The sequence below is a fragment of the Cuculus canorus genome, chromosome Z (genome assembly GCF_017976375.1).
Source record: "Cuculus canorus isolate bCucCan1 chromosome Z, bCucCan1.pri, whole genome shotgun sequence".
NCBI classification, from domain to species: domain Eukaryota; kingdom Metazoa; phylum Chordata; class Aves; order Cuculiformes; family Cuculidae; genus Cuculus; species Cuculus canorus.
The window spans coordinates 5,394,662-5,538,840 of record NC_071441.1 but is presented as its reverse complement, the minus strand read 5'-3'; the positions used below and the strand labels follow the sequence as shown (position 1 = coordinate 5,538,840).

Here is a 144,179-nt window from a genome sequence, read left to right as displayed (position 1 = left end):
AACTAAAAGAAGCCTCCATGGCTTGTTTGAAAAGACAGTGAGAAAATAATTCTCAAGTATTAGGATACAAAAATATGGATAGCTCTTCAAATACGAAATTGTTTTTTCTATCAGGCATGACCAGCATAACTGGAGTCTTTTCACCAGCAGAGCAGAGAAAAAGGCAATTTTTTTCTGTATACTGAGACAGAACAGTGCCAAAACAACTCCTACGTCCCTTCTTGCAGACAGTGGTCTCCATAAAGCCAAAAAATAGAAGATGGCAAAATACTACTTTTTTTTTCTCACTGGAATGACACATTTTACCAAACATTCTTCCGTGAAAGTGCAGCAGTAAGTACTAAATAAACTTACACCATGGCAGAAGGATATTCATTTGTCATCTTCTCCACCACCTTCACCTGCACCAATCCATTCTAGATTTCCAGCCTTGGTCTATTCATTTCAACTTAGAAAAGTTTAATCCTCTATTTACCAATTTTGCAGTAGAGTTCTAAAACACTACTGCAAAACAGCATGTTTGGATCACCACAGTAAATTACTCCCATGGGGGTTTTTACAAGTGAAAACTGAAAGAATATTTTAAGTGCTTTCCCTGCACCCCTCCGCTTTCTTCTTTGATGCGTTATGCTGCTTGAAAACAATGCCAGAAATAGCATTGGATGGATTCCTTCATTGAGCAGAGACCAAATCATGGGAGAGATAACAGTAAAATTCAGTCCCTTGATAAATAGAATCCTTGGCCTCTTTGCTCAGACAGCCAGCACGGATCTTGGCTAAAGCCAAACATAGTAGCAGTGTTTCTGTGTGATGCAAATTCATCTTCGTGATGATCTGAATCAAGACAATCTAGGAGATTTTCAGTTATCTACGAAATGAACACTTTGAAAGAAGAGAAGTCAAACTGAGATGAACAAGGTGACTCAATAGAGCAAAGAAATACATTAAAGTCCCTGCGAGAAAAAAGCATGGAGAACACGAGAGTTCATGGTCTTCTCCAGTGACTTGGAAAGTCTTGAATGGTGTGAAATGGGTTAGCAGTTGACTAGCATCGTTTGTAAAAACATCAGGAAGTTGCTAATGTGTGACTACTAATTTTATTGTCTGGAAAGGGTAAAACAGGCGGCTTGTGGGGTCAAAAGGTTTCTGCTGTACCAGTGTGCAGTATTTTCACTGAAACGATCAGGTTCCTCCTTTTTCAGTATGCACACAAGAAGTGGACTTCTGTACTGGGATCTGTCCACAATATCCCAGAAATGACTCCTCCTTTGGGAAATGCTATTTTAACACACCTTTTAGTCATATCCTTGCTTTGTAATGTCTTCACTGACCAGCTGAGATTCTAGCTCACCCTTTTGTATATGATAAAACTTAGGCTGGTGTATGAAGATCTCAGAGGGGATAACAAAGAGAGAATAGTAGAGGTCCATTGGTGTCTGTAAGTCTTTCCTTACTGGAAGAAGGTTTTTCTACCAATAAAGTCATTGCTTGGACAAGTTGTGTAAACAAGTCAGTAGAGGGTGGGGAATATGCAAACTAGACTGCTCCCTGTTGAAGTATGTGAACAGAAGAATGACAGAGACTATGATAAAAGTTGATCGTGTGAGTATAAAAGGCCAAACTACTACCACATGCCTGATGAAAAGGCAGGAAGAACGTAGTCCAAACCAGGACTCCCAGGAGAGATGAGATCACACTAAGCGGGGGAGGAGAGTACATACAGGATGTTGTTTTCTAACTGCCTAGTATTTTCCAGAGTAAAAGTGATTGTGGCTTGGCTAAGCCCAAGTTCCTTGCCCACCTGCTACCTTATTCCTAAAGACTAGAAACAAGAGCTCCACCACCAGGTAGGTGCTCTAGTAATGCACCCCAGCAGCATGGTACTGGGAACACCTACTGTCAGCAAAGGTTCTGGTAAACCCAAACTGTCTATGAAGATGGAGTTGACTGCCCAAGAACTGTCCTACTGCCTCAGAATGCTGAGGTACAGAACTATACTGCCCAGTTCCCAAAACCCAGAAGTTCAGTCAAACAGATTTGTCACCGAAGGTCCACTGTCACAGGGAGGAAAAGTCTCCACCACAGCATTCTGCTTCCAAGATAGGTTCTCATTTAAAGTCAACTCCTCTTTCTCACTGAACCTACAGTCTAACAATTACATCACTCTGAGTCAGGAGCAGTTTTACATAATATTTCAAGTGGTCCATTGTTTGCCAGATTTGTTATTTGTGCTGAATTCCTTTTGCAGGAGCACAGCTTTAGAAGACGTTTTGGCCATTTCTAACTTTTCTGGCAGTAAATTAATCTAGGCTGCTACTAGAGGGCCTTCTCCTTCCTTTACTGACTTTTCATCTCTCATGCGTTATCCACTCTCTTGAAAATTCTATTATCTTAATCTCAAGAGTATTAATCTCTGTTGCCAGTATTGCTTTTCTTATCTTTTACACTCTTGACTCCACTATGTAATTGTTCCATTTCTCCTCCGCATTTAATGTTTGATTCCATGGCTGTATCTCTTCCTTGCTCTACATTACCATTCCTGACTTTCTATTTCACAGGGCCTTGTAGTCTGTTAATTTTTGCAGAGTCAGCTCTTTTGAAGGACTGAGCCTCAGTTTCCATCACTATCAATGCCAACCTCTGGAGTCCTGCTCCGAGTATGAGGGACAGCATGCACTGATGGCTAATCTTCATACTCATGATACTAACTATTCCTTTATTCTATACCTTCTGTTTATCCTTTCAAACGTTTTACTCTATTTTGACAACTGTCCTTTTTACAGCTCACAATATTAATTTATGACTGTTATGAAAATTAGGCCAAATCACTAAACACTTTCAATTAAAACAGGTCAATGACAAATTGCTTGGGATAATCGGAGTTCTGAGAAAGCTATTCTGTTTTCTCATTCAGCATCCACAACAAAAGTTTCTAACAGTCTTCACACACTCCCTAACAATGATTAAAAGGATCTTCAAAGTCCATGAAGACCTGCGCACGGTGTACACCAGTCTTACCGCAATCCCAGTATCTGTTGACCTAGGAATCAAAGAAAGCCTAGGGACCAGAACAAAACTGCGCAGTGTCCTGTGTCCTGCTCTCATCATTCTACACTGACTGGAAATTAAATGTCACTTGGCTGAGGAGTCAAGTTCACTGAGGGGGCAGGAGCATCAAGTAATGCAAGCTGTTTGTTATCCATCTGACTTGGTAAGAGAAGGAATAAATAGTCCAAATGTTTTGCTAGTAAGATAGATCTGAAGGCGGAACATCAAGACATATAGAGAGCACATAAGGACAGTTTACACTGAAGAATGAAGTATCTTACACATCATTAGGACTATACCATGCATGTAATCATCTAAACAGGTGGATGAAACAGCACAGAGGAACCACACCGATGCTCTCTAATCCATATGCATTTTTTTATGGACTGTGTCTGTGTCTGGATTCCTTGCAACGAGAATCCAAAGTATACCATTGTCTAACAGAAAATACATGTAAAAATCATCACAACTTATCTGCTGCTCTGACCTAGTCAGCTGAAGGCAATTTTATAATGCCATAATAATACTTTGATTTATAACTCAATATATTTGCCAGACAGTACTTTTGGGGACAGTTACAACAGGGAGCAAAGAACAAATACTTGATAAGCATTTATGGGCATAACAGCATGTAAAAGAGAACGGTCTGCAAATCTCAGAGGCATGTGATATTACACCAAGGTGAAGGTTTTCCAGACTTCCAACTAAAAGAAGAATGCCGCTCCCTTGAGCAGTGAACTGATATGCCGAGAGTGGAGGAAGGATTGAGGAAGAACAGTGTGTTTTCAGTAACAGGAGTCAGCTGTAAGCTGTATTTTCAGATTTTTTGTTCCCACCAAGGTCACAGGGGAGAGCAGAGCTGCTATTCAGATCCTTTTTAGTCTCTTTTACACTCTGGCAAGTGGTGGAGTAGGAGGAGACAGAAAAAGAAGCATAGAGGGAGAGAGGAGAGCTCAGAGCAGAAAGTGGATTTCTACCCATTGTCTTACTTTTCACTATCAAAATGCACAAATAAACTTTATTATTCAATCTGTGAATCCCTCTTCATGTCTAATCGAGATAGAATCTGATGTTTTTCAGTGTGAAGGAGAGAATGCAGAGCTTGAGTGGGAAAAGGGTAGGGAGCACTCATAGTACTCTAGAAGGTCAGTCACCACAGGACACCAAACAGGAGAGTGGCACTGCTGGGGATAAACCCCAGCATCCCTGCTCAGTTTCCATTTCCATACCATGACATATCCTTGAATTAATGTAGTTAAGCTTTTGACACAAGAGAATATGTTAAAAAATGAGAACATATAGCTACAAGAGCTATATAGTTTTCTTGCAATCCATGTTTTTAATGTATCATTATTAAAAAGATTAATTTTTTAGTCTATAAAACTGACAACACCACCTTGTCTATGAATGCAAGACTACTACTTTTACCTTATCTTTTGTAAGAGAAAAACATATTCCAAGAATCAAACTCAGAGATCTCAAAGTAAAGAGAGATTATTTTCCAGTGAGGCATGAAACGAAACTATCATTATGAAATTACTTGATATTGAAGCAGAATAAACAAAGATTCCAGATATTTTTTATGAGAGACTTGCTTATGTTCTGTACCAGATGTTGTTAATGGCTGGATTGCACAAAAAAATCCGTGGCCTTCACCCAAAGATAGTCAGTCAAAAGCACTGCATTACATTCACACAGCTCAGACTGCCCTGATTTTTTTGTCCCACCTGCCCAGAGTTTCAGTGCAGCTGTGACAGCTACCAGTAAGAGATATAGCATCACAGCAACCCTTGTTTTCACCATCAGTTTGCCCTTGCTGAAGACTCGCTTCGTCCTGCTCTGGAAGAAGTCCCTCATCAGAAGTCAAACCAGTCATTCTTCTGCTTGTAAGTCACATCATGACATAAAGCAGGATAGAGTCATAATTGATAGCAAATTATTTCCACAGATGTGGCCAGCAAAGTGAGAAATGACAGCAGCCTGCAGTTCTCAGTGTCATTGCATCTTCACTAATCTACATTTACCTCCCGTGGACACTGACAGGTTTTCATTTAAAAGAGTAATATTCTTTCTTACTTTCATACTGTGATTCATACTAAATGTCCCCTTTAAGTTACATGAGCTGCTGCACATTTCTAATAATTTGCTTGATAGAAAGAGAGTTTGAAAACAAAAACTCTTTCTGGTCTTTACAACATACTGTGCATTTTTCTCTTTCGTGTCTGGAAGTCTCTAAAGAAACTGAATAAGCAGGGCAAAGAAAATCAGCAGAGCATAATATGGCCTTCAGTGTATCAACTGCAGCGTGTGAGTTTATAAACCTGTCACTCAGAAATTAAACCAGACATGCTTCTCTCATCAAAGGCTTCAAAGTAAAGCCTGAATACTCAACTGTCTTTCCCAAGATGGGATTCTCCTACTCTCAAAACAATCATGTCATTTCTGTCTGTACTGGAGAACCCTCTCCTATAATGCCACATCAAGTGTAATTAGTTGCGTTATTGAATCCAACTGCTCCAGCATCAAATTCTCTGCTACGTTCCAGTGTGGCTGTCCTGCTGCCTTATACTTTGCTGACAGAAGACATTAAGGTGTCTTTTCCATATGTATTCAGACCGCTCTGATTTCCTTCACAGTTCCACTGAACTATCATCCAGTGCCACCTAATAGCTTCCAGCATTAACTGGAGAGCTGTATGCCTAGGTCAGACATAAGTTACTGTATGACTTTTGCAAGTTGCTTAACGTTTCAGGTAATCTTTCTTCTAAACTTAATATTGCTGTGATTACTCTGTTATCTGACAAGAATTTTGTTATGCTCAAGTAATATGTGTAGGTCTTCTGACTTTGATAACAGAACCAGTTGAAATGCAAAGTATTATGACACCTGTTAAAGCTGCTTCACAAATAGCCATAAAAAAAATGTCTGGAATCTTTGTTTATTCTGCTTTCATATCAAGTAATTTCATAATGATAGTTTCATTTCGTGCCTCACTGGAAAATAATCTCTCTTTACTTTAAGACCTCTGAGTCTGAGATTCCTACAGGAAAGCTGGAGAGGGGCTATTCGTAAAGGCTTGTGGGGATAGGACCAGGGGGAATGGGTATAAACTGGAGAGGGGCAGATTTAGACTGGACATTAGGAAGAATTTCTTCACCATGAGAGTGGTGAGACACCGGCACAGGTTGTCCAGGGAAGCTGTGGCTGCCCCATCCCTGGAGGTGTTCAGGGCCAGGTTGGATGGGTATTGGGCAGCCTGAGCCGGTGGGATGTCCCTGCCCATGGCAGGGGGGTTAGAATGATCTTTAAGGTCCCTCCCAAGCCAAACCATTCTATGGTTCTATGATTTCTATGATTCTATGATTCTATGATTTCTGTTACAACTCATAGGAAAATTTCCTTTCTAGCCTTTACCCTCTGTTGTTAGCTAAACACAACATCTGTCACACACATTCATCTCATTATCACAAATGACAATTAAAAATGTCATTTTAGCCTCCAGACAGGGGGTAGAATTGTGTAGTGCTGTTGGCCTATAGAAGTCAGGAGACTCTGAGGTCATTTCATTCGCATAAAGGAGCAATAAACTTGTGAGGAGAGGCAACAACTGCATAGCAGATTCCTAGGAAGCTAGCTGTAAGATTCACAGTAGTAAGATTAGCAAAACGCATGTGAAAAGGTACAATCCAGTGTGTTCATCCAGTGTGATGAATGCAGTTAGTAACCATCTTGCTTCTCTATAGACTCAGTGCAACATTCCAAACAGTTCATCATTTGCACCTTGAGAATATATTGGAAAATCAACTTATAAACACAGGAGAGCCATGTACGCCACAATTTCTGGAGTATGGTTTGTGGCTTTACAATTAGTAGTATTTCATCATAATATAACAAACCTTTTAATCATCATTTGTGATTAAGGAAGAAGGTAAAATAAAGGTAAGGAAATTCTATTTCATGGCCCTAACTAAACCGAACAAAAATGTCTTGTTCTGATATGTTCTCTTGTAACATTGTCAGGTCCCAGGACTTTATCAAGAATATTCCAGTATATTATATATTTCTTATAATCTCATTTCATGAAGAATCTTAGTTTGTGTCTTTCTGGTAGGTGTATTTTGGTGCATTCAACTTGCATGAAAACCCTAAAGCACCCAAAGATTCCAACCAGACAGGCTCTTCCTCTACTGGCCCTTAAAGACATTTCTCTCCCTTGATGAGAAAGAGATCTCATGGGAGTGTTCTGATGTGGTTAAAATGAAGCCACAGATTAGGTGTTCAGGGTATTAAACGAAGTTTCTTCTGCTGGAGTTTAAAGACGCACATCCCTCATGTCTAAAGTCCAATGGCAAAGTGCGGTACATTTTGTGATGCACCAAGTCATAATTTTTAAGTTACACTCATGATTTTTTAAGCCTCTTTATTTAATATCTGGAAGCACTGCATAAGTTCTTCAATAATGCCAGCTCCCAAGCACAGCCCATCATATGTCTTCCTTTTTCAATGAAGCCCAAGAAGCTTCCTTAGCTTAAAAGCATCAACAGCAAGTGTGCAAGAGGCTGAGAGTAGCAAGGGCTGCGTCTGTGCACCCATGCACTCTTCAAGTTCAAAGGGAACTCCGTGCATTTGGACGAGATGCAGTGGCTGATGTTTATAGTCCGTGCTGTGCGAAGAAACAAACTGCGAGTTAAACACAAAGGAATTTTGTTTTGTAACTTCAGTGTTGATGATAGAGATTGCAATGCTGCCATGTCACTGAGTGAACCAAGGTTCTGCTTGTTATGAGCACGCATAAACACAAACACAGGCATGCGAAGTTTTGCAAAAACCCTGAGCAGGGAATTTATTTCCTTTTAAAAATGTCAGTGAACTCACAGGTGCACCTCAAACTCATCTGAGAATGTCTGCCACTCAGCGTTTTTTCAGTACCAACAGCAGCTTTGTGTGTTTTGCCCGCCTTGGTTATAAATCCCATAGCATAAATGCCTAGAATCTCCCTTTTCTGATAATAAAAAGAACAGTCATAAGGCCATCCAGTATTATCTAACAGGGAAAATGTGGAGGCACAAAGTTTTGAAGTAGCCAGGAATCTTTTTTTGCTGAAAAGCCATAGTAATGGCAACAGTGAAAACAAAGGACTATGGCTAGGATGAAGGTACACCATCTCTTGCAGCTCCAATATGAAATATTTTATGTCAAATTGTTTTCTTTCTATAGTTATGAACACTTCTCACTAATAGTCTTGAACATCACAAAGAATGGCAGTGTTTAGGAAAAAAAAAAAATGTGTTAGGAGCCTTGAAAGGAATTTGGAACATATTGTTTACTGGATGTTAGCAGCTACTTGAAATTGAACTTTTTCTGTGTGTATACATTACCATCCTCCAATCCCACAGGAATTATACACAAATTTCCAGCTCTACTGATGGAAAACATGACAGAGTGCATTTGGCAAAGATTTTTCATTCAGAACTGAGTTCCATGCCAGGAGGTTTCAAGGTTCATGCAGCATTGTTCATATGGCACCTACATTTCTGCAACACACCAGTGTGGTTGAAAAAGTGTCCCGATTACATCACTCCTTTTCATTTCCTTACCCTTTAGTAGAAGGTTCCTCTGGTGGGAAGAAAAATGAGGATTTTAGTTGTCTCAGCCACATTAAATAGTTTCACACAGCCTCCTGCCTCAATTCGAATACACTTATTGCCAAAACTCACAATAGTTTAAATGTGAGCAAGAATGGCCCAAAACACTGATTTGGGGCTTTTTCTGTTTCCGGATTGTCAGTGTTTCTGCAAGGGGAGTGGGAGGCATGTGTAGCAAATGTATGCTAAGCAACTCCTTGATTTCATTAGCTGTCTTTCACAGACACCTTGTAGAAACACATTGTCCTGAACCATTAAATCACGGAGCTTAGAGGTGCAACATTTGTCTCAGTGAAACCAGGAAGCTCGTCCTGCACGGGATTGCAGTCTATGATTTGGCACATAATGCCTTTGTAGGTAGTTATTCACGTAATAAAGGAAAAGACATCTTCTCTTCAAAAAGAGGTGTTTGTCCCTGTGTTTGCACTCTCAGAGCGCTTCAGGGTCTATAAGATGTGGGGGTAGAGTATGTGTATGCACGGCATACTCATTTTTAACAGTAGAGAATTAAGAAACAGAGGAATACCTTTTCAGTTGTATACAGGAACCTGTTTCCAGAGGAATTAGAAACACATCAGAAATTTTCACTTCACGTGGAGAGAAACAAGCTACACAATATTTGATGCAGAGCAAGATGCTCATACAGGTATTGCAAACACCTGAGGAGCGGTGGCTCAGGAGTAACCCACACTGCAGCAGGGACTCTCCTATGGGACTGCAGCCCACAGGAAACCCTCAGCAAGATAAGGACACGTCTGAGTGACTACGGCTCCATAGACGGAAGGCGCTAAGAAGAAGCATAGCAAGAGGATGAGAAGAAGAAAAGAAGAGAAAATAAATAAGCAAAGAGAGCAGCAGAAAGAAACAGTTATGTGCACAAGCCCAGACCTCTGGCATCACTTGTCACCTGATCAAAGTCACCAGGACAGACATTTTAATCCACAGATAACACATGGGAAATTGAGCCTGAGAAAAAGAGAGAAAAATGCTTGGCTCAAGTGATTTTTTGATTGCCAATGTCTGGTTCTTTCTCTATACCCAAACTAGTGATCAGAAGTTGATGTTACCTGGAGATAAATTAAGTAAAAATACCCCAATTAGTGATATTTTTCCCATGATGGATACTCAGACAGTCTTACCAATAAGGCGTGTGCTTCCACAGTGTAGCGCAGCTCAGCAAAACTCCGTTTTCTCTGTGTGGGATCGGGTATCTCTCTCCAGTAAAAACTGGCCAGGACCCACAGTGCCTGGCTCCCATCAGGTGTCCCAGCCAACAGCTCCCTTTAACCACTGCAACATGAAATGTCATAAAAAGCTTATTAATCACCCAAGCCTAAAGCTACAAGAGTATTTCAAAATATTCGTTATTAAATTTGGAGGGAAGGGGGAATAAAGAGTTATATTTGGTAGTAAAGAACTGCAGCTCAATATTAAAAAAAAGTAAATAAATATATATGGATATTATTAAACACAGGGCTAAGTAATTGTCATGTTGCAGGTGAGGTTTTAACATTCAATTTTTCTTCACTATGGTCAGTAGTAAAATGTGCTTTTACTTCAATAGGAGGTGAATGGAGCCATTAAGTGGAGGTGAATTGTTAGGCCATATGGTCTCTCTCCTTGCAGCTTTCTTCACGTTGAAAGTATTTGTTTCTGTTTTGTGTTTGTATTTACATTTTCCTGGCCCTTTTAGTGCCCTAAGGAACCATTTATAAGTGGTCATAACACAGTAACCCACAAAATTACAGCCCTGTAAATTATTCCTTCAGGCATTAAAAGAGCCTGGGAAAATACAAACACAGACAGGCTCAAAAGTTTTATTTAACAAAATTTCAGCTGTATTGGTGGTGGGTGAAAAGAAAATCATTTCAAAAACTGGAAAACTACTTGTCCTATAGACACATTTTTTGGTGGGTAACACAAATGTAAGAAGCAACTATGTCCAAACTGATGTTATTATTAACAGGGAAAATAAGTTTTATATAAAAACAGTGCATATTGCTAAATGACAGTTTACAAAGTGAAACGCTTAAAAGCCTGGAAATTAATAAGGGACGTCTGAAAGCTTATACATAAAGAAAAAGGAAATACACTGATGGCCTCTACCGCAGTGGTACCCTAGAATATCACACACACTCATACCTACGTTCAAAGCTTGTCTTTGAGACTAGGGCATCGAATCTTTAATCAGTGAGAAACCGAGGCTCAAAGTAACAAACCTGGAAAGTTACCAAACTGTGTAGACCCAATGTGGACACATGATCACTCTTAGCTTCTACACCAAAAGGAGTCCCTGAAGCCCCGTAGAGCTATATTTGCAGCAAGTGAGGCATTGATGAACACGCTTGCTCTCCCTGACAGAGCTTCCCATGCAGGTTCCTGGAAGCAGAGCGCACATAGCTCAGAGACACAGAACCACAACAAGAGGCAATGGCTCAGGATAGCCCCAAACCCCATAATCTGAGGATCCACCCCGTAAGAGCCTTATGGCTGTACGCAATGTCTACCATACAATGCTGTGGTAAGGACAAGGGTAGTGTGGGTCTAAAGCCGCACCACTGAGTGCCCCAGAAACCTGGCAGCTGAGCTTAAGCTTGAACATTAAGTGGCCAAAAACTCCTTCACTCATACTGAGAAACACAACGTTGCACAAAAGTTTGATTGTAAGGCCTGGAAAGCTATGACTTGGCTTGTGGATTGACAGTAGGATCAACTATATCCTCTCCTTGGAAGTTTCCCAACATATCCTATGATATTTAGCATCTCAGATATGGCAAGATCCAAAAAAAAAAAAGATGGTATGGCCCATAGATAGTGTCCATTTTAAGGCTTAGGCAAGTGATATTAGTTTCTTCACAACACGATTTGGACTAGAGATTTAACCACAGAACACTTCGAACTAGTGTTTGCAAGAAGACAAATGTCTCCATGTTAATCCCAGAAACAATAACAACAAGAAAATGCCTTTGTCAGTTGTTTCCAAATGTTTTTTTGACCTCTTAGTCCTAGAGATTATGAATTTCAGATGGTTGTACTGGTTGCCAAATACATTAACTCAAATAATCAGTGCCCTGGGGACACACCTCTCCGGGAAACCGAATTCATAAGTAGACTGTGCTGCGGGACCTGATTTTAGCACACATTTATATGAAATCAAGCCCTCAGGAAAGAATCTTAGAATTCACCTTAAATATTTCATGGGATAAATTCATAGTAATACTTCACTTCTCTGGCTATAGTTCTCTTGTCATATGATTTGAGGAATGGGTTTTTTTCCCTTCTCTCTTCTGAACGGGATGAGAAGTGAGTGAGAAATTGTGTTTTCACTAGGACAAGCTACTCAAAGACAGTGTGTGTGCTGCGGAGATGGAGCTGTCTGTCCACCTGTGTTTGAGTGGGGGAATGTCTCTGCAGGGTAATGTGCTGGGATATGTTCAGTCTCCACAATCTGCGAAGAAACAACTCCAGCTCAAGTCAGCAGTGAAAGAAGGCCGAGAAGTGTAAGGAAAATACACTGCAATTTTTCAGAGAGGAGGTTTTGCACAGAGCAGGGAGAAGACAGGCTGCTAAGGAGCAGATCTCTGTTGAACACACTTCTCTGCTAAAGCATTATGCACATTTTTTTTCTGGGGCATAACAAAACTTCCCATTGAATGTTTTTCCACAAGGCACTGATAAATTGTTCTTGCCCATAGAAGATTTCCCTGATAAGGGAGAGTTGTCGGTTCAGCCTTGCTAGATGCTTTGGTTATATTCACAACAGGCTTTGGACTGTTTGCTGGCCCTGAGGCCAACCGGCCACACACAGAGCACACCGCATGCGTCCCCTTCCCTGTCCACCCACAAAACCAGACTAGCAGCATCCAAACCAGATCCTGGGAATGGCCCCTGCATGATATCACAGCCAAGTCTCCTCTGTGAAAGTACCAGCTGGCTTGGGCCACAGCCAGAAGCTGCGCAAGCAGTTTTAGTAATATAGCAATTTATCTTACTAATACAGCTATAACTACTTAGAGCTAACTTGGACCAAATGAAGGTAAAATAGATCTACTTGAAACCTTAATGCTTACGGATGCAATACTGTCCCCCTTAGAGTGAGATAAAAATATCCCCCTAACCATCCTGTAAAACCTTTGTCTGAGTGTAAAGAAAAATTCCTTCCTGATCATTTTGTTTCTAGCAGAGAACAATTCCAAAACTCAAGTTTTCACATTCACAGAAATGAAAGATTATGGGCATCATAAATTTTATGACACTAAAACTTATAAACCTGTTTTCATATTGAGTACAGACTGGCCCAAATGCCAAGTATTTAAACTACTGAATGTTTCTATAAAATCAGGTATTTCATCATATGTGAATTATCAACATTTGAGGGCTGTGATTTATTTTTTATTTGTAAGATACTGTTTAGTAAAAGTCATGGAAATAAGATGTGGTTTACTGGACACTGTAGACCGACAGCTTTGACCAATTGCTTTCATTGCAGAGGTTCCATAAAGAAACTAATTGTTAAATGTCTGAAACTTGTAAACAACGTATTGTTAATTTTAAACTTTGTACAGAAATAATAAATGATACATAAAGTAATACATTCAAATTAAAACACTGACCTCAGAACTTCTCAGAACCGGCCTCCATTATTTGTATTTTAAGTGAGGTTTTCAGAATATCCAAATTAGCATTTATTATCATTTGTCAAGTGTCAACAACTGATTTTGCTTTATGTAAAGTAAAATTTGAAGTCAATCTACTCCCCACAGAGCCATCAGACAAAATGTTGGATATTCTCATGCTACATAGATTCTTAGAGGTAAACAGATCTTGGAAGATGCAGCAGATATCAGTGCTTTACTGAAAGAATATGCGGCAAAAAGTTGATTTATTTCTAAAGAGTGGACTTCATTTAGGATTTTAACATCAGAAAGGCAATTGTATTAATTTAGTGTTTTCTAACTTGAATTTTCTTATTTCTAGCAGGATTTCATTGGTGGCACAAGCACGCGTTTTGGTATTACATCCATCCTCAACCTGGATCTCTCATCGGCCTAGGATAGTTAAGGCAATCTGTAGGTAGGAGGACAAAGAAGAGCACTGCGTTTACTCACCTTTGCTTCCAGCATTGCCTCTCCAGCATTTGACATTCTACCTGCAAAATAAATTATATGATATTCAAAGGCGATTAGATTAAATAGTTTTAACGTTAGCGTGGACCTTCTAACAGTCTGCTGGAAGAATATGCCACTTGGCTACTGGAAAAAGATGAGTATCCAGACTGCACATGCTAGCTGTCTCAACCAGTGCCAGGGATTCTTGAAGACTGCTCCGAAAGAATGGTTTCTTTTCTTTAAAAAGTTACTACAGATCAAACCCTATGACCAAATTTATGTAAATAATTGTTTCTTAAGTGTTGGTATAATCTATCATACTGTCTTTCATTCATGACAACAGTTCTACTGAGGAGAACTAATTCTGTACAGAAATCTTACACAAAACCTTGTGTCGGTTTAGGAAATATACAGTTTACTTGACATTTTGAACTGCTCAGTCCCCAGGTACTGTGGACAACACAAGGAAAATCCTCCCCTTTTCAGAACCCAGAGTTATTTGCATTCTCACATATTGCATATGTTAACGCACTTACATTTTTTGTCTTTTTTTTCTTTCACTATTGTTACCATTCTCTTACCATCCTCTATTTCAATACCTTCCCCAGGCTTCTGAGCTGAGTAAATGCTAAGCTTATTTTCAGTGCTATGCTCTCTCTAGCAACAGTATAAACAGTACCTCAGTTTTACTCTATCTGAATGAGGTTAACATTTGAAAAAGACAATATCCAAATATCCACGATGGAGATAAACATCAACAATCCTAATTTAATGCCTATGAGCTAAAGATTTTGGTTTCAACCTCTTGATTTTGTACCCAATTCAACTCCAAGACAGGTTTAATCTTTTGCTTTAGTTGCAAGACAACTCTTGCCAGTTGTTGCATTTCGGTACGATATAAACACATTTTATTGCATTCTTTTGAACTGCCCCTGAAGGAAGAAATCTTGCAAAGAGCATTGTGTCCTGTGACGCAGTGTGGTAACACCTTGCAGAAGTTACATCCAAACCTTCTATGCCAATACTTCAGATTTCGACAACATGATAATGAAATACACAGGGTTCTTCACAGACTGTAATACGTTCCATAAGAGAAGATACAGCTCCACAGCCCCCTTACTCCAGCCAGTTCTGGTTTATATCTACCTGACATTCTTTATTTGCATGCACTCTCTTTTATACGTTGTTTAAATAAGTAAGGTTGCTGCGTTCGTAGCAGTAAAAATATACAACCTAGAGTAGGTAATCTCGGTCTCAGTTCATTATTCAGTTGCATCCACAGCACAGGATTTCAGCTCAGCAGCTGACGAGTCAAGCAACATTTTACAAAGAGCTTTTTATCCTGCTTTTATGATGATTTGAAAATGAAGGAAGAAAAGTAATGTCTTTCTTAAGGTTTCATTTTAAGTAGCATTTTGAGACTTAGGTTGAATACACAGTTCATTTAAAATGGTACCATTTTAGTCAAAAGGTACTTTTAATTCTAATCCTCCAGTTAGGTTTTAAAGGTTCTTTTGGCTTTCTTCCATGGTCAGGAAGCATTATTTCTAAAAATCACCGTTTATTAGAACAGTAGGTCTTAGAAAGGACAAAGACAGTCAAAGCAGTGAACAGCATATTTTAAAAGTCTTTTAAAGAATACAGGAAAGGTGATTAAGCTTTTATCATTATGCCTAGACCTGCGCTTCTCCCTGACTTCATTTATCTCCTTGTCTTTCCTCCCAAAAGAACCACTTAGGTGCCTTGGAAGTCCTCTCATTTATGTAACTAAATTATGAAATCATGCAGGGGAATGGATGTACCGTTATGCCGTGTGCAGTGCAGTCTATGAATGGTCAGTGCTTCACAACATTTTGTTTTAGTGTCTCCTGTAGTATCTCTCTGCCGGTAACTAAATATTTTAGAAAAGTTTATATTGACTCTAGGGACAGATGTTGAGGAGAAAATTCCTTATTTCAAGCCAAATATGGAGTTCATGGCTTAGCTCAGGAGTTGGACAGTACCCAAGAATTTGTTAGGTTTTGCTCCCCTTTGCTTTGAATTGTCCAACATCCACCCTCCCCCCCCATCTCTCTCTGCCCCCCAAAAAACCTCTATAATAATAAAATTTAAAAGGTATCCAAAGTGCTTATTGTACGCTGACATTCTCTTAAAGGGACAGTGTCAGTATAACTTAGACATAAATTCTGAATATAGTAAAAACATCTTAAACAAAAATGTGAAGTTAATACAAGATTTAAGATGGTTTTAAACTGTCTCAGCAAAAAGAGTTCATATTTTAAGAGGCCTCTAATGTTTTTGCGTTTCTAAGATATGTCTAACTCTAGTAAGTGAAACCAAATCAATTTTTTTGAAGTCCAGCACACTGGTCGGATCTCACTGCATAGGCAGAGAAAAATGCAAGAGAGAAAAACCCTTAAAATATTTTAGGAATGGTCATTTTTAATGCTTTATATTTTATTAATCACACACGATATAGATAATGGTTCCTTTGTCCTAACTTGCTATAATTGGTAGTGAAAACAATACCCTATCTACCAGTTCCACCACCCAGAGGTCTCCCTACTTTTCCTTTGACCAACCACAACAAACACAGCAAGAGTATTAAAATACGGGAAATAATAGTCAAATTCTTCTCCAGAAGAAAATTGAAATATGTTTATAAAATGACAATTATTCGTTACAGGAAACCTCACCGTTTGAACTCACTGTGGAAAACCTGTGTTGCACACATAACTTCTGTCTATTTTTATCTTACTTCTACAACATAGGATAACAAAAGAAAGTTACAAATTCTAAACAAAATGTTTAGAAAATACACCTTTGCAAGATAGTATTGCTCTCCACAGTTAACCCCATAAAGGTTTTCTGTGAATGACACCTTACATGTCACATAAATAACATCACAAATCTTCTGTGAATGATATGATACACCAGTTCCAATAGCAAGAAAAGGAAATAATTTTTTCAATACCACTAGGCACTATCAAGAGTAAAAGCAAATTAGTAACTGCTAACCTCCAGGGCATAGGTGACCCAAAGTAAATAATATTTAATCATAGAGATATGCAAAGTATTTTAAAGATTTGCAACTGGGAATTGCAAATCCGAGTAGCTCTGAGTTAAAAAAAAAAATGCTTCTTGCGTTTTATTGAGAATTCTTTGTGGAGGCGATGCACCTGTGGGGCGTTAGTGCATCAATAACTGCTTTATTGTGATCACGTATCATGGCCAGAGTGCTCTGTGCCCCAAAAAGATGGGTAGCAGGGAAGGCCTGAGGTACTTTTCTTGGCCATGTGCTGCAGCCTCAGAAACTGCCTTCAGCACCCACTGCAGCCATCCAAATTGACAGGAAAGCTCTGTTCCTCTGGGAGGAAATGAATGTTGGTCCTTTAGGCAATCAGCAGTGATAAACAAACGTCCTGCCTGGAGCTCTGCACAGGGAGGTATTAAAGAGGAATGGTTGCAGAGCTACGGGGTCCTAGTGGGGGTTATCCCAGAGAGGATGTAGCATAAGGAACCCCTCTCAGCCGCTGCTCTGCACAGAGTCACCTTGGGGAGACGGCTACAGCTTAGATCTTCGAGGAGGACTTTTATGGCATGAAATCCAGCCTATCTCTGGATGGATTTATACTAACAGGCACCTGTATGGCTAGAAAGTGCTTAAAAAGTTAAAAGTCCAGTTTCTGACTGGTATTTCTCCAGCCTGGTCCTTTGAGAGGCTTTACTCTTTCTCAGGATTTGCCTTATACATGTTTGTGCAGAATCAGTTTGAGGTATCTCTAGATGGGGTCAGCAGAAGCAATACATGTGATCACAGCACTTCATTCACTGGAGGACAGGATCCAACTCCCCTCCTCTCAACACAAACTTGTCCACCACTCTTCTAAAAGTCTGTGCCCGTTACTGTAAAACAGTCAAGATTATTCAAGAATTTAAAAAGAAAAAAAAACTGTAAGATGTTATGTTATAAATTTTAGTGAATTCCTTGGAGACATTGTTTAGTTCTCTAAGGAGGTTGACGTCTTCCCGTATCTTACAGCTTTTATTCCCAGAGCTTGTGCTCTGAGTAGCAGACTATGCTACGAAGGCTATTTGTTGACATTGTGTGTTCTGATTAGGTTTTAAAGAAAAAAAATACATCTGTACAACTGTATTTCCAGAGGAATCTGGGATTTTCACTGGACCCCAGGAACTAAGCATCCTGGGAGAATTCCCAATGGACTGGCATCCTTGAGGAACTAAGCATCATTCAGCCCAGGCCCAAGACCCTCATAAGGACATAAGAGTTGATTTTCACATTGATTTAAAAAAAAAAAAATGCAGCAGATTTTTATCTGAGACTCCAAAAATGGAGTCTCTTACGACATTAGACACTTCTAGTTTTAAATGTCTTTATTTAGCTCGTGGCTTGGATTCCTTTTTGAATTGGTTCGCTGTTGCTAGTTCTACATCTATAAACAGGGGACAGTGGGAGAAAGAGTCCAGACCAGTCACCGTGAGAGAATTAGCAACAACTACAGCTGTTAGGGCAGAGGATGCTCTGTAAGCCCAAATCCATTCCTACCTCCTCCATGTCTCCATGGTAACTCCTGGATTTGCCACCAAACTGAAAGAATGTACTGAAATGGGATTATAACCTCTGTTTAGGAGAAGCTGTTGCTTTGGGGTTTTTTACATCTGAGAGGGTAGACTTTAAAGAAGATTTTAGTTCAAGAATTTGTTGGTAACAGAATTCTTGGCACCACAGAAGCTAGGAGACATGCATAACAGCATAACAAGCCTCTGAGCATTGTTAGATGGGGACGCCAAGGAAGGGAAACAGTCAAGGCTGGGTGTGTTTCATGGATCACACAGTCCCACATTCACATCAAGCTCGAGCTCCTTCTAAAACAGATGTGGTAAAACTCCATTTGCTCTGATAAAAGTTGTAGAGCTCCTGTTTAGCAGAGATCTTTTCATAACACCTGCAGATTATCATCTACTAGTGCTTTGGCTTGTAGAAGCATATCACCATGATAACAGGGTCACAGCTCACATGTGATGGAAAAGGAAAACACGTAAGTGTTACTGCAGTTTTTCTAAAGTAGAGCCCTGGAAAAATTCATATAACTGTGCATAGCTGTAATGTGAAAGGGGACATTTGTTTCTTCAGAAGGAATTACTATGATGCAAGAATTGTTTTGGCAGATAAACAGAAGATATTTACCCAGTGTGTAAATAACTTTTTTTTTTTTCTGTAGAACTTCAATTGAATAAGTAATCTTTTGAAAGGCAAAAAAGATTTTATCTATTCTGTACACATACCTGTTCCTTTAAAAAACAAGATTTTTAATTCTACCTTTTGACCCCAGTGGTTCTGGCACAAGTTTCAGATGTCTAACCAAAAAGTATTGTTCATGAAAAGAAATCTGCTGGCAAAGGTAATTTTCCTATTGAGGTCACATTCTAGAGTTTGAAGTGTGGGAAAATTGATAGGTTTTCCCCATTTTCCTAAGAGATTAGTCATATAAATATTTTCTAATTACAGAAAGCACTACACATGACTTTGCCTATTAAATCTATTAGTTCGAGTGTCTGTTACGCAGTTTCATGAGAAGGAATGCTTGCCTTTTGCAAATTGCGTGCAGATGGGTCCTTCCCTATTGGATGACCTGGGGAGGAATGAAACCTCTCCAAACCATAGCAGCTATCTGGACAGAATTTCCTCTTGAGCTCAAACCACAGGAGGTCTGTGCTTCTGGAGATGCAGTATGCAAATCTAGCGTTACATGGTGTTCAGCCACGGACTATTCACATGCAGTAGCACATCGGGCCTCTTAACATCGTATGTTAATGCCAGGCTGAAGCTTTCAGCTGGGAGGCCAAAATCATGTTTTCTGCTGGAAGAGGGTCATTCATATGAACGTCACAGTGTTGACGTCAAAATCTTCCTCATTGAAAGGAGAAGAGGGTGAAGAAGCTCTGTTCAGCCCAAGCAAGATATTACGTTTTTACACTAAGTTATGGTCATCTCAACAACCTGGATAATTTTAAGTCTCAGATAGCAAACGTTTAGACTCCAGATAAAGACTTTTTTTTTCCAGTTTAATAGTGAATCCACTAGGACTCGGAACCCGCCCAGGCTATCCTGGTATTAGGACATAAATGTACTCCCTGTTACACCACGAGATATTTGCAGCCTGCCAGAACTCCGCACAAAAGTCACATCTTCCTGCCTATTTTCTTTGAACAAAACTACTTCTCTCTACACTATTTTATATGAATTTTTTTTCTCTCTGCTTACCTTTTTAGGATAGTTTCACTACTTGTTGTACAAGAAAGGGAAAAAAATGTTTTCATTCACAGCCTACTAGAAACTTAAAGTACATGGACACACAAGTTTTCAAAATGAGGAAAATGAAGCCTAAATTAGTATTTCTACCACTTTTATCTAAGTTTTACACTTAGAAAGTTGAAACTACTTAGTTTTTTCTCATGATTCACAAGTACATCCACAATATGCTTTAAAAGAATTAATGAATATATCACCCTGCAGAATGCTAATGCATGCATTACTCATTCTGCCTCAGCTTGTTTGAAATGTTTGCATGAAGAGGAACTCTAGTAGGTACTGTTTCATTTCATCACTTACAGTGCCTACAACACGACTGCAGTAAAATTTACAGCATTGGGCTCTTGTATATTTAACATACTACTGCCCCAAGAATCTGCTATTCTTTTGGTGCCATTATACACATGGATTTCTGCTGGTTACCACTCTTTGTGACTTTGCACGTTATGGATTTCAAGCTAGCAAATATTTGCTTAAACATAGTTTTTAATCTTGTATTTCAGAAATAGAAATTTAAAATTTCCATCCTGTGGAATTTGAAGAAGAGCTCCTTTTGAAGAAGACGATACAATTTAAGATTAGCAAGCAGCCTAAGATTAATCTTCTTGTGTCTACTCATCTGTAATTTAGAATCAGATGATTCCCCAAAACAAAGACCCATAGGATTCCTAGACAAATAAAAACAGGCAGCAAGGTCTTCCTCACTTAGTTATCAGGGAGAGGTGGAAACCACAATGAACTAAACCTGACACCTCCTCTTTGTTCTTCTTCTTCTTGGAATTCCTCATCATGTGAAGGAGGAAGTGGCACACTATTTGTGTGTATATATATGTGTATATATACACACATATATGTGTATATATACGTATATATATATACACACATATATATGTGTACATATATATGTATATATATATACACACATATATGTGTATATATACGTATATATACACATATATATGTGTGTGTATATATACATATATACACACATATATATATGTATGTATATATGTATATATATACACACACACATATATATGTGTGTATATATATGTATATATAAATATACACATATATACACACATGCACACATATATATATATACACACACACATATATATGTATATATATATATGTATATATAAATATACACATATATACACACATGCACACACACACACATGTTTTGGATGCTCAGATGACAGAAGAAAACTGGGGAAACAGAATATGAAGTCATAATACACGCCACTGTTGACCTGCAGCAGCCTTCTGCCCTCCTCCTCAAATGTGAAACAAAACACCAGCCAAACACCAGTGAAATCATAATATAAAGTGATGAACTGTGAATACTGCTTCTTCTGAAAACTGGGATAGAAACCTAACACATCAAAGCCTACCTCCATAAACAGCCATGGCAGAAACAGCTGTCTCCTTCCTTATCTGAACTCCTTTGGAAACATTGTGTCAAGGTGCACAACAATAAGTTAAAGATTATTTTTTAATTTCTTTTCATTCTTCCATTCCTCACATGTATGTGATAACAAAAGTTCCAGTCATATTTTTAATCATCCAGTGCCAGGAAGCAGCTGACAAGCCGCTTCAGCCCTTGTAACCCGTAGCACAGTCCTTTAGGTTATCATTTACCAAGTTTCACCCTATATCTAACAGTTAATACGAAATTAGGAGATTTGTATTAAACTGTGCTTGAATTGTACGCTATTAAGAGTAAACAGGCTCTGTTGTCTCCATTAGTATCTAATATGGTTTTATAATAACCAGAGACAGCCTTCACCGTTTGAAAATTAATATTCTGTAGAGTAGTGCAAAACTGCGACTGAAAACACGACTGTAGAGTTTTAAGATACAACAGAACTGAACAAACAAAACCTTTATAAAAAAAGATATAATAAAAAATACCAGAAATTAAAACACTCAGATTGACTAAAAATCACTTGCAAAGATTATCCTTTAACAAAAAAGCCCGCAGAGTTGGTAAACAGCACCCACCTGAAACTCTGCCATAGAGTGACTCCTAAGATTTAATAGAAGATGACATCACATGATGAAAACACAACTAGAAGGGAAAGAAAGACTATCTAATTTTTAAACACACTAATGATATATTACTGTAAAAACAAAAAAAGTTTACCAGAACACTAAATAAACCTTTAAGGTAGCAATTTACCGTAAATTGGTTAAATATAATAAAAATTTACAAATACAGACATATTAAAAATGCTTTAATGTACCCTGCAAAGACACCATTACTTAAATGTTATGCTTCAGAGGACTGAAAAGTAGGAGAAAATTGTTAACAGGAACTTCTGGGGTTTAGATTGGATCCACACTTGAACTTCTGTTCTTCAAAGTTAAACACACAGAGTCTCATAAGATACAACAACGCATATTTTCATTTTGAACAAAGAGTTTTGGTATGAAGTGAAAATCAGAACTGATTTTTCACTGGATGATTTTTTAAATGTTGCTTTCCAGATAGGACACTTCTGTTTGGTTTGAGGTATTTTTAATTTTTTTTTTTGCAAGAACGCCAGAGCACATCAGAAAAACTCAGTTCACATGGGAAAAACCTGCTCAACCTGAAGGCACCGGAAGATGTAGATCTCACTTCAGCAAGGATAAAATATCATTCTACATCCTAAATACTACTCAAATGTTAAGACCTAACACCTATACAAGAACCATTTCAGTAGAAAAGAATGTCCTAGCGCTACAGAAAGTCTGTATTATTAATATCATAAAAATGACAATTGTATTAACTCATTAATTATAGGTTATTTATTTATAGTGCTTATGTTATGCATTATATATATATTTTTTATTATTTTGTATTTTGTGCAGATATTTAGAACATTATATTTTATTATTTTACATACTTACTAGGAAGATTAAAATTTAGCCAGGAGCAGATAAGAAGTGATGGGACAGCGTGCGCTGACTGAGAATTGCCTGTACACACATTGGCTCAAAAGTGATAAAGTCTTACCTTAATCCTCTGTGGCTTAGTCAAGAGAAGACCTTTCCGTTTACCCCAGCCTTTCGATAACGTTGCAAGATGCTGCTGTTAGGACTTCCACAGCAGACGGGCTATGTATATAGGTACAATTCTGTTTGCACAACACATGACGGGATCAAGTGTAACTACATATGTCGGTACACAGAATTTGACAGGTGTTGACATTGCCCATATGTTTTACTCAAGATGTGAATTCCCTTAGGTGGGTATTCTGTAGTAAACGGTCATTACCTCAAGAAGAGAATATTTTCTAAGGTTTTATTCCTGTCTGTCTTATCTCTTTCTCTCTCTCTCTCTCTCTCTCTCTCTCTCTGGCTTTGATGCATCCTCCTCTACACCCACATTTTTGTCTTTAAGAAAAGCCTAACAATGCGCAGAAGATCAAAAGCGCTGTTGTGAAAACCACATTTCTGTTGATTCGAACTTCTGGTGCCAGTCAATGCTAACGCTACAGGAGTGATGGAGGACAGAATACCAGTGGCAAAAATAGGACCTTCCTGATGGCCATCTCACGGTTAGATGCTACAGGAAAAACTGACATCTATACGGCACTTAAGAATCATTAGAGCGTAGCACAGGCAAAAGTCAGCTACAAGCATCTTGAGCTCCAAGGTAAAAAGATACCAATTTCAATTAACCTCTCTTGATTTCAGATGAAAAAGTGTGAGACGGAGAAAGGAAAATTCTGCTGCCCATCGTCACCTAGGCAACATTTCCATGTTCACGACAGACACCAAACCTATTTTCTCCCATGCCAGACTATTAGCTTCTTACAGGTATTTATGTGGAACAAGTGACATCCAGTGGCTGATACAGTCAATTACTATTCAACTCATACCAGGTGCTCCAGCATCGGTATCTTTCTCCCTACCTACTTCTGCTCCCTGTTTACTCCAATTGCTGATAACAATTCAACCAGTTTTTCAGGAGGAGAATTTCAGGATCCTCACTAAAAAAAAAACATAAGGGAGAATGACAAAAGGATTACGGATGTAGGCAGATCACATTTAAATGAGGATTTTTATGTTCAGGTCTGCAGTAGCATTTGACCACAAAGTCATTTATGTGGCAGCTGATTTTAATCTTCAAAAAAGCAAAATGAAAACTAATTTTCTAAAGATACTCCAATGAAATTTGCAACCTGTAATACACATAAAATCTCAAAATGCTGCATAGAATATTCTCAAAGAGCATATACTAACAACTGAATTGAGTATGCATATTTAGAAATTGTTTCTAAAAAATCCCAGCAAGTCTCTGCTAGAACTGGGAAAGGGAAAACAGAAGAAGCATTAAACATTTTGCCTGGGTAATACTGTCACAAATATCTGATGTCCAAAGCCACTTTCATACTCATAAGCTACATTCAATTGCATTTTTATGAGCCCAAAAATTGAGCGTTGCAATACTACACAGTTTGACATACATAATGTTACATAAAGAACTAGGAAATCATCTCCTTAATCTGTTTTTACTGAACACTTCTCATAATAGCATCACACAGGGAGAGCTTCTACACCAGGGGCCGGACAGAACTCCAAGCTGGACACCTTGGAATGATCCTAAGGGAGATCTCCCGCAACAGCCTCGAGCATAAGGCTCAGTTACAACATGGGGGATTTACCAGACCCTGCTGTTATTCTTACCACTACTACCAGAACTCACTGAAAAGGGACACAGCACAGCTAAGAAGCTCCAGTTCCATTAAAAAGCAGCCACTGGCACTTGTGTCATGAAAACTGCTAGGACAAATAAATTGCGTGATTAGCAAACAGCTTTAAGGTAGCAGGTAACATTCATTTTACTTAACATTATTTGATTGTCAACGAGCAACATACACACTGGAATTCAGTTAAATAACAAACGAATTCCTATGAAGTATGCAATTCTCTAACAGGCTGAAGTATTTTAGCTGATTTTAAAGAAGTATTTAATAAAATAGTCAAATCAAGTACTCTGTTCTGAAAGACATCAAATGCTACAAAACACAATATAATATTTTGAAATATCCTCTGTATCTATTCACTACATACGCACTCCTTCCTTTATTTGTTGTACCTTACTTACAGTGAGACACTTCACGTTTTTGCAAGGTTAATAATAACTATTACCTAAGCATTTTCAAGATTTTAGGGTTTAAATTGAAAAGGTTAACAAACACTGCTGCTAAGGAAAATGTAAAATGGGCAAAGCCATTTAAAAATAAATGCCGTAAAACACACCAGATAGCTTAAATCACATTACTATTTAGTAATTTTAAACCCCATAGCAATAAGAAATGTTAGAAGGTACAGGTTTGCCTGACAAACCATAGAAAACAATTTTAGTAAGAAGAAATAATGAAAGACTAAACAATAGAGCTGGGAAAAGAACCAGACTAGCTTTCATGCTAACACACCCATCTGAGCCGAGTACAAGGTCATTTGTGACTAAAGAAGAAAATGAGGTCTGAAAAATGTGTCTATTCTTTTCCCAACTACATCAGTTACCTATTAAAAGATGTCAACTCTCCCTTTCATTTGTAGTTTGTTATGGCAACAACAGGCGATCAAACAATAGCAACAACAAACTCCCCAAGACGGAAAGGTCTTCTTCAGAAGGCTCTGGCATAGCTGCTCCATTACACATTCTGCACAAGGATATTCACAGTGGTAACGGGAACACGAGCTAAGTCAAAGAGAGCTAAATTTGACATTTCTGGAATTAGCCTTCAAAAAACTCACTAAATGCTAAACCAGGCAGCGATGTACGTAGAAGTCCTAGACATTCAGGCAAAATGTGTTTTGTAAAGCTAAGTATCAGCTGAAACCCCACGTTGTGACAACTTTTTTATTGGCGTACCCCAACACATGTATAGGCAGAACTCTGCCCTCACTGTTCAGACCTCAGCAGTATTTACTTATTTTTAAAAATAGTAGTAACAGTTGGTAAAACACAAGCCCTTAAAATTGTGCTTGTTTTGTGGCAACTCAGATTCCACATCCTGAACACATATGTCTGGCTCAGGGTCACTAAGATCCTAACTCCTCTTGTAAAGTAAATGTGTTACCATCACAAGGCAGTCACGAGGCAAAAGGAGCTCCTCTTCTCAGAGAATCAAACCTTGTCTGGGATGAAAAGGTCTGAATCATGTTGTTCTTTAAGGGGCTTTTTTTTTAACCATCTCTTTTTTTTTTGGGGAAAAAAAAATCTCTACATGAGAAATACAATACAGTAAAGGGATAATGGTTTTGTTTTATCTATACTTTAATCAGAAAACATGACTTTCATATTTCAAAGATAAAAATCTCAACATTAAAATTTCTTAAATGCTTCTATTTTGACAGCTGGTGAATACTGACATAAATCACAAATAATTCCTATTAGGAGCACGGAAAGGTGTGGATGCAGATGCAAGCTGGTTAAAAGATCTCATGTCTTTATTTTGTTGAAACTTTGATATGCAAAACCTAGACTTTTCAACCCAGAAAAATAAAAGAGGTGTTGTAGATGCCCAGTTCTTCTTTGTCTCTGTTCCTTTCCTATTGTATTGGTGTTCAACACAATTTAATGCTCGCACACCATGGTAGTTCTTTTCCTTGTTGCTATTCCTATTGACTATGGCCACCTCATCCCTTACAAAATTCATAAAATTAAGGAAATAACCAAAACTCACAAATTTTCACTCACAAAATGAACCCAATAAAAGTTATACTGTGATTTCATCACCGTAATTCTCAAATGAATTACAACTATTCTTAAAAGTCATGAGGGAAGCAATTTTTTGAGCTAAATAGACAAAAAGGAGTTGATATTACCTCTGCTTGGAAATGGAAAAAATATTAATGAATTTAAACCCTGGCAGAATGCTTCGGTATTTCCTGCAAAGAACATAATTCTTCAGGTACAGTAAACTCCATGTCAAACTGATCAAAACCTGAGCTACTCTGTCCTGACTTAATATATTACTGGGTAACTCTGGCAGAGACTCAAAACAGTATAATTTGAAGATACAATAAAAAATATAGTACTTGAAAACTAAGGCGCAAATACTGACTTTTGCACCTCACCAACATACTTCTTTGAGGGGACCAAGAAAACCAACCACACAAATATTGCCTATGGGAACAATTCTGCTGTCACTTATGTCTGAATTAAAGAAACAAGTAGGACAAAATTCTTTTACAGCTATTTGCAGTGAGAAGTTATCTTGTTCATGAAAGACCTTGCTATGCGATTACTGAGAAACTAGTGGTTGAATACCATGTAAAAAACATAAAACCGTCACGCAGAAGTCTGGAGACTATATGTGCTCCGGTTTCCAGCTGGTGAAAGATCCAGCTTTCTTCTTTGTCTTTTTAAGAGCTGACAATTTTAAAGACAATTATTTTGAGAAGAATGCATACACAGAAACACTGTGTTGCTAAGGCTATTATTTATTTTATTTTAGAAATGATTGCTGTTTGTAAGCCATTGTACATTTTCTGACATAGAAAAGATATCACATCTGTTCAAACACTGAGATTTAACTACTCAGCCCAAAGACCTGAATAGAATGAAGGAGAATTTATTGTTAACAAAAGTCATACTCATTCCCTTTTGAAAATTTTCTCTTTATCGTTTCATCAAAAAAGGATATTAAACTTCAGATGCCTCCTTCTTCTCCAGAGGGGTACACTGCTGTTCATCAGGGTGACTAACCGAGCACACATCGGCAGGACAACCAGCACAAGTCTTTTTACCTTCAATGTTACACAATTTGCTCCGGAGTTCCTCAAACTGCATATTGTTCTTCACTGTTACCTCAGTTTCATTCCAGCATTGTTTCTCTCAATATTTTAATACAAAGCATTTCAATAAATCTGAGGAATTGCAACATGCATCTAACGTGAGGACAACAGTAATCTCAAAGTAATAGTCTACATAAGTTTTGAACGTGAAAATAGAGTTTGTCATACTTATTATCTCCCATTCAGGCCATATTCACTTTCTTCAGATTTAATAAATGTAAGGAATTTACAGCTACTTTAAAAAGCAAATAACTGATAGAATGGTTTAGGTTTGGAGGGACCTTAAAGATCATAGAACTGTGTCATAGAATCATTGAACGCCTTGAGTTGGAAGGGACCTTAAAAATCATCCAGTTCCAATCCCCTTGGACAGTTTCCACTAAACCAGATTCCTCAAAGTGTCATCCAACTTTCAACATTCCAGGGACTGGGCATCCACAGGTTCTCTGGGCAACCTGTTCCAGTGCCTCACCGCCCCCACGGTAAAGAAAAATGAACAGGTTTACATTCGAAAGTAAATGTTAAAGCAGTAGAGTAACATTTTAGGCCCAATTGCAATGGTCAGTCAGCAGCAGCAATGAGAAGTCTTTTTCCTAGCTTGGTGGCTGAGTTAAAGATATAAGAAAGTCAGGTAAGGCTACTGTAGGGTTTCCTAAGATCAAGTTCACAAAAAAAATGCAAAAGTGTCTGTCTCCTGCAGAGCGCACGAGAAATTAGATCCCTCACTAAGAGTCAGCGTTCAAATACAAAATGCCTAACGATTTCACACCAACCAAAAAAGGAACAAGTAGGTAAAGAGGCAGATACCTCTTGTTCCATCACCATGCAGGAAAAGAAGTGGTGCTGAGGTCTACAGACAAAATTTAGAAGCCCCATGGCTAATGTTGCCACTGTTCACAGTCAGAATTATTAGATAGTGAGGTTTATGATACCTCTGAAAATTTAAGAAGTCAATGTTACATGAAAATGGAATGTAACATGAAAATTATACCAATACTTAGCACATTGCACTACATCGATCACATTTCTCTGCTGTTAAAATTCAAAATAATTGGATGACCTCATATTCTGTGGTTCACTAAACCAACATTCAATCGACATGGGGGCAGAATGCTGATGAAAAATAAGGACTGCTGATCTGCCTATAAATGGAAGAAGAGCCAACTTCCTGTGTTGTGTCCACACATAAATAAACCCATGAAACACTTGAAAATTTAAGTTCATTGTACCATGGCGTAAGACAAGGATAAAGTTCTGAGAATGTAAAATCAGAAAATCAAATGGGTTTTTCTATCCACATCTGTAATATTTTAATAGGGAGAATGGGTAGCTGCTAGTTATTACAGCGTGAGACAGCTTTAACATCTGCTTGAGCTTTTTATGTTCACTAGCTGCTAGCTTCCATTCTGCTAGGGATTTTTTAAATTATGCGTTAGACTGACCATGTAATAGAATAACTTAATTTCATGCTGTGCTGGAGTTCAACCTCAATGTTCCTTCAGACAACACTTCTTACTGAGTGTGAAGGCCCCTCAGCCCTTTTGTCCTCCAGTTCCTTTGTTGTCTCCTTCCTTTAACAGTGAAAGGTTTGGTTAATAACCAACTTTTAGGGTTTTGTCAACAAGGGACGTGAAAAGAAGGTCAAGAGACACAGGATCTTTTCCTGGTCTCACACTCACTGGTAAAACATCACACTGTCGGTAAACACAGCACATCTATCAGAACTGCATCATGCATTGTCTCATTTTCAAAACTATACTTATATGTAAAGGTCTGATCTTTGCAACACACACCTTTTTTATTTCTCTGATGTACAATTTCTTCCCCATCTCGTTTGACCCATTTTAACCCTATTTTCAAAATGTGTAACAGACATATTTTGTAACTCTTCTTCACACAATATTCCAAGGACAGCTGCAGTTGGCAAATAAGGTTTTAATAGTTATTTTCCATATCTTTGTCTAACTGAAACTGTTCTGCAGAAGTACAAACTGCAGAGTTCAAACAAGCATTGAGGTACGAATTTAAAAATCAGCAACGTAGCGTTCAGATGGCCATTTCTCTGAAAAAAAAAGAATTAAGTAAAACCAGGTATTAACTTATCATTTACATATGCTGTGCAGAAAGATGGCTGTGGAGTCCCAGGTTTCAGAGTGATACATTTCAGAGTGATGAAGGGCTACGTTCAGTCTTGGAGTACGTGGGTAAAAATAAATCTGATCAACTGTCATTAATGGAAGAACACAAACTACCTACGCATACGCTCAGTTGAAAAGCGTGAGCCGACACTCAGCAAACATGAGGAGGACAACCATGGGATCAGGCCCAGCATGGGTTCACAGAAGGCAAGTCCTTAGCTGATCAACGCCATCTCCTTCTGCAAATAGGTGATGTGCCTATGAGTGAAAAGCTGTGGAAGTTATCTACCTGGACTCTAGTAAAGCCTTTGACAATTTTTCACAGCATTTTTCTGGAGAAATTGGCTGATCATGGCTTGGATCAGCATACTGGGTAAAACACTGGCTCCATGGCTGGGCCAAAGACTTGTAATGAATGGAGTTAAGTCCAAGTGGTGTTCCCCAGGGCTCAGTGTTACAGTCAATTCTGTCTTTATCAATGAAAAAGAGGATGAGGGGATTAGGTGCACCCTCAGTAAGTTTGCAGATGACATCCAATTGAGTAGAGGGTTAATCTGTGTCAGGGTAGGAATTCTCTGCAGAGGGATCTGGACTGGATGGATCATTAGGGTGAGAACAATTGCATGAGGTTCAACATGGCTCACGTCAGGTCCTGCACCTGAGTTCACAACCCCATGCAACGGCACAAGCTTTGGGAAGAGTAGCTGGAAAGCCACCAGGGTAAAAGGAGCTGGGGTGGTTGGTCAACAGCTGGCTAAGCATGAGCCACTGGTGCACACAGGCAGCCGAGGCCAACAGCATCCTGGCTTGTAACAGTGGCAAGCAGAAGCAGACAATGGATTTCCCCCCTGTGCTCAGCACTGGTGAGGCCCCACCTTGAATACTGTGCAGTTTTGAGCCCCTCAGTACAAGGACATTAAGGTGCTGGAACATGTACAGAGAAAGGCAACGAACCTGGTGAAGGATCTGGATCAGAAATCTTACGAGGAACAGCTAAGGAAATTGCAATCATGTAGCCTGGAGAAAAGGAGGCCAAAGGGAGACCTTATCATTCTCTACAATCATCTGAAAAGAGGCTGTAGAGAGGTGAATGTTGTTCTGTTCTCTTAAGCAACACGCAATGAGAGGAAATTTCCTCAAGTTAAACCAGGGACGGTTTAAACTGTATATCAGGAAAAGAAGTCTTCACTGAAAGAGTGGTCAAGCTTTGGGACAGGCTGACCAGTGAAGTGGTGGAATGACCAACCACAGAGGAGTTGGGAAAAAAAAAAAAAAAGTGCAGACATAGCACTTTGGGACATGTTTTAACAGGCAGGGTGGCGGTGTGATGACAACTGGACATGGTAATCTTAAAGGTCTTCTCAAAAAAAAAAAAAAAAGTTGTTCACAATGGGAAGAATTAAACACTGGCATAAGGAAAGAATGTGTAATCTCCACCCAGGAGATGTTTAAATCAAAGCCTGAAGCCATCCGATCTAACTCTCAGGCTCAAAGGGACAGGATTTGTCTTGCACCTCAGCCAACGGAAAATGAAGTGCTCAGCCAAGTAAGTTCTTACAGTTTTGGGGTTTTTTTTTCATTTCCTTTTTCTTACTTATTTTTAAAGTAAAAAAAAGGGCAACACATATTGGTATCAACTATGCTCATAAGCTGTCTAACTCTCTTGATTTACTAGAAGAGCTCATAGTGAAGTTGCTGCAGTCAGGTGACATCAGTCATACCCAGAATTAATATTTTAATGAACCTTTCAAATTAGAAAAAGAAAAATGGTTATTTCACTACAATTCTTTTTCACTACATACTTCAATCTCAACATCCCTTAGTCTTGGCATCTTGACCTAGCTCCCAGAAACAATCTCAGACTACTTACCTACTCAGGAAAGACAACAGGAGAGAAAAGAGACAGTGATCAGTAAAGAAAAATAATCGATGTTTTATTAGCACTTCAACAATTACCTGGTGTTCCATAGTAAAGCACAGTTTAAAAGATAACACTGGTAACCTTTGACTGAACATAACGGTATTGAGTTTTTTCCAAATACAAAGGGAAAATAGAAGTGTTCCCTACCCACTTTGTGTTTTTTTATTTTGTTTTTTTTTTTAAGAAAAGCCTTATATTTGCTACTTAGAAGCAGAGACACGTTGCATATCGCAGTCAGATACTTCAAGTTCAACAAGACAAAAATCAATAGTTTGGGATGTTAAATCCCTTCAAATCCCCTTTATGCTTAGTTGCGAAATAGAGAAATAAGAGGATTATTTCCCTGTCTTTCCTATTCTCCTTCCTCTTCAAGGCAAAAATTAATAGTTTGGGATTTTAAATCCCTTCAAATCCCCTTTATGCTTAGTTGGGAAATAGAGAGATAGAGGATTATTTCCTTGTTTTTCCTCTTGTCCCATCTCCCTCCTAGTTTTTTGCAGACCGAAAAGGAAAGTTACTTTCATTGTATTCAAGAGGCCATACATGCTATGTTCATATATAGCTGCCATGATGTTTTAAAATTTAATTACAAGTCTTTTCCTGCAGTGTATAAGATACTAATGCTTACATGATAATTTTTATTTTAAAAGAGATACAAGCAATTTGAAGAAAACGGTAGCTTCTTTCATACCTTGCTACATTTCTTAATGTATTACCTATTTGGAGTCTGGGGTTTAAGTGATCTTCACATAAAAACGGAGGTAGCTAAGTAGAAATGCTATATTTTATGAGGTCTCTATACATAGTGTAATTGTAATAAATGTTTGTTCTATCAATCCAGATGGACTACTCCCAAGACTTATTTCATAATAGTTCATCTTCTCCTGATATGAATACTTTCCAATGGAAGAAGAGCTATTTCTGTTTAGCCTTTGTCACCATGGACAGTTGCTACATCATTATGGAAACAGGATAAACTCATTTTATTAGGCAAATATTTGAGTTCCACTCAAGTACACTTAACGTAATAAAAACAAAACAGAGATCTATGTCATAACTTAATTTAATTCCTTGCTGAACTTATTATGGGAATTTAACAGTGCTTTTAATTTGATTAGGCAGAAAAATAATGAAAACATTGGATTTTTAAGTCTGGTATGTTTCTGTCTAAACAATAGCTTGTCTATTTAGAAAAATTCTAATAAACTCCAGCATCTTAAAAATGTTTAAAAGTGCCTCCTCCAGCATCAATAAAATGCTAATTAAGAATGCATCACTAAATTTCAAATTAGCAAATACTGTTCAAAGTCTAATTGAACATGAACTTAGAACAGTGTGGTCCAAATTCTGTGAATAGATCCGGTATGCAACATGTTCTGTCTATGCACAACTGGACCACATTTTTCTTCACTTAAAAGGCAACGGCTGTAAAAGATGGCGAATTGAGCAACTGCTTAAAACTGTTACGCAGTGCAAATAAGCATACATTCCCTTATCAGGCTTGAAGATCACTTGGTAAGTGCCTGAAATCCTGTTTCATTTTACAAAATGTAAGTGGCCACTACAAAGAAAGGGAACTGCATTTTAAAGAAAAGTAACCTTCCTAAAATATTTCTGATCAGAGTACCCATACAACCCATTAAAAAAACAGTTCAATTTTTCTGTAGTGATTTAACAGTATGTTTAGAATCTCAAATCATGTAAGCATTTCTCTGCATCAGCTTGCATCCATTTTTAATTTTGATTACTATTTTGATGAAATAAATAGTTGGTTTTCCCATATTGGCCAGAGAATACATTTGATGACAGAATCCAATTTTGGTATTTTTCAATGAATTTCCATGACAGAAGTACAGATAGTTAGGAGAAGGAAGCCAGTAACTACTTGAAGATGACCAGGAGTTACTGGTTCCTGCTTATAACAGCTCAACCCTAACCTTAAAAAGCACACTTTCATTCTTTAATGCATTGTCTCATGGAAGATTTAGTTTGGAAGTTTAATGTGCCCATTCTTTCATAAAAGTCCACATTGTCTGACTGAACTACATCTCCTAGGAGTCAATGCAGTCTTCTCCAAATGCCGGCTGCATTATGACAGTAGGTGATTCTTTTAACTCGTTTTCCACAACTTCTGTGACAAAACCATAGTCACAATCATGAGTGGAATATAAATCAGTATTTAGCTTTGATACGACTCCCTGACTTTAGCCTGCAGAGCATCACAAGTCTTCTTTGCATCTCCCAACAGCATGGCAGTATTAGGTTTGTAGAAGATTGGATTGTCCACCGCTGCATAACCAACTCCCAAAGATCTCTTCATTACAATGACCTGCAAGTAAAGAGTTCACACATGAAACTGCAAATACCATCATCCCCTTTCAAAGAGGAGCCACAAAACTAACTCTACAAATTAAGGCAGAGGAAGAGAGATCCCTGTCCAAAACACGGTGCCCACTGCTACAAAACTGTATTTCAAGTGTTAATGTAGCAGACAAATCAATATCCTGACCAGTTTCAGAAACATTTTACTGATTAACACAATGTTACAAGTCAGATGAAGAGACCATGGACACTACACATGCATATGCTTTTACTTTATTCCATGTAATAAAGTCAAAGCAAGACAGGCACTTATGATTATAATACATAAGGCTTAAAGTTCTTTTATTCCTGAATTATTTTAAGAACCCAGTTCCCTGACAGGAACACAAATCAGATGAGTATTCATATCAATACTTGGTGCAACCTTTACTTCATGCATGGAATTTAAAAAAAAAAAAAATTAAAAGTTAAAACTAAAAATTAAGACTAAGACTAAAATTAAAAGTAAGATATTAAAAATTAAAATAATGAAAAAATAAATCTAAATAAAATTAAAAAATTAAGTACTAAAATTAACAAAAATAAGACATTAAAATTAAAGAAGTATAATTTAGCATTCAAGACTTTAAATTTACAATTTAGATTTTTTTACTTTAAAAATTTAAATATAAATAAAATAAATTACAAGGTATAAATTACTACTAATAATAAAAAATAAAAATACTATATTAAATTTCAGCCAGTTTTAGCTATTATATATCAAATTAGTTAACCACAGCACCTTCAGCAGAGAAACTGTGAAGCTTTACTGACAATGTAAATCTTTATTTCTCAAAATGCAACATACAGCTACACAGTGATAAATGCATGTAGGTATGACTTTGTGTACTTGAAGGACTAACCCACAGAAGAACCGAGGCTACAGCTGGGTTCCAAACAAGAGATCAAAGATTTCATATCAAGGAAACTCAACTACACGTACTTTGGATCAGACAACGTTGCTTTCAAAAAGCAAAACTAGTGAAGTAACTGAACTATCAGTTCAATCTGGACAGACTGAGCATTCTACTCAGCCCTGTCACTTGTTTAGTGTCTTTTTGATTAAGTCTATTACTCGTTTTTGTATTTTCACCTCAACATTAAAGTTGTCAATCAAATTTCCTATAAACTTAAAAAAATAGATATTTGTACAGAAACATTTCAGGCCTGCAAATCCGAACAGAACATAATTTATTCCAATTATTTTTTTAGTAGAAGCACTTTCATTGAGACTTTCCTACTGCAGTCATCATTAGTCTCACTAAGGCACTTCCTGATGATTATGAAATCATGGACAGGGCATCAAACCCGCAAAGTACTGGCTGCTTGCTTGGACACATTGCAGAAACGTTTCTCATGGAAACCAGAAGAATAGGGAATCTTCTCAGCTTATCCAATAAATCACAGTTCTAAAAACATGCTACCTAAGGCAGGTGCTAATGTAAGTCTGTTACTCTCACCTGTTTGGACTTCCAGACCTCAAGAACTGGCATTCCAGCTATGATAGAGTTCGGATCTTCCTGAGCCGCTGAATTAACTGTATCATTTGCACCAATCACAAGGACCAAGTCAGTATCTGCAGCAAGACAAAGAAAACAAAACTGCTGAAAAAGGATTCTAAAACCTCAACACTGAGGCTGATATACAAAGTCATCTGAAGCTGATGTGCAAAATCTAATTTTTAGAGGCAGAATCACTCCTTATGGTAAGCACTTTTCAAACATTTATGGAGACTTCATTCACAAATAGTTTACAAGCTTATCAGGCAAGTTACATATAACAGTCCAAGTGCGCTACCAACAACCCCCAGCAAACTGTAAGCATCCATAACCCCATTCCAAGAGACTCCTTAGACCACAGCCAGAAAAAAGTTAAATCTTTTGAAATTCACATGCAGTTCTATACACAAAGTACTACCTTGAAGTTTCTTTGTGCCTGGCTCTTCCTTTGAATATTATTTTGCAAACTATTTATCAGCAACTTTGATTTTTAAATAAAGATGAAGGAAAGCAAGAAATTGTCTGCACAATGCTACACTGGTTTGTAAGACATTACAGGGTCAGGTCACCCACAACATCTGACCTAAAGGAGTGAACCATAGCTTTCCTGTACAGAGTAGGAACAGTGACAAAAGAGACAGCATTTGCCACTTATCCCACAGGTACAAGCAAAAAACCAAACAACCTAACAACCAAAGACCAAACAAAAAAAACCAAACTGTTCTCTTTGTTCTGGAGGAAAGAAGTTTCACAAGGCTATTTAAACCTTCCTTCAATATCTACTCTCTTCTGTACTTCTGTATTCGATGTTTGCTTTACCTGCCTCTACTCTCTATTTCTCAATTTTCCGCTTCTGAGTCAGGCAATTTCTTACATTCAACTGTGCTCACTTGTCATCAGCCGGGAGAGCACTCTGATTGCAAAAGAGAGGTCTATACGGTAGTATCACAACAGGCACAAAGAGAAAGTTAATGGCCTGACTGAGATAGCCTATTTTTAAAATCCTTGTCCAGTGTGAAAACAGATCCAAATGAAAATTGACAAGACCAAATCTAAACTACTGGAAAGTTACAATTTGTATGCTAACCTGGGAAGTCTTCGTTGATCTCATCCATTTCCAGTACAATATCATAAGGAACACCAGCTTCTGCTAGGAGCACATTCAGCTGACCAGGCATACGGCCAGCCACTGGGTGAATACCAAACCTAACAGGAAAAAAAGTCCAACTCCATTAATAAGTAGTGACCACTCTGATTTATACAGTGAAATTGCCACCTGTGACATACAAGGTTAAGATGTTCTTAACTATAAGCATATGTGAATTAATAAAAAGAAATAGTTTAACAGCATTACTTCGCCAGTGTTGCAGTGAACTGGGTAGGAAAAGGAAAAAGGCCCATAGATGGACTCTTCTCCTGGACAGCAGCTGTCCTTTTCTGCAGAGTTAAAAGTATGACTGACAACAGCCATGCAAAAGAATATGCTTCTTTCCCAGTAAAACTAAAGCACAGATTTTCACTCCTTCCAACATAAGAAGACTCTGGCAAAGTTGTTGCACCCATAAGCTGGCTTTGGAGAGCCTGCTGGACACTTTCAGTGGCGGCACAGGAAGAATTCGTGGCCAGAAATGCCTGGGAGCACTTTACTGCAAGACAGATCAACCAGAATTTTTCCACTCAGCAGTCACTTATATCAACAAACTTTTCTTCAATTACTTTCGAAAGTAATTGGACTATTTTACCATTTTGTCCAGATACAATCATCAGTCTGAGCCACTTCACACACAGCAAGCATTCGCCTCCACCTTCCAAGATGTGCCATATTTAAAGTCTTGTGACAAGTACCTCTGGCTTTTTATGAATAAGCCTTTTTACTGCAAAACCATCACCCACATTAATATGCTTTACGAGTCCCTTACATCACTGAAAAGTGAAAGTGCCACAAAGTAAATAAATGGGCCACAACAGAACACTCTTCATGAAAAGAAAGAAAGAAAAAAAAAAAGAAACTGTGCAGACTTCCTGAAACAAAACCACTCCTAGACCTAGAAATGCCCTTGGCAAATGACCATATTGACTCAGGAATCTCTAGAGTATGCGTGGTCATCATAGTCTAACACTCCAAGTGAAAAACTAGCAGGGACTGTAGTCCAATGCACAAGGCACCGCTTTCCTGCATTAGGTTAACATACCACTTTCTTCTCACGACTGCTCTTAGGAGGGGAAAAAACAATTAAAAAGGAAATGCAAAGGTGGAGATCTAAGAAGCCATACCAGTTTAAGCATAACAATTTAAGAAATGTTTTCAGTACAGCTCAAACTAACTTGGAGGAAGCACACTGCTTACAAGTTACTAAAAATCCAGACAGACAGCATGACAGCAGGGGGGTGTTAAGGCACGCGTGTAACAGTAAAAAGCAGACAACTTTCGGAATGGAGATGCAGAACTGGTTTAGCTGGAGCTCTTAAAGCCATATTTTTGTTAGAAACAAACCTATTTCTTGTGGGCAGATTGTACTCATTGCTCATTTACTGCCCCTGAATGAACTAGGCTGACCAATGTCTACTGCCTCATGCATTTTCTGTCTTTCTAGCTCTGGAGCTATCACCAACCGTAATGCTTACTCAGGCACATCAGAAACGCCTCAGATGAACATGGTATATGGCCAAAGTTAAATGTTTAATAAGGAAGCCTATATGTCCTCTGGGAGAGACAGAAAATGCCCAAGAGAAACTGCAAATTCTTGGATTTCTGAATAGAAATTTTTTGATCAGAATTCCAAGTGACTCTCAAGTTCAGACTTCCTCAGAAAGGAGGGCAAGACTAATAAATCAGCTTGCCATGACAAAGGGACTGTCATGTATTCCTATTTTCAACTCCACTGCAATGGAAGTGGATAGCACACCACTGACGGTCCACAAGTCACAGTCCAACTAACATAGATCACTTGCGAATTTAACATTGTACAAATACATCCTTAAAAGGGCAACTGAGCACTCTATTAGCAAGACAACATTAAGACAATCGGAACTCCAGAAACAAAATTAAGGACATATGATTAATGCACGTAATACTAGATACGCCACAATTCTAAGCTCTAGGTCAAACAGCAGGATAAAAGCTAGCTTTAAAAGGAATGCTTTTAAAGAAACAGACAACAGACTATCCAGCTAGTAAACATTTGTGTTCGCTAGGATAATACCTAGAGTCAGAAGGAGGACAGCAAATATACAGAAAAAAAAACATTAACAACTCACTTTTCACATCACTCCAATATAAGCCAGTAGCAATACTACAGGAGTCCTGAAGTGTACCAAATTCAATCACTTACAGAACAGTAGGAGAACTCTTATTTTGAAGTACACTGGAGAAAACCCATCACTCCTCTGGCAGTGAAAATAGATTTTCCAACAAAATTCTCTTTTGTTTCTAATAAAATTATTTGAGTGTCTTTGTGACCAAGCTGTTTTGGCAATACACGAAACAAAATACTCGTGAGGTTTCTATTAAATACTATATACACATACAATCACATTTCAAGTGGTGGAAAGCCAAAATTTAAGCTGCCAAGAGAATCAATTTCACCTTTGACTTCACTATTCCTGGCAAGAGGCAAAGAAAGAAGAAAAGAAAGGGACAAATTATCTTTGTTCAGGAAAAGCTACGGCATCGGCCATCAGTATTCAGAAGTTTCTGACAGACTCTGCTCGAAACCACATACTGCGTATTCACAGAGTTTGAGAAATCTGTTCATACAAAAGCTCCTCGGACAAATACTGCAGTGACTTCCAGAAGTCTGCTTCTAAGAGTCTGTTAACCGAGCCTGCCAATGCCTCTTGAAAATGGATGTGCAAGCGTGTCAAAAAGAATCATTAAAAATACATGCCTCTCAAAGGCTTTCAATATTTCACAAGATAAGATCTACATACATCTGGAGTGAAATCAGCCTGTCCAATTGAAAGCAGAATTCAGGTAAGCATGGAAAAGAGAGCACTGAAATCCCTGATAGCTCCCGTCTAACAAAAGCTGCATATCTCGCTCCCGATTCACAACAGCAGTTCTTCAAAGCTACATGCATTGCAGCAGAAACATTTTGTCACATATGCTCTCACAGATGATACAAACATGAACCTCATTCATTTTCAAAAATTCAAAACAAATTGAGAGACATGTTTTATGGTAAAAACGTTTTAAAGTGAAAAATTCTGAAGTTTCTTTGATATGCTTTTAATATCAGTTATGCAAGAACTCCCTTAGGATCGTTTGTTTTCAAATCGAGCAGAAATCTCACACTTTTTCTGACTTTCTGTTCACATGACCCAGTTTTCAGTCTACATATACTTTACCCTCAACAAAGATTCACAATCATGCTGTGACTGACTTGGGTATTATCCTCGTAGTTCACTGAAACCAAATTCACTAGGAATATTTTTCTCTTGACCCTGCCCCCTGACTGTGTAACACGGGACTTACTTATCACCTGCAATTGTCACACACACTGAAGCAAGCGCACAGCTCCTGCTACTAAGATTTCACACCTACACAGTGAGTACTAGGCAAGGCTATTCAGCCTTTTTAATCAGCCCCTTTCAGATACTTTTTGGCTTTAGAAAGACAACACAGCACATGGAAATGAGCTGTAATTTGAACATTTTCTTGTAATACACAGAGTGCAACATCTTCCTTTAATTTTAGACTAAAAATTTATAACTCCCGATACCTAGGTCAGCGCTTTCAGCACAGAAAGTATTTAGACTTGAGGGGGGAAAAAACATTACTTGAAGTAGAATGACGTTAATTATAGTAGGGTGGACAAGGTAACTATTGCATGAACAATTACTGAGAAGTGTCAGAATGGAAATTACTTTTTATATATTCATAAAGTCAGCATCTATCCTTATTACAGCTGGCTAGATAACATTCTTGTAACCAGTACTGAAAGAACTGGCACGCAACCTAATTCAATGCACAAGATCACATCATCCATGCAAAGACAGGATTCCTGTCACTATGCCGAAGTTGCACAGAGTGATGTAAGTAAGTAACATCTGGCTGGTACCTAATTTAGCTTACTCAACACTTCAGAAGCTGAAGTGTACACAGAATAATACACAGACTAATTTGTCCAACGGTTTTACCTGACCTCCTCTTGCCCCTGCCTCATTCACTTTATTTGTGTTTGGACACCTCTCCACCTCTGTTTCCAGAGCAGACAATCTGTTACTCAAGGTAATGGGAGGGTGGGGGGGTTGGAGGGAGAAACCCTAGATAAACTGAGAAGTGCATCATTCAGATATTCCACATCTTCAAAACTGCCATATAACAAGATTAGATGTAGATTATTACCATTAAAGTACCTAAATGAGGCAACAACATTTACCCTGAAACAGTGCTTCAGGATCGACTAAGCTCAGTGGCTCTGCTGAGGTCAGGTCAGTTAAATTTGAACTGAATTAAAACTAGTTAAATAAAACATAGTTAAGTGAGGGTTAGTACTGGCTCCCTATTTCCAGCCACTATCACAGCACAGGCAAAATCCAAATACATGGCATGGACCTCAGGCCAATGCAATAACACTCCCAAGAACCCTGCTGCAGGGAAGACAGAAAAGACTGCCTCCACAAAGCACCACAAATGCACCTAGTAAGGTCATCTGGAGCCGAGACATGTTATGGAATCAGTGACATACCTACAATCCACCCCCAGGTGCACACAGCTGTAGCTGCAACCCTGCAGAAGCAGATCCAGTATAGCAAGGTTTGATAGGTCTCCATCTACACCAATACAGCACTTGAGCAAATGGATCAGTTGGACTCCATTTGTCCCTTTATCTGCAGCATCAGAAATTAGCTGATTGGTTTCTGAATTAAACTGAAAGAAACAAACTGAGAACTGACACACTTGTACACCTCAGTGTCTTCCTACTAAGCATACTCCAGCTTCCCAGAAACTTGCACCAATGCACACTTTTTCTAAGCTGCCATTTATCAATGAGGGTAATTTTCACTTTATGCACACCACACCTATGCAGTATGTTAAGACTGGCTGAGAAGCATCTTAACAGTTCACTCTTTAAGCGTGTAAAAATTCTTTAAGAATTTTAAAATTCTTTCAGATTTTCTTGTAGAACAACAAATAATGACTGTAAATTTATTTAACTAAGCAATTGAAGTTAACTAGTTTCACTTATTAAGTTGTAGATAAATGTGTAAGTGGTACCCCATCCACACGTTCTATTATTCACAATTACAACAATGGAGAAAAAAAAAGTAAAAAAACCAAAACCCTAAACACATTTGATTAGAGCTCAGCCACAAAGGTAATAATAAAAATCCAAAAATGCAGGTCCAACACCAAATTCATGATACAACATTTGCAAAAATCTAATAAATGTGTTTCCAAGTGCTCAAAAGTAATTAGATTCTCCAGCATCAGAAGAAAGAAATCCAAGTCCTTCGAGTTAAAAAAAACAAACCAAAACACTAACATACTAGCAACTCATTTGAAAGGCTGTTAAAGAGTTAATCTACATTTCCCTCAACTGTGAGAATTATCAGAAAACCATCCCATTTAATTATGAGTTAGATTTAGAAAGTCTATACAAAGCACAGTTCTAGGAGTCCTTTCACCCTGCAGTATATTCTTCTTATCAAGAATTTCTTGCTATTCTAGAAAACAAAACACATTAATAAAAGAGTCTTAGGAAAGTCATAATGTGGTAAAAGCTACAAACAGTAAACTTGATGTGGACATGGACAGCATCAATTATCCATGCACACAGAAGAACGTATACCATTTTAAACATTACTCTAATATTACATAATTATTATATATATACATATATATATATAATTACTATAGAATATCATTTAATTGTATAGACAAAATCAGCATTTACTAATTAGGGGCCTACAAACAACACAGCACGTGACCAAAGAACTTCGGGAAGGCAAGAACTTCCAACAATTTACTCAGTTTTAACTTTGCAGAAATTCGACACCAGTTGTAGATCATCAGGATTTCCTCTCCAAGGTCAATGGATTCTGGGAACTATAGGATTTGGCCTGTGAAAAGTTTTGTTGTTTTACCCATCCATAAGAAAGGAAAGCCATAATGAAGGCTCGGCAAGCTTTCTATGTGATCCTAGTAATGCATTAAAGATGTCATCTGTTGCAAGACCATCTCAAACAAGTGATGACGTTAGCTATGCAATTTAATAACTAAAACAGTCTGAAATTTCCAAACTCTCCCATATTTCTGAATTTAAAGCCTAGTCAAAGGTTATGCATCATGTTATATAATCTGCATTCTTCAACAATGTTATGGCTATAGGCAAAGTAAATGAAAACAACTACTCCTCTGGATGAGTGGTGAGCCATGAAGCAAAAAAGACCATATGACAGACACAATTTTTCTTGGCACGGTATGGGCATTACAAATTGATGACAATCGTATGTCCATGCTGGCACCCCTCCATGGTGGATGTGTGAGAGTGTCACTGCAGCTGGATGGTGAGCATACAAGGGTCCTGAGGCACTGCAGGCCTACTGAAACCAGAGGGACAGCAGCTGCACTCAATGAACACCATGGGAGCTCCGCGAAGTGATGAAAGGCCTGAATTACCACAAACTGTAAATACAGATTTATTTCATTAAAATACTAGGTAACCACTGCAGTGATCCCTTCCTAAAATTATTTCAAGGATTCATTCATGTTTGCCCCTTGCAAAGCCAACATAAAAGGCAAAACCTACAATCTTTTACATCACCGAGGTTGATAAAAATAAAGCTCACCCCCACAGAAGCACTGAAAGGAAAGCCGAAAGCACACAACTCTGTCATCACATTAGCCAAGAAAAGGTTCTTTTGCTGCACAGCTAATGGGTCTTTTAAATTAAATTTTTAATTTAATAATAAATAAAAATTAAATTAAATTAAAATTTTTAATGCAACTTGGACACACATAAAGCTTTTACTGAACACAGAGAAATAAGGTGTGAAGAGAACTGCTCCAGGAAGCAGAATCACCAGCACATACTCTCATTTATGCATGAACAAATGCATCTATAAAGCAATTTTACATGCGAAATTGCAACATTCTGTGCAAACACGAATAAGTTGCTAACATTAATAATTGTTGCTAAACCCTGTAACAACCCTGCTGTTACCCATCACAATAGGTGCTGTAAAACACTGCAAAACCTTATATTCAACTTTTCAATAAGCTCAGAAAAACAGTGGAAAAAGTAAAAGGAAAACAAAACCAAAAAAACAACTAACTGCTAGAGTACTGATTCCAAATGAAGTCACCATTTAATCGAAATAAACACACAGAAATCGGACAATGAGTCTGACTAACCAGCATCTGTCCAAATATCTTGTGTCAAATAAAAGCTAAGCCTTGACTATTCTCAAAATATTAAGTTACCAGCACTAGAAAATAGCTTCCGAGACCATCAGCAAGGGAGGCATGATGGTCTCTTTCCAGTACTTTCAATATCTATAATGTCTATAATACACTGAAGAAGGAAAGGACTTACGGCCAATACTGGCCCCAATGCTCAAGTCTTACTGGCAGTAACAAAAATCTAATGGAAACCAGTAGCAGTAGGCCATGATGCTTAATTGAGAGCTGTGATTCTTCAGCCTGCACAAGAAAAGCCTCAAGGGAACGTAATCACTGCACGTAAATACTGACGGACCGGAGTAAAGACAACAGAATCAAATTCTTCTCAGTTGTATCCAGTAAATGGACAAGAGACAATGATCAGAAATTGAAATAAGAGAAAAACCTGTTTTAGTCCAAGGGTGACTGGACAGATTGCCCAGAGAGGCTGTGAAGTCTGTCTCTGGAGACTAGATGTTCAAATCCAGCAGGACACACCCCTAAGCAACCTGCTCCAGCTGACCCTGCTTTGAGCAAGGTGGCTGGCTGAACATCAACTATCTCCACGGATCTCTCTAACTCCCAACTATTCTATGATTCTGTGAAGATTCAGGTTACATTAAAATAGTGACAAAAGCGCACACCTTCAGGCCTTCTTATGTTCACTGGCATCTGTCTGAACAAATCAGACTGCAGAAACCTTCAAAGCATGGTGTGAGAAAAGATTGACCAAAGCCCTAATGCCTGGAAGAGGCAATGAGAAATCAGCCAGTATATTCTGTGGAAGCTAAATCCTGCTTCTAACATAGGAACACATGGATTAACTTGTGAGTATTTTGAGGAACGTAACAGAGAGATGATCTACTTTTAAAAGAGGTACTGTAGGCAGGCACATCACTCCAAAAACAGGAGTTTCCATCTGCAAGATGCTTTTTCATCAATACACACTGAATGCCTAACTATTCTGGAGAGCAGAAGGGGTTAGAAGAGAAAAATGCAAGGCAGACTACGGATTTTCAACCTAAGAAGGGCATCTAACATTATAGGGTGGTTAATTCTTTTCAGCACTGTTTCAAAGTTGCCAATCAGAATTGGATATTACTGTCCTATTTTTTTTTAATATAAAAACCTTAATGTGTAGTATTAAGTATCACTTTTATTAATGCAAGTCAGATACCTGAGAAAAGAAATAAGTCTGGTGTTCTTGGTACTCAGGCTGCTACCTAACGTACTCTTCTCACGCCATACCACAATGAGCCCAGCAAACACTTCTCTATGCTGCAAGAGGATCTCATTTCCTGCCTACGAGCCTCAATTATTCCCACTGCACCTTTTTAACAATTCCTCGAGTACAAGGATCCATTCCTTAGGAAATTAGGACTTAGAAAAAAATATTAAAGCTATTTTAGCCCAGTAAAGAACTACCTTTAATGGAGGTTTCTTTAGAAGGCAATTCAAACCACTTAAGTTAGGCCTGTGCTCTCTTCCCGTTGCCTATGTGCATAAAGAAAAACTATTCTTCTTGCAATGAAATCAGCGCAGTAACATATTTGCACAAAGTTGTTGCTTTCACAGAGCTCTCCAATCTCCACCTTTAGAAAAGGCTGCCAACTTTTCCCTTGAACACAATACAAAAAGCTGCATTAAAGTTCTATTCTACAAAAAGCTTTAATGCTTGTTTTGTAGAGAAATACAACTACATCCAAAGGCAGAGCATATGTATCCAAAGGAGCTAACTCACCTTTCAAAAAAGTAAGGTTTTGCTGCTATAATGAAGAAGTATTACATTTTAAAGCCATTCTTTTCAACCGAGTTTCAATATGACACCAAACCAAAAAAAACAACTAAAAATTGCCCAACTGCTGGGTCTACTTCCACACACTAAATTTAGGAAGAATGTAAGGGAGTAAGAAATCTTTTACACTAAAGCCTGAAAATTTCTAGATATTCAGCTAGAGCTTAATTAGCCTAGAGCATTGCTCCAGCTAGTATTTCTCAGAGACAAATCAGCATATGACTGCTGAACTAAAAATTAAAACAAAGCAAAGACTTGTAGCGGATTTTAATGGAATTGGGAGCAAACCCAACTCCACTATAATATTTTTCATCAAGAAAAGTACTTACCTGACATTTTTCCCTTGTTCTCGCAACATTTTCACCAGATCAGCTATCGGGTACTGAGCCTTTGCTGCGCACAAACCATAACCTGAAAAAATTTCCAAGTTTTAAGCTATTTTTAATGTTTCAGTGCAAACAGAATAGTTATAGACAATAAGCGTACCTTCGACACAAACAGAAGCTCTCATAATTAAATATAAATTAACAAAATATTAAATATACACACACACAGATATTCATACATTCCTAGACTGACCACTATAATTTATCTCTTTTTGGTCTCCTGGCCACTAACGGTATAGTGTTTGACCAGTCAAATAACACAAGTTACTTATTTCAGCTTCATAAAGACACATGTTCCTTTCTGTATCAGAAAAGGATGTTTCAAATAAGCACACTGAAAGACTGGTAAGAAGTTTACTAACAGGTTACTTTGCTACCATTATCCTCAACAAAATTTTGCATTTGCATAATGTAAACCTAGTAGCTTAATGTGGCTTTTAGCAGCAAATAATCTTTTCAGTCTTTCTGCCTGAACTAATTATCAAAGCAATAATGCCCAGAACAAAAATGTAGAGTATAAGTCATTAGCGGCATCCTCAAGGTTTGACCACAGGAGTAAGAGGCAAATTCCTTGAAGATGCTTGCAAACTTTGTTGAACACCAAGGTAATCTCACAAATTAGAGCCCAACTTGAGTGATGTTTTCATTTAAACTTAAGGAAAATTAACAAGGCTTTGGGTTTTAGCATTCTTTTCATTCCAATATTAAAATAATTTCAACACAATAGTCATGTCATTCAGTCGAAGGAAAACATGTCTTGAGCTATCCTACCTGACTTCTCACATGCAATGCGCTATTGAACCATACAAGCCTACAGCTAAACATAAAGCTTTCAGATAACTCAGGGTTTTGGTTTTCATGGGATTTCTACTATAACTGCAGTACTTACTGTATACTAACTAAGTTTTAGATAGTTTTCTGCCCTTTTTTTTTAATAAAGTAATGGAGAATTAAGCAAGTAGATGAGAAGCATAAACAAAATCCTTTCAGTAACCTAACAGACAGATATTTCATTACTGGTACCAATGGTAGTGCTTGGAAACTCACAAAACAGCTGTACACAGAATTAACTGTAAACATAATTAACAAAAGACAGTGTTTGTCCTAAAGAATTTAAAATCTAAATAAATAGGACAAAGTCTGAAGAGACACACACACAAGATTAAAAAAATAAAGTGGTATTCAGATGTCTACAGAAAGGAATAATGACTAACCTGGGAACAAAAACAGAACCCACAGACCCAGTTAATGCTTAACAGGCTAGTGCTATGTTGCAACTGCAAGATAGGCAACCATTTTTTGTTTTCTTTGAGGTTTTTGTTTGTTTGGGGTCTTTTATTAACAATACATCCTCTACGTAGACATCTTGTTGTATGAGTCAAGCGTGTCTCACCTGGAGTAATAATAATACTATTGGCTTCCTTTATCATTTCAATTGCATTGTCCACATTGATTTCTGTGTGGGTTCCAGTAATTTCCATGGGCTTCCCACCAGCTGTTGATGTGGTGCCATAGCCCCCCAGAATCACATTTGCAAGAGAACGGTTCATAGCCTGAAACACAAGAAGGGCTTAGATCATCTAAAGATGAAAACCAAGAATAAGGAGAGAAGTTCACAAAAAAACCTTCTTAGAATACTACAGCCTTCCCAACAGTCTTTACCTGCTTATAACTCAAAACTTCTTAAAACAAAGACACAGATTAACACACCAACAGCCAAACATCAGCTTCCAACACATTACACATGTAATGAGAAAGTATCAGCATCTCCCCAAGATAAAGAACAAAACAACACAAACAGCTAATATTGTTTTCTGTTTGTTCTTAAAAGGGAGAGAGAAAAGAATACATATTTGATGACGGGACTTTTTTACACATGCATATATATGCATACATTTTTTGCAAGATATTTTCTCAGGTTCTTGAGCAATTCAACACACACACAAAACTGCTCTATGACAACACAAAAACAACATAGCTCTTACAGGTAGTACAGAAGCCAAGCTCCTACAGCACCAAGACAGTAAAGAACACAACAAAGCTAAGTAGCCACATAAAACTAACCAAATGCTAACTCAAAATAAATTGTAATGAACTGAAGGGGGCCATTAACTTACTGGCTGAGCACCAAAAGGGAACAACAAATCTTAAACTTAGGAGCTTTAAGAGGAGAACACATCCTGAGAATTCAGCTCCGTAGATAAACAGCCAGGAAAAGCCACTGGCTAAATGCTTTCACTGGCATGTCTCCTTCTGAGCGTTGTCCCAAAGCAATACCTGGAAGTAGGCAAAACTACTAACTGCAGTAAACAAAACTTTAGAAGCAGAAGAAGAACACGATAAATAGCTTCTTTAATTAAACATGTGTGTCATAAATCTGCTGTGCTAACTCAGAAACCACTACAGAATTTCAGAACGGACCTGGAGAGGCAGATATACAAGCAAGAGGAAACACCCACACAAAAGTACACTTCCAAGTGTCCGATTCCCACTGACACTTCAAGTCATGCAAGTCCATAGGTTTGTTGGTATAGCCTGGAAAGATATGCCATTCTGTAAGATGCATCATCTAGCAAATAAGCAAAACCGAGATGTTAGAAGAACTTTTGTTTACTCTGACAAATCATCACTGTTTGAGATACTGTGAGGAAGGAGCACAAAGGCAGTAAAATCAGTATGTTTCTACAGTCTGCACCAGGCAGTAGTTTGTATCCTCTAAGAACACAGTGTTTGACACAAATCACAATACTAAACCATTGAACAAGAAGGTACTTTCTAGGCAAAAGAACACCCTCCAGATGCTTACAAGAAGCAAAGCACTTTCTATGCATATCTAAACCAAAAGACCAGAGTAAAACTAGGCTAAAGGAAAAAGAAGTTCAAATATTATTAGAAATCTCAGAATCCACACAAAGCAAGCATGAGATTGAAGTACCCTTGCCTGGGTCCACACCAAAAAGCCTAGGAAGGAAGGAAGTCTGGAAAAAAAAAGAGGGGGATGGTACAAGAACTTTCAAAATGCCCCAAGACCCCGTCAAGAAAAAAATTAATCAAAGCGGCTAAGACCTATTCACCTCAAGGACAGTGCAGAAACTCCTCTATAGCCTGTTTCGCCTTCTTTACCACCACAGACCACAAACTTATATGAATAAAGTGCGGGCTTCACCATTCAGAGATAATCCAACCACAAGCAAAAAGCCCTCTATGCTGTGCATACGCAGGTGATACTGGCCAGGATCTTCCATCAAGAGAAAAACCAAACTCTTGATCCCTAAGAATTACAAGTCCTGTCATCATGCCCTCATGCACAGCTAGTACATGTGATAGATCAGCATACAATCTGCAAGCCTCACACAATTTGTTCCTTCTCTTGCTGTTTCATCATCACAATTAATGATTCCTCTTGAATCGGAAGTGTTTTCCCCATCCCCAAGTTTAATACGATTCTAATACTACATCTGCAATCATCAAGTAATCACTCTGAAAAAAAAGCAAAAACAAAACCAAGCCATGCTAATTCAATCAAATGATCTGGAGAAGACACGTTGAGTTAGCATTCTGAACGAATTCAGAGGATGAGTGAAGAGTACAGCATTTCCTTTGTTCTAAATTCTTTGTCCTTAGACACCCTTCTAAGAGGCACAAATAGGGCAGAGGTGGAAAACCAAGCAGATAGCAGTGCAAAAACTAAGTGGTTATCAGAATACTTGTTGGCCAATTCAAGCTTTAAGAGATTATCTGGATAGGTTTTGGATGTTTAGGCTGCAGTTTTGTTACAAAAAGTAATTGCAAATGTAAAAGATTTCAATCATGAGGATGCTTCCACAGTCTCATCTGCACTAGATAAGCTTCTATATGCTTTGTGTGGAACAAGAGAGGCAGGGATAAGGAAGGAGGGGAAAACTGCTGCTTCCTTAGCACAGGTTGCAACAGCCGAAAGCAGAGTTTATTGAAACTCTTGGCCATTTTTCTCCTGAAATGCAGCTTCCAGACAATGACACTGAATCCTCTTGATTGTAACAGTGCTTTCTGAATAATTATTTCCATTAAAGGAAGAAAAGCAGAAAAGAAAAATGCTGGAGGAGAAATGAGTTATTCTACTTATTGTGCAGAAATTACAAAAAATATTTTTAATTCTACTAGCTGGTTAACTTTAATTGTCTAAGCTTACATGAAGCAGCACAAGATTTCTACCTCATAAAATGAAAACTTATGTATTGAGAAATACATAGAGAAACACCACTCTGTCACTGCATATTTGCTACTTACATCTCCAGGATTCCTATTTACCTCTATTCCTCCAACCGACAGATCTCAATATCTCAAAACTCTCAGAGTGCCTATAAGAGCCATCAATAAAATAAATAAAAAAGGGAAGGGACGGTAAAATATACAGTGACTATGCCTACTGGTAAATATGTACCAAACAGAACATATTTTCATCAAGCCATACAAGAATTTTAAAGAATGTATTTCTCATAGTTGTGCTGCACCAAAAGTATTAACTTTATGTTAATATGGACAAATTTACTTTACACAAATATAAGTGTATATACATATAAAAAGATTCCCCATGTGCCACATAATCTGACTTCCTCTTGGTAAGGAGATACAAAATGCTCAAGAAAGAAAAAGACTCTCTAAAATTCATACCTGGGTTTTTTCATTTCAACTCACCTCCATGAACCTGAACAAAAACAATTCTTTAAGCTTTTCTGAAATCGTTCCTCAAGAGAGATGAAAATGAAAGATACTGAGCATTCCTAACATGACAACACTATTTATCAGCAGAGGTGAAGTAAGAGACAGCCAGGGCTGACCAAAGGACAGGATAAGAGCAACAAAGATCACACAAGAACACATGAGCAGAAGTGAAACAGAATTACACAACAATCAAGAGGTTGGCAACTGTTGCACAGCAAACAGTTTTAAGTCATTACCTCTCCATCTTCAAAAACAAAAACGAGACACAGGAAGACAAGAGACTTCTGTACGAATGTTCCAGAAAAAAAGGAGACGATTACTAATAATACAATACGGTTACACAGAGAGTCGAAGCTCAAGTTTGATCTGACACGGACATTAGTATCAGCGACGCACTAACGCAAGCCTGCTGCCACCCTGTGGTACTTCAAAGCAGCTGCTCTGAAGAGAGTAGCACGCTTTCCCACACTTGGAAAAAAAACTAACTAAATCATTCTCTCATCGAGACAAACATTTTAAAGGAACTCTTTACTCTCTTGCTGATAAATTTTAAATTTAGCTAAAATTTAACAACACTGTAGAGCGATATGACTGAAAGAAGCAGTGGAGCACAAGTGATCATACCTATCTGAACCCAGACTCAAGCCCTCAATGCACAAGACAATGCAAATACTTTCCTCAGTTTTGGAGGTTGTGTCACCCCAAACCTAAGGAGATAACAGACACCTACCCCAACAGCTTCAAACAAGAATTTTCTAGTCCTAGCAGTTTGGTCTTCCGATTGCTTATTTTCCTAGTAAACATTTTGAGTAAGGTTTTTCATGACTTGGGAAACAAGCACAATTTCTGCTGACTTCTTACCACACACATGATGTAAGAGAGGATGGCTCCAGAGGAGCCAATGAGTGCACCAACAATGGTCAGCAAGTTGTTGTTCAGTAGGAAGCCCTCAGCACACAAAGCCCAGCCAGAGTAACTGTTCAGGACAGTAATAACTACAGGCATGTCAGCACCTCCAATAGCTGCCGTTAAAGTGACACCCTGCAGAAGGAAAGAAAATATTTTAGTATAAGGTATGACTAAGGAGAACATGCAGAGAAGACACCATCTGCAGCACTGAAAAATAACTATCAAGTTACTTAATAACCTATTCAACTCTTTTCAATGTAAAAAGACATCAAGCTCTGGCCTGAGGACTGGATTTATCGATTCTGCCTTCCGAGACAGGACAGGAAGGCACCCCACCGTCCTCATCCTGCGCTTACTCACATATTTTCATTCACAAAAGTATCCCATCAGCTCCACTGAACTGTTCACATCATTAAAGGATTCATACTGAGCAGTTTTTGCAAGACTCGGTTTACACAATTATAATATTCAGGGTAAGTTTTGCAACAGCTGGGGTGAATGACTGGGGGAAGTCACACATGGGGATAATCTTTTGAAGTTATGATAACCTGTAAATCCAGTGCTCTTTCAAAGTATTTTAAGGATAAACTTTTAGAAAAGTCTTTTAAAATATTGGTTTGTCATGTAAAAAGCTCCACTAAGTCACAGCTCCGAAATCGAAATACGAATATACACGTGTTCTCTGGAACAACCCTGTTTCTAGCTTACAGCTGGATTTAGGATAGTTAGTTACTACTTGCCTCTGCAGGTCAGCATACGGGCACAATGACGACTGTGGCTCAGAATGGTAAAATACAATCATAAAGAAGTTTGCAGAGCTGAAGAACAAACCGCATGTTTAATTTGTTTCACATAAAATTCTCTAACTTACCATTATGGCTGAGAGAGCTGATACGGAACCTAGGCAAGTAATTCCCGTAGTGTAACTAGGGTCAAGCATGTACGGAATCATTCCGCCAGCGCTGGCAGCCAGCAACCCTGCATTCAATGCATGACGACCAGGCAAGAGCAATGGTGCAGAATTCAGGATACCTGCAATCAAATACATAGATATTGACACATAGATGCAGGACAGTGTCTGTTGCCCCAGAGAAGACTGAATACTTCAGCAAAAGAAAAATTAAAAGAAAAGGAGAGGGGCAGAAGATAAAATAAGTTAGCTGAAGCTGAGACTTTGTGTTGACTCAGTATTGCAACACATTCAATCTTACTCTACATTTTCAAATACTCCTGTTCAAACTCTTATTTTACTTCCCAATCTCACTGAAGTACTTCAGAATAATCCTAAATACCTCTTCTCCTCTAGAAGGCCCCAAGTCTCTGAATGTTGTGTATGACGCTCTTTAACAGGAAGCTTTTAGCTGGAACATTTTAGTAAAGGTATCTCAGTCTCTCAAAAGCTGTGTGCTCAGAAAAATACAATCGCACAAAAAACCAAGTATAAAATACTCCTGCTTTCAAACACTTTAATTTCACCAGTACCCTAAGTCACACGGACTTCCCACACTGATAGACACTTGAGGCAGGAAAGAAAGTTCAGTATCTGCTTGATTCAGTTTAGAAAGACACTTACATATTTATCTTCACCCTAGGCTTCTTTTTTTACCCAAACAACACAGCAAGAGTAAAAAATAATTCAAGTTTATCTATTACTTTTGGTGTAAGTAATTACTTACCAAGAGTCTCGCCTAAATTTAGCTAAAATCAAGGGAAAGAAAGAACCGATGGTCTCAGAACCAGGAGTCAAAGTTCAGTAATATAAACAACCTTATTATTGTGTTGATATGAAAATGTAAGGGGGGCAGTATCAACAAACAGGGCTGAAACAGGCAGTGAGGTTCACCAGGGCCATGCGCACAAATCACTGAAGGGATGGAGCAGGTAAGATGAAGAAGAGAAAAGAAAATAACAGAGAAATAAATAAGAGCAGAAATGCATCAGAAATACATACTACTGACAAATGCTTCAAAAGATTATAAGAGAAGACGGCTTTCCATCCAAGTCATGCTTCCTCCTTCAATGGCTGGTCTCAAACACTGAAGAAAGCAAACAGATGTTTCCCAAAAGAACTACTGCAAAGCTAGTAACAGGATTAGTAATAGGAAGCTCTTAGCTGGAACTTCTTAGTACAGGTATTATTCTCAGTCTCTCAAAAGCTGTGTGCTTATAAAACTAAACATAAATGCAATAAAGAAGACTTCAGGTGCATAAGAAGCAGGAATCAGTAAGTATTTAATTTAGAAGGCATATTTACTAAAACAGTAAGTGATATGGAGCATGGAGTTTGCAGAGTAGGTAAATGGATAGTGAGTTGAATGGTTTAAAGTGAGGCAGTCTCAATTGATTCTGCAAGCTACCTATTTAAATTAAGCCTGCAAAGTTAAGAACAAAATCGCACAAACAGTGGTGCTCACTGAGTCCAGCAACACCAAAGTTTCAGCTAAAACATCTACTCAGGCAAAGTTGTGATCATACAAGTTCATTAAATTAGAGTCAGGTAGTGTCTTAGCATCACTAAACACCTATTTCTACACAAGATGAACTGAGGGAAGCTTACAAGACATCGTAAATAATAGCAGTAGTTCTGTCCAAGCACTGAAGACAAATCTTTCACAACTGTACAAAAGCTGTACAAAAATTACACAGAATTAGAAAAACACTCAGAAGATTTAAATATGTAAACTTTTACCTGATGCAAAATACAAAGTTTCTTTCCGATTACGCAGAAGTCTAAAGGCAGCACTAAATCCTGGGGCTAAGAAACACCCTTCAACACATACTTAATTCTGAATGGAAAGTCTCACCTTGTAGTTTTCCATAAGCAACAAGAGAGCCGCTGAAAGTCACTCCACCAATGTACGTGCCAAGATATGCCACAACCTTGGTGAGATTTGCAGCTGGATCAGTAGCGAAGTGAGGATATTCAATCATGTATTCTGCTACACAGGTCAGCACAGCAGCCAAACCAACCAAACTATGGAAAGCAGCCACTAGCTGAGGCAGATCTGTAATCTGGATGCGTTTGGCAATTGTCAAACCTATTGAGAGTTAGAAGACAGAAAGGAAGTCTTAAAAAACAAAATCAATATGTGCAGCTAGAAAGCAAAATATCGTGGTTTAGCACACAATGAATACATGCACATGCACGCTTGTTCCACTGGAAAAATTTGTTCTGTGCTAGAAATTGCTATGGCATTTAACTGAATGTTGCATGTATGTATTATCTGCAATGAGGATATAATGGAAATTTAAGACAAGATTTAAGTATGTTGTGTTCTTAAAAGCTTCACTAAATATTGAGAAATTCAACATCTTCTGTGATAAAAGCACTGTGAAAAATGGAATTCGGCAGCATTCAGATAGAAACTGAACAGATATGAAGTTGGGCAAATTCATTCACCTCTGTCTACCCAGTCTGCCAAAGACAGCTGACATGCTCCCACTTTTCTGCAAGTCTCCCCATTTTTACCACATCCAGATGCATAATAAAGGCCCTGGGACTTAAAATTATTTGTTCATGTATTTGCAAAGTGAAGTACCCAAGCCATAAATGCAAGCTAGTCAATTCACTTGTGAGCTACACAATATTTTTTGCATATACAGCTTGCACAAAAGCCTATATTGTTAGTTCACAGCATCATACGCTTACCTATGGTACCACCAAGTGCCATTGCACCTGACATCTGCGACAACAATTCAGGAGTGGGTTTAAGGGCTCCAAGAGTTGCTGCTAAACCTCCTGCAACACCAATCATACCCAAAGCATTTCCAAGACGAGCTGTTCCTTGTGTGGATAGACCAGCTAGGGCACCAACACAGCATAAGCCTGAGCCCAGATACATCATCTTTAAAGTAAAGAAAAACCTTAATATACATACACGAAATAAAGACAAAGTGCATAATAACCATAAAATTTTTTCTGATAATTACACAAAAGGGCTGATTTCTCCAGAAAGTCTATAACTCACAGTTATTAACTGATGTCAAAACTCCTGATTGTGAAAAACTGTTGTACAAGATACGATTTTGGCCAATTAAAATAGGACATCTATTAAAACTTTTTCCCTACTTTATGACCTTGGTTTATCTGCAGTGTGAATACTGTACTTGAGTAAATCTAATTTGCCTCATCAGTTCAGAAATAAGTTTTTCTTTAGTACAAAACCCAAGACTAAACTGTCCTGTTCATTACAGGACTTTTCAGAATTTGGTGATGGCACATCTGAACTGTTTTCAAAAAGTATAAACTTAAATGAACTGAGCTGTACATTTCAAGATAACTGAAAAAACTCAAATTTATTAGAAGTCCCTGGCACAAAGGTACATTTGGATGCACTTTTTTCCAAACACAGAGGCAATACACTTTGATTTTTCCTACTACTACAACAAATACAACCAAAGGTTTACCATTACAGGGGTTATCGGTACAGTCTCTGTACATCCCTCTGTGCTGAATTCTCATCCCATTCAGATCTCATACCTACTTCAACTGTCACGCCAAGCTGAATTTTCAGAAACTTTTAAACCAAAGACTCATTTCTCTAGTCAATCTAATATTAAAGCTGTCAACAATAATAGCCACAAAGCCACCTTCCTACCTGTTCAATATTATAGCCACCATTGAGAGCAGCTGCATAACCTCCTACAAACACACCACCAGGAAGCAGGTACAAGTAGTTGTACTCGGGAGGATCCGTGGGACGTTTGAACATATCCAGCATTCTCTGTGTAACTAGAAACCCACCTGGCCAAAGCAAAACAATAATTTTACAGAAATAAAATCTGAAACTAACAATAAATCAAACTGTAAGAAAAGTACTTTGTTAAACCACATAAAACAAAGTTAGCTACTGACACCAATAAAGCGTCTGAAATGCTAGTAATCTGGAAAACCACCAAGTAACAGAAGAGTAAATTACAGTGAGATCCTGTTGTCTTTTTTAACCTTTGGAGGAAATTCATGAAAGGAGAAGGTGTAAAGACTGAGAGACTTACTCTGGCTCCATAGTCTATGCTGACTACAGGATACAGTTCAGTATCCTGTGTCCTTTTCCTTATCTATTCAAACAGTATTTAAAATAGTCATGTTGGTCACTTTCTTATCTTTGTTTTATTCATGGAGCTGGGACTTCTGAAGCTTGAGCAAGCAGAATTTTGTTCTACATCACAAGTATATTTTTCAAGTAGGAAAAAGAATACAAGGACAAATGCAGTCCCATCTTGGGATATACAGGAAAAGATATATAATTATCACCCAAAGGATACTGCAAAAGGAAAATGCACATTTAAATGCTTCCCTAAAAAATTTGCATCACAGGGTGTGCAAATCTGATACACCTACAATAAAAATTTCACCTGGGGGAGGTTTTCTTTATTGCTGGATGCTCTCTGGTCCCACTCCCAGAACAGGATTTCTGGATTCTATACAATTCAAGAGCTAGAACAAATAAAATAATTCCATAAGTGCTTTAAAGTCACCCTCAGGAGAAAACTCGACATTCATACCTGCAATATTGACTGAAGAGATAAAGGTCGAAAGCACTGCTAGACTCTGAGGAGTGTTTTCAGGCACATAGTGTCCTCCCATCAATACCAGCCCACCAACTGCAGTTAGTCCTATTTAAAAGAGATAAAAGTGTTACTTAACCTTAGAAGGCTCCATACCTAAACAAAGTTTCCTTTCAGCTGTCAAACAGAAACCAACTCAAATTCTGACCCCTACTGTACACATTACTACTTAAAGACTACTGCTGCCTTTTAGCAGTTTAAGCTTGTTTCAAATTAAGTACAGTTCTCTGAGCACAGGGGCAGCCTCCAAGTACTTTTTCGATAAAAAGAAACTTGTCTTTAACAGTTAAAAGTAGATAAGACTTCTGACCTGTCACATACATACACACATATTCACATACATATATATAATCTTACATAGGGTTATGAATTTTATGGCTCACTCAGGAATTCCAAACCCCGCCTTTCCCCAAAACACACGGCTTGAGGAAAAAAAAAAGGGAATGCAGAAAATATGAAAAAATAAGTTATATTCTCAGCAGCATTTTCCAGAGATGCAAGGAAAGATGCGTTCTATGAAAGGAGAGAATGCAGAACTCAACGTATAACAAACTTAAAGCAAATACGTTAAGAATGAAAAATTACTTACAAGAATTACACAGCATTACACTTGCCCTTCTTTTGAAAAAGCATACTCTCTAGAAAGAGTATGTTTCAGCTGACTTTGCTACTTAAGAAAGTAAACTCAGACATGCAAAGTAGTACTAGGCTCTTTGGCATTTCAAAAGATGTATTAGCAGATGCCTGTCTAAAGTTTGAACAAAAGGGGCTCTGCTTACTTCAAACAGAAAACAAGCATTTGTTTGACAGCTGCTTACCTGAGATAGCATTAGTCACTGACATGAGTGGAGAGTGAAGAGCAGGAGTTACACCCCATACTGTATGGTACCCCACTATTCCAGCAAGGCCAAATGTTGTCACCATTTGCGTGAAAGCAGCATTAGGAGCTACAATACCCAATCCTAACATGCTGGATAAACCTAAAAGAAAAGCACAGCAAAACTTCGCTATCAGTTTTCAATGGTTTGTTATATCTAAATTCTGTAAAACAGGAATTAAGTATTGAGCAAAAAAGCAAAATAAAATTTGGTGCGTGTACTTGTTTCAAGACCTGTCAGATCACCTTCATCAACTACAAGGCTCTTTTAATGGTAGTGTTTATTTTACAATAGGAAATAAAAATCACGTTGAGACTCAAAAGCGTGCACACGATGAACAGAGATTAAAATTAAGACTTCCAACTCATGATGGCATGCAGAAGATCTGATGCATACAGAATACCAAATGACAAGACAACTCAATATTTGTCAAGGTAAACACGATTTTCTCAGTCCTTCAGTAGACTGTGGCCATTTAAGACTCACACAATGAAGTCTGAAAAAAGCAATAGCATTGAATTGATTCTGCTGCAAAGTCAGGGCACAGTCTTTAGCAGGAATCCTGAATTTTAAGTACTTTACTGAATTTAATAGAGCAAAATGCACACATACATGCATGTAGCATGAGTCAGCACTGTTTGAAATGTTAATACTTTAGGTTAAATTTGTAAAATGTTATTTTCTTTCTTAAAAGCAACTATTACTCTACACTGATTTTGTACTAGAACACAGCAGCCAATCAACTGCTCTCCCAACTAGTTATTACATTGAATGAGTCAGACGAGGAGTCACTTACAAAATTATCATCAGCCAAATGAAGAGCACTCTACACTGATACTTCAGCTCTGGAAGTTGCCTACCTGCTGTGTATACAGATGCACTAGTCATAGTTTTCTGAAAAGGCGTAATAGTAGCTGCTTTTTCTGCTTCCAGCTCTGCTACGGTCTTCTGTTTCACAGGGGCTCCTTGAGGAATATTATTTGGTGGAGGTGCTGGGAAAATCACCTTGCCATCCTGACAAAAAGACATTTACAGTTAGCCCTAACAGGGCAGATGTTTTACAGTTAGAGGAGCATATCCTTCTTAATCCTGCAACTCAGGTAAGCCTTAACATCCTACAGCTGTGCAACAGGAATACCTTCCTCTTCTGCATCAGCAGAAGTTTGCAAGGCTGGATGATCAGTACAGCCCAAACAAAATAACCATACTGGTTCACACATTTTTCAGACAAGATTTAATATCAGAGCCCAAGAGCGTATATGGCAGAAACAGCATAATGCTTCAAAGCAGGAACCAAAGCAAAGAGGTAAAGTTCCTTAAATGCATTTATGCAAAATAAAAGAGAGTCTTAGAAATAGCAAAACTTGCTACATATGTGAGCTGTTATTAGAGCCTGCTCAAAAGTCAGCTCAGTACCAAGCATGAAGTCTCACATTTCTTGCTGTTCTCCAGGCCTCTGGAGCAACAAAAGGTAGACCCAAGCAGTACACACCACTTCAGTGGTCTGGCAAGGGCTGAATTCCATGTAACGCTCCTCCAGAATAGATATCACAAGCATTGCAAAATGTTGGCAGTAAAACTCAACAGAAATTAATACCTCTTACCTAAACTGCAAATTATTTCCTAATACTGCAGCAGGAGAGCTCACGCTGGCCCATGCCCTAAGTTCATATTTTATTATTTTCTAATAGAATTTAAAGTACCTGCATACTCTAGTTCTACCAGTTTTTTCTGAAGCCACTCTTACAAGAACAGAAACATGCTTGGGTTTTCTGGTTTTTTGTCTTAAAAAAAAAAAAAAAAAAAAGAAAAGGAAGAATGCTTTCCTGGTCTTGTAGCGTTGTTTCCAAATAAGTTTTAAATAACTACAACTTTATCACACAAATGCAACAGGCAATTCGATTTTTTTCCTTATTTTTCAATAGTAGACATCAGGTATTTGTTTAACCGTGACAAGATAACAAAAGCAAAGAGGTGTTTATTTGAAAAAAATAGCACCAAGGAGTATTCTGCTGAACATAAACACAATTCCCCACATTGTTTATCAAGCCATGTCCACTATCCTTTAAAGCATTTAAAGAGACAACACTGACAAACACATGTACTCACAAATTAGGAAGAGAATATTTACTGACTTACCTTCATTACAACAGTTCCTCTAATAACATGATCCAGAGTCCCATAATCAAATTCATCTTTTGGCTCAAAGTAGAAGTTCTCTTTGTCAGGACTGATCGCCTTGAGGAGTTTGATAATATTATTGGAATACAGAGAACTGGCCTGAGTAGCCATTCTGCTAGGCAGGTCTGTGTAACCAATGTGTGTAACACCCTGAAAAAAATTCAAGTAAAACATTATGGACTATTTCAACCTGTAAAGAAGCAGCATCTTTCTTAGTATATCCTTCTGGAAATATACATCCAAACTATTTCACTTACTTGTGCTTCTAACCCCAGTTAAAGCTCTTACCTGGAGTTCTAAACTTATTAAGTCAGAGGAGGATTACTCACAATTGTTACAGAATTCAACGTGATCAAACCTAACACCTTAAATGTTATTAGCAACAAGCCTACACAAAGAGGAAGATGTACTAGTGCAGGAGCTTGTCCTCTCCAAATCCTACCATTCACTCAGAACCCAGCTTCTGAAAGCAACTAGGTAACAGATTATCTTGCCTAATGCCTGGCATCGTCACAGTCCTTCCGGAGGCCATGCACTGGAGGCAACTTTCTGTACAAGAGAAGTGAAGGGAGCTTCCTCAGAGCTAGCTAGCTGTGCAAGTAATATGCCAGGTTCACATTTAGATAAAGATGTAATGCAATATTATCCACACTGTTTAAAGAACAAATGTGAGTCTATCTCACTATCAGGTAGGTATGGGAATGTATGGGAAGCTGAGGTTGGCAGACATTCTTCAAGTCCAAGCAGTCTTATGTTAAAACACCACTTCTACGACTTTCAGCTAAAGTCTCTGCAGGCTTCCAGGGACTTTGGTTTAATGCAATGCTCCAGCACACTGCTAGTTCTGCACTGCTGCTCTTTTCCACAGTTGAGGGCCAACATGCTATATCTAGGGGTAATATTCCTCTGGCCAAAAACGCTCCATGTAAAATCTTCATGCAAGATTCTACTCATTTATGTTCTATGTACTCCAATTTCAGTTTTTAAGCAAGGACATCAAAAGCCCTAGAAAATTATAGAGCCAAGTAGAACGCACGACTCACAACCTCACTTATATTAATGACAACTATGGCAGCAGTACACCCTACAGGCTTTCCTAATAACAGCATTATGTCCTTACATTACCAATAATGACTAGTAGATTTCTCAGAAATACCAAAAATAAAACCCAAGAAAGCAGAAAAACAAGCTCTCAACTGAGGCAACGAACACTGGAGCAAAACCAAAGCAGTTACTTCAGTGCAGAGCAAAACTGCTTACTTTAATGAACCAATTCACGCTACTCCTAGTCTGAGTTATAAGCAGTTTGGGTACTCTTGGGCAGAAGCACTCACCTGGGTGAAGCTCCAGACATACAAAGACAGCACCCTTCTGAAACTGACATTACATTAAGCTAAGCTAGAGACCGTACACCGAAGAAAACACTGACATAGCCTGAACCTGTTCAGTTTACCCGTGTCAGGGACTGTTAATCTCCAATTGTGGAAGGTGATAAGTAAGTCAAAGAAGCTAAAGAAGCTACTGCTACTGCCAGGTCTTTAGACAGACCAAGACACAGACAAACTACAACCTCAACTCAGCAGAGACAAATCACTGGTCTTGGAAGTCTTAGCAAGTAAGACCTCCATACTTAACAGTCAAATTAACATTATACAAAAGCATTTGCTGCTTTAAAAATCTTCAGACTGTTACACAGTGATAAGTAATGACTAAATGCAAATCTAAAACACTACTTATACACAAATAGCAAAATTAGTTACTTGCTCTCTACAACTCCCTGAAAAGAGGCTGTGGTGAGGCAGGTGTTGGTGTCCTCTCCCGAGAGATTAGCAACAGGACAAGAGGAAATGGCTTCAAGTTGCATCAGAGTAGATTTAGACTGGTTATTAGGAAAAAAAATCCTTACTGTAAGAGTGATGAAGCATTTGACCAGGCTGCCCAGGAAACTGGTGGAGTCACCAAAAGCGGAGGTGTTCAAGAAGCTTGTAGACGGGGCAATTTGGGACATTGTTTAGTAGGCACAGTGGTGATGGGCTGACTGATGATCTTAAAAAGTCTTTTTCAACCTTAATTATTCATGATTCTATTCTATTCTTGTTGTCTGCATACAGCTTATAAAACACAATATGAATTCACATAAACTTCAAATGATCTGCAGATTAATGCTCACCTTATGAACATAGAGTTCTCCAGGCTTCGTAGTCTCAATGTTTCCCCCTGCTTCTGCAGCTAAATCCACAACAACTGAACCTTCCTTCATAGATTCAATCATATCTTTCTTAAACAAGACCGGAGCTTTTTTGCCTGACAAGACAAAGGATAGGTTAAAAGCAGAATTCAGTTTTTCATCTGTAGAGCTCAGGAGATGCGTTCTTCCCTTTTTTCTCTCTCTAACCTTATTTTTGTAAGCAAAATTTTCAACTAATCAGTATCTAGGATGAAATGTCACTAAGGTTTGTTTATACAGGCAGAAAGAAGAAACCCTAGAACACCTTGCTCCCAAGCATATAAAAAATGTATGCATAGGCAGTGTAAAGATGCTAGCAAGCAATTTTGTACTCACTAAACAAACAACATCCAATCTTACAATAGAAGTCATAACAAGAAAAAAGAAAACCAACAACCAATCACCCCAAAAAAAATGCCACATCATAAGTTACTAGAAGATAATGTCGTGCAATACAAAGCCCTATAACTTAAGTCCTATCTCACTACGTTTCAAACAACAGTACTACTTCAATTTCCCTTGTTTCAATACACAAGTTGGATAGCAGAAGTAGCAGCCATGCAATAAATATGAAAGAATTGTATGTTCTTACTTTATTACTATCTGCTCCTATAATAAGAAAACATGATAATATTGAGGCAAAAACTGCTTACATGCTTACACAGGCACACTGCACACACAGCTCCAGAACATGCCAGCTTACACAAGACAAACGAAAATTAGCATCTTGTACATAAAACATACCTGGAATAAGTGCTGTGGTGATGATAATATCAACATCTTGGCACTGCTTGGCAAAAAGTTTCATTTCAGCTTCAATAAATTCTTTGGACATTTCTTTAGCATAACCACCTTGTCCCTCTCCAGATTCCTTTACTTCTACTTCCAAAGGCTCAGCACCAAGAGACTTGAACTGTTCCAGCGCAGCAGCTCTACGAAAGGAGAATTGCAGGGGAAGAAACAATCACTACTTTATGAATCGACCACAATTTTTCCAGTCTTTTTGGTAGCAGCCTTTAGACAATAGATCTAAAATTTATTCTAAGTCTAAGGAGACTAAAGTCCTCAGCTTTCTGTATTTAGTGAAAAAAAAGTAATTCATCACTTATTTTAAGTCCCTAATGAAGATATCTGGATAAGGAATTAAGGTAGCCTACAGTTTCTTGTATAGTTAGCAGAGTTGCTCCAAGATAACCCTCAAACCTGGGAGCTTAACCATTGACTAACTCTGCTCACCCATTTCTCTTGTCATGACTAGGCAACTTCACAAACCACACTTAGATGCCTAGAACAGGCGATAAAAACACAGCCCATTACCATGTCTATAATCTCTAAAATGCGAAATACTAGTAAGTCTTATTTTCACAGGGAAAATTGGGTTTGAGGAGGATTCGGGGTGATGATTTGGGTTTTGGTTTTTGTTGGATTTTTTTAGTTATCCTGTAAATGTGTAATTTATTTCACACCATGTGGTATCACAGCAAATAGTGACTAAATTTCAGTGTTAGGTGAACATCCACAACTTGTAGAGAATTCAACACAAATATTCTTGAACACCAAGATAAAATTATACAGGATGCTTAAGAAAGGAATCTCACAAAGTTTTAAGCAGATTTTGACTACGTTTTTAAGAAAAATAAGCTCCTCACGTTTGTTTTTTTTTTGAGGCACATGCAGATTTTCTAACACATCAATTTTTTGTATTGCACATCATAAATCTGGCGATGTATTCATTTTTATTCTTTCAAAAATGGAAAGAAAATGATGGAAGAAAAATGGTTGGAAAAGAATTGCAATTCCATGCAGTACAAGTCCTCTGACTGTAATACAGCTACAAGCTATTTAAATCTTACTATAATTTCAGATTGCTACTACTGTTTTCACACACCTACCTAGTATCAAATCCACGAACCACTGCACCCATTGATTTAGCTGCTCCTGCAGAAGCCAGGCCAGCAACTCCTCCTCCAATGATCAAGACCTAGAACAAAAACTTCATCATGCTTGAAGCATAAACTAAAACTGGTTAGCAAAGCAGCAGCATTTTACTCCTTTCACAACTGTAGGTACAACTCACTAACCATCCATCATTAATCAGTTACTTTAGGACACAGAACCTAAAACGACTTTTGTAAAGCTACCCCATAACCGTAAAAGCTTTAAAAGCTCTAACTCGTAACTTCACTTATCTGAGAGCCAGCTCATCTATAGCTAACAGTTCACATAAGCATAGTTTTTCTCCTTGACTTCTCTTTTTTTTCTTCTTTCCCTCATTCTACTTTCATTTCTCTTTAAACCACCCGGAATTCCAAACAAGCAATCTTTCCAACACAGCAAAAATCACAACATCTCTGACTTTTCCTAACTGCTTCCTTGCCTCTCCCCATCTGGGGAAAAAAAAAAGATATACATCCACGTATAGCTAGTCTGATGTTCAAAACTAACCAAATTTAAATAAGACTCAAAGTATTCTACCATTCTCCTCCAAAAAAAGACACTACTACACGTAATGAACCAAAATTGCTATGGGAATAACTACAGGGATTCCTCAAGTCTCTAGAACTAGCCCCAAGCCAGGAAAAAAAGCCTTTTAGCACATTTTCAGCACTGGTTAGCTGTACTCAGGAACTCACATATTCTTCCGCTATAGTAACTGTCTAATGGCACATACCTTTGCTGGAGGAACTTTACCAGCAGCTGTGATTTGACCCGTGAAAAATCGACCAAAGTGATTTGCTGCCAGTACCACAGCCTTGTAACTGTCAATTAAAGACAAACACACATCAGCATTTTCACAGCCTCAGTACAACTCTACTGACAACAGTAATCAAAAGGATTAATGTCTGACCATAGCACACGCAGGATAAAGCAAGCTTAATATTTTACTATTGAGCACAAGTTTGATAACCTCTGTTCATATGTCTCGGATTTTTTTAAATCATGGAATGCATTTTCAGACAGAATTTTTGGACCGCAAAATACTGGATGTACACAACTACTCACCCTCTCAAATAAAATTTTACCCGAATAATAAATGCATAACTTGCCAAAAGTTAACTTTGTGGTCTTCAGAGGCTGTAACCTGAGGCTTGTTAGGGAAGGAAACATGAACAAGCAATTTCAAAACGTAGAGGGATTTTGCAATAAGCTCACCTAAACAAGCAAGCACACATTCAATAAAGACACTCTGACCTTCAATCTGCAGCTAAATGGCTTAAGGCAAACAGCTTAACTTTGCTACCTCTTTTGCCCCATCTGCTTTGTAGCAGAATGGGAGGCTGCACACCAAGATAACATTGGTAGAACTATCTGAAAATGCAGATAATTTATAATTACGTCTCTTCTTAACCACAGTGCACATTTTTTTGCATTTTTCCTAAGACTGTTGTGGTCCAGTCTCTTTCCACTCTTCCCTATCTCTAGCAGGGGCATATGGAAGTCTATATGCCATAAATTTTTTTCTAATTTGTAAAATTGCTTATAAATTTTATACTTTTAAATAAACTACTTACTTCAATACTTTCATAAAATTACATAGAATTAAAACACAGAGAAGCAACCAAACACGTATACTGCAGTGTCCATAAAAAAACCCCTAGTAATAGCTTCACAACAACATTTTAATTCCCTTCAATATCAGTTGCAAAGCATGAAGACATCAGAGTATTCGGTCTTTTGCTTGTATGTGCCATGGCAACTGCATTCATACTGAGCGCTGTTTGGGTTAGTTAGCTCCCAGGAACATCAAATCTCAACGACAGACAATCTGGGTTCAAGCTGTCTTATGGATGTCTTTGAGCCTGCTATACTTAGAACAAAAAGGCGCTAGACAAAGCAGTCCAGGAAACAGAAGAACTGCCTTCAATTTTATTTATTTACTTAGTTAGCTAAAGTCTTGGTCTGATCCGCTGCAAAGCTAACCGTAAGAAAATCTTAAGTAGTTGTCTGGCACCTCTGACAGCTCCATCGTGCTTCAAATAGCTGCATGAAAAGAGAGATGCATAATTGTTTTGCATATACCTAATATCAAAGTATTGAGCTTTTAAACCACCTATACTTACTCATTGAAGGAGTAAATAAAAAATAGTAAGATTCATACCCAGCAATGTTGGCCATGGAGCTAAGTGCATCATATCCCTGAGCAATGGTGACCCGCGGAACCTGATCCATAGCCAAGACAGTAGTTTTTTTTTCTGCAAGTTTTTTCAGGAGGTCTGGATTTTGTGCTGGGTAGATAAAACTAATCAGGGTAGCCGCTGTCTTGAAAAGATCTGCCTCATGTACACCTAGAGCGGTGTTATATATAGGAGCCCTCACCTGAAGAAAGAGAGAAGTTTCCAAATTAATCAGAGGAAATAAACCAGAACACACTCCACTTCCTTTCTCCCAGCCTGCAGTCTGTTCATATTCCCACCAACAAAGTACACAAGGAGGGGAGTATATCTAAGGCTGTTTACACAACTGAACTGAGTAACCGCACTTCTTAACTGCGGTCTGCATATGGTGACTGGGCACTAACAGTCAGCATACACCTTCAGAATGATTCAATGGCTTCTAACCAGCAGTTACTGGCTTTTATGACAGGCAGCTGCCCCCAAACTGGCCATTTTTAAGTAAAATGAGTACTGAACAGATGTGCCAATTAAGCTCTACAGGCTAAAAATCACTAATGAGGTAGCAATGCACCATTACATACAGGAATTTCAAGCATGAAGTCCAGCAGATACTCATCTTGACCTGTATTCACTTGAGCTTCTCACTTTTCTTAACAATGAAACCTACTTAAAACAGTTGTTCACAAATCAGCTTACAGAAATTCCATGTTCAATCCCAACAGGATAACTTCCAAGACAGCAGTTAAAGGAAGCCTCAACATCAAGTTTAAGGCCTTTTTCTTTCAGGACTGTAACACAATCTAATAGCTCCCTAGCAACTTCACTTTTAGGTGTCTTGCTAGAACAGCTACACCTCATCTAGTTACATATAGTGTTCAAACACACTGTTGCTGCGGAATTGCTGGATGTCTGATTGACAAAAATTAGAAACTTGCATTTTCAACATTTCAAGTTTCCAAGAGTTGAACTGTATGTCACTAATTTTGCGGCAAAAATTTCTTAGAGCAGGGATTTCATCTGAATAAAGTTCAAAACTAGTCTACCTTGCTCTAGAAAACAACTCTTCCAAGGTAATTAAAAACTGGGTAAGAAATTATCCTCATTGTTTTCCAGTGCCACTATTCACTAGTTTATTAAAAAAGGACAATCAGAACTAAAATTGAATCAGAACTTAGAATGAAAAACAAATTTAAAGCAGCTTACTTACTGAACTTTCAGTGGACTATTAGAAAAAAATGACCCAAATGTTTTTCCAAAAAGAACGTAATACGAAACATATTAATAAAGCAATTACTTTGACGATCAAATCAGAAGCCAAGACTTCCTTGGTCCCCTGGATCTTTGCTCCAACTTCTCTGTAATGGTCATCAGAAAACTTGGAAGCTTCTCCAGCACCAGATTCCACTACAACGTTGAAGCCTTGTTTAACCAAGGCTTGAACTCCAGCCGGTGATAGAGCCACTCTCTTCTCATTCTCAAATATCTCCTTGGGGACACCTACAGTCAGCTGTTTATAAGGAATTCCTGTAAGAGTGTCAGATTAGACAGCATTAGTTGCACTAACTACATTAATGGCAGTCTTCAGTGTTGTACAGATACATGCAGACATGTCACACTTAGCAATCCTCCCTTCTAAGGCAAGAGGAAGCAGACTGGTATTTCCTAGCATTGTAGTTTACATTGCCTTAAATTACACTACCTTGCTAGAGATCCCTGCTCTCTCAGCAGGTCAGCACCATCAACCACACAAGCAGTAACAAGTGTTTGATGTAATTCACACCCATCTAAATTTATAGTTCTGATTGTGTAATTGATATTCTGATTATACAATACATAGTGTTCTGTCAATGAAACATCTACCTGGGGTAAGAAAAATTTAAATCTCTCTCTATTCACTTTATTACTGTGAGGAAATAAACAAATGAGCTTGAATAGGTGAACTGCATTTAACTGAACAGGTTTATAGTGTCTATCAAACTACAGTTGCCTCCAATCGTTATTAATGAATGTAATCTACATACCACAAAGCACTGTGAAAGGTACAACTACACCAATAAGGTACTCCTTTTGCTACAGAAATGAAAAATGTGAATTCAAGAGTAGTTGAAAAACAGTACAATATCTGTCTACTAGTTTGTTCAATTATACTTCTATTCAATGTTGGCTCCTTGCCTTAACTTGTTCAAAGCTTTACTAAATAATACCAGGAAACTCGTAAGGCTGCAATTTATCTCGTTTAGCTTAAGGTTTCAAATTACAAATATTTAACTTTGTTCCTTTGTTCCTGTGAACTTCCAGTTTAACATCCGATTCAAAACTTCTCTGATCCAACCAATGTTGAAACAAACTATTTAACAAATACAGAGACTCAAGAAGAAAAACTGCACATCGAACTACTCTATTCCTTCAATTACACTAGATAGCACACTGTCCAGCATGCAGGCCCAGTTTTGCACCAGCTTTCACTGTAAACCTGGATTACGCGGTGTTTATACGCAAGATACTTAAACCACGTGTATATTAAAGAAATAAGCAGCCTAAGGAGTCACTCAAAGATCAAGCAACAAGAAAAAAAAATAACAGAACAAAAACAAGGGGGGGAAGAGGGCAGTGAAAGGTTTGATTGAAATTACAAATCTGCTTTTAATTTGGCAACCAATACTATGCATTGTGCTACAAAAATTGTACCAGACTAGTAATGCTTCGCATGTTTTAGAGAGGCCTCCTTTTCACTTTCTTTCCTTTTGTTTTTCAAGACAGAAACAAGGAAAAGATAGCCAAATACATCCAACAAGACATAATGAAATATTTCCAGACAAAGTGCATTACTTCTAATTACTTTTAACTTTTTTTTTAGCTTTCTCTTTGAAATTAAACTAATAAAAACAAATTATTTGATGACACAAGTGTGTTTGTATTCTTCACGTTGGAGAACACTTAAAATTCTTTAGATCACAAGACAAAACTCAAATACAGAAGAACATGCTTCAAAGGAACACAAGAATGCATATCTAAAACAACAGGCCCACAAAGGTAACAGCGCTGAGCAAAGATTTGCTTCATCAGCATACACCACATCTAAACATCACCATGCAACTGGAGGCATCCCCATCACAGCAGCCCTAACCATCTGAAAGCTACTCATACAAATTACCCTTGTAATTTGAAGAGAACTTTCTCCTCATCTCTTAATTACTACACAATAAAGTCCTGCTCCTGATTTTCACTAAATTAACTCAGTGGAAATGAGCTCTCTTGTCTTTTCAAAGCAGAAACGAAACCTAGAAGATTGACATTTATTAGAATAACAGAGACCAATCATTATTTCAGAAAGGATTTATCTCCAGGAGAGAAGAAGCTTTTCAAGGAGCACTGAGAAAATAAGAACTGAAACATTACTTTTGCCTTTTGGAAGTTTTTGCAGCACACAAAAGCAAGTGAAGGAAGGAATAAATTATAGCGCACAGGGAACAGAAGGATGACAGCAAATTTAAAGGCACACAGACATTTGACTAAAACTTATACACTTCTCAAGCAAAAGATTGAGATGATTTTTTTTTAGCTCTGCAGGCTCAAATGACAAGTGATGCCTCCGATTTCTTTTTGTTCATATGCTTTTGTGTGGAGTACCAGAGCAGAAGCGTGAATGGCCAGGAGGGATGTTACAGGAATATGCATTCGCTACACGCCAAATTGGAAAAGAAAGAAATGAGGAATCACATCATTAAATCTTGCATGCAATAAAAAAATCGGTAGAACTTCTTCAGAAAGTATGAAATATGCCCTCCTCCAGTGCTTCGAAAGACTAATTCCAAGAGAAACGTTCAACAAGTCTCACTGGCCTCTCACACTCTCTTTCCTCCTCTGTACAACCTAATTTCTTGTAGTACCTAATTTCTTCTGGTACCTAATTTCTTGCAGTGAATATAGAAAGAAACAAATACAGGAGCAAGCAAACATCAGTTTGAGTGCAAAGCTTCCAAGTTGCCTTTGTAAGCTTCCACATCAGATCACCTCTTTAAGAACTGCCTCAAGTATGTTTTAGTAACTTACCACTTTACAACATCAAAAAGCTTCCGAAAGCAGACCAATAAACACGTACCTTGACGATCTTTGAGAATATTCAAAATGAAGATTTTGAATATACTGTTCACCGAGTAGAAGATACTTAGTACTTTACTTGATACAAAAAATCAACACCAAAAGGATTTTGCCACTATCAAAAGCAGACTCATCAAATTTCACAGGCCTTAGAATCTTAGTATGGAATATGAGAAGCCACTCTGTCTCATCCCTTAACACTTCTACTGTTTAATGAGGACATATTCAAGGAAAGACTCAAACTGCAAGTAAACAATATAAGCAGGTAATCTACATCCCCAAGCTTCAGAAGTCAAGCAATGAAAAGTAACTATAAAACAAATTTTCTCCACTTAACTTCCATCTATGAACCGAGCATTTGAAGAAGAGCCTAAGTTAAAACCATCAAGAAAACACAGAGCACTGTATGTAGAGAAATGCAGAAAAATACAGGTTTTTATCTCCTTAACCTGATTTCAGGAAGCAGTCTGTACCAAACTGTCAACAAGTACTATAGACTGACTGAGAAAGAAAATGAGAAGTTTTAACTGTATGTCAAATGTCCTGGGATGGAAAAGCACGATACATAACCTGCCTAATTTCAAAGTTACTTTACTATCAGCTTTAAACAAAGAATCTCACCTGTTCTGAAGATGAGGACATATTCCGAAGAACAGCAATATGATGTTGGCAAAAAGAAAAACAAACAAAAAAAAAAAACACAATGGTACAGAAGATTAAACAAATACTTCATCCCTCTTCTTACACAAGCAAGGACTTACAAAAAAAGCCCAGGACACTAAAAGAGAATGTCTAGAGTTTATAAATAACATACAGCTTATCTAGGTTACAAGTTTAAAAGTTCTGCAAGATTGAGAACGAAAACCAGAAAATTTTAAGAAAAAAAGCCACAAAATAAAAAAAAGACATTAACATTCCAAGATGCAGAGGGGTAAAAGTCACAGAACTGTAGGACAAACCAATACGGAAGTATATCAGAAACCTCAGAGTCAGATGCTCTTCCCAAGTACTTGGTAAAGTTTTGCATCTGTTTCTGAAGCATCTTGTGCTAAGAACTATCTGAGATAGGTTTCAGAAATACTTGCTTACTCCTGTATGAAAATTCCTAAGTTTCTATGAAACAAAGAAAGGAGCAGCAAAAATAGCATCAACAAAAAAGGTATTCATCCTCCAAGATTACTTTTTAAATTACTTTAAATCTCTTCACTCAAGCAGCTGTTGCTTTTGTGCATAACGTCTCCCACGTTAAACGAAAGCTAGTCTGAAAAACAGAGTAACTGCAGGCTTAAGAATTGGTTTGACACTGACCTTTTCTGAAAACTTACTCTACTTAGTATAGCAGTGATTTTACCAGACATCATTATAATCGGATAATTCCTAGAAGTGAGAATAAAATTTAATTATTTCATATGCTGTTAAATTCTGTTTCAAGAGCACCTAAGAAGTAGTGCTGGCAACCGTACTGCTACCAATTTGTCATTCAATGGCTGTTTTACCCTTGACTTGTCCTCTACTGAAGGACAACTCTCATGTTACCAAAACAAACTATAAGGACAGCTTAATTATCAGCCAAAAGACTTACCAAATTCTTAATTCTTAGCATTAAATAACTGTATTGCATGAATACTACTCGCCCTTAAACAAAAGCTTCCATGCGACAGATCAGAAGAGACAGCTCTGAATGCTTCAACACATGACACTAAGCAGAGCTCTTCGTCCTTGTGGAAAAATTTCTGAAGAGCAATTCATAATAACAAAGAAATGCACACACACAGAGACAAGACTACTGATATAAGTAAAACTGAAGAGATTTCTTTCAGTTTCATGATCAAATTTGTGGTCTAAGTCAAATAAAATGATTGAGTCCAAACTCAAACAACAAGGGCATTTACCTGGGTCATTTGAGAAAGAACTTTGAACATGGTTTTCTACGTTCCAGGTTAACTCTCCCAACCAAGGAACAATTTGCCATATTAAGACAGACAGATATCTCCCTATTTCATTTACTCACTATGGAAAAAAAGTCTGGAGCATAAGAAATGCATGGGACAGCAAAACTACTACCCTATCAGTTCTGACAGACCCCAGATCCCTGGGCTGCAAGTCAAAGCGAAGAAATGCAGGTTTCACCATGCAACTTTGGTAAAAAGCCACGTGACACAGATTATCGGGAATCCTCAGAGTAAAGAAACACTTCTCATCACACTTCTTCAGAAGTTCCAAAACATTGGGTCACCAATTTGAAAAGACCCAAAAAAGTACCAGGCTCTGTCAGTATTACCAGAAATTCCATGCAATGAAGTCTTCTCAGAATTATACAGTCTAATCTACTGTCCTGTGTTTTCACAACCACACACTTCTGTTCACTAACAGCACCAGTTTTCAATACTGTAGAGTAACCAATGCAGTCACCAATTCTATATGTTTGGAAGCACCAAACATCACATGCACTATTGATCTGTCGCAGATGCTAATTCCTCACTGAAGCAGGGTCTCTAAATTCCTTCAGGAAGACATGGCTACACAGGATAACGGGCAAAAGAGTTATTAATCAAGCTTTATGTATTCTCCAGTCTTCTACCAGTCCGGCAGAAGACAGCATAGCACAGAGGAAAAAAAATGCCAGTTCCAATTTTCATACATCTAGCTCAGATCATATCCGAAACCAAGGATGTCACTATTCCACCCCTCCTTTGTTCCCCTGAAACTAACGTGTAATTAGCACAAATGTACCAATAAAGCCTACAAATGAAGATGAAGGTCTGAAGTTCTTCAAGGGAGTACGACACAAGAGTTTCCTGAAAAGTTAATTGATTTTTACATAGCGTAATCACATCTACACAGAACCATGATTGCCAATGCTCTCTTTGTGATGGCTGTATCTTCCGCATGCAAACTCATAAGAATCTAAGGCTTTTAAGTAACAAAAAGATTTGTCTAAATACTTCTCTCAAGTATCAGCAAAAGCTCTGACCCCTCTACCCATAAAACCTATTTGGATCCAAAATATTCATAATAAACATATACACTTTCTGTACAAGACCTTCAAAACCAGCATAAAAATTGTACAACTGACTGACTCAAGTATGCTGCTGACATGACTTGAGTGTTTTCTATTTTAAGTCTTTCCTGTATTAAGGCCTATCTGAAAGAAAAATTTAAGCTATTCTTGTATTTTAAAATAAAACAATAGCTTAATCAATTTACCTGGCTTTGGAGCTGCCTGAGATGTGAGCATCCGGTGGGTTCTAAACATTCGTAAACACGGCATCTTTGCAGAATGCACCTTAGATGGGAGCACATTGCCAAAAACAGGAGCAGAGCAGCCACTAACAGCTACACGCAGAAGGCTTGCCATTTTGCCCAGACCTCACGGCAGACTCCTTGCCACGTATGGAATCCCTGCTGCATACGTAAAAAACAAAGCAAGAATTATTAATGATACTAGACAGAAGGTATGTAAACTAAGCAGCTTAAATCCGTTCAGTTGCCATTAGCCTCGAGATGATTGCTTTTCCTCACCTTGTCTTTCTTGCTAGAAAATAAAAACAACTTTTTGTTCAAACCAAGTCAGACACAAAGTAAAGCAACAAGGCCACAGGAGGAGTGACATTGCCAGCTGACCTAGAGATCGTATTTCTGTGACTCAAGACCGTATTATCTTTACACTGTTGCCCTAAGCAAACAACACTGACAGGTAAAAACGTCCTGCACCCCAAAGAACCGGGCAAACAATGCACACCCCACCGCGGGCTCCTACAGGATGCAGCTCCCAGCGCTCGGGAGAACCCTGGGGGCAAGAACAGGAGCTGCTGCCCAAGGGGAAAGCTCTTCTCCCCAAATCCCGCAGCAACAACGCACCGTCCAGTCCTTTCCCGTCTCGTTCCGTGCCCTCCCGTTCTCTCCCCAAGCCCCGTCCCCTCCGAGCCACGATCCCGTTATCCCCACAATCCCCGTCCCCTTCTCAAGCCCCGTCCCCTTCTCCCCTCAGGCCCCGTCCCCTCCGAGCCACAATCCCTTCTCCCCCCAAGCCCCGATCCCGTTATCCCCACAATCGCCGTCCCCTTCTCCCCTCAGGCCCCGTCCCCTTCCCCCCCAAGTCCCGTCCCCTTCTCCCCTCAAGCCCCGTCCCCTCTGAGCCACGATCCCTTCTCCCCCCAAGCCCCGATCCCGTTATCCCCACAATCCCCGTCCCCTTCTCCCCCCCAACCCCGACTCCTTCTAAAGTCCCGTCCCCTTCCCCCTCGAGCCCCGACCCCGTTATCCCCCCTCAAGCCCCGGCCCCGTTCTCCCCCGCTATTTATAGCCCGCGGCCGCCGCTTGACCTTGTGCAAGCGCCTCGCCCACCCGGGCCCGTCGGGAGAGACCCCTCGAGCCCTCCCGGAGCCGCTCCCTCGCTCCCGGGCGCCGCCAAAGCGCGGGACAAGCGCGGCCCGCCCTCCCTTCTCCCCCGCGCCGGGGCGAAGCGGAGCCGCCCCCGCCACCCCCGCACCCACCGGCCGTGCCGCCGGCGCCGGCCCCGCCGCGGCACTGACCGACCTTGGGGCTCGGCGACTCGGCGGTGCCAGCGGGGGCGGAGCCGCCCGCCAACCCGGAAAGAGAGCGGGGGAACACGTGGAGGTCGGAGCGGGCGCGTCACCTTCGGTCCGCGGAGGGGGCGGCGAGGGGGGGGTGGTTGGGGGGTGTGTCACGTGGTGCCCGCGCGCTCGTGACCGCGGGGGGGGGGGGCTCCCTTCCTGAAAGGGGGGGGCGGGGGTGGGGGGGCCACAGCGGGGGCCGCGGGGACTCAGAGGAGTGGACACAGGTGTGAGAATGCATTCATAAGTTTTGCTGCAGATGGTTCGTATGTTTAATTGCCTTGTAATGTAAATCTGTCTTGGATCAAGGGATAACGTGCTGCCGCCTCCAGACGTGGGTAAATAACCTGAAGGGATAAACACTCTCTTAGAGTTGCAAGAATTTATTGATGCGCTTAAATGTCTTGTAAGATGTAGTCGTTTATTAGGTCAAGAGAGAACCTGTCTTAGGGCTGCAAGAATTTATTGATGTGCTTAATTAACTGGTGAGATGTAGCCGTCTTGGGGTCAGGAGATAACCTGAAGGGAGTCTCCAGGCGTGGTCGGATAAACCTTAAGAAAATAAATGTTGTTTGGGGACTTAAATGGTTCTTTGTCTAAAGTGAGTGTATATACCCACTGCTTTTGTAAGGTGGGATGTCTTTTTTACAGGGGCATCCGATTCAGCGCTGGATTGTGAAATAAAATATTATTGCCTTTGCTTACCAGACTTTGCGCTTTTGAATATTTTAACAGTTTCTCACACAGGGACTGGACAGATGGATATCAGGACACAGGGATCTGGAGGTGGGACATAGGGACACAGGACACCTTGCTGTCTAGGGCACAGAGCCCGGGCAGCTAAATGCCTCCTGATGTCTCCCCCTGTCACAGCCTCCCTGCGCAGTACAAGGTTGGTTGTGACATCAGTTCACGTGGACGCAATACTGTCGCTTCCCTACGATGGAAATAATTGTGTGTGCGTCCTTGGAAATAGGTCACCAAAATTATATTCCAGTGCTAGGACCTAAGGGGTCTGAGTACCCCTTCCCTTGCTCAGGAGCCACCTGTGCTGACTCAGCTGTGGGACTGACGTGAGGTGGAGAAGGTTAAGGCAGCCCAGTTGGAAGAGGGTTTCCTGGAACGTAGTATTCCACATGGAGAAATGCCAGGGCATAGGGGTGGTATCATCCTTGCTACTGTTGTTCCATCTTGCAGCATGCAATAAAGCAGTAGTGTGGTCTGTGCTGGACACAGAGCGGTAGGTGCAGCGTGAGAGGACACAGGGAGAGGGGAAATCTGGCTGTAAATACCTGTATCGGTAAAGAAAACATGCTATTAAGAGTTTGCAGAGGACAGCTTGCCAGGTTGCCCACTGCCTGTACGTAACTGCGTTACATAATGCTATCTGCAGTCTCTAGGTGTGAATTAGGCTTTTGTTTGTTTATTGCATTTCTGTAGCTGTTTATGCCGAACAGGAGTTGCCAGAGGCCTCATACAGCTTTCAGCAAGCGGAGTTAAGCCCTGAAAGCAGGAGTCTCTGAAAGTGATCAATAGGATACCCTGCCAGTGAAAGGTCTCCCAGTGATCAATAGGATACCCTGCCAGTGGATGCTCAGGAGACCACCACGCTTTTAAAGAAATCCGTGGGAAATATTCTGTTAGGGGTCACGTGCTAATAAATCTCCTTTGTGCTTTGGACTCAGTAGCCATTGGCTAACATGCCTCATCAGCGTGGTACCGATAACATAATTTAAATTACTAATAATATATTCCATTTTAAAAGCTAGAACCATCTTTCTCCGCTTTTCTAATAAAAAATATGCTGTCATCTCAAAAAGACCACAACCTGCTAAAGATGTGAAAATGCTTGTGTTCTGAGCAGTGACAAAGTTGTAGTTTGTGGCTTCTCAGCACCAGGCACTGCAGATGCGTGCAGCATTGCTGCTGAATTAAGTTTTAGAGTCTTAGGTAACAGGCTTAGGACAAAGCAGGTAAGTCCTCTAATCGATATTTATAAGTGCTCAGAACTGCATTTGGTAAAAGTTGTAATCCACTCACTGGGCGCATAGTCTATGCCTTGCTGGCTTGGCTCTCATATTTTAGCTTTCAGAGGACTGAAGTAATTGACGGACTTCAGCGACATGGGCTGGAACATTCTAATCAGAATGTTAGTCATTGTCTAAAGGTGTTGACTATTGTAGGTAGAATTTGGGGAGTGTAATTTTGTATTTAACTGTCTGAAAGATGGGTTTTCTTAATTTTTGTTTTAGGTGTGTACATTGGGAAGGAGAAATTGGGTTCCCAAGCAAACACAACTGCTCTCATGCTAACTTCAGTAGTGCATCTGTAACAAAAAGATGGATCTGGGATCACAATCCAGTCTAAACAGTAAGTGATTTCCAAACAGTTATTAAATTAAGATAAAATAGAACACCTGCTAAGTGAAAAGAATTCACATTTCTGACCAAAGGTGAAAAGCTGTCTGCTTCAGTAATGATAAGCCGAAGCAGACTTATATCTTAAAGGATGAGATTTGCTTTCTTGAAAGACTGACATATTAAAAAGTGATGCCAGTATATATTGATGATTTTCTTAAAGTCTCAGGATCCTGAGACCAGTGTTTGAGGCGCTCAGCTTTCTTTTTCACATGAATGTGAACTTTTCATTCTCCTCTTGGTAAGATAAAGGCTACATATGTGACTAAAGGTCACAGTATATATAGGCTTTGAAACTGAAGCTGAAACAACACAAGAACATTCTAAATATGGTTATTTTAGTAGCTATTTTTTTAAGAATTGGCAATACTGCATAAATATAGTTTTGACAATTGTTTACACGAGGCCAATCTTCCAATTTTTTTGAATACTCATCAAAACCTACCTTTGCTCTCATTTCAGTTGCAGAGTATAGTTAGTGAGTTTACCACTCCTCACATTCCATAAGGGTTGCCTAGGAACAGTTTTCCCATGAGCCTACTTTATTTATTTTAACTGTGTCACCTCTACTGTCTAGCCAACTCTGTCTCTCACCAAAAATAAATCAAAACCATGCCCTGGAGAAATAACAACTGTTTTACACCCTACTTCTCCTCCTTTAATAATTAAAAATGGTAAAAAAGTAATAATAAAACAAAAAAAGGAATGTAGCTTCTAAAGGCACCATTTTACGATACAATCGGATGTTCTTCTAAATGCAAGACATCACTATTCTCTTTTTTTTTATAACACTTCAAACAAACTTCCCTGTTTTTCATCCCTTCATGAGGAAGGTAACTGAGACCTGGGGCATCCTGCGCACACCTCAGCACATCCCTGTGTCTTGGGATCTGCTGAGGTGTGCGCAGGATGCCCCAGGTCTCAGTTACCTTCCTCATCCTGAAGGAGTTTGCGATCTCAAGTTTGCAAAGCAAGTAGGGCAAGACCCTAGGCTGAAATGGAAACAAATGTAGGCAAAATAAATAGCGAATGGACACATCAATGGAATCATTGGCAGTTGATGCAATGATATTAGCAAAATGCATTGCATGGAGAGTCTCCTTCAGTTAGTTCCTGTAGGCATGCAGGGGTTTAAAAATTAAATCAGAGGAGTATTTCAGAGATCTTAGAATCATTGAATGGTTTGAGTTGGAAGGGACCTTAAAGATCCTCCAGTTTCAACTCCCCTTCCATGGGCAGGGACATCTTCCACTGGGATGAAGTTGCTCAAAGCCCCATCCAGCCTGACTTTGAACACCTCCAGGGATGGGGTATCCACAACTGCCACGGATTGCGAAACCTCTTTCCCGTCCCGTTCTCGGTTGCCTCCCGGGTTCATGCCGACAACCGGCCTCCGTTTGGGTGCTGCTCTAACTCCGAGGTCCTCTTAGAGTGCACTCTCCTACTCGGAACTCCTCCTTTGAGTGGTATCCCCCACTGCTCCCCCACGCCAGGCTTTATACACCCTTATCACCTCGTTAGCAGCTACCCCGGTGATTGGTCAGTTCTCAGGATCTCACAGCTGCAGCAATTAAGACTAGTGCAGCTGCCCTACAATTATCTCTTGGTTTACAACCCACAATTTTCTTACATTTACAACATTACATCATTTTACATTTTACATAATTTTACAACATCACATCATTTACAACATTTGCATTTCCCTACACTACACGCAACTTCTCTGGATAACCTGTTCCAGTGCCTCATCACTCTCACAATCAAAAACTTCTTCCTAATATCTAATCTAAATCTCCCCTCTTTCAGATTAAAACCATTCTCCCTTGCCCTGTCCCTGCATTTCCCGATGAAAAGCCCCTCCCCAGCTTTCCTATAGGCCTCTTCTAAGTACTGGAAGGGAACTTCTATTTGTTGTCATGCCGTGCATAAATTATACATAAAAAAGATGTTATCCTGAACAGACACTTTTATATTAAGTAGCCTTAACATTATAATAATAGTGTCGCTTTGGAGGCTTGACTTCATTGGCTTAGATTTAGAGCGTAGCCTGCAGCTTTTCCATGGAAACGCCTTCCCTTTGGACACTCACAGCTGTGTGTCCTGCTGAGAGTAGCTGCAGTCTTGATCCTGTTAGAGTCGCCTCACGCTGTTTGCTGCTGTAGGGAGGCAATCACAAAGAAACATTGTCTTTTTGAGAATGCTGTTTCTCAGTGTTGGTGGGATTTGAGGGAGCTGTGACTCAGGTACACCCTGGGGCCAGATGTGACACAGACCAGCTCCATGCTAGGAGGGTGCTGGAAGCTGGTCCCACAGTCAGAGAAGTGGGTGTGTGGGTTCGTGAGTTCTGAATACGAGAGGTCAGGAGCCTGTAGCCTGTGTGGGAAGCTGCGACCTGTACAGGAGCCATGACCCGTGTGGGATCTTGTAACCCATGTGGGATCCCATGGCCCATGTGGGATCCCATTAACCATGTGGGAGCCCGTGACCTGTGCAGGAGCTGTGACCCATGTGGGATCCCATAAACCATGTAGGATCCTGTAGCCCATGTGGGAGCCTGTAACTCATATGGGATCCCATAAACCATGTAGGATCCTGTAACCCATGTGGGAGCCCGTAACTCATATGGGATCCCATAACCCATTTGGGATCCTGTAACCCATGTGGGATCCCATAGCCCATGTGGGATCTGTAACCGATGTGGGAGCCCATGACCTGTGCGGGAGCTGTGACCCATGTGGGATCTGTAACCCATGTAGGAGCCCGTGACCTGTGCGGGAGCTGTGCAGCATCCCCTGACCCGTGCGGGAGCCGCGGCCCCCGGGAGCCCCGTGACCCTCGGGGGCTCCCGTACCCCGCGCGGGCGCTGCGCCCCTCCCCCCCCGCGGCCCCGCCCCGCTGCCGGTCGGCGGGGGTTACCACGGCGACGGGCGCGCCCAATCCGCGAGGGGGCGCTGCGGGCCGGCACCATCGCGGCGGCGCGCGCGGGGGTGAAACTGAAAGTGAAGAGCTCGGTGCGCGGTGAGGCGGGACCCATCGCCGGGCCCGGCCCAGCCCCCGCCGCGGCCGCGCCGCCGCCTCCCATGAGCGCTTGAGCCTCAGCATGTCGGAGAGCTTCGACCGAGCTCCGGGGGCCGGCCGAGGCCGGGGTCGGGGCCGAGGCGGCGCGGCGCTGCTGGGCGGCGCGGGGGAGGGCGCCGGGGCCCGGCCCGGGCGCGGCGCGGCCGAGGAGCAGCAGCCACGGGCCGGCGGCCCCTTCCCGCAGCAGGAGCCGCTGCGGCCTCCGAAGACGGCGCCTCTGGGCGCCAGGACCGCAGGTACGGACCCTCCTCTCGGCAGGGAGCGGAGCCCTGCGGCCGCCTTCCCGAACTCGGGGCGCGGGGTGGGCGCCCCGCCGCGTCCCCGCCTCTCTCGCGTTCTGTCTGTCCGTCCGTCCGTCGGGGGTCTCGGCTTTCCCCTCCCCCTTTGAAGGGCTCCGGCCTAAAGGTTCGCCAAAAAGTAAACGCGACCCCACAAAGGGTTGGTTGTTCAGCTCCTTCAGGTAGGTACCTGGCTCGGTTTTTCAATCTATGAAGATACGTTTGGAAGAGGTGAAAAATAGGGTTTCAAAAGCTCTTTTTCCTTGGATTTTTTTTTTGGCACGTGGTGTAGGAGAACAATAATAGCTAAGTGTCTTTGAGGGTTATGTTAAAATTTAGCGATGCCTTCCATTGACTGAGCTTCAAAGTCTTGCGTTTGTGTCTGAAATCTTATGAAAAACCCACAAGATGAGCAAACATATGATGCTATGAAAAGCCAAACTCAATAATCAATGCCAATTTGATGATTAGGCAAGCATTCCTTTAATAAACGGCGCCAGGGTGATATATTCCCTTGACATAATAATTTATTCCTTTCTTCACGTATCGCAAGGAGATTTACTAGTTTCTCAAGTTAGCTCTGATAGAAAACATATTTTAATGGCAGAGGAGAGAGCTTCCTCCCCCCCCTTTTTTGTGGTGACCTTCCTTGAACATTTCGTTTACTTTGTCTTGTAGAAAAAGTTTGCTAAAGTGAAAATTTTATCCATATTTAAGAACAGGAAAAAACCCTTAATGTATTTGAAACAGATTTGGAAGTATATCTATAGTGCAAATATGTTTAAATTCCAAAATAATTATGTATTCTATGTGTATTGTGTATGAATACCTACTAGTTTAACAATTTCTAAGAAAAGCTGTTAACAAAAACTTTTCAGAACGCCATCAGCAGAGGGGAATGCCGTCTGGATCACAAGATAAAGTTTCAGTCCCTGATTCTGGACCAGAAATGTCTGAACCTCAGGTGTCTGTGGCTGCTGTGGTAACATCAAAGTTGTCTGTGCAAGCAGCTGAGTTTTATCCGTCAGGATACAACCCAAACTTCAATCAGAACTTCGCAGTGAGTGCTTATTTTCTCTTCTTAGTATGTGCCAATTTACTTATATTCAAATGAAAAATATTTTCTTGAGATCTTGTGTGACAGATAACTTGAATGCTGTGTTTGCTGAAAAGATTCAAAAAATGTTGAAGATAACCTCCCCAGGCATAAGTCTGGACGTGAAGTGATAACGGGTGATTATTGTGTTGTTCTTGAGAGCCTTTAGCATGGGAAATTTTGCTAAAGCTTGGTGCTGATAACGAGATTCCTTGTTGATGACACCCATCATCAGAGTAAGCTGTCTTTGTTACGTCCACACTGTATTTTAAGTAAAGGCTTAGCTGCACTTTTATGCAGTGTTTGCAGATTTTTGAAGCAAGTGTGGGAGAAAGCTTGAACTTTAGCTTTTCTGAGAACAGGCTTTACCCTTCCTATGTTCCTATGTTTACTTTGCCATTACTTGTCTAACCCAGCGTACCATCATTTGTCTTTTAATTCCTTCAGTGGTGCTCTGTCAGGTGATTTTAGATCAATATTGTGGAGGCAACATGTAATAGAAGTTAGTACTTCTCATTTCATACTCCAGTGTCTTCCATGTTACTACTTCAGTAATTCTGCAGGCGAGATCCATGTGAATACTTGGAATATCCTTTTGTTGCACAAGCAACAAACTCTGGTACTTACGTATAGACACAGGTGGAACTATTACAGGTTCCACAGAAAAACAACTATACTGAAACAAATGTATTTTTAATAACTTACAGGACGATACTTGATTTGAATGCTAAATATGGAGGTTTAGTGTTTTGAAGTCTTTCCTAAACTAGTAAAAGAGATCTGATCTTAATGTCACCAGCTTTGCCAGCTTACTGAGTGAAATTACTGTTCTGGATAATGGAAGCCCATAGCCAATACGCAACTGTTAACAAAATGCCCGCTCAAACATGCTTCACTGAATGGATAACCTAGGGGAAAAATAACTACTTTGCTCCTGTATGTTACATGTTTTCTATAAATTATTAATTTTCCCTTAAAAAAAAAATCCATTTGGAATGGCATACATAATGTATACTTCTAATTACAAAGTTTAAAGGCCAGCAGTGTTGCTTTTTATCTGTTCTGCAAAAACACATAAGCATATGGGAGTTCCTGGTTGCACTGAATTTATGTGACTCATCTATTAATAAAAATACCTTGTCAAATGCGAACAAAACCCAGAACATTTATTTTGAAGTATGTTACAGCGACCTTAATCAGAATATACTAGGCCTAGAACAGTGGTGTTTCAGACATTTGTCCGTCACAAAGTTTAGGGCTTTTTTACTTTAATGATTGAAATTATTTCATAAGCTGGTCTCACTTGCAATAAAAAACAGAAAATTTAGTACACTTTAGAGATTTTGGCTGTGAGTTTTAACATTTTAATCAAAAAAAAAGCTTTGAGAAACTTCATTTTTTCTGACTTAATACTGTTTAGCTTTCATTTATAATGTTGCTTGGAATTCTTGGATCTGAAATTTACTTTTCCCTTGTAAAATACAACAGTGGTTCTGCTGTTAAGCACTTATTGCTATAGAAATAGTGTTGTTTTCTTGTTGGATTTTACATTTTTGTAATTACTATGTGTGTCCACATAACATTTGGTTATTAGATTAGTTAAATTTCTAGTTAGTTCTGACACTCAAAACTATCAGCTACCTATGAAGGTAGAGTAAGGGATACAGCATACAAGGCACGCTAGAATTTTCAGTAAAACTTTACTAGGACTCTGTGAAAGAAAGACCTCCGTGGAATTCTCTGTTTGCATGCAGTTTTCCATGCCGTCAGAAGCTGTGGATGTCTGTGGTAGAATTGTTGACTAGGTTCATGTTCTAATTGCTGGTAGGAAATGTCAGACTTGTTCTCTGGCTTAGGTGTATGATAATAACATGGCTGTCGCTCCATCAGAAGGGCATAATGATGTTCTCATTTCATAGTTTTAGGACTGATGCTTGTATTTTCTTGGATGCCATCCTTCCCACTCCTCTTTTTTTAATTTTATTAGCTTCAGTTAATTTCCAGAAGGAGGCTGAGGAGCCTCAGCGTTGGTTTTATATATTTAGCCAAGCTTCAGGGTGCCACTTCACCTCATACAGCATGGATCTATGATTTTGTGTATGCAACAGTCTTTGTACTTAACTTTGCAGTAACTCTATTGTAGACTTGTTAAGTGCATATGATCTGAAGGAAAAAACCACTTTTCCCTAAGAAGTCTGAAGAGAAATCAAGGCCGTAATATGTTATTAGTGACAAAGTTCCTAAGTGGAAATATTGTGAATACTTGCCAGGTATAGGAACATGGTAATGAGCATATTTACCAGGCCAAGAGCAGATTTGGTTCATGGGTCTTTCCTGTAGACTTTCTGGTTTTTAATCTTTGTGTAAATTGAAGGAGTTTATTGTACCTATTTAGCCTTTTCATTGTTACATCTTTAAACTCACGAACTAACCCTTAGGAGAAGAGAGGCAAAGTAATTTATTATAATATTGAAATGGGTAGCTGTTATGAATAATCCAGGTTGCCATCCTATAGCAGCTATCAGACATAAAGGAGGAGGATTAGTCAGTGTTGGGACGTCTGAGAAATCATTGAAATTAATGAAAAATGTCTAGTTTACTCTTGTAGCTTTGAATCATAAATCTGTAATGTGTGTAAACTTGTAGCCTCCTGTTAGCCAGCCTCTGTTTAGAGAGGGATTTACCTGCTTTTCCTTCCTGTTGATATAGCATTTGGTGCTGTCTTAAAATCTGCCTGTGAGAATGCAAGTGATTTTTCTGGAAGCTATTGGCTAAATTGAATTAGTTTTTAAAGTACCAAATGTTACTAATTTCAATATACAATTTCATTATAAGGTTTGACTTGGTTGTTTTTCTCCCCTGTTTGTCCTGTTACCTGGTATAATTATTAAACCTAGATTGCCTTTGGAGTTGCATATTTAGTATGGATAGATGAACGTGGTACAGAGTTTAGCCTCTGCTTTTAGAGTCCTAATTACAAAATGAGAAGAATAGCATGAGTATAGGAACACCAGTATACAAAATGGTATTGAGGCCCTGTCCAAAACAAGGATATTCTTTGCCAAGACTGAGTTATTTTCAGGTAAGTGTGAGTATTCTCTGCTGAATGAGGATCTCATAACAGCCTGATGGCTGTCAAAGCAGCTGCTTTTAACAGCTACAGCAATTGCATTCTCATCAGCTGGAGAATTTTCGAATAGGTTATTTGGAGGGAAGCTAGTTCCACACAGTAATGGTGCATAATAGCGTCATCGTTCTGTAGAACAAAATCATTTTGGTCTACTTTTATTGGTCTATTTCAAATGGCCTAGTAAAAGTAGATTTCCTTTAGAGAAGTAGAATGTTTATCAAGTTACATAAAGGGCTGTTAGCCTTTATTCTCTGACTTCGTAAGCTCCAACCCCCAGAATCATAGAATACTTTAGGCTGGAAAGGACCTCTGAAGTTCCCTGCTCTAATTCCCAACTCCGAGCAAAACTGACTTGGATTGGGTTGTTGAAGGGTTTATCCTTATGAGTAATAACATTTTGCTGTCATTTCCATAAACTCGTATTTTTTTCCTATTTCTAATGGGAAACATTAAGTAATTTTGTCTTTAGTATTATTTGCCAGGAAAATATTCAACTTAATTAAACATCATAAGAAATCCTTCTAGTTTTTCTTCTGTTATATTAGTGTGTCCCCATTAGCTTAAGTTGTATACCCTCATGACATAGGTCTTTGAAGATTTTTGGAAAATTTTTCCCCACACATTCTTCATAGATGACAGTATTAATGTCAGTACTTGATTTTCAGCGATGTGTATCTGTCTTTGATTTTCAGCAATGTATATCTGTCTTTCTCCACGGTTCATATCCAGATAAAAATCTTTTACAGGTCCATGTTGCTTCACAATGAAGGAGAGACTGAGGCATTTTGAAGACAGAAAGTAAAGAACATCTCCTCACTAAGGAAGAGGTGGTGGGGAGGGGGAAAAATACTATTAGAGATCTTACCAATGTAATTAAGTCCACCAATAAGCAAAGTGAAAAAAACCTGTTTTATCATTTTTAGCTCAGTTTTTTTTTACAGTAGATACATTTTAAACTTTTTTTTGTTACATAGTAGATCATTTGAGAATTCTTACATCCTTTGTTACTCTTACATCTTGAATCAGAAATTACAAGTAATTTCTTTAGCAGTCTTTCCTAAGGCTCCTGCTTGCCTTTTTGAAATCTATATGAGATATTTTTCAGAATCTTGTGTAGTGTGACAAAGTGCATTATTTGTACTGTGTTATTACTACGGAAATTACAAAGTATGGTGCTTCTTTTGCTGTTCTCCTCATATACTAGGATTGTAATCATCCTGAACAGCATTGACTTGAAGTTCAGTTACATACATTCATTTCTGAATGGACAAAATCAGCAGCCTTCTATTCCATCAACAGGAGTATAAACATTAATAAAGCAGTATTGTGCTAGCTCATCTTTTCTTTAGGGAGCAGGTGTGTTTATGGTCTGGTTTTTAACCTCAGTAGCAAAAAATTAATGCAATACTGTTTGAGTAGTTTTGTTTCATGCCTTGTAATCTTTCATCCATTGCCAAGATAACTCAAATTTGCTGATTTTTAAGAGATCAGTTTTTCCTGGCTGTATATTCTACATGGGAACATTATACTGGATTAATTGTAGTCGTGTAGTTTCTTCTGCTTTTTCATATTTTGGTGCACTGTAGACCCTGTGTAAGCGCAGAATGCTTTGTTAACAAACACTGTATTTTTTTTCCTTCCACAGTTCATATATCTGCAGCACAATTTGTGTACACATCAGGAATGGGTGTTGAGCCCCAGTTTGGTAGAGTTATTCTTCATAAATGTACTCTTCTTACTAGTTTGTTAGTTAATCTTGCACCAAAATTGGCAAACTCTTTATTTCTTTTTAATGTATCTTTTATGTGTTTTCTGAGGAGAACCTAATCTCTGTAAAATCACATTACCCAATTCTTAAGATGCTAGGATTACTGGGAGCTTTCAATGCATGAGGTCTGTGCTTTCTGAAATGTCAGAGTGAACTGTACAGTGAAGGTCATCAAGTATGCAGAGACCAAGAGCTGTATGGCTGCTTCTGGAGATAGTAAGTGTAACAACATTGTTTTAGGTTCCTTTTAAATAGTTGGTATATTCTTTCACTGCTATAGGATTGTTCCTTTGAAGATGGCTATCTGACCTTGGCAGAATATGTACAAGACTTCCTGAATCACCTCACCGAGCAACCAGGTTGTTTTGAAACTGAAATAGAGCAGTTTGCCGAAACGCTGAATTGCTGGGTCACTGCAGATGAAGCTTTGCGAGAACTGGTTGAACTCATCTACCAGCAGGTAGCCTGTATGTCATGTCTTATAACACGGATATTGTGCCTCTGGTACCTGGTGTTCAAAATGTGCACACCAGTAGTACTTGTTATGTAATTGTATCTACGTGGTTTTGTGGTGGTTTGGGTTCTTCTATTTAGACTGAAATATGCAGGGAAAGATTTTGCTCAATGAATGGAAATGGTAGCTCAAGTGTGGGGTATCTGGATGATTGATAAATTTCCCCAGTTTGTTCAGTTTCCTTTGTGTATTTGGATTTCCTGGGTCATGTACTAGAGCTGAAATTGCAGCACTTAATTAAAGGGAGTTATATTTGAATTCCTGTATTTATATAATAGAGACTGAAGGCATCTTAAGCGATGCCAGAGTTGTACAGTTTTATTCTATCCCGCAAAACAAATTCTTCATGATACTCAGATACTTTTAATTCCCTGATATTTTAGAAACTTGAAATTACATCTACTGTACACATCACCTTTATGGAAATGCTCCTTTATTGACAGGATTTCTTCATTTGGAATATACCTATTTCAGAATAGCATAACTGGAGGGAAGGAAAGCTTGTTTAGTGGTAACTAGGTCCAGTCTCATTGATGGCAATGGAAATGAGGACAGAGACCTTGAGCTGAACCCTGTACTAATTGGAGGAGCCATTGGAAAGAACAGCTTAATATGTGTTGCTTAGCAAATGAGTTGCTGTTACTGTCTTTTGGGCTTGCTGCAGAGAATGAAGTCACACTTGTGCTTGCAATTCATTACATTGGGGGTGTCTCACTTTCCCGAGTTGTTTGCTTTCAAATTCTACATTGAAGAATACAGGTTCTTATTCACCTTTTAAGTGCAAATACTTGGAAATTATTTTTATTGTAAAATAATCTGGGGTATGTAGAAGCTGCATGACTGGTTAGTCATTGTACAGACTGTAGAGACTCAAGTTTCTTATTACTTTACAGACCTGATGCACATTTAATTCAGCACAGTTTAATTAGACATTAAGATTACCTGTACTGTGTTTGGTAGCATCATTTTCCCATCCTGTATGTGAACACATGGAGGATAGTTTAAAAAAGGTTAACATATTCCATAGAACTTTACCAGAATAAAAAAAAAAATAATTTATCCAAATTCTAACTTCATATATGTTAAATAGATTGACTCATTTACTGTAAGCCTTTGATGTTGCCTCTTCCTCTCTCCTTCTCTTTAAAAACAAGTCCAGTGAAAAGGTTATGCCTTCCTCAGCTGAGAAGCACTGAGTGTTACCAGTCTCAAATTAAGTGAAAAATAAAACCTGATGCAAAACAGTTGTGCTAGTATTCAAAACCATCCAATTTTAGGTTTTTTTATGTCTGGATTAGATTGTGTTTGAGTGTAAGTCAACTGGGCTTATTATTTCTCTGTCTTGAGCAGAGGCTCAAGTATTTGTGTTTCCTGGCTTGTCACAAAATAATTAAAATTGCTGAAGTGTAATTATAAGTATCTGCTTCAGTGCTGTTAATTTATCCCCATTGAGCAGATTTACAGGTGTTAGGTTTGTGAAGGAAAACAGCCTGAAATGAAGGAAGCCCAAGTCCTGTATGATCTTTCCTTCATCTGTGTGTCAGGTATCTTAGCCTGTCTATGAGGATTAATTATATCTATACTGCTTCCCCCTGCTCTTCTTAATCTGTGTATGTCTCTAGAGAGTGAAGTGCTATTTCTCATGCTTTCCAAAGTTGCACACTCTGACTTCATAGCTTAAGAGTCTTGGCTGTTCTATAGTTAATAGCTGCACATTGTTGCTGTTGCAGCAATTAAAATTTCTCAAAATATGTATTGTTAGGGTAGCCTTCATGCTTAGATTGTGGATTTTTGAGTTGGAGATAAACTGGGATTACCAACAACAATAATTGAGGGAAGATGATATTGCACTAGAATGATCGGTTATTAAGAAAATGTCAGGTGGGTTTTTTGGTCTGTGTGCTGTGCCAGGTCAAAATACCTAAAATTTAATTGTTACAGTATTTGATACAATCACAAATAATGCTTAAAAACACAGATTAGATTGAGAGTGGAAGCGAGCATCTGCATGCATGTTCGGTCTTCTGGGGGTTTTAGGGGTCTGGGTTTTTTGGTTTGAGTGTTTTTTGAGAAGAAAGAGAAACATAATTCCAATTATGTACTTTGCCTTATACAAAAGGAGGGCACCGCTTCTAGTCCAAGCAACTGATTGAACCAAAGTACCAAAAAGCTTTTTACCCTTTTCGCATGCCTCTTATGGAAACTAAATTCTATTTGACTATCTTAATTACTTAAACTTCATGTATCTTGAAAGACACTTCAGTTCTTTCCATCAGCTTTATAGACATTCTACAGTTACAATGAGTACGGATTTTTCTCTGCCTGTAGGAGGCAATTAGCTGCAGTGCATTGACATTCAAACCTGTTAGAAGAAGTGTGCAAGCACATCTGTAGTGCTGATATGTGATCAAGATGTAAAAGGAACATTCAAAGATGATAAAGCAATAAGAAAAAATTGAGTTCACAGTATCTCCGTTTTCTTTGGCAGAGCTAATGGAGTTATTTTTACATGAGAATGTCTTTTCACCGAAGAAATATTCAAGTGTTATTAGAAAAGAGTTCAAAACAAGTGAACAGTAATACTTTGCAAAATATAGGGATGTTCTGCATTAGTTTAGTTGAAAATGTCTACATTGGATCTCTCATAGAACCATAGAAAACTTGAGAAAATTATCTCAATCTATTTTCAAACTTTCTGAGATTCTATGAGAGTTTGAATATAGACTTTGTTGAATTGCCAGTTACTTTCCCCTCCCTTGAAATTTTGAATTATCAGATAAAAATAAAAAAATAAGTTACATTGTGGAATTTCATTGCTACTACCTGTTTCTAGATGATAAAAGTGTAAATGTTCAACAGTTACAGGCCTTGTTTTAGAAAAAAAGGACCTGTCAAGAGCTGTTAACTGTGATGATACAGTTTTAACCTCCTAATCTGAAGTTTGGTATTCTGCAGATTGCTGGAGCGTGTACAGGAGAAAGTATTTATCTCCATTTGCCGTGTTCTTGTTCTCTTTCCATGGCCATTCACTATTGCCAAAAATAGATTCTGGGATAAATGGCTATTAGTCTGAATGAAGGAGACTTTTTGTTGTTGTTGTTATGATGTACTCATTGCTCCTTGATAGAGTGCATCTCCTTGAAAAGGTGTCCTAATGCCCAGTGTTGATTTTTTTTTTTTTTTAATGTGAATAGTTTGTAAGTAACTTTCAGACACTCTTTGGTGTTGGTCACAATGGAAAAGTAGAATTGAGGACATGTGGCATATCGATTATCTCAAGCCACAAAATCACGGAATAGTGAACTTTTAAGTGCTGAAATTTGCGTAGCAAATTGTTGATGAGTTAGTGGAATTAACATGACAAACAGTAATTATTAATCTTCTGTTCTTCAGTTGTCTAAACTGTTGTGAAACACCGTTCTCAAAAAAGCTTTTAACCATATTTCCTGATAGCCTAATCATGAGTTTTATGAGTAATTTTTTTTTCCATTTTTATTTTGGAAGGCCACATCTGTCCCAAATTTTTCCTACATGGGAGCACGGTTGTGTAACTATCTATCCCACCATTTAACCATTAGTCCACAAAGTGGGAACTTCCGACAGTTGTTACTTCAAAGGTCAGTATCAGCATGTCTTTTTAAGTCTGTTCCTTTCTCGGGTTACATGTCTTCTTATTTTGTATGTAACTCAACATCGTGTGCAAAGAGGTGTAAACAGAAGTTTAGATTGACGATTATAAAAGCACAGGTACATACTGGATATCAAGTAAATATATTTTTAAACATTTTAATGTTTTAAACTATGAAAATAAGGCTCCATCTGGAGTTCTGTAGGCTCTTTTGAACTGAGTACCTTAAACTGATCTGAAATTATAAGGTAAATTTGAAAGCTAGTCAACTTTCAAACTAACTGTCCATGTATGTACTATCCTTTGATAAGAGTCTTTGACTCTTGCCAGGACTTACTGTATGGGTTTTTTTCTTTAACCACTTTTCTGGCCGAAGTTATGCATGAGGTTTATTCAGTGGTGGACTAACAGATTTTATATCTGTGAATTAGATGCATAAAATCCAGAAGGATAAACGTCTCCAGTTTTCAGTTACTACAGAGTTCTGGGGTTTTTTTATGTTTTAATAATGATTAGACTTCTTGGGTGACAAAAATGCCACATTTTTTTAAATGGATATATTTTCTTTTGATTCTTACTGCATTACATTTGAAGGAGTAGTACACTTTAATACTTAAATTCTTTAGAAATTGGCCTTTCTTTCCTTAAGGACTTCTGACTTTCTAAGCTTCAGGCTTATTTTAAAAGTTCCATGTAGTCCATCTATGTTTAGGAGCAGAAGATTGGTAAACTAACAACAATGAGCCGTTTTGCCTTCAAAATTATCACTCTTCTGTTTTTTAACTATTTGTTACTTGAACATGAAGGAAATCCATGTTGAATTACCTGATCTGTGTTTTTTAAAACCTAATAGATAAAATTTGTTTTAGAATTCTGAAGCAGTGAGTTTAAAGTTGCTTATGTTTTTATTGCTAATATGAATGGAATTTGGGGTTGGGGGTGGGGGTAAGCAACAGAAGCTCCTCTTCTGTTTTTAGCCCAAGTTTCTACTTTAAGTTTTGTGTTTCAGCTTCTTATATTTTTCAGTTTCTCTAAACCATTGTATAACCAATGAGAATACATGAGAACTTGTCTGGCGTTCCTTTATCTCAAATTTTTTTTTAATTCTGTTTTAAACTGCTATGTAAACGTGTATATTTTTGGCACAGTGTTGAATACTAGACAATTAACCTTACCACCATGTTGTCGTAATCCTCTGTATTTTTATTTATGTCTGAATTACAGAATAATAGACTCAGAATGGTTTGGGTTGGAAGGGACCTTAAGCATCATCCAGTTCCAACCCCCTGCCATAGGCAGGGACACCTTCTACTGGACCAGGTTGTTCAAAGCCCCATCCAGCTTCAGCTTAAAACCATTTTAAAACCATTCCCCTCGTCTATTCCTGCACTCCCTGATAAAGAGCCCTTCTACAGCTTTCCTGTAGGCCCCCTTAGAGTGCTGAAAGGCTGCTAGAATGTCTCCCCAGAGCTTTCTCTTCTCTAGGCAGAACAAACCAAACTCTCTCAGCCTGTCTTCATAGGGGAGGTGTTCCATTCCTCTGATCACTCTTGTGGCCCTCCTTTTCACTTGCTCCAACAGGTACATGCCCTTCTTATGTTGGGGGCTCCAGAACTGGACACAGGACTCCAGATGAGGTCTCATAAGAGTGGAACAGGGGGGGAGAATTGCCTCCTTCAGCTTACTGGTCGCACTTCTGTTGATGTAGGCCAGGTTACAGTTGACTCTCTGGGCTGCTAGCACTCATTGCCAGCTCATACTTGGTTTTCCATCCACTAGTACCCCCAAGTGCTTAGTCACAAGGCTGTCCTCAGTCCACTCACTGTCCAGCCTGTCTGTATCCATGTTTGGGATTGCCCAACCCATGCGTGGTGCGTTGCACTTGGCCTTGCTGAACCTCATGAGGTTTGCACAGGCCCACCTCTCAAGGTCCCTCTGGATGGCATCCATTCCCTTTAGAGTAATCAACTGCACCACTCAGCTTGGTGTCATGAATTATGCATCACTGTCATTTAAAGTGGTGAGATAAAGAGTTTATTGGATAAGTCCAAAGGCATCTAAGACTATGTGGGCAGCACCGTGAAAGGGGAGAAAATCTATTTCAGACTGTATCTACTTAGTTTCTGTGGGCATTTGGTTGCCTGTGTTGAATTTCCTGGAGCATATTCTAAGATATAAACTGTGTAACTCTTCTACAGCTTGTAATTTGCTCTGTTTCATTTTGCTGTCTCAGATATCTCAGTGCTTGAAAACGAAATCACATCTGTTCATGTAAAAGAACACAAATCCATGGTGTCTGTGAAATCATCTCATTTCCTTCACAAATCATACTTCCTAGCATTCAGCATTTAACAGTTTTAATGTAGTTCAGAAGTTCTTAGCATTCTGTTAAATAAGCAGCATGTAATATGTGTTGGGATGTCTAAAGATTATATGATTTTGGTTTAATGCTTACAGGTGTCGAACAGAGTATGAAAACAGGAATCAAGCTACCAAAGGAGATGAGATTACTCGAAAACAATTTCATGCCTTTGTGCTGTTCTTAGCTGAACTTTACCTTAACTTAGAGGTAAGGAGGAAGTTGCACGTCAGGTGCTTCATTAATTTTTTTACCATGCTCGGGTAAATACTGAAACAGAATGCAATTTGTGTTGTTTTTCTAAAGGTAAAGGGAAGTGATCTTTAAGGTCCCTTCCAACCCAAACCATTCTATGATTCTTTGAATAAAGCAAAAGAACTTTAGAATAGTTCCATTATAATGTGTGTCAAAGAAACAGATAAACAGAAAAGGACAAGATCATTAGAAGTGTATGAATATTTTTAAAAGGAAAAAAAGTATAAGAATTCAAGAAAGGAAGTAACCATACAGTACCTTTGGAATGAAACTTTTGGTGGGTTTTTTTGTCTGGCAGAAACCCTGGATCACTACACTTTTTCAAGGTAGGAAATTATATAACCTGGCAGCAGCAGATCAGATTCAACAGCCCATGCAATTCAGTATTGAGCAACTAATAGGAGCTCCTATCAAACCCTTTAAGAAGATGTGGAAATCCTCAAAATAAGCAATTAAAAATGCAGACCCTTAAAGATATTTCTTCTGAAGATTGAGTCCTTGGCTTATGCACTAGGCATGAAATGTTGTATTTAGATTGGGGTTTTGTGTCTATGAAATGTACAAAAAAGTATATGTAAGGTAAAACTGGGACTCCATCGCCTTTGAGTTCAGGAAGTTCACTTCCTGCTGTAATTGTACTTAAAAGTATATTTTTTACTGGATTATTACAGTGGTTTAGTTTAATTTTTGAAGTACATGTAATTGTTCTAGAAACAAGCCAGTACAGCTGTAGAGAGTATGTAATGTAGTATGGGAAGGAACATGGGGTTCTGAGAATTTGGGATTTTGTGCTACTTGTAAGACACACGTGCATTGTTATGTATGTGCCACAATTGTAAGGATACTACTCAAAGTCTGTGTTCTAAAGTAGTTAACGGTATTTGGCATGCTCTTTCAACTAAAAAACTCAACTGCATTGTTCACAAACCAAATCACATTTCACTCTTGAATACTCTTTGACTAAATTGATTTCTGAAACTTTTAAGAGTGCTTGAAGAGCTTTCTATGTATATGATCTAGTTGAAGATGTCCTTGCTAACTGCAAACGGGGTTGGACTAGATGATTTTTCATTGTTCCTTCCAACCCAAACCATTCTATGATTTTATAGAGGTTTTTTTACTATTTTTTTTTTTCAGATTAAAGGAACAAAGGGACAAGTAACACGAGCAGAAATTCTTCAAGAAGGCCTTCGGGAACTACTGAATGCTCTGTTCTCTAATCCTGTGGACAGTAATTTGATATGTGCAGTGAAACTGCTGAAGGTGAGACAGTAGAAAGAAACTGCAAATAAGGAAGTGTCTTTAGGGTTTTACATCATTACCAGAGCAAGCTGTACTTTTTTTGTTGGCTCAATTCCACACGGGTACTAAGGAAAAAGGAAAAAAAATTAAGGTACTCCTCTAAAAGTAAACTGCAAGGCCATGGACTGAAGCCAAGGTGCAAATGAACAAGTGGTCCCTTGAGGTCTCCTTGTGCTGCTTCCAGTGTGGGAGAAAATTGTAACCAGCTTGAATGAATTGTGGGGTCTCGGATATGTTCTCTGTTCTGAAGGGAACTCAGCAGTTAAGGTCTACCACTTCAAGGGTTCTTTATATCAGTTACTTCATACTATATTGTCTGCAGCATTGCTGCTGTAGAGAAATATATATTTCTCTTTCATGATGAAAACAAACCCCTTTGCTCTGAAATTTTACTTCTTAAAAAAATTATTAGCCTCTATGCAGGGAGAAACTTTTATCTTTGCTAGTTATGATTGTATGCATAGTTTGGAAAACACAGTATCTTGTAGGAACGAAAGTCAAAAGCTATACAGCATTTTTCTGGAGTTTTGTTTGTGGTTGGTTGGTTGAGTTTTCCTCACTATTCCCCTATCCTCCCACTCGACTATTTTTGAGACTCTAACTTTGATCCTTGCAGTTTCTTTTGATACGGTAAATAGGGAATATGGAAGAGAGGTTTTATTTATTCCAATTTAAACTCTTCATTTGAAGTTTGGATCTTAAAGCAGGTTGCTTCATACCAAGTGTGAGGTTGTATTCAGTGAGTACTTTCACACCTGTGGTCAGCCTTTATATTGGCAGTGCCTCTGAGTCAAGGCCAACTGAAAGACCTTTCAAAAAGGTCCTCAACAAATCAGGACTGAAAGTCAAGAAGCGATGACACTGGTTTTTGTAATCATTCTCCAGTGGAGATGGAGGTGTCACTATTTGTCTGGGTATTGGGATATTTATTTGGCTTCACAGCATTCATTCTAAAATAAAAGCCAGTGGTCTAAATTATTTTATGATACATTGCTAAATCTAGAAGGTGTTACAGAACATACAATTTTTTTTGAACGCTAGTGTTTTCTCATGTCTGTCAGTATCTACAAATGTTGGAGTATCTGTAGCTAGTTTGGGCTTCCTCATGAACCTCTAGTTTCACTGCAGAAGCAGTAAGTGTCTCCTGTTGTCTTTTCTATTTAAATAGTGATAGATACAGGTTTTTCACCTCTTTGCTTTGCAGTATGTTTATTCTTAATTAAACGTTCTTGGTGCTATTACCTAATTATATAGGATCCAGGTAGGCCCGCAGTAGAAAACTGGAAATACCAAGTAGTGTTGACTAATATTCTTCATCTTTGCACTTTATTCCTTTGTAACATCAGGTGCCATTCCAAGCATTTTAGATCATACAATATTTACGCTGAGTACATCAGGAGTTGCTACTAACTTCAGTCATAGTGGCAAACTATTTTTTTTTCTGGTTTAACTGCTACTGTGCCCAGTTATTGGGCAATGAAGTACCTATTCTTAATATAAAGGCTTTCATCTACAGCAATTAGATTGCTGCTAAAGCTCTCTTTGCAGCAGCTTCAGTCTCACAGATTTTATGTATTAAAATTCAGGCTGGCTTAGTCAGATAATTTTTGGCTTCTCTTATGACGTATACCCAGATGAAATTCTGTGGCATGTCTGATGCTGGGCAGTTGACTGAAGTGTTTCTGAAGTTTATTAAACTTTGTTGTTCTGAGGTGAATTGGTGGCATGCATCATCTGCAAAAATAAGGTCTCCTTTTTTATAGCATGTACTTAAATCAAGTAAGATCTGGCATGTCACTGAAGAGTTGTTTCAAAATCATATATCAAGACTGAAAGAAAAGTGGCTGTGAACTTTTGGGTAACACAAACACTGGACACATAGCTGCTGTAGTGTCTATAGTCTAAAATAAACTATGTATGAGGTCTATTAATCTATTCAGCAAAATGATGTAGGCAGCTGGGAGCTTCAGCCCTCAGGTAGTCACACAGTGCACCTAAACTTTATGAATTGTTACAGAACCTCAGTGTATTAAAGTTTTGTAATTTTTCTTAAAAATAAAAATTGCTAATCCCTTGTCTTTAGTTGACAGGCTCAGTTTTAGAAGATGCATGGAAGGAAAAAGGAAAGAATGATATGGAGGAAATGATTCAGAGAATTGAAAATGTTGTGTTGGATGCAAACTGTAGCAGGTGAGAAGATAAATTTATGTGCACTGGTTTGTTCTTATATTAAGCCAAACACCTTAGAAATCTCAAAAAATAATGAAGATATCCAAAACATTACCCGAAGTTTAATTTATACAAAATAAGGTAATATGTGGGTCACTTCTCATGTTAAAAAAAAAAAAAAAAAAAAAAAAAAAAACGCACAAAAATGTTCTTTGGTCTTTTAGTAGGGATACATGTTCCACTCTACTGATTTTTTTTCTTTTTAGTCTTCTTGAAATCTTCCATAAGTGCTTTAGTCTCCAAGAGTAGGAGAGACAATAGTGGTGATATCTCATAGTATTTTGTACTTTCTAAATCTGAAGTTAGCAGCATTAAATATATGCAAACAGCTTAAACATGTAACAGTATTAAATATACACAAATCACTATAAACACAAAGGCAAATGGAATTTGCTTTGTGGTTTGTGGTTGTTTTTTTTTTTTTTTCTGGAGAGCACACCATTTTGGCAGGATCTCACTGCAGTGTGTGTGTAAAAATGTGGTTGGGTAATGTATTCTACTTCTCAGTTTACAATCAGCTGCATGCATGAGGTTATCCGATTCTGCTGTATCCAATTGTCAGCTTCTTGCAAATTTACTAAAAACCTATAGAGGGTTCAGATGCTGTGGCCTGATCTCATGCCATATGGAGGGAGGCCAACAGGTAGTTCATAGCTTCTCTGGGTTGTAGTTGAGCTGCCCCCAGGTAGGATGAGGAAAATTTGCTTCAGGAACCAGATAAAATTGATTGCCTAAGCTGAGGCTTCAAAGACACAGGAGTATAAACTTATTTTAATAGAGAAAACAACAGAACTTGACTTGCTTGAAAGAAGAAAGCAATTTCCCGTATTTTAGGGATGAAATGGGTGGAGGTATCCAATATATTGGAGATGTTACTTCTTACTGTTGACTGCAAAATTTGTGTCATTAAGAGGGCTAAAGTTAGGAGCATAAATTAGATTATTGATATACAATTTGAAGATCATCCCCGTTTTTCCCAGTACTGTCCTCTTATCAGAAAAGGATTGGTTCTTCAACTTGTGCTACAGGCTTGATATCTTTATAAAAAATATAGTAATTTCTGTTTCACAAGGACTCCTTACTTTAACACAGAGGAAGTGGAGGGGATGAGCATCCCATAATTGACATACAAACCATCTAGACTTGCAGGGAAAAAAGATAACTCAAAATTATCTGCAGACTGGACCAAATTTTGTCATTTTTTGGAGCTTTTGAGAGGGTTTTAACTACCTAATATTTGCAAGGTAAGAGAAGCTAAATTTTTTGCTTAGCACAAACTTTCTGACTTTTTTAGTTTTTCTCTTTATTTCAGAGATGTGAAACACATGCTTCTGAAACTAGTAGAATTGCGATCAAGTAACTGGGGTAGAGTTTATGGAACTTCTTCACATACAGAAGCTACCCCTGAAAATGACCCAAATTATTTTATGGTAAGACTGTATGGACACTTCAGTTCCTTAACTTGATGTGAATTTGAATTCATTCATAGACAGTCACATTGCTGAAAATGTCAAAGAGCTATCTCTCTGAATGTATATAACCTTCTGCATAACTTTATTCTTAGAATGAGCCAACGTTTTACACTCCTGATGGTGTTCCTTTCACTGCAGCAGATCCAGGTATGTCACAAGCTTAGTTGACCTGTCTTTATCTTCTTTAGAGAAGTTGTAATTGAGTTGGTCCTGTTGAACTACAGAAGCTGTTTTTCAGATGTCTGAAACAAATACAAATTTAAAAGACAAAATTATGTCTGAATTCCTGGCTTTGTGTAGCACATGCCTTATTCTGCATTAGAAGAAGGTAAATATTTGAAATTAAGAATATCTATTTAAATTTATATAATCCCAAAGAATCTGTGCTGTAGTCCTCAGCACTTGGTCCTTCCTATAAGTCAGAAATCTTCAAGTTGTCTTTTGTTTTTCCATTGTTAATAGCAGAAGGGTTTGTTTCTTGCTTATTTTGTCTTCTGTAATCTGAGCACGTTGTGACACGACATCATTTGACCGAAAGACTGTGATTACCTTTACAGTTCTCTAGGGAGACAGGTGTCATTCTTAGAAATTGATTGATGTCCTGATAAAACGCTGGAGCAAGAGTTGTCTCTATAATATGTTTCATGTCATTTATGGTTTTACCAAATAGGCTATTTTCAAACTGCATAGAGAGATTAATTTAGAGGGCTGGTTTTATACAATATTCAATCTCATTTACTTTTACCAGATTACCAAGAAAAATACCAAGAGCTGCTTGAAAGGGAGGATTTGTTTCCAGATTATGAAGAAAATGGAACAGATTTATCAGGACCTGGAGATCCGTATGTTTTCTTTTTGAGTCATGGTTTTTTTTTTTTTAATACTAGTTGGTTTTACTGCACACTTGGGAATACAATCTTGACAAAATGAAACTAAATAATGTAATAATTCTTAAGCTTCACAATGGAAGTTAGGTATTTGTTCAGGTGTGAATTGGCTCATAATCACACAAGTTTGAATCTATTTTTATATTTATCCAACTGAGTAGAGTAATTAAATTCTGTTTCAGATATTTATGCACATGTACAAACATAGTCTTTCACATTTAGAAAAAATAAATTTGCAAGCGAAATGAAGCACCAGACCTCAAGTGCATGTAGTAAGGCTGCCTGAATTCTTTTGACTGATGTATATACACATCCCAACTAGAAATTATTACAAAATATTCAGCCTTTCAAAGGGAGGAGGTTGTTAAACTTCTCTCCTTGAGGCTAAGTAGTATTCCCTCAATTAAACAGCTGTTCAGTATTCCTGTAGAACAAGAAAAGTAACCTAATGGCAAAGGGAGAATAGTCAGACTTTCTGACGCTGGTTTGTAAGAATTTAATAGGAAACTGGTGAAAGAAATATGGTCTAAAGTTGCTCTGAGCTTTGTACTCACCTGGTTGAAGGAGGACTTCCAGGTCATTATTGATACTTAGGAACATTTTCATTGTTGTATTTATGTGATAAGAGACTGATGTCCTGGATTGATATTTTTGTTAGTGAATTAGAAAACTTACAGATGGTGCCTAGCTGAGGGGAGTGGCAGGAACTTTGGGAGATAAATTAGATACGTCTTCAGAAATCAACAAGCTCATGCTGAGGGGGAGAAAATAGCAATGTCTACTGCTGTGCTTAGAAGAACAAATTAATGCAAAATGGAAACAGCAGTTTAACAGAGCAGATCTGAAGAGTGACGTGTGGAAGACTGAGTCAACCTTCATGGAAGGTGGCCGTGGTACCTTCTTTGTTGAATGCTTAAGAAAAGCTTAGAAAAACATCTCCTGATCTTCTGTCATCCTCCCAGCTGAAGTTGGGGAGAAGAGTTCTACATTGAGTCTCTTCTCAAGTCTACACTTGTATAAGAAAGGAAGAACAAATAAATCAAATATGTATACTGCTTTTTCATGCCCAATGCTGAAAAAAAAATATTTTCTTTACATGTTTCTGTGGCACTTCCTGTGATTTTGCATGAAACATACCATCTATGTCTTCTGTGCAGATGAAATGTGCTGATTCCTTTGTTTGGAACCAAGGCACAGAAGATAAACCAAGCACCTGCAATTAATGCATACTTTTTGAGAGTCAGTAGCTGTTGACTGTTGTTTCTAAGGCTGTTTAAAATTATATACACTATTGTGTACAAGCTGCCACTCTGTTGTCCTTGTTCATAGTGAAGAACACTCCAGTTGGACCTAGAGAAAACGAGGAATTGTTATTTCCCAATAACTGTGGGGAGAAAGAAAGCCGAAGTGATTCCCATCACTTCCCATCTTTCTTTTGAAACTCTATGGTAATCTGCACTCTGAGATCTTATTGTCATTAGTGGCATCCAGTCTTTTCTGTGACCTAAATAAGACAGGTCTCTTCCAGAAGACTTGTTACCATATAATAGAAATTAACATAATGCAGATACACCAGGAAGGTAAACTAAGGTTGCTTTCTTCCATATATCAACAAACAGGAACACAGGTTTTCTATACAAATATATTCTTTGACTACCATGCAATCAAGGCAGTTGATGCAGTGTTTGAAGTAGGATGCTGACCAACCAAAAATTATGCTAATATTATGCTAGTTGGGTTTTTTTTGCAAATGGTTCAATACAGATGCATTATTAACTTTTGGGAAACTTGGATTGCATTATTCCCTTTTCTGTTATATCGAGAACTATTTCTGTCTTTTAAACTGTGGACAGCATAAGTTGATTTAAAATGGTGACAGACGCTGTAACTATGCTGCTTTGACGTTTCTGTTTGCTTTCGTAGTACCCATGATTTTTTTCCCATTTCATCCCCTTTAAGAAAGTGTCATCATTAACTGCTGTTTATAAATCTGTTTTATTATTGACATTTACAGCAATGTTTCTGAAAATCTGTATGTAAGCTTGACATCTGTGGTGATTTTTTTCTTTTTTTAGGTATTTTGATGACATTGATGATGAGATGGATCCAGAAATTGAGGAAGCGTATGAAAAATTCTGTCTAGAATCCGAACATACGAGAAAACAGTGAGATGTTACACATTAATGTTAGTTTATTAAGCCAGTTTAGGTACGGTTAGAATACAGGGGGACACAAAACATTTGTACCAAAATAAGGAACTTGAGTTTCTCCAAGTACTAAAGTTATACAATTTCCATTTTGTTTAACAGAATCTGCCAAAAATTGTAAACTTATGCCCTGTAACTTAAAATGTTGTGTATATATCATAGTTTATTTTATGTACAGGTATATGAACAATGTTTTGGCTGCAATAAAAATGTTCTAAAACTTATCATAATTGAAATTAAAATTTAATGTGTAACTGTCTATGAAATTTCCCTTGAAGGGAGAAAGGGGATTAATAACTCTGATCTAAATTTTAATTGCTTGCTTGCTTGTTTTGGTGTATATTGGATTTACTCGTCCTTTTAACCATATATAAGGTATTTGGGGATATTGGGGAAAAGGGCGTTCCTAAGGAGAGTATGATCCAAATATGATTTTTTTTTTTTTGTAGATCACAAGCATAAAGTGGTTTGTGAAAGTTTCGTTTTGTGTGAGGGTTTTTTTGTTTCACTTTATTTTTCTTCTTCCAAAATCCTTACTAGTGAGGTCTCGCCTTTTTTTCCTCAACTATACATTTTATATGTTCTGTGAAAAAGCAAGCAGTATTTTTGAAGTCAGGTGCTTTTGAGATCTTTGGTTCAGATAAGCTTCTATTTAACTTTTACAAACAAAAACTATCCTTTAATTTGTTGTGTTCTTCAAGTCTATATAATTGTTTTAACCCATGCTTCTCAAGAGCATGTGCAGTGCTTGGTATTTTTTTCTTTTTAATGTATCTAACATGTCTAACCTTCCAGCAACCCTTGTATCTTTCTCCATCCTTCTAATTTTATGTAGTTTGATTTTATTTTTTTAGTTTAAATAAAGTCATATATTTCATAAATGGTAACATCCTGAAGCAAACTGTTCTTTTTTGGCCCCATATAATCATGTTTGTTTTCGTAGGATACTCCGTTGTTGCCAAACTGAGTTATACTGCTCTCTGTTATGTTACTGGTTAGACTGAATAGAACCCTTTACCAAAAACAAACTTTAATTAATTTCCCAAAAGTTACCTACTGTAAAGAACACATGTTGTAAATATGCATGTAAATAATTCTGTTAATATTTCACTGTTATTAGTTTGGTTAAATAACTTGTGCATCTGCTAACAAAGTGATCATTGACTGTTTTTCTGAATGTTTATTTAACATGCTTATTAGGTTGGAGTTTTGGAAAAATAAAATTTCACTAGCTTTGTTTCCTTTGGTGTAATTTCCCTACTTTGTCTTTTTGCTTTAAAAAAAAAGTACTTTGGGAGGGCTGCTTCTGTCTCCCTGTCAACTAACACTCCTTGTTTTCTTTGAACTACACAGTCACAGAGAGTGTTGTCTTTTAAAATTCACTGGAAAACAAAACATATCAAAGGGGAGTATGGTCATAAGAACTACATTGGCATTTCAAAGTTTCCAGGCTAAAATCCAGAAAGTAGAAAATTGAAAATTGGATCAGATTATTTTCACAGACACATTCTTCAATGTTGAGCGTTTTTTTTTTTTTCATACGGAGCTTTTAATTCAAATACAGGATTCCTGCTGACTTTGTATGTATCTTGTGGAAAACCTATTTACTGAAAATTTAAAGTCTGAAGGAACAAGTATCTATATGCATTATAGTAAACTAATAGTGCCTGCACAGCAATCCCCTTTACATGTTTTAGTTTTGCATCTTGTAGTGTGTCTTTTCTTCTGTGAAGTCACTGTTGGACTCCAGATATGTACTGTGTCAGCTTGTGGAGAATTGTCTGTCTTAGGTGTAGGTAAGAAATATGCAAGTTATCCTGTACAAAAATATCGGGAACAAGGGATTGTATACATGAAGCTCAAGGTTTGCCAAATAACTTTTGTGTTCCACCAGAAACACTGAGAAGTGAGATTTTTTTTTTTGAAGTAGTGAAGAAGTTCGTGGTCTCGGTACATAGAAAAATTTGTTAGAGCTTTAATGCAGTAAAGGAGAGATTTCTAACTGTCTACTGCATTAAGAAGACAGAATAAACTTTGCCATCAACACTTCAACCATCTTTCCTACTTGTCTTCTGTATGGAAGTCTAATATAAATTAGTGGCAGTGGAATGAGATGTGAGCAAAAGAAGCAAGCACATTTTGCACTGCCGTAATCACCACTGATTGCTTGTGTAAGCATTTTTAACTGCTGGTAGTCCTATGTGTGATAGAGGTGAGAGAGGTCTAAAAATATGTCACCTGAATTTTAGCATTTACAAATTTCAAGAGCACCCTGTAAAAGCGTTTTGTCTTCAAGGTTCTGAAGAATACCTTATAGGTAAGCAAGCATTTTATAAGATTTATTTTCTTTGTGGTATAATGGCCAACCATTGAAGCACAAGCATGGAAAGCAGACTTGGGCAAACTGAAGCAAAATTCTTCAGTGCTGGTTCTGAAATAAAACTTTCTAGCACATCACCAAGCTTTGCACATCAGAAGTATGCACAACATTTACCACTCTTGACAAATCAACTGTGATTTAACAAAAACCTTAAGCATTTGAAAACTACACTTTGCCTGAAGTAATTTGAAACTAGGTGGCAAAAGGTGCTGCTTTGCATGTGCTTTGCTGTTGAATGAGAATTGCATACTGAGAAATGAAATCAACTTTGTCTCAGTTGTTTCCTTTCAAGTCTACTAAGAGCTTCTTGCTACTGGCCTATTTTTTTTTTTTTTTGAGGAAAATGGATAGTCATTGGGTTTTGAATGTTGTATTTAAGTGTAATTGTAGCACTACCTGTTAGAAGACTGCTCAGCTAAATGAACTATACAAAATACACATAGTTTTTTAAATGGAATAATCTCTTACAGTACTGAGCATTAGTGCCCCTCAGTCTAGTTTGTAATGGTCCTTTTTATTTCTCTCTGGGACAGTATTTCCTTAGCACAGGCTGCCTTCCTACTTCACAGAACTCAACGAATTAGTGATAGCTGAAGTTTGTAACTTCTGACGGACTGACTGGTGGGATGACCCTGGCTGGACATCAGGTGCCCACCAGAACCACTCTATCACTCCTCTCATCTGCATACGGGAGAGAATATAATGGAAATGATTGTTGGTTGAGATAAGGACAGAGATCACTCAGACGTTATGGTCATGGGCAAAACAGACTTGGGGGGGGCGGAATAATTTAACTTATTGCCAATCACATCAGAGTTGGATAATGAGAAATAAAAACTAATCTTAAAATGCCTCTCCCCCAGCTCTCTCTGCTTCCTTGGCTAAACTTCACTCTCGATTTCTCTCCCTCTTCTGTGCCCTCAGCAGTGCAGGGTTACAGGGCATGGAGGTTGCAGTCAGTTCATAACTGTTGCTCCTTCCTTTTCAGGGGGAGGAGGACTCATCCTATTCCCCTACTCCAGGGTGGAGTTCTCCCCACAGGTCCTGCCAGGAACTTGTTCCAGCATGGGCTCCCCATGGGGTCACAGCCTCCTTGAAGCACATACACCTCTCTGGCGTGGGGTCCTCCATGGGCCGCAGGAGGACATCTGCTCCACTGTTAAGCTCCATGGGCTGTGGGGTCACAGCCTGCCTCAGCCATGTTCTTTACCACGGGCTGCAAGGGAATCTCTGCTCTGGTGCCTGGAGCGTCTCCCTTTCCTTCACTGACTTTGTTGTCTGCAGAGTTTTTTTTCTCTCACGTGTTCTCACTCCACACTTCAGCTGCAGCAACTGGTGGTGTGCAGTTTGTTTCCCTGTTTCTTAAATCTATTATACCGGAGGCACTACCACCATCACTGATGGGCTCAGCCTTGACCAGCTGCCGATCCATCTTGGGAGTCAGCTGGCATTGGATCTCTTAGACATGGACAAAGCTTCTAGCAGGTTCTTACAGAACTCACCTTTGTAGACCCCCTGCTACCTTGCTATGCTGATACTGAAAATGCTGGCAAATAAAACTGTAGGATTTGTTTTGGAGTTCCAGAAAGCAAGCAGCCTTCATCAGGCTTGTGCAACACGTGGGAGTGATCTCCATCAATCATATGCAGCGAGACAAGAGCTGGGGACTGAATACTTGCAGGCATATGTATAAATTTTCCCAGAAATCTTATGCATATTCTATTACTTTCCAAGGTCTAATTTTAATGTTATGAAATATAGCAACAGTCAAAACTCTTGGTAATTTGGAGTTGGCTCCAGCTCTCTGCTTGACCTTGCCTATTAAGATACACAGAAACTCCAAACAGATAATTACAGACCAAGAGACATCTGTTTAGCACAGATCATACTGAAGACAAGGCACTATAATCTTTAAAGAATGAACAGTCCCTGGGAAAAAACATTGTTTTAAAGAAAACACGCTATGAGAGGGACATCGTGTCCAACTTTTCGAAGGACGCAACTGCTTAGATTAAATTTAACTGTACTTTAGCCTAAACCAAAATACTCCACTTCGAAGTACTCCATTTTGCGAAACTGCAAAATATTCTACATGTTGTGTCAATGCAAACCCAATCTACTGAATTATAGTTTCAATCATCCAGTTTTACGCCTGTGGATTCTAGTAGTTGACAGAGGAATAGAAAATTATATGCCAGCCGAATCTCAAGATACTGCACTGTTTGTGAATTGATGATTTACTACCTCTGCTTCAGCCTATGTGTCCTACTTCCACAGTTCCTATGCTTTGGGTTCCAACCGTAGCAGTGAAATTGCCAGCAAAATATAATGCATTGTACATAAATAATAAAAAGAAATAAAGCAAAGAAGTAGTATTATTTGCATTTTTAATGTATAAAAAATAAATACTTCAAAACTAAACCAGGACTTAAATCTGCGTTTCTAAGCCCTAGTCCAGCCCTATAAATATTTATACTTGCTTGCTTTAAACCCAAGTATCTTTATACTGCTATATGTGTATACAAGAAAAGTGATAAAAGGAGGGTTCATAATCTAAATACATACTTTGAAACTTGCTTCAGGCAAGTTTCTATGCAGAAAAATATTAATTAAGAAGGGTATTGCAAACAGAACTAGATTTATTTGCTGCGTGGCTGAGCCTGCAGCCACTTGACTGGATGTTGATCTACTCTCTACTTTGCTGAGAAAGCAGTTGTAGAGAATGGAAATTTGTACTGAAAGCACTTCTTCCATGATTACATACTGATCTGAAAAAAAACAGTACTTCATTAGGTAGGGAATGGTTGTTACAGATAGACGAGACCACATGGTATAGAAAAGCATCTTTAATTAAAGTTACTTACTGCTTTAAAGAGGAATTGAGAATAAATTGTCACTTCACTGTAAACTGCATATCCACTCTAAACAGCTTTGATTAAACTGTAAATATAGGAATGTGTTGGTGTGGGCCTGTGTGTCTATATTCCCAAAAGGCAACCAGGCATAATTTTTGAATTGGCCTTTGGGAAATTAATCTATTCAGCTAAGGCTTGTGTGATGCAGTTCTAGGTAGAAGTATAACCTGTTAGATTAGCTAGTTAGAAGTATAGAGATAGATATATATATTAGATAATTATAAGTATATCCGGTTAGATTTCCCTGCCCCATGAATGCATGAATGCAAAGCAGCAGTCACAAAAGCATAATTTATCTGTAGTCTCTCTTTGGGGTACGTTGCAGATCTGCAATCTGCTTTCATGGTTCTGTCCTTTCAGCCTCCTCCTCGTTTTCCAGAGGTGCTGATGTGAAGAGACAGGGAACAAACATTCTTTCATGCCGCCGCTGGCATGCTTCTCCCAAGTAACAAGATATAGGGCAACAAATGGCCACAGGTTGTGCCAGGGGAGATTTAGGTTGGATACTAACAAATATTACATTACTGAAATGATTGTCAAGCACTGGAACAGGCTGTCCAGGGAAGCGGTTGAGTCACTGTCCCTGGAGGTAACAGACAGGTAGATGTGGTGCTTAGGGACATGGTTGAGACCTCATGAGACCTCACTTGGAGACTTCTGTTTAGTTCTGGACATGGATCTGCTAAAGTGAGTCTAGAGGAGGCCATGAAGATTATCAGAGGGCTGGAACACCTTCCCTGTGAGGACAGGCTGAGAGAGTTGGACTTGTTTAGCCTACTGAAAGACCTTAGAGCAGGCTTTCAGTACTTGAAAAGGGCCTGCAGGAAAGCTGGGGAGGGGCTTTTTATGATGAAGTGCAGAGACAGGAGAAGGGGGAACGGTTTTAAGATGAAATAGAAGAGATTTAGATTAGATATTCAAAAGAAATTCTTTACTGTGAGGCTGTTGAGGCACTAGAACAGGTTGTCCAGAGAAGTCATGGATGCCACATTCCTGGAGGTGTGCAAGGCGAGGTTGGATGAGGCTTTGAGCAACCTGATCCAGCGGAAGGTGTCACAACTCGTGGCAGGGGAGTTAGAACTGGATGGTCTTTAAGGTCTCTTCCAACCCAAACCATTCTATGGTTTTACGATCCTATGGTTTAGTGGTGAACTGGGCAGTATTAGGTTAACCGTCAGAGTCAATGACCTTAGAGCTCTTTTCCAACCTAAACAATTCCTTGATTCTGGGAGACAGGAGAGCATGCTGGTGCTGCAGCAGCCACTCTTGAGGCACCCATGCTCTCTGCCAGTTACCTGCTGAGTGAGGTATATCAGCACAGCTGCAGGTAAATAGTGTTGGAGGGGTTGTTGGTTTTTTGGGTTTTTTTTTGGGGGGTGTGGTTTTTTTTTTAGTTTTTCCTGTAAGCCTTTGTACTGCTAATTTTCCTGCAGCAGAAAAAGAGGCTGAGAGAGGTGGAGTTGTCTAGCCTGGCGAAGGCTCTGGGGAGACCTTAGAGCAGCCTTTAGGTATCTGAATGGCGCTACAGGAAAGCTGGGGAGGGACACGTTTACAATGCTATGTAGGGATAGGATGATGGGGAATGGCTATAAATTGGAGGGGAGAAAGATTTCAGCAAGTTGAGGAAGGTGATTCTCACCCTCTCTTCTTCTCTTGTGAGACCTCATCTGTAGTACTGTCGTCATTCTGGAATCCTCAGCATAGGAAGACGATGGAGCTCTTGGAAGGGGTCCAGAGGAGGCTACAAGGATTATCAGAGGGCTGAAGCACCTCCCATATAAAGACAGGCTGCGAGAGTTGGGGTTGTTCAGCCTGGAAAAAGAGAAGGCACCTTGGAGACCTTATAACGACCTTCCAGTACCTGAAGGGGCTACAGAAAAGCTGGAAAGGGACTGTTCACAAAGGCTTGTGGGGACAGGACGAGGGAGAATGTGAGTAAACTGGAGAGGGGCAGATTTAGACTGGACATAAAGAATAATTTCTTCCCCATGAGGGTGGTGAGGCACTGACCCAGGTTGCCCAGGGAAGCTGTGGCTGCCCCATCCCTGGAGGTGTTCCAGGCCAGGTTGGATGGGCCTTGGGCAGCCTGAGCCGGTGGGATGTCCCTGCCCACGGCAGCGGGGTGGAACTGGATGACCTTCAAGCTCCTTTCAACCCAAACTATTCTACGACTCTACGAAAACAATTCCCCTCTGGTTCCCAGCAGCCCCAGCCACGGCCCGGGGCGGAGCGGAGCGGCGGCGTTGGAGGGCCCCGCCCCGGCGATGGCGGCGTTGCTCGGGGACGGCGCGGTGTGGCTGCCCGGGCAGGGCGCGGTGTCGCTGCTGTCCCCGTGCGGTGCCGAGTATCTGCCGCGCGCCCAGCGCCGCCCCCGTCGCGTGCCCTTCGCGCCCCTCGAGCACCGGGTGTGTGCGGGGGAAGTCGGGGGGGTGAGGGCGGGGGGGGGGCGGTGCGACAAGGCCGAGGGCACCATGCTGCTCCTGGGGCACAACAGCCCCGTGCAGCGCTACGGGCTCGGGGGAGGGCGGCTGGAGAGCTGCACGGAGGGGAAGGACCTGGGGGGGTTGGTTGAGAAGGACTAAACACGAGCCAGCAGTATGCCCAGGGGGCCAAGAAGGCCAATGGCATCTCGGCTTGGATCAGAAACAGCGTGACCAGCAGGTCCAGGGAGGGGATTCTCCCTCTGTACTCGGCACTGGTGAGACCACACCTCGAATGCTCTGTTCAGTTCTGGGCCCCTCACCACAAGAAGGATGTTGAGGCTCTGGAGCGTGTCCAGAGAAGAGCAACAAAGCTGGTGAGGGGCTGGAGAACAAGTCTGACGAGGAGCGGCTGAGAGAGCTGGGGGTGTTTAGCCTGGAGAAGAGGAGGCTGAGGGGAGACCTTATTGCTCTCTACAACTACCTGAAAGGAGGTTGTGGAGAGGAGGGAGCTGGGCTCTTCTCCCAAGTGACAGGGGACAGGACAAGGGGGAATGGCCTCAAGCTCCACCAGGGGAGGTTCAGGCTGGATATCAGGAAAAATTTCGTCACAGAAAGGGTTCCCAAGCACTGGAACAGCTGCCCAAGGAGGTGGTTGAGTCACTGTCCCTGGAGGTGTTTAAAAGGCAGGTAGATGAGGTGCTTGGGGACATGATTTAGTAGTAAGTAGGTACAGTTGGAGTTGATGATCTTCTAAGGTCTATTCCAACCTAATGATTCTACAAATCTAAGTGACTGTGTGGGCAGCTGTGATGGTAAGTGCCCCTCACCACATCTCTGCCCCGGGAGAGCCCTGTGCCCTGCTGCAGGCACAGAGTGATTCTTTGTACCACTAAGTGGAGGGGATTTCGTAGGTCCAAAGAAGATGATGATACAAAAAGTAGTTACTATCATAAAAATTGGAATATTTTTATTTAAGCTTAAGTAAAGTTCATCCAAGTAATCATTGAAAGTTAGACAGAATGTCCCTCTGACAGCATGGTTTTTTATATAGCTTGGTTTTTTTCAAATAATGTTTTCCAGACACATAGTGCTATATTCTTAGTTCTTTTGGAAATTATAATGTCTTGTGTTAAGTATGGTCTGTGCTGAACAGATGTCTCTTCTGCAATCACCTCTGTTTGCAGTGTTTCTGTATTTCAGGTGTGAGGTCAGACAGAGCTTGCTCCAAAGCTCTAAATTAGCAAGCGATTTGACTGTTCTGAAGTTTATAATAACATTGAACATTAGTCCTTGGAATAACATTAGTCCTTGGAAAGTACTAGAATATGCATTAAAAGGCAAGATCAAGTAGAGAGCTGGAGCCAGCTCCAAGTTAGCAAGCATTCTGACTGTTGCTAAATTTCATAACATTAAAATTAGACCTTGGAAAGTAATAGAATATGCATAAGATTTCAGGAAAGATTTATACATATGCCTCTAAGTGGGAAATATACTCTGTAGCCTGCCCTTGTCTCGCTGCACATGATTGATGAAGATCAACCTCTCGCATGTTGCCCAGGCCTAATGAAGGATACTTGCTTTCTAAAACTCCAAAACGAGTCTTAGAGAGTTTATTTGCTAGCATTTTCAGTATCAGTGACAGTTTAACATGTTATCACTGCACAGAAATACTCGTGGTGTAATGAGGTTGTGATGTTTTGGTTTGGTTTTCTTTGCACTTCACTAGGAACAGCTTCTGCAAGCTCTGGATTTCCGGAACACATTTGCATCTCGCCCATATTTACCTTCACACGTTATCCCTCCAGAAAGAAAAAAGGTGAGAGCTAACACGTGCGGTGCTTCTGTAAAATAAACTTTCTTACTCCCTGACAAAATGGAGTTGCACAGCGGTACATGGGTGTGCATGAGTGCAGGCCTGGAAGGTGCAAAGAGCATGTCCTGGCAGATGCATCCGTCCATTTGATTAGCATACTGCCATTCCAAATTACAGTTGTAGCTGTTACTTAGTCCTCTATGCATATGCTTTGTAGCCAAACACCAAAGAGTTTGTTTACACTTCATAAGCCTAAAACCTAGGATTTTGTACCTATGATAGAACGAGCTGGTTTCTGTATTGTCGCTTTTCTGCACTTCAGACCTTTAAGGGAAGGCTTGGTGAAGCAGAACGATGTTTTCCAAGAGGCTGTCAGGTTCAGAATCCCATTGTTTCCACATTGAAGTACCTGCGTGGATCTGTTAGAGGGCTCTGCAAAAGGACTGTGGAAGAGTGTCACTCCAGGTCAAGCTGAAGGTCGATGCAGAGATCCCAGTTACTGTTTCTAGAGCATTAGTCCTCATCAGCATTCCTCCGATGTTCCCACTGAATGCATGCCAGCATGTGGGCACTGTGGTGGGAGTCCTAAGGTGACTGATAAATCAGGCAAGTTTTATTTTTTAAAACTTTTAGACTGACATCTCATCAGTAAGGCACATGGCGCTAGTGTTCAGTTGCTGTCCATCAGTATCACTACACACTTACCCGGAGTCAGGCCATAGCAGTCACACTGTCCATCCACTGCAAGTTACAGTGGCACAGAGCTGATACTCTGTTGTTAGTCAGCACTAGTGGATGACTGTACATTCTCTTCCAGGCCAGGATCATGTCTTGGGAGATGGCTAGGTTTCCACACAGTTTCTAACTTAACTGCTTCCACTGTGACGACCTCCTTCACAGTGTTGAGGGATAACTTTCCCAGTCCACCGCAAATGCCTTATTGTGTTGCTTGCCTTTTCTTTTTGTTATCCTGGTGTCACGTCCCCCTCCCATACTTATCCCTGCTTTATCCTTTGTAGCTCTCCAGATGGTATTCTTCAGTATTTTACTATCAGTTTACTGTTCTGCAGCCTCTGTTTTCTTCCACTGCTTTTGTTTTCAAGGCATTTGTTATTTCCTACACTTAAGCAGCCCATTATGAGACGATAACAGTTATCAGGCTCCAGTTTGCTGGGCATGTTCTCATAACAGATTGGTAATGGGCCAGCTCGGGACAACACTTTTGCTGGGCTGCTGGGCACAAAGACATATCTGCAGCTACTCTGCATTGCTTTGCTTGTGCCTGAGTTCCAAACAACCAGCACTGCAATTTGCTTGGGCTCTGCTTTGGCCATATAAACCATCCACGTCCCTATCCAGCTTGATGAGGGGTGCTGTGGTCTGTTCAGAACTGCAAGTAGCACTCAAAATGCATGAATACATTCAGTAGTATGGCTGTATCTTCTACTTGTTCTTGTTCCTTCCCTAGAATTTTCAACCATTTGATAAAGTGCTTAAACTTGCGCCGGACACAGACTATGGTTTAATGGTACTGTCAGTCTTAACACCGAGATCGTATTGCTGGCAGGTGGTACTCAGCTCAGAGCTCATGGTTTTATATGTTAAACTAGAATTGCTTTTCCCATTTGTATCATATTACGTTTATCTACGTTGAATTTTTATCTGCAGCTTTCATTGTCTAGTCACTTGGGGTTTTTTTTAGGGTCCTTTTCCAATTTATTATGGCAAATTTTCATCTCTTGTGGCCAGAATACCTTCAGCAGACTTCCCCATGATCCTAATACCCTAGTGCTGCCATGTTGCATTTTTATTAGACTTAAGGGTTTTCAAATGAAAGGTCAAAGTGTGATCAGGGCTGAAATATACCCAATTTAAGGGCAGTCACGTGAGACAAAGCTGTGTGTGAATATCATGAGGTTCAACAATGTGAAGTTCAGGGTCCTACACCTGGGTCGGGGCAATTTGTGGTTTCAGTACAGGGTGGGAGATGATGTGATTGAGAGCAGCCCTGTGGAGAAGGACTTGGGTGTGTTGATGGATGAGAAGCTCAATATGAGCCGGCAATGCGTGCTTGCAGCCCAGAAGGCCAACCATATCCTGGGCTGCATCAAAATAAAATCTAGTGGCCAGCAGGTTGAGGGAGGTGATTCTGCCCCTCTATTCCTCTCTTGTGAGACCCCACGTGGAGGATTGTGTCCAGTACTCGAATCCTCAACATAAGAAGAATACGGAACTGTTGGAATGGGTTCAGAGGAGGCTACAAAGATGATCAGAGAGCTGGAGCACGTCCCATATGAGGACAGGCTGAGAGAGTTGGAGTTGCTCAGCCTGGAAAAGGCTCTAAGGAGACCTTATAGTGACCTTCCAGTACCTGAAAGGGGCCTGCAAGAAAGCTGAAGAGGGACTTTCACAAAGGCTTGCAGTGATAGGACTAGGAGGAATGGCTTTAATTGGCAAGGGGAAGATTTAGACTAGACATGAGGAGGAAATTCTTCACAGTGAGGGTGGTGAGGTACTGGAACAGGTTGCCCAGGGAAGCTGTGGATGCCTCATCCCTGGAGGTGTTCAGTGCCAGGTTGGATGGCACCTTGAGTAGCCTGGTCTAGTGGAAGGCGTCTGTGCCTGTAGCAAGGGGTCGGACAAGAACATAGTCTGTGAAAATGTTTTTTGTTTGTTTTGAACAAAAGTGCTAATCAAAGGAGCTATTTATACTTGGGTATCGTGGCAGTAACATGAAGCTATGGTTTTGAGACTATGTCAAATGTCTAACATCTTTGTTATATTCTAAATTCTTCTTTAGAAATGTTTTACCCCCACCTAGCAATAGCTGTGTGGTGCTGAAGAATTAAGTAAGATTGCCTACCCACCTGCATAATGTTTTCAATAAATTTTGATTTTAGTAAGAAAACATAAATGCATGCTGCATGCCATTTTAGAGGCTTAATTTAATTCTATAAATAAAGATAAGATTTCAGAGAATGTGTGGTTTTAGCGTATACCATTTTAATGTGGGCTTTCCATGGAGTCTACTGATAACTGATACGATCAAGTTCATTTAGGCATTCTCTTAAGTCTTCTTAAGAAGCAGTTGGAAACAGAAGTATCTACTGTCTGTGGCCAATTGTAGCTGGTCAGTTGTCCATGCACTTTACTAGTTCATGAGTACATGTTAAATTGAAACATCATTGCTAGAGAGAACTCAGTTAGAACAGGAGAAAGTACATATGAAGGTTAGATATTTTGTTTCCTCTTGAGTTCAGTATGCAAATAAATACAGAGTAAAGTTTCTTGCCATACATCACCTTGCAGTAGGACTGAATTAATTTAAATGTGAATCATCCATTGTAATTACAGGGAAGCAGGTCATTTTTATCTTATGGGACATTCCAATAATTTTCTTGTGTTAGATTATTTTCAGTGATATCTTAGAAGTTAAATGGCCTGACCCTGCTACAGCTGATCTAACAAGATGTATAGAGAATGGCATTGTGAAGATCTCATCAATAGATGGTTATGCTCACCTTTACCTGTCAGAATTACAGCAAGAATTTACAGTGGAGTTCTTATGCAAAGTCAGCCAGTCATCTGCAACATCCTTATGCTCCTCTCAAAATAACAGCAACTATCGAACTGGGGATCAGAATGGAAAATCAAATAAAAACTCTGTTACAGAAATGTCATCGAAACAAATGAGAGTAGAAAATAAGAAGAATGAACATGGTTGTGCTGAAGGTCAATACAGAGAACCAACCAAACAGAAGGACCAAAAAGACAGAGATGGAGTCCCTGTGTTCTACACAAATTGTTCTTATGAATACACATGGGTTAGACAGCGTTGGTCTGTTTCCTCCTACCCAGAAGAATGGAAATACCCTTTGTTGTTGGCACAAATATGCTGTAACTTACATGCTGCTAAGGATGTAATGAAGGCATGTGAGAAAGACAACCATACATCTATTGGAACTGATGTTTTAATTGACCTTGAAAAATACAGAACATTTTCTCGTTTACCTACAGCTTTGCCACTCAGCTGCAGAGCCCCACATTTACATAGGTAATTTAAGTTGTTTACTTCATAGTGGTTAACTTATGTTTTACAATTCTGAAATTTGGAACTTGAAACTCTAGCAGAATAACTGAACTGTAGCTATTAAAAAAATAATTAAAAAAACTACTGTATTATCTTTTTTTAGGAACTTCTTGAAAATGAAATCTGTGAAACCAACATTCTGTATCCTGCTGTAATTAATGTATAGGAATTAGTCCAGAGAAAATAAAATTTATTTTCTGATATGCTGTATAGATATCTAACTGAAAAAGAGAACACTGAAGAAAGAAGACAGCTTTTGGGTTGGGTTGGGTTTTTTTCATTTTTAAGAAGATAATACTTCCAAAGTAGCCAGTGGCTTACGTTCTCTGTTACCACCACTGAAAATATAAAAAAAAAAAAAAATTAAAAACTTTGCAGGTTTGAGGAAATTAATTTGGTAACTACTGTAGATAACTGAGGAATCATAGTACTCTGGAAATATGTGGCCTCTTCGCCTTTGAGTAGGTGTGCATGCATCTGTTCTTCTTACAGAAATGACTGCCAGCACCCCCTCACATACACCTATCGTCTGGACTGACTGAAACTTTTATTGTATTTTATACAGGTGGACTTTCTGTGACTTCTTTCAGAATCAAGATACTGAGGTGTACGCATGCCCTCAGCTAATTCAAATTGTATGGTGCCAGGGTGTTTTATATAGGTATGTAGAAGATCACACTTTTCATCTTTGGAAGACTTTCTGTGGTAATTAAGCTTTAAGATGAAAGATTTTACTTTGTCCCTTTCTCACTCTTGGAGAAATTGTACACAAGCTTCATGTAAGAGTCTGTTTCTTTCTGCTGTTTCTTATTTGGACTTCAGATTTTCTAATACAGTATATTTCCAGGTCTCAAAGTGGGTATGTCTGTAACAAACAATCTGAAATCATCTTTAAGGCTTTCAGAGGACTGATCTGATTATCTGATTTCTTAAAGGTTTTTACTGGACAGCTGGAGCTCCCACAGACTTCACTGGCAATTATGGTGCTTGGTTTCTTTGCAAATTACATTGCTCCTTTTTATGCTGAAGATTTCACCCTTTACATTTGTCTTGGTGACATATGATAATTTGCATGTTGCAAGCAGCTAAACTGGATTTTCTTGGCAAGTCACTTTGTCCATATGGATAAAAAAAACAAAGCAACTTTTCAAAATTATCCTTTCAAATCTTCAGATCTGCTATGCAAACTTTGAAAACGCTACAGTTACTATAAGCATCAGAAAGTCATTTGTATAATTGGTCTTTAAAGCTTTAATCTTCCTGCCCAGTGTTCTTAATTTTTCTCAGTGTGATCAAGTCTTCATGTTATCTGAACAAAATGTTTAGCAGCTCTTCAGTACTATACCTCACTTCTTGGGAAGTACAGAGCATAGCCATACTTACTCTTACAAATCCTATTACCAGAGTCCAGGCACGTGACCACAGAGCTGTAGAATTGAGTCATTAAACGGATTTTAGGTTCCAAAATACCGTATGATCATGAGGAAAAGACCATTGATCTTAGTGAAAAACACACTTCCTAGTGACATCGAGACTTTCACTAGGAAAACTGGATTTTTCTCTTCAGAATCACTGTATTTTGTGGTTAGTGGAATGACCAGCTCTCATAAGATGTTTACCCCAAAAAATCTTCCCTTAGCTTCTTTAACTCCCACCTATCATGCACACAGGCAAACAAAGAGCCTGATAATGCTAATATTCTGTGTTAAAAGAAATAATTGGTGTGCTGTGCTATTTGGGAAACAGTAGAAAGCTTTTCATGTGAGAGTTGTATTGAAAATTTGTTTCTGCTTAGTGCTTTCTTCAAGCATACTGACCTGTTTTGCTTGTCCAGTGGCACAGTGTTTTAAATGCTTGTTAAAGATCTTATTTTTTGTAGATTTATCCACGGTAGGAGAAACATCGCAGAAATTTATCCTGGTGATGACTCATTTTTCAAGTCAGAGGGAGCATTATTGGGAAACTATTTCGTACATTATGCAATCCAAAAAGGAACAAGGAAGGTATAAAACTATTTTAAAAGATGGTCCAAATTCCTTCAAGTTAGCATATGTTCTTAGTTTTAACACATTTGGCTATGCAGTCTATAGTGAAGTCCTGACATTGGTAATTACTATAATGACTGAATCAAGCAATCAGTCATAGAAAAAAACTTCTGTGTCTGAATGTATTTTTGTATATGATAGACATAATAAAAAAAAACTTATTAATTGTGATGTTTATTTTACAAGCTCAAGTGTGTACTGCAGTAAGATTCTGCAATAACCATTTCTCACTCATTTACAAGAGAAGAGTAGTATTTAATATATGGACTAGAGTTTAATCTTTAGGTACTTGGAAGTGTTTTCTTTTTTACTATATGGAGACAGAACCTGGAACATGCAGATTCTGTTCTGGTTTTGTAACAGACCAGCTGTTCAGTGCTGGAGAAAAGGTTTTGCCCCTTTATGCCCCCGTTTTCAACTTTCCAAGCAGAATTAAGGGTCAGCTTTGTATCTCTCAAACCTAGCCTTTAAAGTGTAGTCAAACATAGTTACTCAGTAACGAACTGCAGTTTTCTGGCTGGTAAGAGAACTTCTTGGTCTGTACTGAGTGCATGGAAACTAAATGTTCTCCCCACAGAAGGATACAACTCCCTTTTTTTTTTTTTTATTTACTTTCTGATATTTATACATGTTCTGAGATGAATTTGTGATTATAGTTGGTTTCTGAGGAGGTCAGAAATTTCATGTTTTGCAAGCTCCCGGTACTGTTTTTATGCTACATTATCTGTAACTAACTTACCTCCTTTCTGATATTTATTGTAGAGAGAAGAAAAGATGTATTCAGTAAAAAGTCTACCTCCTGACGTACCAGGAAATCTCTACTCTATAGCCTCCATTATTACTCAGGCAACCAAGTAATTTTACTCTGCTTTATCTTTGTTACATTAATTCTTATGTCTTTAAAAGGACAGTAGTTAAAATCGCACGTCATAATTATTACGGCATTAAGTACAAAAATTAAAGGAGTTTATATTAGCACTGAGGGTGTCTATAAACTTACAGAACAAATATCGCAACTGTTTAGAAGACATAATAAGCGTGAAGTGCATAATATTTTGTGTTTTCTCTTCAGGATACTTCAGTACTGCTACAAGACTAAACTATCGTTATCTCATAACTGTTATTTCTGCTGCTGGAAAATGGTATGTAGCTGAAGTTTTACAAGTCTTTCAGTATTATAAGGATGATTATTCAGGCTGTAGGGAACAGAACATAGTCTAAAGAGAAGAATTCTGAGTGTATCCTCAAATATCAGAAGGTATAGATTTGGGAACCAGAAGTATGCACTTTAAAGGTATATTTGAGAAGCAGAAAGCAGTTTCATGATAAAGAGAGCTGGCTATGGTCTAGAAAAACAAGTGAATTGAAAATCTTGGAGAGATACAAACAGCTGTAGTAATGTTAGGAACCCTTCGTCAACTTTTAAATGTATTGGTTTGATGCTAGGTACCTGAGACAGATGGACGAGAAATGTTACCAGTTTTGCTGTACAAAAAGCTTTTTCCCAGCACAGGAAGACTCTTTGTGTACTCGGATCATAAAGTCCATGCTGCTTTTTGGGATGGGATGACCTTGAATATGGTCTGGGAATTCGACTCTTCCTGTAATAAGATCCAGGTAACTCATGAATTTAAAAAATGACTATTCTTAAAACTCTTCACAAAACAGTTTTACTAGGAAACTAATGAGGAAACAAACCACCTATAAAATGCAAATGGAAGTCTTTCCAGCAGTTTGCTGCTGTTGCTCACTTTTGAGCTCAGTAGTCTAAGTTGAAAATCGGAACTATTGGAAGATGCCACTGTTAATGTACTGCCAGTATTTCAACCAGAAATGAGGAGGAAAAATATTTCGGTGTATTACCAGTGCCTAAAGAGGCAAATTAAACTTTCTTCTTTTAAGAAGTCATTCACATTGATTGAAGTAGAGAGTATGTGGGGTTTGTTTCAAGTTATCTGTAATTGAGCAAATAGATACTGAAAAGTTACTCAGAAAAGTAAACTTGTGCGTACAGTAATCCACAGACATTTTTAAATTTACAAAATAGAGAATTAAAAAGATAATGTTGATTTTTGCAAAATGACACTACAGAGTAAATTATGTGGATGTAGGATTTGGGGTTGGCTGCTGAAAATTTTGACTTCTGTGTCTTTGCTTATTACCCTAAGGTGACAAGACACAAAAAAGGTGTTAAAACTGTGGCTATTTCTATTATATACAATATAAATATGATAGTGTGTCAAATTATATAGTATAAACTTTCTGATATGAGCTAGCTGAAATCTGTTTACTCACTCCTGATAGAGGAAGAACTGAAAATTCTGCAGGTTTGGGAGCATTTGTACACACTTTAGAAATAAGTTGTTCTTGAATAGCACAAAATGAGTGTTTGGGCCATGCCAGAGTTTTTGGGTTTTTTTCCTTCTGCATTTGTCTTAGTAGACTATACCAAATTCTATCCTTAGCAAAACACAAACTTTCAACTTTTTAAAGTGGAGTGTGTATAGATGCTTAATTGGCGTATTACACTTGCTTTTTTTTCTTCAGACTGCAGGAGAAAATTAATACTTGCTATTTTTTTACTTGTAAGGTTAATGAAGATATGGGCTGGTGTAAGTTAACTACTCCTGATGGGGTACAGCAGCTAATACAAATAAGTCATCCTGGAATCTATGAAAGGTATAAGTAATTTAAACAATTTAAATATAAAAGAATTCTGTACAAATCCTCTTTTATGAAGAAATGTTTTTTACTGAAAATATACTGGGGATGGGAACCAAACACATAATGATGAAAGCTCCATCTTGCATCTGGCAAAGATTCAGGACGTATATGATACAGGACTGCTGTATGCTGTCATTCTATTTTAATTGTTACAGAAATGTCTTCCGAAAAAAACAAAACAACTAGAGCTGCAACTTGGCACTTACATCACTGGACAGGAAAAAAAAAATCTTTGACCTATATAGAGCAGGTACATAGAACTGGATAGCACCTTATCTAGTTTTGCTTTATTACAGATAGCAATCTGCAGGCAGAGGTCAGTTTCTCTAATCTGCTTGCTCTAATTACAGCCTCATTATGGGAATCATCAGCGACTTACTGCACTGTGTTTTCGCAAGAAGATATTCACAAACAAAAATTAACATTGGGACACCATTCATTACAAATCATACAGCTTTGTTATAGTTCTCTGTAACTGCATAGATTTAAATATGAAGGAGATTGCAGACAAAAAATGCAAATAAAAAAGTGGCAAGGAAACATACAGAAAAAGCTAGATTTTGAATTTTGTTTCCAATTCATATGTATTGCCTAAAGCCTTTTTTGTTTGAAATAAGAATGTATTTCTCATATAAATAACTACTTTTTTTTGTGAATTTTCATGTTCACATAGATACATCAGAACAGCAATAGAATGGTGCAGAAGTTTGAATGAAAGGAAGGAGATTCCTGAGTATACTGCACACTCTGTAACAGAAGAAAATTGGTATTCTTCTTTGTCCTAAATAATCGATTACAAATAATGCTGAAAATAGAAAAAAAAAATACTATGAACTGTGAATTTTATACACCACCTTTCCCAAGTGTCAAAAATGAAAAATGTAAGGCCATTGATTTTAAGTGGTTTCATAATTTTCTTTTAGTGTTTAAAATGTTAAGTAGGTTGAGTTCTAGGGGAAGCGTTTTTTCATTGCACCTCTGCCTGCCATACTTAAAAATCAGGATTATGTTGCCTTTGCCAAGGGAGGATTAATGTTACAGAGATAGTATCTTGCAAGGTGAAAAAGAGAAGTTAGGCTAAGAAAAGCATCTTTTAACAGAACACGAAGCAGTTCAAAATAGTACTTTGAAGTGCTAAATAATACTTTCATATCTTGCTAATACATTTGTCTTTTTTAATAAATGCTACTGACTGTATGTCTACTGATATCACATACAAATGAGTATTAAAAATGTGTTCATTGAAATCAATTGCACTTGTTATTCAAGTTATAGCTGATTCAGTAGCTGATGAAATGAAAATTATATCTATATTTATACATCCGTACAGCAAAGAGATTATTCTTAGAGCAGAGCGCTGACTTTTGGAAACAAAAATTGCCTAGTGAGTGGTATGTAAGACACAAATAAAGTATTTTTTTTTAATTTGGATTTTGCTCACCTAATTTTCAGTATTACTGGAATCTATTAAAAATTAAAATCTGAAATGGAAAATGCATTTGCAGACTTCTATGGTACTAAATCATTTAATCTTTATTTTCTTGGACAGGTCTGCTGACGCTGAACTTGAAAAAATACAGAGATTTAACTGTATCCTTTTGAAAGCTGTAAAGGTTTTCAGAACTTATGTTCTGTTGTTCATCTACATAATCAAATCTGCATTTTATATCATTGGAGGCTCTGTTCTCATCTTCTTTTACTGCCTTACCTACTTCTTTAAATCACCTGTCTAAGCCATTTTTTCATTTTCGTTATCTTGTCCAGCTTCTGCATCACAGCACCAGAAACAAAACCAGTGGCAGACTACACAACTGAAATAAAGAATCACCAAAAAAAGAAGGCCTGTGATGGGTGTTGCATTAGTTTTGCGAACACTCATCTGCTGATCTGTTCTTGAAATAGGGACGATGCAGTTGCCTTTGGTCTTGTTGCAGTTCAGTGCCTGTTTATCGCAGAATGGTCTAGTAAAGCCTTTGTAGACGTATTTCCACACCTGATCAGAAGGAATAGTTTTGTACTCTTTCAAAATCTGATTGCATACTCACTGAACTTTGACAAGATGGTATACTAGTGATATGCGCTTATTGCTTACATAACCTTTAATGAACTCCTCCAGAATTTTCCTTTTTTGCACGCTGTGTATTTGCCTTAGTGACAGACTAAAGAGAAAGAAAAAACAGAATCATAGAATCAAAAAATAGAATCATAGAATCAAAAGTAGAATCACAGAATCATTCTAATTTTGATTCTATGATTCTGTTTTTGATTCTATGATTGAAGTCTAATTTTGATTCTATGATTCTATTTTTGACTCTATGATTTTATTTTTTTCTTTCTATCAACTACCTCAGTATTCTCCCATTGCATTCAACCAGCCCAAAAAAGTGTGCTGTGCATGTGCTTAAAGCCACTCTATAATTGTCTTCAAGCCAGCGTTCAATTTTATTAGCATGAAAAGTGCATGATGTTGACCTGCAGTGTGACCCCCATCTCCGCAGGTGTTCAAGCCCAGGATGGATGAGACTTTGAGCAACCTGATCCAGTGGAAGGTGTCCCTGCCTATGGCAAAGGTTTTAGAACTGAATGATCTTCAAGGTCCCTTCCAACCCAAACCATTCTATGATTTCATGACATCATTTAGTTTCCTTTTAAAGTAACTTTTAGATAAATTGAAGTCTTCATTAAAGACATTTTCTATAAACATTGTTGACATTTTAAGTAATATAATCTATTTTTTTAGCTTTATGTAATTACCCTGATATGAAATCATAGAATCATGGACTAGTTTGGGCTGGAAGGGACCTTAAAGCCCACCCAGTTCCACCCCTCCTGCCATGGGCAGGGACACGTCCCACCAGACAGGCTACCCAAGGCCCCATCCAACCTGGCCTTGAACACCTCCAGGGATGGGGCAGCCACAACCTCCCTGGGCAACCTGTGCCAGTGCCTCACCTTCATGGTGAAGGAATTCTTCCTTATGTCCAGTCTAAATCTGCCCCTCTCCAGTTTACACGCATTCTCCTTTGTCCTATCCCCACAAGCCTTCGTAAACAGTCCCTCCCCAGCTTTGTTGTAGGCCCCTTTCAGGTACTGGAAGGTCACAAGACTCTGCAATGCAGAACAATGAATACAAATATGGAGAATTATTTTTCTCTTCAGGAAAAAGAGTTTGATGTTTCTTCTTAACAAAATAACACTAGTTTTATTGGATAGTAGCAATGTTCTGGAAAGGACATCTGCTGCAAAAAACAACCCATCTGGTATTACCGTCAGAAAAACAGAAAATGGGAGTGAGCTGGAAGAAATTGGTGAAGTGTCCATCTTGGAGGCTTTGGAAAAAACTTCTAAAGCCATTCAGGATATTGAGTCTCTGCTTGCAGCTTCTAGGAAGTGAAGCCTTATAGCCTGTGAAGATGTGTTCTGTAACTTCACGGGAGCTGTTGTGATATCTGAGGAGGCTTTGAGGTGCAAGAGGAATGAAGGCTGAAGGCAGCATGCCAAGTGGCCCTTATTATAACACATAAGACCAGCGGAGTCTGTCAGTTGCCATTATAATACCACAGTTGTATATTGTGGATAATTAAAGAAGAAGGTAAAATAATAAAACACAGCTGTATAAATGCATCCAAGCTGACCTGACAGCGCTACTTTTAAATGTATGAATGTTTGAATGGTTTCATTGTATAGAGGATTGTGTGAACAAGCAGATTGATTAACTGCTTAAGTGGCAAGGGTAGGGACAAGTGGTTTTAACAGTGAAAATGTGCTTTTATTCAGAAGATTGTACCAAGTAGTACAACATTGAATAAAAAGTTTCCTAAACCCTGTCTAGTGAATAAATACTTATTTGAAGTGTCTGCCATTCAGTGGTGCATCAAGTCTCTAGTGATCAGAGTTACAGAATGTCATGAGTTGGAAGGGACTCACAAGGATGGTCCCAAAATTCACACCACGTGCCTGAGGGCGTTGTCCAAATTCTTCTTTAGTATTGTCAAGCTTAGCACTACAACTGCTTCCCTGGGGAGTTCCCTGGGGAGTGTTCCAGTACTCTGCCATCCTCTGAGTGAAGAAACTTTTCCTAATATTCACCCTAAGCCCTCCTGGCACACTGTCCTTCCTTTCCCTGGGTCCTATCATTGATCACCAGAGAGCAGCACCTGCTCCTCCTCCTGTTGTGAGGAAGCTCTGATGAAGTATCATCAGATTCTGATGGTATCCCGTCAGTCTTCTCCAGGCTGAAGAGACCAAGTGACTTCAGCTGCACGTCATATATCTTCACCAACTTTGTGGCCCTCCTTTGGACACTGTCCAGTAACTTGATTTGCTATGTATAACGTGATGCCCAAAAACGCACACAGTACTCTAGGTGGGAGTAAATTAGGACAATCACCTCCCTCGACTGGCTAGCAATGCCATGCTTGATGCACCCCAGGACACTGTTGGCTCACGTTCAACTTGCCATCAGCCAGAACCCCCAAATCCCTTTCTGCAGGGCTGCTCTCCAGACTCTTGCTTCCCAGTCTGTATGGACATCCAGGGTTGCCATGTCCCGGGTGCAAAACCTGGCACTTGCCCTTGTTAAACTTCATGCGGTTGGTGATTGCCCAGCTGTCCGATCTGTCCACATTCATCTGCAGGGCATCTCTGCCCTCAAAAGTGTCAACAGCTCCCCTCAGTTTTGTGTTGTCTGCAAATTTAGTTATCAGACCTTCAAGTCCTGCAGACAAATAATCTGTGGAGATGTTAAAGAGTACTGGCCCTAAGATGGATCCATGTAGCACACTGCTATGGATGGTCGCCATTCTGATGTGACCCCTTTCACTATGGCCTTCTGAGCCTGACCCGTCAGCCAATTTCTCACCCATTGCACTATGTGTTTATCTAGCTGTACGCTGGACATCTTGTTTAGGATGATACGGTGAGAGACAATATTGCAGGTTTTGCTGAAATCCAGACTTTTCATAGAATCACAGAATGGTTTGGGTTGCAAGTGATCTTAAAGATCATCTAATTCCAACCCTTCTGCCATGGGCAGCGACACATCCCTCTAGACCAGGCTGCTCAAGGCCCCATCCAACCTGGCCTTGGACACTGTCAGGGAAGGGGCATCCACAGCTTCCCTGGGCAACCTGTGCCAGTATTTCACATCCTTGTCATGAAGAATTTCTTCCTAATGTCTAACCTAAATCTGCCCCCTTCCAATTTAAAGCCATTCCCCCTCACCTTATCACTACATGCCCTCATAAACAAGTCCCTCCCCAGCTTCCTTGTAGCCCCCTGGAAGGTTGCTATAAGGTCTCCCTGGAGACTTCTCCAGGCTGAACAACCCCAACTCTCTCAGCTTGTCTTCATAGCAGAGGTGCTCCATTCCCCTGACCATATTCAGGCTCCTCTGGGCCTGTTCCAGGAGCTCCATATCCTTCTTACGTTGGGGATTCCAGAATTGGACACAGCACTCTAGGTGGAGTCTGTGCTAGTCTCCAGCAAAGTAGAGGGGCAGAATCACATCCCTTGGCCTGCTGGCCATGCTTCTTCTGATGCAGCTCAGGATAGATTTGGCTTTCTGGGCTGTGAGCGTGCATTGCTGGCTCATGTTGATCTTCCCACGAACCAGCACACCCCAGTCCTTCTTCACAGGGCCGCCCTCTATCATATCATCCCCAGGCCTGTATTGAAACCATACATTGCCTCAACCCAGGTGTAGGATCTTGCATTTGGGCTTGTTGAACCTCATGAGGTTCACACAGGCCCATCTCTCCAGCTTGGTAACCTCTTCATATTTGTAATGCTAAAACATCACAGGCATCTTCCTGAGACTAGGGAACCTGGGGACTCTCTGCTGATGCTCAACAAACTCAATAGTCCTGTTGTTTTTCCTTTCTCTTAAGGAAGCTGTCGACAGTACCAATTTAATTATGCACCTGTTGTTGAAGGGAATATTTCATTTTCTAGACGTATCAAAGATGATTGAGTCTGGGTTATTTTTGGGTTGTCTACATATGTATGTGTATGTGTACATGTATATACACAAATATAGTAAAATTCTGGCAGAAATCCAGAAGCTGTAGTTTTAATCTTCTACATCCTTGTGATGTGAGTAATCACTATTACAAAAAGCAGAATATTTTTTATTTAAGCTAAAGTAGAGCTAAGTATCATCTAAGTAATTGTATTTATTTTTGGTTTTGAAACTTAGACAGAATGTCCCTCTGATAGCACGTTTTCTTTCAGGCAGTGTTTTTCCAGACAGTGTTAATTCTTTGAAGAAGATAATGCCTTGTGCTAAGTATGATCTGTGCTGAACATATGTCTCGTCTTCTGTAATCACCTCTGGAGCCTTTCCCTGTCCCAAAGGTAAGGTCAAGCAGAGAGCTGGAGCCAAAGCTACAAATTAGCAAGTCTTCATTGTTGTGAAGTTCGTAATAACGTTAAAATTAGCCCTTGGAAAGTAATAGAATATGTGTAAGATTTGTGGGGAAATTAATACATATGCCCGTAAGTTGTAAATGTATTAGAGTCCCATAGAATGGTTTAAGTTGGAAGGAACCAGGGGAGGTTCAGGTTGGATATCAGAAAAAATTCTTCACAGTAAGAGTCATCAGGCCCTGGCAGAGGCTGCCCAGGGAGGGGGTCGAGTCGCCTTCCCTGGAGGTGTTTAAGGAACGGGTGGATGAAGTGCTGAGGGACATGGTTTAGGGAGTGTTAGGAATAGTTTGACTCGATGATCCAGTGGGTCCTTTCCAACCTGGTGATTCTATGATTCTGTGATTCTGTGACCTCAAAGCCCATCCAGTTCCACCCCCCTGCCACGGGCAGGGACACATCCCACCGGCTCAGGCTGCCCAAGGCCCATCCAACCTGGCCTGGAACACCTCCAGGGATGGGGCAGCCACAGCTTCCCTGGGAAACCTGGGCCAGTGTCTCACAGCTCTCATGGTGAAGAAATTCTTCCTTATGTCCAGTCTAAATCTGCCCCTCTCCAGTTTGTTGCCCCTGGTCCTATCCCCACAAGCCTTTGTGGACAGCCCCTCTCCAGCTTTCCTGTAGCCCCCTCAGGTACTGGAAGGTCGCTATAAGGTCTGCTCGGAGCCTTCTCTTCTCCAGGCTGAACAGCCCCAACGCTCTCTCCTCACGGCAGAGGTTCTCCCTCTGAGAATCTTCGTATCCTTTTCAGCCTCAGCTCTTGTCCCGCCCTCGTGCTCCCCACCCCTGATGAAGAACGTTGGCTTTCTAAAACTCTAAAACGAATCCCGGAGAGTTTATTTGCCGCCATTTTCGGTATCATTTGCTTTACTGAACAACAGCCCCAACGCAGTGCCAGAAAAGAAGCTTCGGAAGGGCTTAAAACCCGCTCAATCGCCCCTGCAGGAGGGAGAGCTGATTCGGGCCCCTCTTTCACTGCTGTCTTCTCTTCCAGCGCTTTATCCAACCCCGTCGCACCCACTCAGCCCCGGTTTAACCATTTCCAGAACGGTTTTCCCACCAAGCCCATCCCGGCACCGCCCCCGCCGCGCTCCCGGCGTGCCCCGCCGCACGCATGCCTGGTCCGGAGCCTCGGATGCCCGGTGGGTCGCCCCCAGTGCCCAGTCGGTAGCCCCCGGTCAGTAGCCCCCCGTTCCTGGTAGGTAGCCCCCTATGTCCGGTCAGTAGCCCCCCATGCCCGCTCGGTATCCCTGCATGTCCATTGCCCCCCCCATGCCCAGTCGGTAGCCCCCAGTCAGTAGCCTCCCCGTTCCTCATCAGTCGCCCCCTGTGCGCGGTCGGTAGCCCCGGGTCAGTAGCCCCCCGTTCCTGGTAGGTAGCCCCTTATGCCCGGTCAGTAGCTTCCCCATGCCTGGCCGGTAGCCCCCAGTCAGTCGCCCCCAGTGCCCGGTCGGTAGCCCCCGGTCAGTAGCCCCCCGTTCCTGGTAGGTAGCCCCCTATGCCCGGTCAGTAGCCCCCCTCCATGCCCGGTCGGTATCCCTGCATGCCCCGTGGCCCCCCATGCCCAGTCGGTAGCCCCCCAGTAGCCCCCAGTCAGTAGACCCCCGTTCCTCGTCAGTCGTCCTCCGTGCCCGGTCGGTAGCCCCCGGTCAGTAGCCCCCCGTTCCTGGTAGGTAGCCCCCTATGCCTGGTCAGTAGCCCCCCCATGCCCGGTCGGTAGCTCTGCATGCCCAGTGGCCCCCCATGCCCAGTCAGTAGCCCCCAGTCAGTAGCCCCCCGTTCCTCGTCAGTCACCCCCGTGCCCGGTCGGTAGCCCCCTGGCAGTTGCCCCCCATGCCCGGTTGGTAGCCCCCGGCCAGTTGCCCCCCATGCCCGGTTGGTAGCCCCTGGCCAGTTGCCCCGTGCCCTCGGTGCGGAGTTGCGGGGTGGTGGCCGCAGTTCGGTGTCCGCGGTTCGGCTGCGCTGGGAGCATCGGGGCTAATGTTTGGGCGAGCACTGTTTCTGAGGGATAATTGCAGCCACTGGGTTTTGTTTTGTTTTTACGGCTTTGCTCTAAAGATCTCGTCGTGTCAGTGATTTACAATGTGCGTTTGTTAAAATGGTTTTTATTTAATTTCCTTAAATGAAAGTAGATATATCGGCAAAATTGCGTTTGTTTCTAGGTAAAGTCCTGCAGATTTCTTGTTTGCTTTTGCCCTGTTTTCCTTCTCACTCTCCTTCCATTTTCCAAACCCAGTAATGCATTAGGATTATCTGACCCCAGAAATATTCGTGTTATCACTTCTTCTCAGATTGTTTTAGGCTCAGGTCTGCTTTTCCATGTGATAATATATTAGAGGTTGGACATTGTATCAAAAGTTGTAGTTGTGCATTATGGAGTTATTCATAATGGGTATAACCAACTGGAGAGGGGCAGATTTACACTAGACGTAAAGAGGAATTTCTTTACTACGAGAGTGGTGAGGCACTGGCACAGGTTTCCTAGGAAAGCTGTGGCTGCCCCATCCCTGAAGGTGTTCAGGGCCAGGTTGGATGGGCCTTGGGCAGCATGGTCTCGTGGCAGGGAGAACCGGATGATCTTTAAGGTCCCTTCCAACCCAAACCATTCTATGATTCTATATAAATTAACATTCAATATCAAATAATGAGATTTTTTTAGGTGATGATAAATTTATAACGGACTGCATTAGTCTTTTTATTTGTTGCATAAAGTGCATAATTCTGCTGGTGTGATGCATTAAATTCCTATATCTGTCAGTGGGCCTCAAAACTTCTTGCAAAATCGGGCTAAAAATTTTGGAGAGCAATATTTCTAAGTGGTAATTCTAGCAATTGGGTTTTTGTTTTGCTCTTACACCATGAGTGAAAAGTCTTCTTAGAATCAGCTGTTTCTGCAAATGCGTATTTACAGCTTTGATCTAAATATCTTGTGTCAGTGATTTACGGTGTTACCCGTGCATTTGTTAAAATGGTTTTTATAGTTTCCTTAAATGAAACTGAATATGTAGCAAAATTGGACAGCCTGATCTAGTGTGATGTGTCCCTGCCCGTGTTAGGGGTGTTGGAAATGGATGATCTTTAAGGGCCCTTCCAACCCAAACTATTCTGTGATTCTGTGTTTGCAGTGTTGCTGTGTAAGCTGTTGTGTGCATGTATTTTGTGTAAACCCAACCTAAAGCTTAACTTCAATGTCTTAACTGAACTGACCACACACAGGTTTCTAAGCATTCTTGTGTAATACATCTGTTTCCCAGTGTTCTGTTTTAACACAAGTATAAGTTCCGAAACTATGCTTTCTGAGATTCATAGGATAGAAAATCCTATGAAACTTCATTATGATATTATGTAAACAGTCTGAAAATCATTATTTTTTCAGCCAAAAATGGTACTGTTTCTAGTTTTATTTAAAAAAAAATGTAATTTTGGTGATTATTTTGGTTGAACAGTGTTTTGCTTTTACTAGTCTGATTTCAGTCTTGATGTGCATAAAGTTTGTACTTAACACTGTTATTCTGGGGAATTTGCCTTGATTTTTACACCGACAGCAGTCGGTTTTGTCTGTAAAAGATGACAGAGACTTGGTAAAACAAACCGTTATGTCATGGACATGGCTCTTAGCCTGAAGCCAGATTTTTACTTCCCGTTCTTCACTCTAGCTCAAAGACACCCATTTAGATATTGTCCTTGTTTTCCTCTTGGCATTGTTATCTTTATTTGGTGATGCATAATTCTCAAATCATACTAATTTTGGATTTTCTTAAGTCTGTAGTGATACATTTCCTATGTGCTTTGTGCATGTGTTAATAATATGTATAGCAAAGCAGTGCAGGTCTGCAACAGCACTGGCACCGACCTCTGCTGCTGCTTGAACTTATAGGTCTCTATTTGTCTATTCCAAAATCACTGATTGATGGGATGAAATGAAAAAGAGATTTTTGAATGTGACACAAATTTTAGTTTAGTTAGGTGAGAATCTTTCAGGCATACAGCTACAAGGAAAACTCTGTTAAATAGATCTCTGTATTACTATTTCAAAATGCAATTACATAAAGCAGAAGGCTGGAAGTGCCCTTTTCTGACTTTATGACATTGAGTTTTATTATTTTTTGATTATTGTCTTGTTCCAAGTTTATTTGTGCCTTCTCTTGTTTTATGGTTTTTCTTTTCCCCTGCTTTCTTTAACAGAGCTTCTGAGTTCTAGCGCAGGCTGCTTTGAGTTCAATTATATTTGCTGAGGAATTAGTTAAAAAGATGTTACTGTTTTCTGTGTTTTTGACTGCTGTTTTCATTTATGTTTTGTAGGGAGTTCAAAGAGCTTTGTGTATGGATGCTTACTACTGCCTAGTTCAATTCACTTAGGATGAAACGAATCATGTTTGGTCTTTCCTACACTGGACTGGGTAGACTGGATTCAGAACGTGCAAAGCCTCGGCACTGCTGCATGGACCGCGGTTGCTACCAGCATAAAGCAACCACAATGGAAAGATTACGTTCTCCTCGTCTCAGGGTGAGTTTGATTCCAAAATCTGGCGTACTTTTTTAAAAGTATGTTGCTGTCTCAGCTCCTCGCAGATTGAATCCTTATGTAATCCTTAGTAAAACCCAATCTAACGTTGATAGTTACAGAGAAGAAACATTTGTGAGGAGATTGCCATTTGCTCCTTAAAATGGAGTTTATTCAGAAATGCACTGTGTATTGTAAAATCACCCACCAGAAAGTGGCAGTTCCAGTGTTTCGTGAAATACTTTGTGTCTACACGTTCATTCAGAAAAGGCACAGTCATGGTTAACAGACTCTAAACATGACCCACTTTTTCTCATCTGTGTGCAAAGTCCATGTATTATTCATGCTTTCTTTTCCTTTTTAAAAATGTTTTCCAAATAAATAACCCAGTGGGCTTATTTTCTATAAAAACCAAAGCCAGTAGACATGTCTTGAGGATAACTGGAAATAAAGAAGCAGATAAATAATATGAGAGAAACGTTTTGTAGTTTCTGGGGCTTACAATTAATAATATGTTTAAAATCATAAAATGTTTTGTGTCAATATTGTTAGAAGTCATTTTAAAGGAAGTCTAATACACTCAGGAAAAGCCCATTCAGAGTAAAAATTTCCTTGACAGAACTGTGTGAAGGATTATCAAGGTTTGATGTATTGCACAGAAATAGCAACCTCTTGAGAAGAACCCATTTTTAGGTAGGATGTAGGCTTCAAAACTGCGATCTGTCTCCATGGCTCCCCAGAAAGAAGAGCAGCTGGGACAGTTAGACTCGATACGGTCCTTCAAAGACTGCCTCTTAGTGCAGTTAATGTAATGAAGGTAAAGAATACATCATTTACATGAGTATTTTATTTCAAAGCACTTCTTTTTAGTGTTGTCACAGAAGTGAGTACTCTGTATAATCCGAGTATTCTGCAATTACTTCTTGGAAGTGGGGTGGGAGAGTTTTAAAGGTCTTAAATTTTTTTTGAGGTATCAAGCAGTTATTTACAGACAATAATTATTCACAAGAAATCACCTTGTACAAGGACATTTCATAATAATTGCAGAACATGAATAGGTTTTAAGGACTTCTATTAATGCCTTCATTATTTAACAGTGCTTTTATTTTCAAATTGCAGTGGTCAACTTTTGAAAAGTAAAATGCCTGGGATTAATGAATTTCTTTTTTTTTCTGCAAAAAGGGCTGTTATTGAACATGAAAGAAAATAAGACAAGTCCTAAAAGTAAAATTAGTAGAATATGTTGCTGGAGAACATACGAAGGATACGCATATGTAGTTTTGCTCTGTAAGGAGTTAGTTTTGGTTACTTCTGCTTGACTGAGTGGCAGTTGTCTTTATGATGGACAGTAAAGATATTTAAGTGGTTCTGGTTTTCCTAATGCTTATTCTACATGCCAGTCTCCAAGCTAAACGAGTTGTTCAGAGACGAGTACCGGGGTGATAATACATATATTTACAAAGTATGCAAAGGAAATTTGTGTTTTGCTTTGTAGATAAGAAACTCGGTTTTAACAGTTGTGGCGTAGGGGGATTTGGGATTTTTGAGCATCAGTCGTAAGAATCCTCCAGGTTTAATCTTGTTTTGTTGTTACAGTATAAAGGATTTGATTTGATGCATAACATGTATTTAAAACCAGGAGGAATCTTGAAGCATATTGACTGTGTTATCATAGATGTGCTTCAAATTATTTTGTAAAATTTGAGATTTCAGAAAGTAGAGTTAGAGCTTTCCATGTTGCAGACATGCTTGTTCTTATTAGGACAGGACAAGTGTTTTAATTTAGATCTGTAGTGTTCAAGTTAACAAATTAACTGAATTAAAAAATTCCATAGGAATATTATGTGCAGACATAGAATTTGGGCGTTTTATGCTCAGTAGTAGCTGTGATAAAAAATGATTAGTGCTAATGTATTTTTTCCTTTAATAATTTTCTTTCTGTTCTCTGACGTTTGCAGAACAACTGATGATACACAGGACAATGCGCAGTGTATACCCTGATGACATTTTGTGTGCTGTGACCTTTTTTTTGCCATGGCATCTGAGACTGAAAAGGCCCATGCTCTCCTCCAAACTTTTAGCACTGCTTCAGTTATTTCTAGTCTAGGTTTGGGAATATTCTGCTTTGTAGCAGACAGACTTCTGCAGTTTTCCTTTGTTCAGCAAAATGACTGGCTCCGAGCCCTCTCTGATAATGCAGTGCATGGCATACTAGGGATGTGGTCCTGGGCAATAGTGATTGGACTCAGAAAGAAAAGTGACTTCACTGAGGTCACTCTGGCTGGCTTCCTTGCTTCTGTCATTGATGTGGACCACTTCTTCCTTGCTGGCTCCCTGTCATTAAAGGTAAGTCAGTAGATTTTTTCTGCCTTTGCAGAAGAGCAGTAGACTAGCAAGTTCTGTTCTGTAGTCCTGAAACATGATTTTTGTGGTCTTAAGCCCAGGCTCAAGGTTCAAAGATTAGTGATTGTTTATTTTCTTTCTTCATCACTGTTTATTTTTCTTCTACCATATCCTAAACAAAAAAAGTTCCAATGATACTTTAATTAGATAAAAGCATGGGCATTTTCTTTGTATGCAAGTGTCATTAAAGTGTCATTAAAAAAAAAATAGGCAATAAGGTGAACTGGTTCTTGTTAAAGTGTATCTGTGATCATTGTCCATTTCCAGAACTGCTTGTTAGGACAGGCTTTCTCGGTAGGGTTAGTACTACCAGGTTATGGCAATCTTTTTCATCCGTTCTCCAGTGGTTTAGTTGTGTCCTGTTCCTGCTTCCCCATTCACACATGTACATATATATAAATATATCCCTGTTCTCTTGCCTGCTCCAAACTTATATATGCAGCTTTCCCTGACCTCTGGAGTCTCTTCTGTATTTCGTAACTCAGGCAGACATTCCTTGCCTCCAGATAGCTCCTCGTCCCCATACTGAGAGCCATGCCACTCTGCTTGTTATCAGGAATTTTCTCTGCTCAGCAACACAAGTCCTTGCAGTTGGTTTATGCTGGCATTGCTAGCATAGGTGTACATACATGCTACTTAATCCTCCCTCCCCAGAAATGTACACCCCCACCTACATATGTACTTGTACAGGAGAAGGGGATGATGCCGACCTTTATCCATTCAATCAGAGTGTAACATAGTTGTTTGACATCTCACCTTCATTCCCTCCTCCAGTTTGCTCATAATAGTGTTACTTTTCTCATATGAATATCAGAGGAAATAGCTCCTAGGAAGCAGAAGAAGGAAGGAGGTGGAGGGAAAAATTGCTATTTTTTGTTCTTCTTTAATTAAAAGATTACAATGCAAAACGTTTTACCAATTTTTTAACATTTGTGGGAGACAGCTTAGTGCAAGAAGGTTTATTGCTTAGAGTCAAGTTGTAAAAATCAGATTTTCAATGGGAAAATAGCTTTTGTTTACATACAATATCATTATTCGTTGTAGAGAATGTCTTCCTGTTTGCACCTTTGGTCAGTTTCCTACTTGTATTTCTCTTCAACAAAGAGGGGGTTTTCACAGAACCACAAAGTGGTTGTGGTTGAAAGGGTCTTCTTTAGGGTCATCTTCTCAAATTCCACTGCTGAAGAAGGCTCACCTGGAGCCAGTCGCTCAGGACCGTGTACAGACAACTTGAATATCTCCATGGATGTAGACTCCACCACTTCTCTGCGCAGCCTGCTCCAATACACAGTTGTGGTCACAATGATGGAAAAAAACCCTGCATTTTCTTATGTCTTAGGAGGAACCTCTTATGTTTCAGCCTGTGCCCGTTGCCATTTGCCCTCTTAGTGGGCACCACTGGAAAGAGCCTGGCTACCTCCCTTAGTACGCCTTGATGACATCTCTCCTGAGCCTTCTCCTCTCCAGGCTGCACAGATCCAGTTCTCATCCTTCCCTCCTATACAAGGTGTTCAAGTCTCTTCATGATCCTGGTGTCCCTTTTCTGGACTTGATTTCCAGTAGCACCATGTCTCTCTTTAAGTGCCAGAACCAGACTCAGCACTCCAGAGGTGGCCTTACCAGTGCTGAAGAGAAAGGGAAGGATCAGCTGACTAGATTTGCTGGCAGCCTTCCTAACGTGAGCCTGGGATACTACAGGCTGCCTTTGCCACAAGGTCACATTGCCGGCTCATATTCAACTTGTTATTCAACAAATTGAATTTCCTTCAGACAACTTTCCAGCCAGTCAGCCGCCAGTATGTACTGGCAGCTGGCATTCTTCCTCCCTAGGCAGTCCTTTGCTCTCACCTTTTCTTTATTTTTTGCATATGGAAATACTGTAAAATTAAAAAACTAGATAAAGAAAAGGAAAGTTAGTTTGATTGATTAATCACAGAATAACAGACTGGTTTTGGTTGGAAAATACCTCTATCATGTCCAACCATTGATCCAACTCTAAGTCTGCCACTAGACCATATGCCCAAGTACAACATCTACTTGTCTTTTAAACACCTCTAGGGATGATGACTCAACCACCTCCCTGGGCAGCCTATTCCAGTGCTTGACAACCCTTTCAGTAAAGGAATTCCTCCTGATATCCAACCTGAATCTCCCCTGGCAAATCTTGAAGCCATTTTCCCTTGTCCTGTCACTACCTACGAAGGAGAAGAGACCGACACTCACCTTGCTACAGCCTCCTAATGGTTCCTAGAATATTAACATTTTAGTCAAGCATTTAAATCTATTATTATTATAATGTATATTTTCTTGTTTTAAAATCACTAAATGCAAGTAAAGAATGGCCAGTTATTAGAAAGTGTTATTGAAATTTTATTGCTACTTTTTCTTGCAGTTGAAGCTGTTGCCACTGTTTTTTCATAATTTTGACCACTAGGTGACACTCTTAACCAATATCTGTTTAGAAAGTTGAGTATTGTAATGTGTCACAGAACTGGGGAGGTGACCTGTCTCTTTACTGCCTTCATTGAGGCAAGATTAAATATGCTTATGCTTTCCGTGATGGAGAACATTTTGTAGGCTATTCCTAGTATCCCAAACAATTAAATTATTGCAGTTTTATGACGTCATCTGTTCCCATGCTGTTTCAGTTCTTAAGCAGCTAGCAATGGGTTTTCTAATATTCAACCTAAAGTATGGTAGGTAGATCTTGTTTTCTTATTCTTCAAGGTCTCTCTGCAAAACACAGTTGGATGTCCTCTCCCGTAAACGTTTTGTACCAGAAATACAAGATGCTGCAGGTAAAAGAAGAGCCCTTTAGTATCCAAGCTACTTAGCTGATGTAAGGAGAAGGAAAGATGTCCAAAGGCTTTTTCCTAGTCACTTGCCTACAAACTCCCTCCCCTTCCATATGGTAGCTGGGTTAATAAAGGATGTTTACCTGTAAACCATGTCCTGTACTGGTCTCTTTGATCCTTGCAGTAGAAACATTACTTTAATGACTTGCAAAACCGTTATGCTTTACAAAAAGTCTCTTCTTGACTAAATATTTTTTTTTTTAAATCGGAAGGGCCTGGATTTATGTTTTCTAAGCTTCTTACTAGTTTTTCTCATCTCCTTTGGGTTGCCTTTCGCGTAAGTTTTATTTAAAGGGTTGAGTCCCAAACTGTGTATGGTATTTTAGGTGAGACTTCGTCTGAGCCAAAGAGCGTAGATTAAATCCTTTTAATGTCACATGCATACAACAATTCTGTCTTTTTTTTTTAAAAAACACAAACCAAACCAAAACTGTTACAGGTTTTATGTCTTCTTGCAGTGCTGTCAGAGTCTTTTTAGTTTGTAATCCCCATAAACTTTTCTGCTGTGTTGCTGCCTGGCTAACTAGACCTGATTTTTCTTTCCTCAGGTGAATATGATGGGCCTTCAGTTCATGTCCTACTTCCAGGCTTTTGCCTATGTAATTTATTACTTTATGGGATACTTTTTTTACTACATATTTATTAGTTCCAGTCCAATTCTCCCTCTTCAGATTGCATCCCTGACTGAAGGGATGACAGTGTTTATGCAACACATTACTGACTAACTAATAAATGAGATATCTAATTAGTTAACCACACCGCTGTTACTGATTTGTAACAGTAGCACTTTTCACATTACGCAATTATCTATAAAGCTCTTCATCATCGCTCTTAATTGTGCTGATGGGCTACTTTTGTGAAGTAACCCTTCTATGCAGTACAAGGCAGTATTGCCTTCTACCTCCCACTGCTACCTTCACACTACTACTCCAGCTATCTACTCCTGTTCCTGCTGACACTGCTTGCTGCTTGGATTATTTGGCTATTGGCTGAGTGTCATCATTATTTTTCTGGTGTATTTAGGGTAAATAGTCACCTGTGGTATTTGTGTTTACTCTGATAAATAGATGTGTACCAAGTAGCACGTGATCTGCCCTTTTGCCCACATTATTTTTGCAACAACTAAAAAGTCTACAAGGACTTTGCTACTCAGAATTTGTAGTTCTTTGTATTCCGTGTGGTTTTCAGTGTGTATTGTATGCACACAAGGGTAGAAGAATCTAAGAACCAGTATTTGAAGAAGCTATCGTTGACTGGCTGTGAAGCTGTTATTGCAGCCTGCCATCATCCTCAGCATTGATAATAAACAATAGTATGATGGGCTGCTCCCAGTATTCCTCAGGATTGTAGCCCAAATGCTCATATTGCAGAACAGATGTGCAGAAATTGCTGACTTGCAGCCTAAGATTCACCAGCTTCTGCAAGTGTAGAGCATGCAGTCAGTGTCAAGCAAGATTGTACCAGCAAACATTCATAACACAGCTTCTTGATGTGCCACTGCTGACCAACCTGGGCTGCACAGGAGCGTTTCTGGAGCTGGAGAATAAGCTTTGCACACATATACAATTAATCTAACATAGAATTTACAGATCAACCTCAAAACTAAGGACATCAGGCTATGAAGTGTCGTGGAATATAAATGAGGGAGACCGTGGTGTTATATAAGTTCTGCGGTGTCACTTTGGGCATTGAAGCAAAGAATTTGCTAGGGTTTCCCTGCATGCAGTTGTCATCTTCTGTCTCCAGCTGCTCATTGTAGTGTATGAGAGGGGCTGGAAGAGCAGGAACTTCAAGATCATGCACCTGATTGGACATGTAGGCAAATGGAAAGATAGTTTGTGTCATGAATAATCCTGTTTCCAACTATAGCCTGACCTCTTTCATGGTACATGTCCCCGTAAATCTACCCAAACCGTGATCATCTCTTTCTAGGAGGTTTAAAGCAGAAAACGGTTGTACTGTTGTTTATTTTTTTAAGATCCAGTGATTTCTAAGGCAAACGAATTCACCTGTTAGGAGAATGAGTGTAAGAGCTTATATTGCCCAACAGAACTGTCTGTCTCTTGGGCTTGGCAGCTCAAGGATGTAAATGTTCCTCTAGTTACAGAATGTGAAAGATGAAACAGACTTTTTCTTTTCTGAGAACTTGGGTAATAGCATTTCAGAAGCCTAATGACTGTACTGCAATTACAAAATAGGGTTTTCGCTTGCTAAAATTGAGTGCTTGCGTTTGCTGTATGAGCAACCCTCCCATCTAAAGTTGTGTATGAAAGCGATTGAAGCATCAGTTCCCCAAACTTGGATAAAGATTGGCCCCAACACTGATTAACTGTATATGTAATAAACATTCAGATTCTCCTTAATTAGCGTGTTGCTGTTAGCACCTAACGTCTATAGAGCGCAGGGAAAGGGCTGGGTTAGACTTTGCAACTGTTTTTTTCAAAATGCAGAAATAGTGACTACTCAATAGGATGTCTGCCAAAATGTATCACCAGCTGACATGGATCATCAAAATTAGGCAAGTATGGACTTTTTAGGCTCTTGCTGACAGCAACAAAAATCTGACTATATTTTTAGAGTACATGATATACAATAGCACCATCAGAAGACTTCTACTTTAACCTGTGAACAATGCTTGTATGAAACAGAAATGAAGTTGTAGAAGACATACCCTTTGCACCAACTTCAACGAGTTGGGTCCATACCATTACAGTTAAAAGTTGTTGAGACAGTTAATGAACTTTGTAAACACATCACCTGACTGAGAGTGAGAAAGCACATAGTGGGAAGCTGATGAGCAAAGCTTTCTGTAAGCCTTTTAGCACTGGCATTTGTTTTAAAGCACAGGCTACATAAGTTTCCATCTCTGTGTTTCTTGGCTAAGGCTACATCAAAGTTTAGGTATAGAGAAGGCAGGGTTCCAAGCAGTTGTATAAATTATCTGCAGACACTTGATGAAGCTATTCCAGAGTCCCACTGTCAGGTACTGTGGCTGTTGAATCAATTGACACAACTGAAGTTTTAATGGGAGTTCTTGGCTGCTGTCTTTTAGTTGTGCTTTGTTTGCTTTCTGCAGTAAGTGCGGTGAGTGATGCATTCAACATAGCAATGAGATGCACAATCATGTGCAAGGAGTACATCTCTGGTGCCTGCTTCAGTCTTTCTGAATGTTCACCTGTATCTGAATTAAGCTAGTTGATATTACACCAGCACTTGTGTAGTAATGTGCTATTGTTTCTCCTGTGCTTATGTGACAAGAATCTACTTATTTAGTGTTTAGGAATCCAATATATTTATAAATTTGTTTTACTGTCTTTTGTGGAGATAGTTTTAGCTGTTGCTAGTAATTACATCCAGAATATTTTCTCAAGTGTGTGTGTACTAAATTGATGATTATAACTTTTTATAAAAGCTAAATTTAACCTCACTAGCTAGACATTCACCTTGATTAAAACCAATATCAGACTTTCAACTGAGTTAACGTTAAACAAGTTTTTGATATAAAAACCCTTGTCACAAATGATTCAGATGTTGGCTTCGGAACTTGTCTTTTGCTTGTGCTTAAAGAATACTGTTTTGCAGTCAAAATATGTATAACTTGGATCATATTTTTGTTGTATTGGAAATTACTCTTCTGGTTCACATATTGTCCAACTAAAACAACTTCATGGCTGCTAAGTGTAGTATAATACAGGATGCATCCTTGAAAATAAATGCCATTAAAGCATATTAAATATTTCAAGTAAAGCATATTTAATATTTCTCATATATTGTATGGTTGTTTTACTTTTAGTTATTTTGAAATTAAATACATATACTCAGTGTAGTAGGCTAAGAATTTCTTGTATACTGTCATTCAACTGTGACAAATAGCATACCTCATCCCTCTCCCTCTTTGTTTTGCCACTGGTGGTGCTTAGCAGGATTCATGATTCATGTCACACAACAGAGAGACAGGGCAGCATGCAGCTCTCATACATCTGAACAGTCAGACTGTTGATTTTGATCAGCTACAGTGGAAAGAAACGGTATGCCTTTCTTTGCACTTCCACTTAGCCACTTACTAGTATACCTTTAAACATCCATGAAACATTTATTTTCTTGTCATGGCTGTAGTCATTGCCATTTATGTTTTCTTTTCTGCAGGCTGCTCTGACTCTTCCACAGAGACCACTTCTTCATTGTTCTACTGTGATTCCTGTTGTGGCTTTGACATTAAAGTTTATTATGCACCTTTTCAGGCTTAAGGATTCATGGTGCTTTCTTCCCTGGATGTTGTTCATATCCTGGACTTCTCATCACGTCCGTGACGGGATTCGTCATGGCCTCTGGATCTGCCCATTTGGAAAAACTCCTCCTTTGCCATATTGGCTGTATGTGGCAATTACAGCATCTTTACCTCATTTATGTTCATTTATTATGTATTTGACAGGCACTAGAGAATTAATGTCTATAAAGCATGGAGTCCGCATTGATGTGTAAGAATGGTGGCTCTTAAAAGTTGTTCGTATTAGCACTTGAAGTAAGCTGTCTGTTTGTCACTGAAGTGATTTCCTTGTTTCCTGCAACTCCTGAGTTAGACAACTGTGGAGCCAGTTGCAAGTCCTGTGGCAATCCCTTATTACAGAAACCTGTTCAAGGAATGGTAATAATTTTATGTCTATATATTCCCCTTGTAAAATATGTGATCTCTGATTATAGCTCATGTATAGCTAGCTGATTTATAAAGTAGTTAGTCTTGAAATTGTATTAATTACATTACATTTTTCTGTCATGATGCCATTCACTTTCGACTTGTATTCTGCCTTTGGATAATACATTTCTTCTAGATAGCATTTGTATAGCACCTTAAACATTTTAAATACTATACGAATGCTAAGTATTAATGGGGATATAGTAGTGCATGGCACTTCTAATAATCATTGTCCAGCCTTCTGAATTTGTTTGTTTTCCTGCTGAACTCTGGTGTTCAACTTTTTTAAAAGAAAAGCTGTTTGTACTTCACAACGTGCAACTGCATATTCGCACCTCTTATAACACTGCTATCACACAGTGTTTCTACTGAATTCTGTTCCTCGGTAGTCACTTGGTACTCAATTTGCAGATCATTGCTAGGTATTATTTGTGGTTAGAAAGGAAAAGGTGCACTGATTACAGTATTACATGTGTTGGCCAAATTATTTAATATAAAAAAATGCTAATTATTAATATTATTTATTTTGCAATTAAGGAATTTTAGTAAATATTTAAGGATTATATAAAGGTGAACTTATATATTACAGTAAACCATAAGCTTTAGGGAAGATTCAGGAAGATGGAAGAAAATAAAAATTGCTCAGAATGTGAGTTTGCTTAAAGACCTTACTGCTGTACTCATAAACAGCATTTTTCACAAAAAGCAGCATAATGCTTATGATTATAAAGTAAAATGCAGTATGGTTATTATTATGTGGCAGTAGGAATTTCCTCATAAATAAGTTCCTTAAGGAAAAATGTTTTTATGTTGCAGATTCATATTTCATTTGTACTGTGGACTACTCAAAGTAACAGTTTTCACTTACAGAAATTTCTCAGAAAAAGTCCCAAAGTGAAAATTAAGCTCTTGTGTAGTTTACGGTGTACAAGCTGAGAAATGTCTATTAATAACTGGTTTGTTCACTTTTCATTTATTGAACTCTATTGCCCATTAAGGATATGGGGCCTTAATTATTCCAGTTTGTGATCAATAGCTGTCAAAAAAGGTTATTTTTGTGGAAAGGCATATATAGGAGTAGCACGTGCTGAACTTTAGTTCTCAAAGTGTGCAAAAGTTAGGTGATGTGTTCATACTACATTTACACTAGTAAATGTATGTTACTGTAAAGTACCAAAAAATACAGAAGATACTTCCTGGGGTGCCTGGCTTGATGGGTGGCAGAGCTGTGCTGTGGCTGCAAAGTCCTGAAGGCTCTCTGCAGTGCGCTGAGCTGATTAGGGAACCCTATTTATTCATATGAAATGTGAATAAATGTAATGTAATGTAATGTAATGTAATGTAAACATGGAAATGTAAGCTTATGGGAACTAGTCTGACTGTGCTGTGGGCCTGTTTAGCCTATATTATAAAATTAACAAAAGTGGGGTTTTTTTTTTTCTTGGAAAGAAGATTGGAAAAGCAGAACATTCCTTGAAGGATTGTCCTCATACTATGGATTTCTGTCTTTTGTTGTATGTAAAAGTTTCCCAGAAACAACATCAGAAATGCCTTGTTTTAGAGCCATAGAAGCAGGACCTGTCTTTTATCCAAAGGCAGGATGCTTTAGTAGCAGAGGATTGTGGCTTGTTCATTTACTTCCAACCTGTATTTTAAACTGTAGGCTGAAATGGCCGTAATGAATATATTTTGTGCAAGAAGTGAACACTTACAAATGTGTGTAGAAAAATCTTCTGTATTCTTATTTCATGGTGTAATACTTGTATAATTTTGTGCTTTACCCAGATTTGTTGCAAAGCGAAGTGTATATAGGAACAAACTGAAGAATTACATCTAAAAATGAGAAGATGTAGCTGTAGCATTTTTGGTAACTGTGTATTTACCAACAATCCTTAAGATTGGTAGTGTACCCTTTGGGCTAAGTTTAAGGACCAATTAATGGGTACATCTTCTGTAGCTTAAAAACATGTATTTTCATTCTCTATATTTCCAGCAGTTCTTTACAGCTATAAAAATTTTCAGCTGTATTTCAAAATGTAAATTTTCCTGATCGTATTCTTATACGAGTTCTACCACAACACAGTTAGAAGTGTATTAAGGAAAGCAGCAAGCACCTGTGATGCTCAACTTCTTTCTCTCTCCCTCCAAACAGATATGGCAATCTCAAACCTCCTCCTGACATTTAGGTAACTTTAGCTCTGGACATTGACAACATTTTAAGATGAACTGACACACTGTGTTTAATGCTGTAATTTATAGGTAGCCAGATAAGAGAACGAAGGTGAAGGTAAATATTTGTTTCAGGCCGTACCACCTAGGAGTTGCACCTGCCAATTAATTGCCTAACAATTACTTACCAGTATTTCGTGTACCTTTCAAATTAATTGGTATTTCCAAATGTGGATCGATACTTGCCACGCATAGCAAAACCATGGCAAAAATAAACCATGATACTAAAAACATAATGAATTTGTGCTTTACTGCATGCATTACAATAAAGAGTAAACGTGAATTGCACCAAAAAATTATTAGAAAACCCAAGCTAATAATTTAATGCACATTGTATGATATGTATAACTAAAATATTAGTTATTTCAGTTGTACATT

At 39.1% G+C, this 144,179-nt stretch overlaps 4 protein-coding genes across 13 annotated transcripts; 3 read left to right on the top strand and 1 right to left on the bottom strand.

Moving 5' to 3' along the window:
* Positions 1-31,985: 31,985 nt before the first annotated feature.
* NNT (nicotinamide nucleotide transhydrogenase) lies at positions 31,986-75,782 on the bottom strand. 4 transcript variants are annotated; one of them, XM_054055298.1, is made up of 22 exons: positions 75,647-75,782; positions 74,315-74,512; positions 68,301-68,530; positions 66,991-67,208; positions 65,563-65,650; positions 64,784-64,872; positions 63,636-63,823; positions 62,835-62,968; positions 60,623-60,814; positions 59,344-59,497; positions 58,424-58,585; positions 57,543-57,653; positions 56,636-56,781; positions 55,687-55,882; positions 54,842-55,075; positions 52,909-53,069; positions 51,990-52,169; positions 47,818-47,977; positions 46,368-46,449; positions 36,945-37,063; positions 35,819-35,934; positions 31,986-34,326 (listed from the first exon to the last, which is right to left on the bottom strand). In XM_054055298.1, exons 2-22 carry the CDS (start codon positions 74,463-74,465, stop codon positions 34,177-34,179), a joined length of 3,261 nt encoding a protein of 1,086 aa, XP_053911273.1. In that variant the 5' UTR covers positions 74,466-74,512; positions 75,647-75,782; the 3' UTR covers positions 31,986-34,176. The 4 variants fall into 4 exon arrangements, with proteins under 4 accessions (XP_053911273.1, XP_053911272.1, XP_053911275.1 ...); XM_054055297.1 differs by having other exon boundaries at positions 75,604-75,727; XM_054055300.1 differs by lacking the exon at positions 75,647-75,782 and adding an exon at positions 75,433-75,449.
* Positions 75,783-75,913: 131 nt separating this feature from the next.
* Positions 75,914-104,356, top strand: PAIP1 (poly(A) binding protein interacting protein 1). Of its 4 annotated transcripts, none has more exons than XM_054055302.1 (12): positions 75,914-76,022; positions 77,937-78,054; positions 82,336-82,517; positions 87,732-87,911; positions 91,470-91,582; positions 94,051-94,162; positions 95,345-95,470; positions 97,593-97,699; positions 99,051-99,168; positions 99,303-99,357; positions 99,959-100,052; positions 102,173-104,356. In XM_054055302.1, exons 2-12 carry the CDS (start codon positions 78,024-78,026, stop codon positions 102,264-102,266), a joined length of 1,212 nt encoding a protein of 403 aa, XP_053911277.1. In that variant the 5' UTR covers positions 75,914-76,022; positions 77,937-78,023; the 3' UTR covers positions 102,267-104,356. The 4 variants fall into 4 exon arrangements, with proteins under 4 accessions (XP_053911277.1, XP_053911278.1, XP_009563215.2 ...); XM_054055303.1 differs by having other exon boundaries at positions 75,928-75,946; XM_009564920.2 differs by having other exon boundaries at positions 75,945-76,576.
* Positions 104,357-109,829: 5,473 nt separating this feature from the next.
* CZH5orf34 (chromosome Z C5orf34 homolog) lies at positions 109,830-124,165 on the top strand. Its single transcript, XM_054054946.1, has 12 exons — positions 109,830-110,004; positions 111,749-111,838; positions 115,243-115,889; positions 116,491-116,586; positions 117,805-117,928; positions 118,733-118,824; positions 119,043-119,112; positions 119,417-119,587; positions 120,561-120,649; positions 121,368-121,460; positions 122,244-122,284; positions 123,895-124,165. The coding sequence occupies exons 1-12, from the start codon at positions 109,864-109,866 to the stop codon at positions 124,086-124,088; spliced, it is 1,848 nt and encodes a 615-aa protein (XP_053910921.1). The 5' UTR covers positions 109,830-109,863; the 3' UTR covers positions 124,089-124,165.
* A 3,810-nt stretch (positions 124,166-127,975) lies between these two features.
* Positions 127,976-141,662, top strand: TMEM267 (transmembrane protein 267). 4 transcript variants are annotated; one of them, XM_054054036.1, is made up of 4 exons: positions 127,976-128,259; positions 131,420-131,624; positions 133,580-133,967; positions 141,026-141,662. In XM_054054036.1, exons 3-4 carry the CDS (start codon positions 133,656-133,658, stop codon positions 141,359-141,361), a joined length of 648 nt encoding a protein of 215 aa, XP_053910011.1. In that variant the 5' UTR covers positions 127,976-128,259; positions 131,420-131,624; positions 133,580-133,655; the 3' UTR covers positions 141,362-141,662. The 4 variants fall into 4 exon arrangements, with proteins under 4 accessions (XP_053910011.1, XP_053910010.1, XP_053910008.1 ...); XM_054054035.1 differs by having other exon boundaries at positions 127,976-128,294; XM_054054033.1 differs by having other exon boundaries at positions 127,976-128,315.
* Positions 141,663-144,179: the final 2,517 nt, after the last annotated feature.

Coding starts and splice junctions, on each gene's coding strand:
- PAIP1 (XM_054055301.1), top strand. CDS start 81,202: ATGTCGGAGAGCTTCGACCGAGCTCCGGGGGCCGGCCGAGGCCGGGGT. Junction 87,912..91,469: donor TTGAACTCATCTACCAGCAG/GTAGCCTGTATG, acceptor TTATTTTGGAAG/GCCACATCTGTCCCAAATTT. Junction 94,163..95,344: donor AACTTTACCTTAACTTAGAG/GTAAGGAGGAAG, acceptor TTTTTTTTTCAG/ATTAAAGGAACAAAGGGACA.
- TMEM267 (XM_054054036.1), top strand. CDS start 133,656: ATGGCATCTGAGACTGAAAAGGCCCATGCTCTCCTCCAAACTTTTAGC. Junction 133,968..141,025: donor CTGGCTCCCTGTCATTAAAG/GTAAGTCAGTAG, acceptor TCTTTTCTGCAG/GCTGCTCTGACTCTTCCACA.
- CZH5orf34 (XM_054054946.1), top strand. CDS start 109,864: ATGGCGGCGTTGCTCGGGGACGGCGCGGTGTGGCTGCCCGGGCAGGGC. Junction 119,113..119,416: donor ATTTCTGCTGCTGGAAAATG/GTATGTAGCTGA, acceptor GTTTGATGCTAG/GTACCTGAGACAGATGGACG. Junction 121,461..122,243: donor TCTGTAACAGAAGAAAATTG/GTATTCTTCTTT, acceptor TTTCTTGGACAG/GTCTGCTGACGCTGAACTTG.
- NNT (XM_054055298.1), bottom strand. CDS start 74,465: ATGGCAAGCCTTCTGCGTGTAGCTGTTAGTGGCTGCTCTGCTCCTGTT. Junction 64,873..65,562: donor GTAAAGTTCCTCCAGCAAAG/GTATGTGCCATT, acceptor TTTTTGTTCTAG/GTCTTGATCATTGGAGGAGG. Junction 53,070..54,841: donor TGCTTATGGAAAACTACAAG/GTGAGACTTTCC, acceptor ATTTGATTGCAG/GTATCCTGAATTCTGCACCA.